Source organism: Cryptomeria japonica, chromosome 10, assembly GCF_030272615.1.
Source record: "Cryptomeria japonica chromosome 10, Sugi_1.0, whole genome shotgun sequence".
Classification (NCBI taxonomy): Eukaryota; Viridiplantae; Streptophyta; class Pinopsida; order Cupressales; family Cupressaceae; genus Cryptomeria; species Cryptomeria japonica.
The window spans coordinates 714,197,672-714,341,850 of record NC_081414.1 but is presented as its reverse complement, the minus strand read 5'-3'; the positions used below and the strand labels follow the sequence as shown (position 1 = coordinate 714,341,850).

The 144,179-nt window shown below is 37.8% G+C and overlaps 1 protein-coding gene across 2 annotated transcripts; it reads left to right on the top strand.

The window, feature by feature from the left end:
- The first annotated feature begins 38,324 nt into the window (after window positions 1-38,324).
- LOC131029315 (protein TOC75, chloroplastic) lies at window positions 38,325-125,804 on the top strand. 2 transcript variants are annotated; one of them, XM_057959757.2, is made up of 8 exons: window positions 38,325-38,574; window positions 38,668-39,821; window positions 77,733-77,954; window positions 78,290-78,397; window positions 123,879-124,073; window positions 124,290-124,538; window positions 124,714-124,962; window positions 125,060-125,804. In XM_057959757.2, the coding sequence occupies exons 2-8, from the start codon at window positions 38,676-38,678 to the stop codon at window positions 125,297-125,299; spliced, it is 2,409 nt and encodes an 802-aa protein (XP_057815740.2). In that variant the 5' UTR covers window positions 38,325-38,574; window positions 38,668-38,675; the 3' UTR covers window positions 125,300-125,804. The 2 variants fall into 2 exon arrangements, with proteins under 2 accessions (XP_057815740.2, XP_057815739.2); XM_057959756.2 differs by having other exon boundaries at window positions 38,326-38,505.
- The last annotated feature ends 18,375 nt before the right edge of the window (window positions 125,805-144,179 follow it).

Genomic DNA, 144,179 nt, shown 5'->3' with positions numbered 1-144,179 from the left:
ATTTATGTAATTACAAATTTAAAGTGATTGATAAATAAAATGATTATTATTCAAATCAACACCCCTGTGTCTATTGCTGATGGGCAAACACCATGTCCATCAACTCATCTGTTAGTGTGAAATCCTCAATTGTGCGGGCCTGACATCTACTCTTGCAAATCGTGCATGAATGAGATGTGGATCCATTTGCACCAACTGCATCATCTATCCCCGAGCAACTGATACACATATGCTGAATGGGCTCTCTGTCGCCACCTGGAGCAACTAATGGCTCATCATCTAGTACAATAGGGTGTGCTAATGATGTCCCATGCTGGATGATGGCACCAATCAATGTTGTGGCTGCCTGAAGAGTCTATAGCTCCATCGACTCTTTTAGCTCTACTGGGACAACCTGATGCACCTTAGGTTTGGGTGCTAGGGGGCAATGACTCTCCAGGGCTACTCACCTACGAGCTTTAGGTCTATCTTGGGTAGAGCCGCCACCTATACCATGGAACTCTCTCATGTCAAAATAATTTGGCCGCACATTGAGCACAAACTCACAGTATACTTTTCTCAAAAAATACAATGGCACCTCATAATTATTACAAGGTGGATCATCAAAGACCATCCACCACCTCTGCCAAAAAAGATTCTTCATCTGCATATTGGTACACCAATGTATGAGAAACCTCTTTGCATTAAGAGGTAACAATTGGCTGGTTTTAGGATCAACAAAAAGGGCACATATTTGTTGTTTACTAATATTTTGGTTTTTGACTCCTTCATATGATAACCCATCGGCATAGTATTGACGAAACCTATCCCTAAAGTTTCCCCATTTTGTAATTTATGTGGAAATAGCTATGGCACCACTAGCTAATATTTCTAGGCTAGTGGCGAGCGATTTATGATGCTCAAGTTAAGATGTTTTCAATTTATCAATCAGTCTATTGATTTTAGACGTATTTTGCCCTAACTGATTAATTAATTGCTCCTATGTTTCAAGTGTGCCATCAAAAGGAGGAATTGGGGGTGTATCTTGTGGGTTTTTAGGAGGTGCATTTTGTTGTCCTTGTTGTGGAGTATCAGAATCTAGTTTTTGAAACAAAAAATGAAAAAACCTAATCAAAATTAATGAAATTAAATTCAAAACGTAAAACAAATTGAACAAACAGGAAAGAAAGACAAAAAATAATAAAAACTAACCTTGATCCATAGTGTTTGGAGGAGAAATGAGGCACCCCGTTTGCAGTTTGGAGGAGAAATGAGGCACCCCGTTTGTGGTTTGGCGGAGAAAATGGGGAAAAAACGTGACTGTCACGGGAAAATAAGACCTAGTTTTTTTTTTAAACTTTTTTTGACAGGTACCACGTACACGGTTCTTTAGGGCTTATTAGCGTTTACGTGCTCATTTTCCTATAAGTAGGGCATACGTGCTCATTTTCCTAAAGGTAGCGCGTATGCACTCTTTTTCCTAAAAGCAACACATATGTGCTACCTTTTATAGGCTCGGGAACAACAGACCTGAGCGCATATGTGGTGATTTCAAATTTTATAACTACATGTGTGTTGCTTGTTTTTCCATGTTTTTTTTGGGTGGTATCCACTTTTCTGACCACCATCTTTGTGCACATACCCCCTTGTAGTTTTTATTTGCAGCATAGGCAAGAAATAATCTTACAGCTTCAATCCCAGCTACAAGTGCAAAAGTTTCACCATAATCAATTCCTTCCTTCTGAGAATATCCTTTACAAACCAATCTAGCTTTATTTCTTACAACTTGTCCATCTTCATTTAGCTTATTCCTAAAAACCCATTTAGTTCCAATAACATTCTTATTTTTAGGCCGGGGAACTAAAGTCCATGTGTTATTTTTTTTTATCTGATCTAATTCTTCTTCCATAGCTTTCATTCCACATTAATCTTTACATGCTTCAATTACTGATACCGGTTCAACTTGAGAAATTAAACATACCTCATTAGCTGCCAATCTCCTTCTTGTCATCACTCCGTTGTTCTTATCCCCAATGATCCGATCTTCTGAATGATTCAACCTTACATACCTAGGAGTCTTATGATTCTCTGTTCCTCTTCCCGATTCTTTAGTTACTGTTAAATTTTTTGATACTGTCGGAGTAACTAGTTCAACATTTTGTTTCGGTAAAGGTGTTACCGATTCAATTATCATCATTTTCACTATCGATTCTTGTTGATAAACTCTTATTTGACTTCTAATATGCTCATCCACCTTGACACTAGTGCTCTCCACAATTCTCTACAATCTCTTGTTATAACATCTATATGCTTTGCTTTCATTAGAATAACCAAGAAAAATTCCTTCATCACATCTAGGATCAAATTTTCCAATGATATCATCTCTCCTGATATAACATTTACTACCAAAGATTCTGAAATACTTAATTTTAGGTGTATTGCCAAACCATAATTCATAAGGCGTCTTACCGATTTCTCCTTTGATATGCACTATGTTGAATGTATATACTGTTGTGCTCACTGCTTCTCTCCAATAGATATGAAGTAGATTAACTTTCATCATCATTATTCTAGCAGCATCCAAGATAGTTGTGTTTTTCCTTTCCACAACTCCATTTTGTTGAGGTGTTCGGGGAGCATAAAATTGTCTCCTTATGCCATACTTCTCACAAAAGTTATTAAACTCTATGTATGTGAATTCTCCACCATGATCTAACCTTAAACATTTAATCTTCAATCATGTCTCAGTCTCAACTTTAGCTTTAAAGATTTTAAACTTTTCAAAAGCCTCAGATTTCTCCCTTAGAAAAGTAACCCACATCATTCTAGAATAATCATCAATGATTAGCATAAAATATCTATCACCTTGAAAATGTTTGAACTCTAGCAGGGCCACACAAATCAATATGAATAAGATCAATAACATTGTTAGATTTGTCTTGTATACTCTTAAAAGAGGTTCTGACCTGTTTTTCCATTTGACATTCTTTACATACCGGATTGTAGGGCTTCACAATCTTAGGTATATCTCTAACTGCCTTAGTTGAGCTGATCTTTACAATGCAATCAAAATTCACATGACATAGCCTTTTATGTCATAGTAAACTCTCATCAATTTGTGCAATAAAACATGTCTTCTCATTGGAATTCAAATGAAATATATTACCTTTTGTCTATGTACTGGTTGCAATCTCCAAACTAGATCTATTAATGATTTTGCATTTTGCATCCTTGAATTGTAATTGAAATCCCTTATCCACCAATTATCCTACACTCAAAAGATTATGCCTTAAACCTTCAACATAATAAAAATTATTAGTATTGTGCTTACTATCCAATGATATAGTTCATTTTCCTTTTATCATACATGCTTTGTCATCTCCAAATCTAACCAAACCGCCATCAAATTCTTTCAAAGATAGAAACTTCCTTTTATCTCCAGTCATATGATGTGAACATCCACTGTCAATTACCCATTCATCCTTATCTTCAATTTTAGCAACAAGTGCCTTCTCTTCAGGTACATTCTCTTCCAATGCCGGAACATCTTCCTTGATAGCCAGGAACACCCATTCCTTTCCATTGCCGGAACCACTAGCAGAGTCTTGTGCTAGTTCATCATAAGAATCAGTCACACCTTCCTCATCTGCTATGTAGCATGATTTATCTCTATTTTTCTTGCACTTATACTTGTTCTGATATCCAGGGTTAGGCTTAAAAGATCTTCTAGCTTTCTCTTCAAATCTTGAATTCTTTTCAGGACATCCAGAATAAAAAAGACCTATCTTATTACATGCAAAACATTTAAAAGGTGCTTTTCCTTCATGCTTACTTCCTACCGGTCCTTTAGGTACTCTTCTAGCAAATAGGGCTTCAAGTTGCTCAAATTATTCATCTTCTCTCTTCATATCATCCAATTCCTTTACATACAAAGCTCTCCAATATTGCTTGTCGGTTGATGATGTAATTGCATGAAAAGTAGGTTCAGACTTCACAGGTCCAGAAGGTCCAAATTCTTCAAGCTCAAAAGCAAATAATTTCCCAACCAAGGTATCTCTATTGATATATGTATTACCCATTGTTCTCAATTCATTAATTGCAGTAGCCTTCATCTTGTAAGCCAATGGCAAAGCTCTCAGAACTTTAGAAACTATTTCATTTTCACTCAGAGTTCCACCACAAGATTGAATTCCCATCACAATCTCATTTACCCTTTCCATGAATGCAATAATCCTTTCATCTTCTTCCATCTTCAAGTTTTCATATCTCACTCAGTAACCATCAAGTTTAGCAATATTAACAGTAGGATCACCTTCATTAAGAGTCTCCAACTTATCCTATATATCCTTTGCCGATGATTTGTCAGTTAATCCCATTATTTGTTGATTAGAAAGTGCACAAAAGAGGGCTTCTCTTGCTCTACAATCATTCTTAAGCTCCTTATCCAAGTTTGTCAGAGGAGGATTACCAGATGTCGAATTAAAAGGAGTAACACCATTCTCTTTGATTTCCCAAATTTCCTTACCAAGACATCTCAGATGAGTCTCCATACGAATCTTTCAAACTATGTACTTTGTTCCATCAAGCCTAGGAATATCTCTCTGAAAGATAGCTCCAGATGAATTAGATGAACTTGAACTGTTAGTCGCCATAGGATCTTCCTCAAGTGGTTAAGCTTCTGCAAAGAGGACTAGAGTTCTGATACCAATTGTTAGACAAATCAAATAACCAGAAGACAACTGAGAGGGGGGGTGAATTAGTTGTCACCAGATTACCGGAACCTTAAGCAATTAAAAATTTAATACCGGAACCCAAAAGATCAATACCAGAATGCATAAACCAAATACCAAAATGGAAGATAAACCAATTAAGCATAAACAACAATCAGAGAATAAATACCATCCACATGACACCAAGATTTGTATGTGGAAAACCTAGTAAAGGGAAAAACCACGGTGGGAAGCCTACCCACAGTCAGATAATACTTCTGCAGTAAGTATGAGATTACAATTGAGGGGCCTACACTTGCAGGAAGGCCAACAACCTAGAGCACACTGCTAATCACAAAAAGGAGTCTCACTGACTACATAAATGTCTAGACTACAATAAGAAAGAATGAATGAACTGCAAAGATAACATATCCTATGCCTGAGTACAGTTTTGGTTAAGCTCAATACTAGAGGACTAAATCCTCTTACATAAACCCAATTCGATCACCAATGATCGACCAAATCCTCTTCTTGAATGATTATTACATTATTCGCTCCTATTACATATCCATATCCTTTTTCTATATATTTCCTATGATCTACAATGAGATCTTACATCATATATATACAAACCCTCAACCATAAACAATAAGGTCGGCCACCAGACAATAAATCAATTACATAATTACAAAACATGTTGGTCTGAGACCAAACAAATAATATCCAACCCATAAGACATCCCAAAAATACATCGAGAAGTCCAATCCACACGTTACATTAAGTCAGTCCATAACCTAGATAAATTGGGACCCAATTTAGGTCCACACATGCTAAAGCAATTATCCCAATCAACTAAGTCTCGAACACGATCACCATCAGTATCCTGATTCTCCACTAGAAGCCCCACCAACACCACTTATGCATAACATTAATGATCTTCAATAAAGTTCTGCTGGTGAAACCGTCGCCGAAACAACAAACCAAGCTTACTAGCCTGCAAGATAGCATCAGATCACCATATCAAAACCAACTAAGTGAACATGAATCTGAGTAGCATGAATAAGCCAATTCCATAACCCAAACATATTGGAGCATACTAGATCATGATGATCCAATCCAACCAGAAACCAAACAACCTACCAGGACCAAAAGGATATCGATAAACAACCACAACAACTAGTGTTGACATTAATGACAAAGCATCAATGCAACACATAATCAATTCCCCCAAATGGCCAACATTTTGTTCTACACACATCTCTACAAGGTTCTGGATTGTCATCTTCATCAGTGTGGCCTGGAATGCTTGATTTGAATGTGACAACTTTCATCATCAACATGGAGACACCTGAGCAGTATTCAAAGAATTCATACATTTTGTTCTTTCTTCCTACATATTCATTTTAGGAATGGGAAGATAGTCTACATGCGCCTTTGGTCTTAATTCTTCCTAAGGAGAGGAATGTTGTTCGACAATTATGGTCCATCTTCTACATATATTTTCAAGCATCAACCATTGGTACAACTAGCTACATGGAGGAAGACTACATAGTCTTTCTTATCCTTTCTATTATATAGAGGGCTTCTTCCCTGCATGTGATTCTTTCTTGTGTTGGGAAACCATTTTTCTTTTCTCTCTTTTGGGGAGGAGTTTTGTCCCACTAGGTTTTCTCCTTTTCTCCATTTGTGAGAGATTGTTTTATACATGGGTACCTAACATGGCCTTGTAGCCAGGACGCATCTTTGTGTGTTACACCCACCTGGGCTATGCTTAAGGGCTGGTGTTAGTGTAGGTTTTTTATTTTCTCTTATGCTAGGGAATATTTATTTTCCCTACACATTATTAAGCTTGCTTAGGTTAATAAGGGACATGATTTATGTGAGGACACCCGGCATAATCCTACAAGCACATGTGTCATTCACACCCACATTTGGGTGGTTAAATGTCACTCCCTCTTTTGGATTTATTTTCCACCTCCCCATAACCATTTCTTGTCTTTACCTGAGTTGGCATAACCATGTATTTGGCATTTATCAAGTAGGTAAAACTCTCTCCTATTTTGGGCTATAGGGAGTTATTATTCCTCTTAGTTTATATGCTCATGTTTTTCTATATAAGCAAGCCCTCACCTCTCCCTATGCTAAGTACTGAGAATCATAACACTAGCTCAAATTATGAGTCTAGTTTAGTGCTAGGAGATATCTAAGTTTTGTTCAGCTCTTGGATTCTTATCTTGCTTTCCTTTAATCACATTAATCTTGGGTGGCTTCACAACTAAATTTAACACAACCAAGTTGAAGGAATGACATTACTTTGGGGGCTCAAAGTTGCCCTATAAATTGGTTTGAGGGCCTTAATCATTGAAGGTGATTCTAAACTTATAATTGATGTAGTTAAGAGACTGAACAAGGTTAACTGGTCTATTGAAGGGATAATCAAAGACATCCACAAATTCCTTCTGGGGTTGGAGTACTTTGAAATTGGTCATGTCTATAGAGAAGATATCATGGTTGTTAATGCTCTTGTAGTGTTTGAAGGATGGAGATGTTGGAGGAGGAAGGAATCCCTCCCAAACAATATTCAAATACTCCTATATGAGAGTCCCTAGCATTTGATTCTAATGGGCAATATCCATTTCTTTGGGAGCAGAGTTCTGCAACAACAAATTGTATGGGTTGGGGCTGCAAGTTTGAATGTTGATGGCGGGAAGATTTGATTAAGGAGATGAGTTGGCCTAGGATGATGTGGACTCCTCAATGTGTGTGGAACTTCCATGTTGATAATAGCACTTTCCATTGATGTGGCATGGAGTTCATCATTTGTGTCACATGAGCCTTTTGATTTGTCATGATATGATACATTGGCATCATTGTAGTGAGACATGTCAAAGCCAGGGTAATAATAACAAGGTAATTCTTAAGGAAAGAAAGGCTACAAATATTAATATTGATATCACATTTAATTGGATGTCATGCCGCTGACATAAAAATATAGGCATTTTTATGACCTTGATGACTCGCACATGATTGGCTTTCATATTTAGTGTTGCATTTCTGGGACTAAGTTCATAATTTTTTTCGTATTCCTCTATTTTTTTTTGTGAAAAATTCTTACTATTTTCAAAATGGGGGGGACTGTGTGCATGTTGAGTCGAATAAGCCGAATGAGTTCTGTAAAGGGGAAAATTTGGGTGACTTGGCAATTTTCAAAGTAGAAGGAGAAATCACCAAATCACCTATTTTCGCTTGGGGGAGATGCCTTTACATTCAAAAGAGGGGGTAAATCCACTGGATTTAGTCACTAATTAGATTAGAACTGAATATGTTTGACCCTCTTTTGTAAGTTGACTAGTTGAATTAAGACTAGGTGTTGGAAATGAAGACAAATATGAGAAAACAATGAACTACATATTCAGGATTTCGTCATGCACTTGGATCTGAGAAGTTTGAGATGATTCAGAGGTACTCCACGAAATCTACCAAAAGTAGCAAGGATTGTGTGTTTGGACCAGGTCGCCCACCCTCTTGGTCCTCCGAACTTTCCGCATGTCAAAAAGGGTTTCTCCGTCTCTACAAATAAAGCTTAATTCCAGAAGTATAGTTGCACACCTGCTTCCTGCACATAGAAAGAAAGGGAAATGTGTTGGGAATAGGGGTTAGCCTTTAGGTCAAACCCTAGTTTTGGAATTAACCAAGTGGTTGAAATAATGTAATTGAAATGACTGAAAGTAAAAATCCTCCTCTTTGAGGGGATGTTGAATTGACTGAAAATGAAATGCTTATTGTATACACCTAAAAATGGTCTGAAGATAATTAATTAAATAAGCAATTATTTAATCAATCCCCCTTCCCAATTTAATTGAATTCATTAGCAATTTGATTCAATTCCCCCATTCATCTACTTATTAATAACTCTAAGGATTTATTAATAAGTTCATTTCAATAGTCCCCTTTGATTAATTAATCTAAATTAATTAATCCTCCCCCATTTAATTCATTTCTTATAATCCCCTAATTAATTAAAACAAATCAATTTACGAGTTGTTGAAAGTTTATTAGCTTTTTCCTAATATTTGAATTTTTAAATTCAAATTACCCACATGCCTCCTAACTTCTAACCACCCAACCTAACCACACCCTAACCTAACCCATTCACCTAATCCTAGGTTTAGCTAACCCTATCCTATCTTGCACATTCTAACCTTTTTATACTAACCTCCTATGGGTTGGATATTCTCCCCTTGAGACACATGGCACTTATGCCACATGTCTCCTCCCTTGGACACTTGCCCCCTCATGAGAAAGGCTCCTTGACACTTGTCACCACAGAGATGACAAGTGTCCCTCCCTCCAACCTCTTCTCCAACCTCCTCCAGTTTGACCCTTGATATCTTCAGACTCAATCTTGACCGTTGATTCCTGCCACCTCACCCCTGGCCTTGGAAATCCTATAAATATCCCCCATTTTGGAGCACAAAGGATCCCATCTTGCATATCATTTAAGCATTGTTCCTATAGGAAGATCTCATCTCATGTCATTTCAGTGCATTGTTACTATAGGCATATCATTTCTAGAATTCTAGTTTAGCATTGTTATCATGGACAATTGCATCTTAGATCTAGCTTAATTTGATCATATTCTAGCATAATTGTCTAATCATATAGCCTAATCCATCTCTCATCTAGCTTAGTGATGCATATCATTAGCCTAATTAGCTTCTTGGATCAATCTAGCATAATCATACACTCATCTAGCTTGCATATCATATCCTTTTAAATCCTTCGTCTAGGTGTAGTCAAGTCACTGGGATTGCTCATCCGGATCCGAGAGCAAATCCACACTCCCATCTCTTAGGAGGTGATAGGTCGCTTTGTCATGGTTTATCTTTCGTTTGATTTCAATTTGCTAACCATGCTTGTAATGATCTATTGAGTGTTTGTGTTGCAGCTGTAGGTACCCTACTTCACACTTATGACACTTATACCTCCTTGTGAAAATTTGCTTGCCTCTACATGGAATTATGTTTTCATAAATTAGAATGTTGATCTCCTCTTCAATGCTTGAACTCTCAACTCTATTGCTACTCCAAGGCTTGAAGGAAGACTGAAAATGCTCAATTGCTCTTGAATGCTTGATCTCTTGTGTGTGTGTGATAGATAGATCTTCAAATGAGAGGGGAAATCCCTCTTATATAATTTGTTGTAGGATTAATGAATTAATTTTATGACTTGAGCCGACATAGAGGGGTTTTCCTGCTTCAAATTTGAGATAGGTTAGGGAGAGAGGCCCAAAAATAGGTCCTCATTAAGGGGGACTAGGGTTCCACACCCTGGTCTTGCCCTAATTTGGGGCAGGATCAAGGTGGTAGTTGGGTGCATCATTGATTTGAATGAAGTTTTTGACATGTGTGGGCATAATCAGGTCTCCAATTAGGCTGAGGGGTGCAAACACTAAGGTGAAGACCCAAATGCGGTCAAAAATTGCAAGGGGTGTAATTTTAGGATGCTACAAGTTTGAGGATTTTGAGACTGTGTGGCACATTTGTAAGGAAGGAGGGGTTGATGGGTATCTTGAACATTTGAAGGGGTTTGATGGGGAAGTTTCTATGCAATTCGCTACCACCTAGACCAATAAGGGAGTCATGGTGGGAGGAATTTTGTTCAAAGTTATTGAGGAGGTGATTGCGCAAGTGACTGACTTTTTCATGGAAGATAGGAAGTGGAAGAGAACCAATCATCTGGCAAATATTGAGAATCTAAATTGTTTTTTTCATGGGAATGAAGCCCCAATGAAGCTGCCAGACAGAAATGCTAGAGAGGAGCTGCCTAAACATTGGAAAATGGTATGCTTGATGATAATGAAGTATTTTACTTTGGAAGACTACTTTGAAGTTTACTATTTTTATCATATGCTGCTTCTGAATCACTTTAGGAATCACAATATTATCTCCTTTCTATTTTACCTATTACTCTCTTTGGACATTTTGTTAAAGAGGCCCTCAATCCTAAAAACCATCATAAAAAACTTGTGCCCTTGCACTAGGGCTTGATTTATAGACTCTATTCCTTCCACTTGGCTCTGTGTCTGCCTAGGAATATCATGGTACTGGAAGCCCCAACCTTGAGTGTTCTTCCCTTTATAACTAGTATGCCTAGTGTTTGGCAGAAACAATGTATTTGTCAATTTGAGACCAATTTCATTGCTTCCCCTAAAATCCCCTCTACCTCAGTGGTCATTACTGAGTTGGGTGCCTCAAAGGACCAAAAGCCATCGACAAGCAAGAAAAAAGGAAAGAATACTAGCCGAGGAGGAAGAGAAACAACAAGAACGAGGGTAGACAAAGGTCCAATAGGTTGACCTCTTGTATCTTTGGAAAAGGTAAAAGATTAAAGCTTGTTGGTTATGGTTCAGAGGATGAAGAAGAAAAATAGGGGAAGGATTATGAGGAAAAGGAGGAAGAGAAGAATACAGAAGGTGGTGGGAAGGACTTGGATGAAAACCTAGAGAATTTGATGAATAATAGTTGGGTTGAATAGGGGAACCCAACTAGGGATGACTAAATGGAGGAGGATGTCAAAGCGACTGTTGTGGGTGAAAATTGCATGGGATGTCAAAGGGCTGAAAAAGAGTTGAAGGAAATAGGGGAGGAACTGTGGATGCTAAAGGCCCAAATCCTTGACCTAGAGAAGAAGATAGGCAACATCTCCAAATTCATGTCTTCGGATAATGCACAGTTCAACGACCTCCCTTTGTCTTATGTAGGATAAGATTATGAGTGACACGACGAAGGAGGATGACATCCATGAGGAGCTCTTCAAGTTCTTGATCGAGGATTGGAATAATGTCCTACTGTAAGCGGATTATGGTGTCAATAATCCTAGTCATATAAGTGTTGTAGGGGTTTATTTTTATGCTATCTTTATCTTTTGGAGCTTGGCTCCCCTATTAAAAAATTTAGGTAGTTTCAATATGTTTTTAATTAGCTGATGTTTTATTTTTGGACTTTGTTTTTACTCTCCGTTTGGTGGTTTTTGCTTGCTTACAAACTGTTGTGGATATAGCTATTTTTGGTATTTTTGCTATGGTTATGCTGATGTTTTTGGATGCCTTTGGGCTGAAGATGTTATAGGGACAACACCCTTGTTTTTCTGCTTTTAATATAAAAAAACATTTAAACTAATTTATAAAATTACTCTCTATACTAGGGGAAGAGCACTAGTTACTGTCCATCTTCCCATAACTGTTCACTCCTTGCACACCCAACCCCCAATTACTAACTTTAAAAAAACTAAAAGCCTATTAATAAATTTCACATGTATTAATAATGACCCATTCTCTAGCTTTTTTGGATCATAATTGGCCCATTTGTACACCTTTATTGGTGCCCAAAGCGGACAACTATTGGGACATTTGTGCATAAGCATTAGCAATTTTAAGTGCACAATAATTGGGGCATTTTTAAGAAGATATCAAACAACATTTTGAAATGTGTACTTTTTTACTCTACCTAGAAGCCAAAACAATAGCTTTAAGTAGTTAAGAGACAACAAAAAAAATAATGTACCTTTTAGAATATGTAGATGCCAAGTCCCCTCCTGGATTGTTATATATATATGGAGAGAAAGAGAGAGACCCTAAGTGAAGAAATTATTATTATTAATTAATATAATAATTACTAATGAATGATTATTTAAAATTCATTAATTAAATATTATTTATGAACATGATTTGAATATTATATACTATCAACATAATATTCAATAATAAATAATAATACAATTAAAATACAAAAGAAGAAAATAATATTTACTGATTATTAATTTACAAATAATAATAAACCATAAAATAATTAAATAATATTTACTGATTGATAATTTACAAATTATTAATAAACCATTATTAACTTACATCAATTAAGAAATATTATAAGATTTAGCGCTCCTTGTAAAACGTGACTAGGGGGGGGGGGGATAATGATTGGTAATGAATATTGGGAAGCGATGACTTTTCAAGGAGGCACTGCCATTCCCAAATCCATTCTAATGGACATGACTCCCCACTAAGGATGTGGAGGAGAATAAAGGGAAGGCTCGGGGAAGATAGAGAGAAAACATCACGGGTGGAAAAAAACATTAAGAAACCCATAAGACAATGATCCCTAATTAACGAGAGAGAGGTGTGATGAAGAGTTTTGTTTGAGAAGAGGTATGTCTTATAAAGGAACAAATACCTCTCTTGGAAGGTATAAGAGAGGATGATGAAAGTACGTGGATAAGGAGGGAGGGAAAAAGATTACAGAATCACCAACATTAAGCATTCAAACTCTATATAGAGAGGACACATAATAGTGTGTGGTCTAAGGAAAGTTGCAAACAACAAAAGGAACTGCAGAGTGGAAGCTCCTACGGGGGGTGTAGATAGGTAAGGGATGTCACAATGTAGATATAAATAAATATAGTTAATAAATATTTTAATATATATATTAATGAATATTAATAATGAATATATATATATATATATATATTAATGAATATCAATGATGAATATTTTAATATATATATTAATGAATATTAATAATGAAAATTTAAGTATATATATTAATAATGAATATTTTAATACATATATTAATGAATATATATATATATATATATATATATATATATATATATATATATATATATATGTATGTATGTATATGTATATTAATGAATATTAATAATGAATATTTTAATACATATATTAATGAATATTAATAATAAATATTTTAATACATATAATAATGAATATTTTAATATATATATATATATATATATATATATATATATATATATATATATATATATATATATATATATATATATATATATATATATATATATATATATATATATATATATATATATATATATATTAATGAATATTAATAATGAATATTTTAATACGTATATTAGTGAATATTTTAATACATATGTTGATGAATATAAGTAATGAATATTTTATTACATATGTGAATGAATGGTTCTTAGATGTTAATAAATACATCTCAATGCATAGTTAGGAATATACGTTAATAAATAAATATGAATGTTGGATAATGGATATTTTCTGAATATATGTTAGGGAATACATGTTAAATTAGGAATATGTAAACGTGGATTATGGAATGGAAAATAGTAATAAATTGTAAAATATAATATAAATGTGATTACATGATGGAGGCTATAGGGAGGAAACTTCCTTAGTCTAATGGAGGGATTATGACAATCCCTAGGGAAGTATATATACTGAATATCTATATGGATATATATGGCTTGGTTGACTAAGTTCATCCAATAAGAGACAGATCTGGTCGGTCCCCTCTGAGGACTTGGATGACGAGATGCATCATCCAAGGCAAGGAATTGACACATGGTCTTCCTTGGATGGTTTGGGTGTAAGAAATTACACCCAAGAAAGGAATCAAATTAACCTTCGATTTCCCGTATGGCTTGGGTGTAAGAAATTAAACCCAAGACAGGAATCGAATTAACCTTCAATTTCCTGGGTGGCTTGGGTGTAAGAAATTACACCCAAGACAGGAATCAAATTAACCTTTGATTTCTTGGATGGCTTGGATGTAAGAAATTACATCTAAGACGGGAATCAAATTCACCTTCGATTTCCTGGATGGCTTGGAACCAAGATGGGTTCCAAGAAGACGAGCTTCACGACCGCCTAAGGACATATCTCTGTATGGCATTCGTATCCTTTTTATTAGATAAGAATTGTGATTGTGTTAATTAAGTATTTTAAAGTTAAATTGCAAGTTAGATTATATATATATATGTTTGTTGTATTCTAACAATCTGATTTGCAGGAAAGTAATCCCTAACTAGTAGGGACATTACATGGTTTTTGCTTGCTTACAAACTGTTGTGGCTATAGCTATTTTTGGTATTTTTGCTATGGTTATGTTGATGTTTTTGGATGCCTTTGGGATGAGGATGTTATAGGGACAACACCCTTGTTTTTTTGCTTTTAATATAAAAAACATTTAAACTAATTTATAAAATTACTCTCCATACTAGGGGAAGAGCACTAGTTACCGTCCATCTTCCCATAACTGTTCACTCCTTGCACACCCAACCCCCAATTACTAACTTAAAAAAAACTAAAAGCCCATTAATAAATTTCACATGTACTAATAACAACCCATTCTTTAGCATTTTTGGATCATAATTGGTCCATTTGTACACCTTTATTGGTACCCAAAGCGGACGACTATTGGGACATTTGTGCATAAGCATTAGCAATTTTAAGTGCATAGTTATTGGGGCATTTTTAAGAAGATATCAAGCAACATTTTGAAATGTGTACTTTTTGACTCTACCTACAAAAAAAAACAATAGCTTTAAGTAGTTAAGAGACAACAAAAAAAATCAAAAATTGATGTACCTTTTAGAATATGTAGATGCCAAGTTAGTTATTGTATACACCTAAAAATGGTCTGAAGATAATTAATTAAATAAGCAATTATTTAATTAATCTCTCCTTCCCAATTTAATTGAATTCACTAAGCAATTTGATTAAATCTCTCTTTCATCTACTTATTAATAAATCTAAGGATTTACTGAATAGGTTCATTTCATTTCACCCTTTTAATTAATTAATTCCCCCCATCAAATTCATTTCTTCTACATCCCCTAATTAATTAAAACAAATCAATCATGAGTTGTTGAGATTAATTAGTCATTTTCCTAATATTTGAATTTCTAAATTCAAATTCTCCTAACTTCTACCACTCCTAAACCTAACCCATTCTACCTACCACCATGTCCCCTTTCATCCAACATCTTCTAGAACCTTTGTGACACTTGTCACTAAGTGTTCCCTTTCATCCTACCTCTTCTAGAAGCCTCTTGACACTTGTCACCATAGAGATGACAGATGTTCCCTTTAATCCACCTCCCTTTGCCAACCTCCTCCAATTTAACCATTGATATCTTCAAATCAATCTCAACCGTTGATTCATGCCAACTCACCCCTAGCCTTGGAAAATCCTATAAATAGACCCTATTTTGGAGAACAAATGGCCAATTCACGAATTCAGCCACTTTACTAATTCATGCTCAATTTTAGCTCATTTGCATTGTTACTATAGGCATCTAGCTTATAGTTTATCAGTTTTAGCAATGTTATCATGCTCATTTCAACTTAACTCTTAGCTTAATCATGCTAGGATAATCATGAATTCATTTAGCTTAATCATGCTAGATCATGCATCTTAATCATTCAAATCCTCCATCTAAGTGTAGTCAAATCACTGGAATTTGCATACTAAGATTTGAGAGCAAAATCCACACTCGCATTTACTAGGAGGCAATAAGTCAATTAGCTATGGTTTTGTGTTTCATTGTTTCAATTTACTAACCATTGCTTGTAATGATTTATTGAGTGCGTTGTGTTTGTAGGTACGGGTACAATTCACAAAGCACGACATTTTGGCACCCACCGTGGGGCCGAAATCATCATTTTCAGCATCCCAAGCTTCAAAAAACTTCATCTCTACCGGATCAGAATCAGATTGTCGTATGAGTTGTCTTTCTAGCTCGTACAAACTTCCTTTTAGTCTCAGACGACACCTCATCCTAACTCGTACGAGGTATAAATCTGTGTCGTACAATTTTTTAGACTGTAAATTCTTTACTCGTTTTAGCTCATTCCTGTGTTGTATGAGTTAAATTTCACTGTCGTACGAGAGCTAATTCTGTGTCGTACGAATTTATGGCTTCAAAATATTATGTGGTACAAGCTGGTTTTTGTCTCTGTGCAAAATCTAAATATTTGTCATTCTGTCTGATAAATCATTTCGTACGAGTTTCTGCATCTATGATTTTTTGAAAAAACTGCAAATTAGAAATTTCAAAATTGTCTATACGTTGGTAATTTGCATTTTTGAATGCTAAAAGCCATGCCCTTTGAAAATTGCATCTAGAACTCTTGGAGACCTTTCCAACGAGGTAAACAGCTTGTAATTTCGAGTCCCGAGCAGCAAGTTATGCCTATCTGAAGTTAGACTAAAATTTCATATAATTTTTCTGAAAATTTCATAGTTTGGATCTCTAATGCTAATCTTGTTATGTCTATGAGATGTTTGCAGCCTAACTCTTTTCTTGCAGATACGCTTGTCAAAGACAAATTCAAAACACAATCATGACTACTAATGGATCTATTTTGCAAGTTGCCTAAGGATTCAACAAAAAATTTGTGTATTCTTTAAGATTTTTAGGCACATTTCAATTTGGGCTTAAAGAAATGAACTATCATGTCTTATGTGCTTGTGATGATACGCGAGTATGCTCTCACCTTCCTTAGGCGATCAGAAAGCTAGACTCATCCTTTTGCTTTCAATATTACATACCTTTAGCGGGCCTGTCACAGTGGGAAAAAGTAATCACCCTGTGAGAATGACCCAAGTGAGTACAGCTAGACCTGAGCATTCCAACTCACTATAATAAATAGGTCTCTAATGATTAAAGTCTCAGAGGATGGGATTATTTGAGTTTTCTCTTTGAGATCTCTCATATCGGACATTTTGTAGAGCCTCGCAGTCTCAATCACGTTTACGTGACTACAACTTGTTTCAGAACCTTGTCGGGCTATAGGCCTCAATCACGCTTGCGTGACTTCAAGGGGTAATTTCAAATGGAATTCCTGACTAAGAACTATAAAAATAGAAGCTACCCAATTCACCTCTGAAAGGGTGATAATCTTTGTGCAAGAGAGATAGTAACTCTCCCAAGACACTTGCCATATCGTGCCCCCATTAACGTTTTGAGTCGGATAATACGGCGTTGAGAATCCATTGCGTCAGACTCAGCGGCCGTATTCTAATTAGCTATTCGGTGTGTACCTAAGTCAGCAAGCAAAGGTTATCATTCTCAACAAACTTCCTTAAGGTTTAGCTTGATTGAGAGTCATGTATCACATCGTGTGTTTGCTGTGTATTCATCCCTAAAATTGAAAAATCAGACACTTAAAAACTGGAAAACCAAGGTAAAACATCAAAATTCAGTGATCCAAACTCAAACAAGCAAACAATTTTTATCACTGTTCAAATACCCGCCATACGAGTCAAGGTTCTATGTCGTATGAAAAACTGTTGTTCACATGAAGTTACTAGTCTGTCATTCTGTCTTGTATCTCTTGTCGTCCTATGCTGCATAATCTGTCGTATGAAACTCTGCATCTGTCAGTCTAAAGCTATGTTCTGCATGCCTGTTTTAGACTTATCCTTTCTGCCTGATCAATTTGCAGTAAGCATAAACACTTGTTATTTGTCAATCTGTGCTTAAATTGTCTGCTTGGTTTGCTTGGTCAAGTTATCACTTGTCAAAATCAGACTCTAGAAAATATACACCTCAAGATTTTCAAGTGCTTACCCCCAACATGTTCAAGATCTAAACATCTTAAAGTGCATTATCACCCTCTTTGATAAATTGCATCTAGAACTCTTGGAGACCTTTCCAACCAGGTAAACAGCTTGTAATTTCGAGTCCCGAGCAGCAAGTTATGCCTATCTGAAGTTAGACTAAAATTTCATATAATTTTTCTGAAAATTTCATAGTTTGGATCTATAATGCTAATCTTGTTATGTCTACGAGATGTTTGCAGCCTAACTCTTTTCTTGCAGATACGCTTGTCAAAGACAAATTCAAAACACAATCGTGACTACTAATGGATCTATTTTGCAAGTTGCCTAAGGATTCAACAAAAAACTTTGTGTATTCTTTAAGATTTTTAGGCACATTTCAATTTGGGCTTAAAGAAATGAACTATCATGTCTTATGTGCTTGTGATGATAGGCGAGTATGCTCTCACCTTCCTTAGGCGATCAGAAAGCTAGACTCATCTTTTTGCTTTCAATATTGCATTACTTTAGCGGGCCTGTCGCAGTGGGAAAAAGTAATCACCCTGTGAGAATGACCCAAGTGAGTACAGCTGGACCTGAGCATTCCAACTCACTATAATAAATAGGTCTCTGATAATTAAAGTCTCAGAGGATGGGATTATTTGAGTTTTCTCTTTGAGATCTCTCATATCGGATATTTTGTAGAGCCTCGCGGTCTCAATCACGTTTACGTCACTACAGCTTGTTTCGGTACCTTGTCGGGCTATAGGCCTCAATCACGCTTACGTGACTTCAAGGGGTAATTTCAAACGGAATTCCTGACTAAGAACTATAAAAATAGAAGCTACCCAATTCACCTCTGAAAGGGTGATAATCTTTGTGCAAGAGAGATAGTCACTCTCCCAAGACACTTGCCATATCGTGCCCCCATTAGCGTTTTGAGTCGGATAATACAGCGTTGAGAATCCATTGCGTGAGACTCAGCGGCCATATTCTCATTAGCTATTGGGTGTGTACCTAAGTCAGCAAGGAAAGGTTTTCATTCTCAACCAACTTCCTTAGGGTTTACCTTGATTGAGAGTCATGTATCACATCATGTGTTTGCTGTGTATTCATCCCTAAAATTGAAAAATCAGACACTTAAAAACTGGAAAACCAAGGTAAAACATCAAAATTCAGTGATCCAAACTCAAACAAGCAAACAATTTTTATCACTGTTCAAATACTCGTCGTACGAGTCAAGGTTCTATGTCGTACCAAAAACTGTTGTTCACATGAAGTTACTAGTCTGTCATTCTGTCTTGTATCTCTTGTCGTCCTATGCTGCATAATCTGTCATACGAAACTCTGCATCTGTCAGTCTAAAGCTATGTTCTGCATGCCTGTTTCAGACTTATCCTTTCTGCCTGATCAATTTGCAGTAAGCATAAACACTTGTTATTTGTCAATCTGTGCTTAAATTGTCTGCTTGGTTTGCTTGGTCAAGTTATCACTCGTCAAAATCAGACTCTAGAAAATATACACCTCAAGATTTTCAAGTGCTTACCCCCAACAAGTTCAAGATCTAAACATCTTAAAGTGCATTATCACCCTCTTTGATAAATTGCATCTAGAACTCTTGGAGACCTTTCAAACGAGGTAAAAAACTTGTAATTTCGAGTCCCGAGCAGCAAGTTATGCCTATCTGAAGTTAGACTAAAATTTCATATAATTTTTCTGAAAATTTCATAGTTTGGATCTCTAATGCTAATCTTGTTATGTCTATGAGATGTTTGCAGCCTAACTCTTTTCTTGCAGATACGCTTGTCAAAGAAAAATTCAAAACACAATCGTGACTACTAATGGATCTATTTTGCAAGTTGCCTAAGGATTCAACAAAAAACTTTGTGTATTCTTTAAGATTTTTAGGCACATTTCAATTTGGGCTTAAAGAAATGAACTATCATGTCTTATGTGCTTGTGATGATAGGCGAGTATGCTCTCACCTTCCTTAGGCGATCAGAAAGCTAGACTCATCTTTTTGCTTTCAATATTGCATACCTTTAGCGGGCCTGTCGCAGTGGGAAAAAGTAATCACCCTGTGAGAATGACCCAAGTGAGTACAGCTGGACCTGAGCATTCCAACTCACTATAATAAATAGGTCTCTGATGATTAAAGTCTCAGAGGATGGGATTATTTGAGTTTTCTCTTTGAGATCTCTCATATCGTAGATTTTGTAGAGCCTCGCGGTCTCAATCACGTTTACGTGACTACAGCTTTTTTCGGTACCTTGTCAGGCTATAGGCCTCAATCACGCTTGCGTGACTTCAAGGGGTAATTTCAAACGGAATTCCTCACTAAGAACTATAAAAATAGAAGCTACCTGATTCACCTCTGAAAGGGTGATAATCTTTGTGCAAGAGAGATAGTAACTCTCCCAAGACACTTGCCATATCGTGCCCCCATTAGCGTTTTGAGTCGGATAATACGGCGTTGAGAATCCATTGCGTGAGACTCAGCGGCCGTATTCTCATTAGCTATTGGGTGTGTACCTAAGTCAGCAAGCAAAGGTTTTCATTCTCAACCAACTTCCTTAGGGTTTAGCTTGATTGAGAGTCATGTATCACATCGCGTGTTTGCTGTGTATTCATCCCTAAAATTGAAAAATCAGACACTTAAAAACTGGAAAACCAAGGTAAAACATCAAAATTCAGTGATCCAAACTCAAACAAGCAAACAATTTTTATCACTGTTCAAATACCCGTTGTACGATTTAAGGTTCTATGTCGTACGAAAAACTGTTGTTCACATGAAGTTACTAGTCTGTCATTCTGTCTTGTATCTCTTGTCGTCCTATGCTGCATAATCTGTCGTACGAAACTCTGCATCTGTCAGTCTAAAGCTATGTTCTGCATGCCTGTTTCAGACTTATCCTTTCTGCCTGATCAATTTGCAGTAAGCATAAACACTTGTTATTTGTCAATCTATGCTTAAATTGTCTGCTTGGTTTGCTTGGTCAAGTTATCACTCGTCAAAATCAGACTCTAGAAAATATACACCTCAAGATTTTCAAGTGCTTACCCCAAACAAGTTCAAGATCTAAACATCTTAAAGTGCATTATCACCCTCTTTGATAAATTGCATCTAGAACTCTTGGAGACCTTTCCAACGAGGTAAACAGCTTGTAATTTCGGGTCCCGAGCAGCAAGTTATGCCTATCTGAAGTTAGACTAAAATTTCATATAATTTTTCTAAAAATTTCATAGTTTGGATCTCTAATGCTAATCTTGTTATGTCTATGAGGTGTTTGCAGCCTAACTCTTTTCTTGCAGATACGCTTGTCAAAGAAAAATTCAAAACACAATCGTGACTACTAATGGATCTATTTTGCAAGTTGCCTAAGGATACAACAAAAAACTTTGTGTATTCTTTAAGATTTTTAGGCACATTTCAATTTGGGCTTAAAGAAATGAACTATCATGTCTTATGTGCTTGTGATGATAGGCGAGTATGCTCTCACCTTCCTTAGGCGATCAGAAAGCTAGACTCATCTTTTTGCTTTCAATATTGCATACCTTTAGCGGGCCTGTCGCAGTGGGAAAAAGTAATCACCCTGTGAGAATGACCCAAGTGAGTACAGCTGGACCTGAGCATTCCAACTCACTATAATAAATAGGTCTCTGATAATTAAAGTCTCAGAGGATGGGATTATTTGAGTTTTCTCTTTGAGATCTCTCATATCGGATATTTTGTAGACCCTCGCGGTCTCAATCACGTTTACGTCACTACAACTTGTTTCGGTACCTTGTCGGGCTATAGGCCTCAATCACGCTTGCGTGAGTTCAAGGGGTAATTTCAAACGGAATTCCTGACTAAGAACTATAAAAATAGAAGCTACCCGATTCACCTCTGAAAGGGTGATAATCTTTGTGCAAGAGAGATAATAACTCTCCCAAGACACTTGCCATATCGTGCCCCCATTAGCGTTTTGAGTCGGATAATACGGCGTTGAGAATCCATTGCGTGAGACTCAGCGGCCATATTCTCATTAGCTATTGGGTGTGTACCTAAGTCAGCAAGGAAAGGTTTTCATTCTCAACCAACTTCCTTAGGGTTTACCTTGATTGAGAGTCATGTATCACATCGTGTGTTTGCTGTGTATTCATCCCTAAAATTGAAAAATCAGACACTTAAAAACTAGAAAACCAAGGTAAAACATCAAAATTCAGTGATCCAAACTCAAACAAGCAAACAATTTTTATCACTGTTCAAATACCCGTCGTACGATTCAAGGTTCTATGTCGTACCAAAAACTGTTGTTCACATGAAGTTACTAGTCTGCCATTCTGTCTTGTATCTCTTGTCGTCCTATGCTGCATAATCTGTCATACGAAACTCTGCATCTGTCAGTCTAAAGCTATGTTCTGCATGCCTGTTTCAGACTTATCCTTTCTGCCTGATCGATTTGCAGTAAGCATAAACACTTGTTACTTGTCAATCTGTGCTTAAATTGTCTGCTTGGTTTGCTTGGTCAAGTTATCACTCGTCAAAATCAGACTCTAGAAAATATACACCTCAAGATTTTCAAGTGCTTACCCCCAACAAGTTCAAGATCTAAACATCTTAAAGTGCATTATCACCCTCTTTGATAAATTGCATCTAGAACTCTTGGAGACCTTTCAAACGAGGTAAACAGCTTGTAATTTCGAGTCCCGAGCAGCAAGTTATGCCTATCTAAAGTTAGACTAAAATTTCATATAATTTTTCTGAAAATTTCATAGTTTGGATCTATAATGCTAATCTTGTTATGTCTAGGAGATGTTTGCAGCCTAACTCTTTTCTTGCAGATACGCTTGTCAAAGACAAATTCAAAACACAATCATGACTACTAATGGATCTATTTTGCAAGTTGCCTAAGGATTCAACAAAAAACTTTGTGTATTCTTTAAGATTTTTAGGCACATTTCAATTTGGGCTTAAAGAAATGAACTATCATGTCTTGTGTGCTTGTGATGATAGGCAAGTATGCTCTCACCTTCCTTAGGCGATCAGAAAGCTAGACTCATCTTTTTGCTTTCAATATTGCATACCTTTAGCGGGCCTGTCACAGTGGGAAAAAGTAATCACCCTGTGAGAATGACCCAAGTGAGTACAGCTGGACCTGAGCATTCCAACTCACTATAATAAATAGGTCTCTAATGATTAAAGTCTTAGAGGATGGGATTATTTGAGTTTTCTCTTTGAGATCTCTCATATCGGATATTTTGTAGAGCCTCGCGGTCTCAATCACGTTTACGTCACTACAGCTTGTTTCGGTACCTTGTCGGGCTATAGGCCTTAATCACGCTTGCGTGACTTCAAGGGGTCATTTCAAACGGAATTCCTGACTAAGAACTATAAAAATAGAAGCTACCTGATTCACCTCTAAAAGGGTGATAATCTTTGTGCAAGAGAGATAGTAACTCTCCCAAGACACTTGCCATACCATGCCCCCATTAGCGTTTTGAGTCGGATAATACAGCGTTGAGAATCCATTGCGTGAGACTCAGCGGCTGTATTCTCATTAGCTATTGGGTGTGTACCTAAGTCAGCAAGCAAAGGTTTTCATTCTCAACCAACTTCCTTAGGGTTTACCTTGATTGAGAGTCATGTATCACATCGTGTGTTTGCTGTGTCTTCATCCCTAAAATTGAAAAATCAGACACTTAAAAACTGGAAAACCAAGGTAAAACATCAAAATTCAATGATCCAAACTCGAACAAGCGAACAATTTTTATCACTGTTCAAATACCCGTCGTACGATTTAAGGTTCTATGTCGTACGAAAAACTGTTGTTCACATGAAGTTACTAGTCTGTCATTATATCTTGTATCTCTTGTCGTCCTATGCTGCATAATCTGTCGTACGAAACTCTACATCTGTCAGTCTAAAGCTATGTTCTGCATGCCTGTTTCAGACTTATCCTTTCTGCCTGATCAATTTGCAGTAAGCATAAACACTTGTTATTTGTCAATCTGTGCTTAAATTGTCTGCTTGGTTTGCTTGGTCAAGTTATCACTCGTCAAAATCAGACTCTAGAAAATATACACCTCAAGATTTTCAAGTGCTTACCCCCAACAAGTTCAAGATCTAAACATCTTAAAGTGCATTATCACCCTCATTGATAAATTGCATCTAGAACTCTTGGAGACCTTTCCGACGAGGTAAACAGCTTGTAATTTCGAGTTCCGAGCAGCAAGTTATGCCTATCTGAAGTTAGACTAAAATTTCATATAATTTTTCTGAAAATTTCATAGTTTGGATCTCTAATGCTAATCTTGTTATGTCTATGAGATGTTTGCAGCCTAACTCTTTTCTTGCAGATACGCTTGACAAAGACAAATTCAAAACACAATCGTGACTACTAATGGATCTATTTTGCAAGTTGCCTAAGGATTCAACAAAAAACTTTGTGTATTCTTTAAGATTTTTAGGCACATTTCAATTTGGGCTTAAAGAAATGAACTATCATGTCTTATGTGCTTGTGATGATAGGCGAGTATGCTCTCACCTTCCTTAGGGGATCAGAAAGCTAGACTCATCTTTTTGCTTTCAATATTGCATACCTTTAGCGGGCCCGTCACAGTGGGAAAATGTAATCACCCTGTGAGAATGACCCAAGTGAGTACAGCTGGACCTGAGCATTCCAACTCACTATAATAAATAGGTCTCTGATGATTAAAGTCTCAGAGGATGGGATTATTTGAGTTTTCTCTTTGAGATCTCTCATATCGGACATTTTGTAGAGCCTCGCGGTCTCAATCACGTTTACGTCACTACAGCTTGTTTCGGTACCTTGTCGGGCTATAGGCCTCAATCACGCTTGCGTGACTTCAAGGGGTACTTTCAAATGGAATTCCTGACTAAGAAATATAAAAATAGAAGCTACCCGATTCACCTCTGAAAGGGTGATAATCTTTGTGCAAGAGAGATAGTAACTCTCCCAAGACACTTGCCATATCGTGCCCTCATTAGCGTTTTGAGTTGGATAATATGGCGTTGAGAGTCCATTGCGTGAGACTCAGCGGCCGTATTCTTATTAGCTATTGGGTGTGTACCTAAGTGAGCAAGCAAAGGTTTTCATTCTCAACCAGCATCCTTAGGGTTTAGCTTGATTAAGAGTCATGTATCACATCGTGTGTTTGCTGTGTATTCATCCCTAAAATTGAAAAATCAGACACTTGAAAACTGGAAAACCAAGGTAAAAGCATTAAAATTCAGTGATCCAAACTCGAACAAGCAAACAATTTTTATCACTGTTCAAATACTCATCGTACGAGTCAAGGGTCTATGTCATACGAAAAACTGTTGTTCACATGAAGTTACTAGTCTGTCATTCTGTCTTGTATCTCTTGTCGTCCTATGCTGCATAATCTGTCGTATGAAACTCTGCATCTGTCAGTCTAAAGCTATGTTCTGCATGCCTGTTTCAGACTTATCCTTTCTGCCTGATCAATTTGCAGTAAGCATAAACACTTGTTATTTGTCAATCTGTGCTTAAATTGTCTGCTTGGTTTGCTTGGTCAAGTTATCACTCGTCAAAATCAGACTCTAGAAAATATACACCTCAAGATTTTCAAGTGCTTACCCCCAACAAGTTCAAGATCTAAACATCTTAAAGTGCATTATCACCCTCTTTGATAAATTGCATCTAGAACTCTTGGAGACCTTTCCAATGAGGTAAACAACTTGTAATTTCGAGTCCCGAGCAGCAAGTTATGCCTATCTGAAGTTAGACTAAAATTTCATATAATTTTTCTGAAAATTTCATAGTTTGGATCTCTAATGCTAATCTTGTTATGTCTATGAGATGTTTGCAGCCTAACTCTTTTCTTACAGATACGCTTGTCAAAGACAAAATCAAAACACAATCATGACTACTAATGGATCTATTTTGCAAGTTGCCTAAGGATTCAACAAAAAACTTTGTGTATTCTTTAAGATTTTTAGGCACATTTCAATTTGGGCTTAAAGAAATGAACTATCATGTCTTATGTGCTTGTGATGGTAGGCGAGTATGCTCTCACCTTCCTTAGGGGATCAGAAAGCTAGACTCATCTTTTTGCTTTCAATATTCAATACCGTTAGCAGGCCTGTCACAGTGGGAAAAAGTAATCACCCTGCGAGAATGACCCAAGTGAGTACAGCTGGACCTGAGCATTCCAACTCACTATAATAAATAGGTCTCTGATGATTAAAGTCTCAGAGGATGGGATTATTTGAGTTTTCTCTTTCAGATCTCTCATATCGGACATTTTGTAGAGCCTCGCGGTCTCAATCACATTTACGTGACTACAGCTTGTTTCGGTACCTTGTCGGGCTATAGGCCTCAATCACATTTACGTGACTATAGCTTGTTTCGGTACCTTGTCGGGCTATAGGCCTCAATCACGCTTGCGTGACTTCAAGGGGTAATTTCAAACGGAATTCCTGAATAAGAACTATAAAAATAGAAGCTACCCAATTCACCTCTGAAAGGGTGATAATCTTTGTGCAAGAGAGATAGTAACTCTCCCAAGACACTTGCCATATCGTGCCCCCATTAGCATTTTGAGTCGGATAATACGGCGTTGAGAATCCATTGCGTGAGACTCAGCGGCCGTATTCTCATTAACTATTGGGTGTGTACCTAAGTCAGCAAGCAAAGGTTTTCATTCTCAACCAACTTCCTTAGGGTTTAGCTTGATTGAGAGTCATGTATCACATCGTGTGTTTGCTGTGTCTTCATCCCTAAAATTGAAAAATCAGACACTTAAAAACTGGAAAACCAAGATAAAACATCAAAATTCAGTGATCCAAACTCAAACAAGCAAACAATTTTTATCACTGTTGAAATACCCATCGTACGAGTCAAGGTTCTATGTCGTACGAAAAACTGTTGTTCACATGAAGTTACTAGTCTGTCATTCTCTCTTGTATCTCTTGTCGTCCTATGCTGTATAATCTGTCGTATGAAACTCTGCATCTGTCAGTCTAAAGCTATGTTCTGCATGCCTGTTTCAGACTTATCCTTTCTGCCTGATCAACTTGCAGTAATCATAAACACTTGTTATTTGTCAATCTGTGCTTAAATTGTCTGCTTGGTTTGCTTGGTCAAGTTATCACTCGTCAAAATTAGACTCTAGAAAATATACACCTCAAGATTTTCAAGTGCTTACCCCAAACAAGTTCAAGATCTAAACATCTTAAAGTGCATTATCACCCTCTTTGATAAATTGCATCTAGAACTCTTGGAGACCTTTCCAACGAGGTAAACAACTTGTAATTTCGAGTCCCAAGCAGCAAGTTATGCCTATCTAAAGTTAGACTAAAATTACATATAATTTTTCTGAAAATTTCATAGTTTGGATCTCTAATGCTAATCTTGTTATGTCTATGAGATGTTTGCAGCCTAAATCTTTTCTTGCAGATACGCTTGTCAAAGAAAAATTCAAAACACAATCATGACTACTAATGGATCTATTTTGTAAGTTGCCTAAGGATTCAACAAAAAACTTTGTGTATTCTTTAAGTTTTTTGGGCACATTTCAATTTGCGCTTAAAGAAATGAACTATCATGTCTTATGTGCTTGTGATGATAGGCGAGTATGCTCTCACCTTCCTTAGGCGATCAGAAAGCTAGACTCGTCTTTTTGCTTTCAATATTGCATACCTTTAGCGGGCCTGTCGCAGTGGGAAAAAGTAATCACCCTGTGAGAATGACCCAAGTGAGTACAGCTAGACCTAAGCATTCCAACTCACTATAATAAATAGGTCTCTAATGATTAAAGTCTCAGAGGATGGGATTATTTGAGTTTTCTCTTTGAGATCTCTCATATCGGACATTTTGTAGAGCCTCGCGATCTCAATCACGTTTACGTGACTACAGCTTGTTTCGGTACCTTGTCGAGCTATAGGCCTCAATCACGCTTGCGTGACTTCAAGGGGTAATTTCAAACAGAATTCCTGACTAAGAACTATAAAAATAGAAGCTACCCGATTCACCTCTGAAAGGGTGATAATCTTTGTGCAAGAGAGATAGTAACTCTCCCAAGACACTTGCCATATCGTGCCCCCATTAGCGTTTTGAGTCGGATAATACGGCGTTGAGAATCCATTGCATGAGACTCAGCGGCCGTATTCTGATTAGCTATTGGGTGTGTACCAAGTCAGCAAGCAAAGGTTTTCATTCTCAACCAACTTCCTTAGGGTTTTGCTTGATTGAGAGTCATTTATCACATCGTGTGTTTGCTGTGTATTCATTCCTAAAATTGAAAAATCAGACACTTAAAAACTAGAAAACCAAGGTAAAACATCAAAATTCAGTGATCCAAACTCAAACAAGCAAACAATTTTTATCACTGTTCAAATACCCGTCGTACGAGTCAAGGTTCTATGTCGTACCAAAAACTGTTGTTCACATGAAGTTACTAGTCTGTCATTCTGTCTTGTATCTCTTGTCGTCCTATGCTGCATAATCTGTCATACAAAACTCTACATCTGTCAATCTAAAGCTATGTTCTGCATGCTTGTTTCAGACTTATCCTTTCTGCCTGATCAATTTGCAGTAAGCATAAACACTTGTTATTTGTCAATCTGTGCTTAAATTGTCTACTTGGTTTGCTTGGTCAAGTTATCACTCGTCAAAATCAGACTCTAGAAAATATACACCTCAAGATTTTCAAGTGCTTACCCCCAACAAGTTCAAGATCTAAACATCTTAAAGTGCATTATCACCCTCTTTGATAAATTGATCACTCAAACATAGTTTCTCATCAGGATCAATCATCCTTTATCATGAAACTGAAACGTTTGGTTAGGATAATCTTGTCCCACATTGTAGGATATATCTTTCCTACTGGACTTGGTTCTTATCAATCATCATCATTGCACTCCTAAACAGAAGATCGGAAAACTTGCAAACTTTTAAACACTTGAATCCTCTTTTAGTGTCATATCACTCTATTGCCTTGAAATTGACAATTGCTCACTTACCCAAAACAACCTTTTGGACAATCAAATCCTAAACAAGATAACAAACGTGTATGCCCATTCTAACTAGAGCTCAGAGACGAAAGATCGCAGAGATGGAAATCGAAACATTGGAAACAAACATAACCATGGAACATGAAAATGAATTACAAGTTGAAGGAGAAATAACAGAACAAAACATCAGCGACATCAAGAAAGATCCCCAATTCGACAAATTTATGCAGAGATTATTGGAGGAAGAAAAAGAAAAATACTTTCTAATGCTAGCCAAATTTGATGCTATAGTTCCCCAAGATTTTGATGTGAATAAATTGACACAAAAGAAAAGTGACCCTCCTCATAATAACGAATAGTATGAGGACATCTTTGGTCTCCGCATGAATGACACATCAAGTCCCAATACCACCAGGACCAATGAAGAAACCGACTTACCTAGAAGAGATGAAGTAGAAATCCTGAATAATGTTCAATTCAATGAGGATACAAGAAGAGCTAGAGATGAAACAAGAAGAGAGCCCAATCCTCCTAGAATGCAAAATCATGGTCATACAAGAACAAATCATGTCGATAATCCTATCATGACTCTTACACAACAACTGCAAGCAATGCAAACACAAATCCAAGAGATGCAAAGAGGAAATGTTAGACGATATTCACTTCAAGAAATATGTCCTTATCCTTTTGACATAAATCTAAACATGATACCATTTCCAATAGGTTTTGAAACTCTGAGATATGAAAAATATGATGGAAGCTCTGATCCTCAAGATCATATAAGAGAATTTTGTACCATGAGTATGGAGTTTGCACACGAAGATACCTACTTAATGAGACTATTTCCGAAAAGCTTAACGGGACTAGCTATGGAGTGGTTTTCCAAACTTGCACTCGGAATAAGATCATTTTCAGAGTTGGTGGATAAGTTCGTTTCGCAATATTCCTACAATATACAACATGAAGTGACCATGCTAGACCTCTGTAACACTAAACAAAAAAGTGGAGAACCCTTCATGACATTCTTACAACGATGGAGATGCCTAGCATCACGGTATCCTCGTACATTGCCAGAGTATGAAAAAATGGATATATTCATTGACAACTTAAATGATCAAATGAGTTATTACTTAAAAATGCAAGGAAATCAAAGCTTTGGAAAAATGGTTGATAATGGAATCAGAATGGAGGAAGCTATGATAAAGAAAGGTGAGTTGAAAATATACAAAGAAGGAATTCATCCTCCTAACAACAACAATAACAACAATCACAATGACAAGCCAAAGTTTTGGAATAGAAATAGAAATGTTGTCAATGATGGAATAGTAGATAACAACAATGTGAAACCAAAGCAACCGGTTTTCAATTTATCTACTCACTCAGCAACAACACAACAAAACAACAATCACCAAAGAGCAACTATCAAAACTTTCTTTCGAAGACAATTCACAAACATTGGTGAACCCTTGGGATCAACACTAAAGACACTTCTCGCAAACAAATTGATCGCTTTACCAGAAGAAAGGAACTACAAACCTCAAATCAAACCACCTTGGTGGAACGATAATCAGTATTGTAATTTCCATCGAAACAAAGGACATCTCATAGATAATTGTCAAAAGTTAAAACATGTCATACAAGACTTAATTGATAATGGTGTAATAACTGTGGATGGACATACAATGAATGAATCTCATACCGCCTTTAAAACTCTACTTCCAAACTATGAGAAAGGTGAGTCATCAACAACAAACAATGGTAAGGATAAAGCAAAGGTAAACTACGCGCATACATATGACAATGTGGTGAATGTGATTGTAGTTAAAGAAAAACAAAATCAAGAACATGCTCAGGCTATCACAAGAAGCAAAGCCAAAGTTGTTTTGCCAGGTCCTACAACAAACACATCATCCACTACAACAAAACAATACAATCTAGTGGAACAATTGTAGAAAACACCTGCCCAAATATCAATTTTGAAACTTTTAAAACTTTCACCTGCACACAAGGAGATTCTTGAACGAGCATTAGTAGATACAACTGTATCCAAAGATCTTGATATTGATCAATTCCAAACCATGGTGGGACACCTCACAACCCCTCATTGCTTATCATTCACTGACGAGGACGACATGTCCTTGCAACACCCTCACAATGCTCCCTTACATATTGAAGTCCTTATTCATAAAATGTGAGTCAAGCGTGTTCTAATAGATGGTGGAGTTGGCCTAAATATTTGCTCATTGAGTCTTGTTCGGGCTTTGGGATATTCAGAAGATGCAGTTGATGTCCGGAAAAGGATCACTATGAAAGCCTATGATGAAGAAGAACGTTCCTCCAAGGGAATTGTGATACTACCAATCAGAGTGGGACCTCTACAAAAAGACACAGCATGCCAAGTTCTAGACTTGGACCTATCATATAATGTGCTCCTAGGGAGACCATGGATACATGACTTGCAAGCTGTCCCATCAACCTATCATTAATGTGTAAAATTTCCCTACAAAGGACAAGAAATCACAATCTCTGCAGATGCAAATCCATTCCAATATTGTAGTAATCTCAAAATGGCTCAGGAAGTAATTGTTCCTCATAACAGGGAAGCAACATCTTCACACATACAATCCAAGGAAAAATCATTTGTCTCTATTCTGTCAAGTATGGAAAAACAAATGCAGTTAAGAGATCGAGGGAATGGGGAATACTCAATAGCACAATTACCACTTTCTCCTAAATCCTTGGGAAAACCATCAAGCTCTAAACAACAATCAACTGTGAAACATCTTCCGATATTTGATGGAGCATTTATTAGTGCTGGAACCTTATTAGAGGAGACATGAGACAAAGATGTACTACAATGGCTATACAAAGATGAAGAAGTTCAACAAAAGGTCAACAATGTTAGAATTCCTATAGAAAAATATGGAAAATGATTCAACATTCTTCGAAAGATGGGAAACACTGGAACAGGACCTATAGGAAAAAGAAAAGAAGGTATCTCAAAACCTATTGAACCTCATACTCAGCACAAAACTGACAAAACAGGATTAGGGTATGGACAAGTCAATCTACTAGAAAACACATCTTTTAGTCCACAACAAGAGGAATATAAAAATAGACAAGAACAACTTGCAATTGAAAAGGAAGCAAAATTGGCTAAGCAGCAAGCACAAACAAACCTAAAATGGCAAGAGAAGCAAGCTTCAAATCAGCAAGAGAAACAAACTAAAAACATCTCTCAATCAGCCTTAAATCTCAATCAAAACAAACATCAAGCTAATATTACTTCAGGAGAGCTCATAGAAAATTTGACAAAACTCAATCTCAGTCCTGAGGAGATTGAATATGAAAGAAGGAAAATCATAGCCAAAACAACGGAAGAAATGCTATATGAACAAATATGTAGATTGCAAGCTACAAGTGATACAGACTCTAATGAATGGGAATGGGATTCCTATCACTCTAAAGAATCAGCTAAAGGAAAATGCTTTGAAGGAGATATAGAAGTCAATGTAGTTCACACGTATGTAGGACAAACATCAGGAAATAGTTCACTTGAATTAGAATCACATTTGGCTAACTTGGACTTAACCGAGGACAATCAGGAACTTTTTATGCGAGAACATTCTAACAAGAGTACCGTTCTAGACATTGACACACATTTTGAAAACTTTGATACCTCCATCATGACCCTTGAAACCCTTGAAATATACCAACCTGAAGATCCCTTACCTCTAATCCACCTCGAGCTTATTGATTGGGAAAATGAAGGACATACTGCCATTGATACCTTTCCAAATGATCATGCCATATCTGTATATCTTAATGCAATCAAACCCATAACAACTCTCATCAGGAATTTCAGCAACGCATCTTTTAGTCAAGTGGGTGCCAAATCTCCTAGTCACAAAAATGAAAATAAAGAAAATAACATCAGGTCTAATGCTGAAAACCATTTATTAGCAACATTAGATCGAGAAAAAGTAAAAACAAAGGACACATACAACGATGAAAACCTCCTCGAGGCACCAGAAGATGGGAGATTTGACACTTTACCTGAACACTATCAAGAAAGATCATCCATTTTGATCGAACCAACAGAGGCAGTTAACATTGGCACAAAAGAGCAACCAAAGATTCTTCATCCAGCAACTTCTTTATCTGAGCAAGAAATGCAACAATATATAGAATTTTTCAAACGATGACAAATCAATTTTGCCTGGTCATATGCAGACATGCCAAGGTTAGATCTAGAACTTGTTATGCATCACTTGAATGTTAATCCAAGAGATAAACCCGTCAAACAGAAGTTAAGGAAAATGCATCCACATATTGCTCTTCTAGTCAAAGCAGAACTAAAGAAATTACTGGATGTCGGATTCATCAGACCTATAGCATATCCTCAATGGGTATCTAATATTGTTCCTGTTTCAAAACCAGATAAAAGCATCAGAATATGCACAGACTTCAAAGATCTTAATAATGCATGCCCAAAGGATGACTTTCCTTTGCCTAACATTGACATCATTGTGGATTTAACTGCTGGACACTCCATGTTTTCTCTAATGGATGGTTTCTCTGGATACAATCAGATCAAAATAGCACTCGAAGATCAAGAAAAGACAACTTTTACATGCCCATGGGGTACTTTCTGCTGGAACGTCATGTCTTTTGGATTAAAGAACGCAGGTGCTACATATCAAAGAGCTATGACAACTATATTTCATGACATGATGCATACATTCATGGAAGATTATGTGGATGACATATTAGCTAAATCATACAACATAGAAGAACATATAGACATACTGGAAAAGATCTTTGACAGATTAGAACAATACAAGGTAAGGATAAACCCTAAGAAATGTGCCTTTGGTGTTACTTTAGGAAAGCTATTGGGATACATTGTTTCAGCAAGAGGAATCAAAGTAGATCCAGCTAAAGTAAAAGCAATCATGTAAATGGCATCTCCCAAGAATATCAGTCAACTAAGATCACTACAAGGAAGACTCTAGTCAATCAAAAGATTTGTTGCTCAACTAGCTGATAAATGTCAACCATTTACTCACCCCTGCACAAACATGTTAGTTTCAACTGGGACCATCAATGTGAAGAAGCATTCAACAAGATCAAGGCGTATCTCATGCAACCACCCGTTCTAATGTCACTAATTCCAGGAAAACCATTATTACTCTATGTATCAACTACCGAAGCATCATTAGGAGTTTTGCTTGCACAAGAAGATAATGAAGGAAAAGAACGAGCCATCTACTACATCAACAGAACACTAGTGTGATATGAGGTTAACTATTCATCAACAGAAAAAAGCATGCTTGGCAGTAGTTTTTGCTTCCCAAAAACTACGACACTATCTACTATCTCACTCCATCAAGTTGATAGGTAAAATCGATCCTTTGAAGTATTTGCTCAGCAAAGCCACATTGACAGGACGACTAGCAAAATGGATCATGATTCTAAGTGAGTTTGATATCAAATATATTGACAGAAAATCTATCAAGGGACAAGTCATCGCAGATCAACTAGCAGAGACACCACTTCAAGATAATCATCCTCTACAGATTGAATTTCCTGATGCTGATATCTTAACAGTTACAACAAAAACATGGCAACTATACTTTGATGGTTCATATACACAACATGGATCAGGAGCAAGAATTCTTTTCATCACACCACAAGGGCATACAATCCCAAAAGCATACAAACTAAGCTTTCCATGTACAAACAATATAGCAGAGTATGAAGCATTGGTAACAGGTATCAAAATGGTTGTAGAATGGAATATTAAACAACTTCAAGTCTTTGGAGACTCCCAGCTTGTCATTAATCAAATCAATGATGACTATCAAACCAAAGATGACAAACTCATGCCTTACAAAAAGATGGTGGATGATATCAAGAAGTACTTTGTAGAAATAACTTTTGAACAGATCCCAAAAAATGACAACAAAGCAGCAGACGCCATGGCTACACTTGCTTCTTTATTGCAGACACAGGAAAATCAAGAGCGTTATGAATTCCTGGTTGAAGAGTTGTTTCATCCTGCCTATAATTGTCCTGATTCCCAAACCATCTGTCAACTCATTGGACACAATTCCTCCTGCTATGGACAAACTTACACATACTTGAAAGACAACATCTTACCTCCTGACCTATCCAAGAACCAAAAGAGAAATTTTATTCGCCAATCCTCTCATTTTACTCTCGTTGCAGATACCCTGTATAAACGAGGTCTAGACGGTACTCTCTTAAGATGTCTTGAACAAGAAGAATCTGAGAAGGCCTTACATGAAGTCCATAACAACATTTGTGGCACTCATTCAAGTGGTCTTACCCTTTCAAAAAAACTCATACGCTTGGGCTACTATTGGTCGACTATGGAACAAGATTCTTTTAAAATAGCAAGAACATGCAAAAAATGTCAAATCCATGGGAATTTGATCCATGCACCAGTACAAGAACTACATGCTTTAGCAACATCTTGGCCTTTTTGTCAATGGGGACTTGATCTAGTAGGAAAGATAAATCCTTCTTCATCTAATGGACACAAATTCATCCTAGTAGCTACTGAATATTTCACAAAATGGATTGAAGCTGTACCTCTCATCAATATCACAGGAAAACAAATTGCTGCATTTATCTTGAACTACATCATCTGTCGCTATGGAATACCAATGACCATTATCACTGATAATGGGCGACCATTCAAGAATCAAGATGTACAAGAACTCTGTGAGAAGTTCAAAATCCAGCACATATTCTCCACACCATATTATCCACAAGGAAATGGGCAGGCAGAAGCATCTAAGAAAACTATCCTGAAAATTCTTAAAAAGACAGTGAATGATGCTGGGAAAGATTGGCATATCCAACTAAATCCTGCTCTATGGGCCTACCACACCAGTATCCGCACACTGACAGGTGCCACACCTTTTTCTCTTGTATATGGATCAGAAGCCATATTGCCAATTGAAGTAGAGATACCCTCTCTACGTGTATCACTAAAAGGACTCATCCCAAATGAAGAACAAAGAATATCTAGACTGCAAGAGTTAGAACTAATCCATGAATGCAGACACAATGCCTTTGATCATCTAAAGGTATATCAACAAAGAATGTGTCGGAGCTATAATCATAAGGTTAAACCGAGAATCTTTCAAGTTGGAGAACTAGTGCTAAAGGAAATTCCACGCAACCAGACAAATTGATTATGACTCATGTCTTATACAGGATGTATCCTTCCTGAAACCAGACGTGATCATCAATGTCTTATACAGGATGAATCCTTCCTGAAACCAGACACTTTGATCATCCATGTCTTATACAGGATGAATCCTTCTTGAAACCAGACTGAATCAAATCAATCAAGATTTTTCAATCTTACCGATCTAGGAAATCAAGCTAATCAAAGAACTTGCACTTCCATCAAACAACAGTTGCAGAAATCAAATCAAATCTATCGAGATATCAATCTCGCAAAAACTCCAAAGATCAATTATCTCAATTGATCTCTCGAGGGGGCATCATTATACTGAAATTTAGCAATCAAGAGTTGGGGCATCCCATCAAATCAAAATCATCATCAAAAAGAGATTATTCTTTGAATCAACGCGTCATCACACCTCGCTTCAAAGAGGGGCAAAATGTATACACCTAAAAATGGTCTGAAGATAATTAATTAAATAAGCAATTATTTAATTAATCTCTCCTTCCCAATTTAATTGAATTCACTAAGCAATTTGATTAAATCTCTCTTTCATCTACTTATTAATAAATCTAAGGATTTACTGAATAGGTTCATTTCATTTCACCCCTTTAATTAATTAATTCAAATTAATTAATTCCCCCCATCAAATTCATTTCTTCTAAATCCCCTAATTAATTAAAACAAATCAATCATGAGTTGTTGAGATTAATTAGTCATTTTCCTAATATTTGAATTTCTAAATTCAAATTCTCCTAACTTCTACCACTCCTAAATCTAACCCATTCTACCTACCACCATGTCCCCTTTCATCCAACATCTTCTAGAACCTTTGTGACACTTGTCACTAAGTGTTCCCTTTCATCCTACCTCTTCTAGAAGCCTCTTGACACTTGTCACCATAGAGATGACAGATGTTCCCTTTAATCCAACTCCCTTTGCCAACCTCCTCCAATTTAACCATTGATATCTTCAAATCAATCTCAACCGTTGATTCATGCCAACTCACCCCTAGCCTTGGAAAATCCTATAAATAGACCCTATTTTGGAGAACAAATGGCCAATTCACGAATTCAGCCACTTTACTAATTCATGCTCAATTTTAGCTCATTTGCATTGTTACTATAGGCATCTAGCTTATAGTTTATCAGTTTTAGCAATGTTATCATGCTCATTTCAGCTTAACTCTTAGCTTAATCATGCTAGGATAATCATGAATTCATTTAGCTTAATCATGCTAGATCATGCATCTTAATCATTCAAATCCTCCATCTAAGTGTAGTCAAGTCACTAGAATTTGCATACTAAGATCTGAGAGCAAAATCCACACTCGCATTTACTAGGAGGCAATAAGTCGATTAGCTATGGTTTTGTGTTTCATTGTTTCAATTTACTAACCATTGCTTGTAATGATTTATTGAGTGCATTGTGTTTGCAGGTACAGGTACAATTCACAGAGCACGACATTTATAACGACCATTGATACACTTTCCCTAATAAATATTAAATTAAGTACAAAATTTAACATATAAATGAACTTTCCAATATAAATCATGCTTTCAGCATCATCAATCTATTGTTGATATTTCTATTAAAGAAAAAAGACTTTCGTTTACACATGTTATCGGGCGAGAGTCTTATGGAAAAAAAAAATTCCACAAAATAGAAGCTCCTGCTTTGTGAAAATAGGGTGGGGTTAGAAATTGCCCCACCAGCTTGGAAATATTGTTTACCATTAGTCAATAATTTGAGTTTGATTCCCACAAAAATTAAAAAAAATCCCACCAAAACAATTTATAGAAAAAATGAAACTGAAATTTATTTAATTATTTTTCACCAATTTCCTAATCTAATTCAAATTAAATTTTTAAACTAAATTGCAATACAAAATTCATGAGACTATCAACTAAAAAAGACTTCCTAAAAATTCTACAGCCTTTTTTTTTTTAGGAAGCCCCTTTTTTGAAAAGCCCCCTCCATGGCACCCAAGTCTCATCCAACCTAATATTGGACCTAACCCGAATCCTTAAAACTCGTAAATCTTACTTTAGAAAAACCCTATGAACTCCAAAACATTATTTTTTTCTTAGTTTAGTAAATTTAATTGGAAATCTGCGATCAGTCTAGCAGAGATAGCATTCGGCACCATTGGAGCAGGGCTCAAGTCCATTTTCTTGAGAAATCAGATGAGATTAGGATAGGCTTCTGCGGTTTGCTCAGGTAGGGGCTGGCGGAGGTAACGAGTTGCAGATTGCAATTATTTTATTACCATCTCAACTAATTTACGCCGTAAGTTCAAGCTCTTTATATCTCTTTTTATTGTTCCGAAGGGATTTATGGCTACGTTATTCATCCAATAACTAGTTACTTCAAATGAATTAGGTTTCAGGATGTCTTCCGGCACAATGAAGCACAGCTTACAGCTTTCTAGTACAGGTCTGGCCCCTGCTATTCCTTTCAATCAGCAGAGGGTGAGAAGGACTGTGCCTGCAATAAACACCATTCGGGCTTCTTCTGCGCCCAGTCACAATAGTGATGCTTTGGGCTGCTGCAATAATGGGTTTGGACTTAACAAGTCTGAATCCAAAACGTTTGTATATATTGGAGGGACTGTAGGTGTTGGCCTTGCTACAGGCATCGTTCTTCAGTTGGCGGGTCCTTCTGGAGGTGGAACTGGAGGAGGATGGATGGGTGGATGGGGAGGAGGTGATGGTGGCGGCAATTTCTGGGCAAAAATTGGTGCAGCAATAGCTGATGATAAAAGAAATGATGACTCTGAGGATTTTGATAAACATGGTATGTCGGTAGGCCTGGGGATCCCAATAAATAGGTTGTTTTCGCATAAAAGATACAAGATATCGAATGTTGAGATCTACGATGAAAGAGAATTCAAGACTATAAATAAGAACTCTGAGGATTGTTTTTATGAGATGTTTTCCATTCAACCTGGTGGAGTATATAAAAAAGAAGATTTGCAGAAAGAACATAACAATCTTAAGAACAGTGGTATGTTTGCAACATTGGAAATGGAAACTATCACTCAACCAGATGGAACCCTCAAGTTGAAAATTAATTTTACTGAGAGTTCCTGGAGAGGTGCAGATAGATTGCGTGTTGTCAATGTAGGTTTTCTTAAGGGAAATGTCAGAGAGTTTGACCCAAATTGGGATGAGGAGGAAAAGAAGAAGTACTTCAAGGAAGTTAAGCAAGACTACAAACGGCGTGTTAAGAGAACGAAGCATGTCCTGCTCCCACCGTCCGTAGAGAGAAGGATTAGTCGCATGCTTAGCAAAAACTATAGATTGTCTGCAAGGTTGCTTCAAGAGGTCAGAGATGAGGTTCAAAGATGGTATCATGAAAATGGATATGCTTGTGCCCAAGTGGTGAATTTTGGGCACTTGAACACAAAAGAGATAATCTGTGAGGTGATTGAAGGTGACATCACCAAAGTGGATATCCAATTTCAGGACAAAATGGGGAATCTTTGTGAAGGGAATACCTCAACAGCCGTCATTATAAGAGAGCTGCCAGATGAGGTACTTCTGGGTAACTTGCTCTTTTGATTATCTTTCTTTCATTATTGATAGAGAATAGAGTACTGCAATGAACTGCGAGTTCTCAATGTCTTGTGAATTTTGTGTACAACTTTTGCAAAGAGAACAGTAGTTATTTTGATGTTCACAAATGACAATATTAGGTGAATGAGACTCAAAATACACAACCAAGTCATAATACAGTACGTTGAATGCTAGGATTGGTTGTTGCTTGGCATCTCAATCTTATACTTTCAGTTCCTTCCTATTGATTAAAGTTTATCTGCATGTATGAAATTTTTGCACAATAGAACATTATAATTTGTTCCTTCCTATTTTTCTTATTTTATTCCTAAATAATGATTAAGTTGATTTGCAAATTTGTAATCATTGCGCAGTAGAATCTTATTAATTTTTTTCTTCTCATTTTTCCTCAAATTTGGTGTATTGTCAGTTCATGCTATCTGCTAAATATCCATCAACATTGTTTATTCCAAGTAAATTATGTTTTTTTCCCCTATATTATATCTCTATATGTATCTTTGTTATGCATTTGCTTGTTGTTGCTAGTGAAGCTATTTCAATTCAAATAATTCCGTGTTTAAAAAATTATTTGCTTTAGATAAAAAGCTAACCAGTGAAACAGTGAACTACACATATGAATAGGACCTGGGGAAATCATAATAAGTCCTGTAAAATAGGGTTGGAAAAGATTACAAGCATAGTTTTAAAACTCGTGGACTCGCCACGGACTCGCCACGGACTCGCGAGTCCATGGGAGCCACGAGTCGACTCGCCAAGGACTCGCGAGGCGAGTCCTGGCGAGTCCATCTAAAAGACTCGCGAGTCTTTTGCAAGGACTCGCGCGAGTCTTTTGCATGGACTCGCGAGTCTTTCAGATGGACTCGCGCGAGCCAAAAAAAAAGTCATGCGAGCTTTAAAATTGAGTTTAGCATGTGAAAAAATTTGGTCTCTCCGTCAGGATTCATATATGGAATATAACATTTAAGTATAAGTGATATTTCCTTATATCTTTCTTCTTTCTTATACTTTAAGTTATATTCCATATATACTGTCAGGATGTTTGAGAGTGGTTTCGGACCTCCAGGAGTTATAATGCAAAATCTAGTTTTTGGAGGATTCTTCAATTTTCCAGACTTAGTCAAATTTCAAGATCCTTCAGCGATGCCCCTTGACCCCAACTTGGGGGTGCTACCACCAAACAACCGGCGAAAAATACAGGGGGAAATTGCGCCGATGGAAGTAGGGAAAATTTAACCTCTGAGTCTGATTAGGCTCCATATAAAAGCATAATTAGCATTGAAGAAATCTTGGTATTATACATTTTAGAGTTGAAAGTTTGAAACTATGAGTATGTGACATGTGTAATGTTTCAATTATGGCTCTTATGTTCTCTAAATGCATTAATTTCTTTATGTTTTTTTGTAAAACTACGGTTTTTTTTTTTTGCCGAGTCCTTGCCGAGTCTTTCACGAGTCTTTCACGAGTCCGAGTCCGAGTCCAAATTTTTGGTTTGCCGAGTCCGTGGCGAGTCCGAGTTTTTCAACTATGATTACAAGCATTGTTACGAATCATGAAATCATATTTGAAAATCTTGGACTCGGCAATTACTCGGCAGACCCATAACTTTTAAAAACTTAGGACTCGGTAATGACTTGGCAAATTTATCGAATATTTGAAATACATATTTTAAAAAAATATTCTTCAAAAGCACAGATGTATACTAAATTTGCAGATTATATTATTGATTTCTGATATATATAAAGTAAAATTTGAGTTTAATACATATCATAGACCAAAAATCAAGTGCAACCTTTGAATACTTAGGAACTTCGAGTTTTGATATCAATGAAAATCATAAATCATAAATTTTGGCTATGACTAAAGCTCAAAAAAGTTTGTTGCCACTGTGTGAGTGTTGCTGAAGTAGATGGTATTGCTGCAATATCCTCAATGGGAGCCTCAACAGGTGCCTCATTCATAGTGATAGGATCAATGTATGTATGTGAGGAATTTGTCTCTAAAGGCTGACTAACCTTTCCTTCTGCCTCCTCATGTCTGCCACTTCTGCTTCCCATTCAACTGATTCCCTCGCCAAATCAGCTAATTCATCATCAGTTAGCAATGGATTAATATCAACATCATCAAGCCAATATGAATATGGATCAATTTCATCAAGGTCAAGTGCTTCATGTGAACCACCCTTGTACCTTCTTTTCATGCAATTGAAGGTTGTAGTGCACATAGACAAGGTCATTCAACCACTTTTAAGTCAACCTATTGCGCTTCTTTTTGTGAATGGCCTCAACAACATGCACTATAAGGTTGAGATAAAATGCGTATGGCAAGCTTTTGAAGATTAGGTTTGTGGCACCATAATCTTACCACAACAAATCTTTAAGGATAAACTTAAAAATTAAAATAAATACTAAATTAGATTAATGTTTTTTCTTACCTGGCTGTAGAGTGGCTCTCCCACAACTACAAAAATTTGAAGAAAACAATACCCCTTTGGCTTTCTTATAACTCTACATCTCATGAAGTATGAGGTCTCGAAGATCCTCATTGTCAACCAATCTCTCAATACATGTGTTGAGGCCAAGAAGAACCTCTACATTTGCTTTGAAAGTAGGGGAGAAATAAAATTCAGGGTTTAAATAGTAGGTAGTAGCATGAATATGTAGTAGTTTTCTATTCCACCTCCTATCAATTTTGCACCATATGGGTTCATATTTTGTCTTGTTTTACCCATACAAATTTTGACTTGCCTCTTTGGCCTTATTAATTGCCTCATATAGATATCCCTTGGGGTTTTGATCCCTATTCACCAATTGTAGAGCCTTAACCAATGGTTCTAACACCTAAATATCAAAAATAACAAAATCAACAAATTGTAACTGTTAAAATTGAACCAGAATAGAGCAGAAAACAAAACTTAAGAATAAGAACACAAGACTTATCCTGGGAAAACCCTCGACTTGAGGGTGAAAAACCCAGCCCACACAAATATTTCTTTTATTTATATCTCAGAAAATAAATACAAATGTTGATAGTTTCAGATAACTATCAATCACTCTTAAGACAGATACGATTCTCTGAAAAATCACTTAAGACAGAGGAATCGAATAATACAACTCACATACATAATATAAGTCTTCACAAATTCTGATAAATCTGAAACATATCATAGAACAAATATTGAATCATTGTTATGATGAAAATCATACACACTGCTCTTGACTTGCTTTAAGACAAATTTAGCCTGCAACAAAATAACCAATCTGCCGAAGGAGGAGCTAGATGAAGATAGGCAACACGATATATATAATATATCGTATGACTGGGCAAATGAACTCCATGCAGGAATACAAGAAGACGCACATGGGAGAGAATCGGTTACAACACCGACAACCACCTAGCACACCACCGACAGCCACTGAAGCATAAAAGATTCAACAGATAGTCAACGAACAGCAGGATACACATTGGATGAATTCTGAATAAAATCGGTAGCCACCAAGGAAAATAGAATAGAAGCAATACATGAGGAATAAGGGATGTTGATAGAAAACATGATGATGCCAAGTCACATAAGCCCAGTCATCACAACGTATAAGCATGATAAAGTACGCCAGCACGAACATAAAAGAACTGGATACTTCGAGCACAAATACACAGCAGCAAACAAAGGAGGCACGAAGTGCAAATAGAAATAGAGATGGCATCAACACAGATCTCTATCACAGCTACCTTGAACTTTAACACTCCCTCTTAGCTAGAGAGAGATCTTAGAGTGCCATCTCATGGCAGGTACACAAAGCTGCATTCAAAAGAATATCAACAAACATCGCATCATAGATTTCTAAAAAACAATGATATATCAGTATAACAATATTCACCATAGCTACTCCTAGAGGGTGAAATAAAACAGCAAGTTAAGTCATGAAGTCACACACATGACTTCCACCATGGCTACTCCTAGAGGGTGGATCCACCATAGCTACTCCCAGAGGGTGGAACAAGGGATTTCACCTCGAACTTCTCTCGCAGAGAAGAACTCATTAACCAAATGCAATGAATCACTGAAGCTGAGACTCCCTCTCAGCAAGAGCATCATTCTCCAGAATACCAAGTTTTTCCCGGAAGTAACAAAACTTCACTCTTGGAAGTGGCTTGGTGAGAATGTCCGCAGTCTGCTCCTTTGTAGAAATGTACTTGGGTTCAACTGTTTTTTCGTTGAACCATGTCTCTCAAATAATGATATTTAATTTCCACATGTTTGGTTCTATCATGAAATACTGGATTAACTGAAAGTTTCACACAACTTTGATTATCACGCATAATCACAGTAGGTTCTAAAGGCTGCCCAAACAAGCTTGCAAGTAATTTTCAAAGCCACACAACTTCTCTTGTAGCCACACAAGCTGCAACATATTCTGCTTTAGCTGTACTTTGTGCAACACAAGATTGTTTCCTGCTGCTCCAGGAAATCATAGCTGAACCTAGGCTAAAACAGCATCCTTCAGTGCTTTTTTTGTCAGGCACACAGCCTACCCAATCTGAATCAGAAAACCCCTTCAAGGTCAGCTCTACACATGAAGAATATATTAAGCCATATCCTATTGTACCACGTACATATCTCAATAGGTGTTTGGCTGCCACAAGATGAATATGCCTTGGTTCACACATGAACTGAATCAAGGTATTCTATTAATTGCATAGCATATATTAGGCTCTGTGTTAACTAAGTACATTAAAGAACCAATTAATTGCCTGTACATAGTAGGCTCAACTAAATCTGAAGTAGCTGCATCATCATGTAATTTTTTCAGATTTACTTCCATAGGAGTCACCATAGACTTACATTATAACATGTCAAATCTTTTCAAAATATCAAGTGCATATTTTCCTTGACTCAATATGATTTCATTTGGTCTTTGCCATACCTCTCCAAGAAAATAATGCAGCAAACCAATATCTTTCATTTCAAATTCTGAAGCTAACTCCTTCTTGCATTTGACAATGAGATCATCATTACCAGTGAGAAATAAATCATCAACGTATAGCACTAAAATCAGCACTTTGTCATCACATACCTTGAAGTATAAATTTGGATTAGCATCATTCTTTAGGAAGCCCAAGCTCATAAGATAGTGATCTATCCTCTCATACCATGCATGAGGGGCTTGTTTAAGGCCATATAAGGCCTTTTTCAGCCTGCATACATGTGAGTCTCTATCATGAATAACAAAACCCTCTGGCTGCTCAATGTAAACCTCCTCTTCAATTATACCATTCAAGAAGGCTGTTTTCACATCCATCTGATGAAGCTTCTGTAATGTCCCCTATCCGATCTATTTCAATATATTAAAATTGATTGATATTCTTCAATTAGTTATTAACAAGTACTTATCTATTTTCCTCATTAGATGATTAATATCATTATTAATATAGATATCAAACCCTGCTACTACTTCAGTTTTAAGGGAGAAGGCTTTACGTATGTTACCAAAGTGCTTAGAGACCAACTACAATAGGTTCCCTCAAAGTTTACAGATCCAAGCCCTTACCTATCTTGGGTCTATACCCTCAAGGTTTATGGGTCACTGATCCCCACCCAACCTTGGGACTTAACCTATTGCTTGGATTTAGACTGCCCCTCTTTGGAACATCTCATCCCCATCATCTTAAATACTGACAGCAATAACATGATTTAGACTATAAGTACACTAACTTCTAATGTATTATGAATATATATGATATTAAGTATGACTTGTCATACATATTGTAGTTTATAACAATATTATTACTAGATTCTACGTAACAACTTTATCAGGCTTCATATACTAAGCATACATATTAAGCTCATCCCCATGCATACCACCAAGAACACAAATGTTACTGCCTGTAACTTGATAACAATTCTGATCTGATTTGATCAATGGTGATGTCACTAGATGCTTTTGATTCCTTCCCTTTATATCTCTCAATTTGAGGGAGAGGTCACACCTCTTCATCATGTATTCCCTTTGGCAAGAGACATACCCTTTCACCATTAGCACCCTTTGAAAGAGTGCAACTCTTAATTATTTCTACCCTTTGAAAGGGACACAGCCTTTCATAATCAGAGATGTGCACTTATTATTTAAATCAGATCTGCACTTCTCATTTCCAAATTATTCCCCCTCTCAAATGAGGTTCTCTTCTCCCTTTTATATCTCATTGTTGAGGGAGTCGCAACGTTTTCCTTTCATGTCTTTTGACTTTTCATTAACTTAATTAATTTTTAATTAATCATATTTAATTTTTTTTTTTCTATATTTTAATTTAATTTTTAATGTTTTAATTTTATTATTATAATTTATTAGTAAATTCTATTTCAAAGTGGGGATATTATTATCATTTATTATTAAATTCTATTTCAAAGGGGATATTATTATCATTTATTATTAAATTCTATTTCAAAGTGGGCATATTACAGTCCACCCCTCCCAAATTTGCTTGTCCTCAAGCAATGTAGATTTTAACTTTCTCAAACTAAGTCATCTACAAATATGAATAAAAAAAACAAAGAGCATACACTTGAAAAACTCTAAGCATACACATGGATAATTGCGAACACAAAGCATACACATGAATACACGTATTGTCAGATTTGTTCGTATTGACTAGAATGATTCAATGATTCATCTTTACCCTGCAGGATGGCAGGATCATAGCTCTGATACCATTGTAATGTCCCTACTAGTTAGAGATCATTGTCCTGCAAAACAGATTGTTAGAACACAACAAAAATGTATATACATTACTAATCTAATTTGCAATTAAAGTTCAATTACTTAATTATCATTACTTTCAATTCTTTAAAATAAAAAGGATACGAATGCCATACGAAGATATGTCCTTAGGCAGCTGTGAAGCTCGCCTTCTTGGAACCCATCTTGGTTCCAAGCCATCCAGGAAATCGAAGGTGAATTCGATTTCTATCTTGGATGTAATTTCTTACACCCAAGCCATCCAGGAAATCAAAGGTTAATTCGATTCCTGTCTTGGATGTAACTTCTTACACCCAAGCCATCCAGGAAATCGAAGGTTAATTCTATCCTTGTCTTGGATGTAACTTCTTACACCCAAGCCATCCAGGAAATCGAAGGTTAATTCGATTCCTGTCTTGGGTGTAATTTCTTACACCCAAGCCATCCAAGGAAGACCATATGTCAATTTCTTGCTTTGGATGATGCATCTCATCATCCAAGTTCATCACAGGGGATCGGGCAGATCCGTCTCTTCTTGGATGAACTTAGTCAACCAAGCCATATATATGCATATAGATATTCAGTATATACCGCCTACCAGGGATTATCATAATCCCTCCATTAGGCTAAAAGAATTTCTTCCATATAGCCTCCATCATATAATCACATTAATATTACATTTTATAATTCATTACTGTTTTCCATTCCATAATTTACGTCTTCATTTACATATTCTTTAATCTTTCTAATGATCCTAAATATACATACATATTCTACATAGATTCCTATCTTTATTGCTACATTCATATAAGTAATCATTAGAGATATATGTATTCATAAAAATGCATTAATATATATGTGTGTGTGTGGCACACATGTCCACACACATATATACCTTAAGACTTCTTAACCCCTCTTACCTGTACGCAGATTGTAGTCTGTGGTTGGAGTTCGCACTGTAGATGTCGCCTGCAGATTGGGAGGCATACCAAAAAGAACACAAATGTTACTTCTTGTAACTTGATAACAATTCTGATCTGATCTTATCAATGCTGATCTCACTAGATGCTTTTGATTCCTTCCCTTTATATCTCTCAATTTGAGGGAGAGGTCACACCTCTTCATCATGTATGCCCTTTGGCAAGAGACACACCCTTTCACCATTATCACCCTTTGAAAGAGTGCAACTCTTCATTATTTCTACCATTTGAAAGGGACACAACCTTTCATAATCAAATCTGCACTTATTATTTAAATCAGATCTGCACTTCTCATTATCAAATTATCCCCCCCTCAAATGAGGTTTTCTTCTCCCTTTTATATATCATTGTTGAGGGAGTCACAAGTTTTCCTTTCATGTCTTTTGACTTTTCATTAACTTGATTAATTTTTAATTTATCATATTTAGTTATATCATTTTATATTTTAATTTTATTATTATCATTTATTATTAAATTCTATTTCAAAGTGGGGATATTATTATAATTTATTATTAAATTCTATTTCAAAGTGGGGATATTATTATCATTTATTATTAAATTCTATTTCAAAGGGGATATTATTATCATTTATTATTAAATTCTTTTTCAAAGTGGGGATATTACAGCTTCCAACCCTTAACAGCTGCAATAGCTATGATGGTCTTGATAGAAGTGTAACGTGCTACAGGTGCAAAGGTTTCTTCGTAATCTATGCCTTCTTTTTGTGAAAAACCTCTGGCAACAAATCTGGCCTTATACTTTTCTATACTCCCATCAGTTGTGTGTTTGATTTTGAACAGCCACTTGGAAGAAACCACAGATTTATTTTTAGGCCTTGGAACAATGTCCCATACATGATTTTTTATAATGGATTGATACTCCTCCATCATGGCATCCTTCCACACTTGCTGATTTAAAGCCTCTTCAACACTGGAAGGCTTAGATGCTATAATGTGACTCATCAAAGATACATAACCAGCAAACTTATGAGGCCTTTTACTTTCTTTGAAAGTACCACGAGGTGCTGCATATTTTTCAGCTTCTTCCATAGTGTGCTTGGCCCACAAAGGTCTGTTCTTATTAGCTGAACTAATACTAGGACTTGGTGATGTAACTATAGAGTCAACTGAATCAATTGGATCAGTTGGATCAGCTGGATCAACGGGATCTTCTAAATCTGTATTCTTCTTCTGAATCTCTGAAGGTGGATTTGAATCAGCCGTATCTATATCTTGAGGATGCTCAAAATCTTCATCAGATTCCAAGTTAGACTCTTTGGATTTCTTGCAAGCTACATCTTCATCAAAAGAAACATCCCTGCTGATTTCAATCTGTTTTTGCCTGGAATGTAGATTCTATATGCTTTTGAAGATTCACTATAATCAACAAAGATGCCTTTCTTAATACAGATGCAAAAGCATATGGATTTTAAAGAATCGATGTTGTTTAATTTATCAAGGAGACAAAGCTCCTATAAATAGAGTTACAAATATGATGTCTAGAGGCGAAATTAGAAACAACTTAAATGACCATTAATAACACAAAGAAAAAGATATTATTCTAATACCCTCCCTTAATGGTCATCGTTCTAACTACCAAGAGAAATAACAGAGAAGGTTGCCCCCTTCTTCTCAGAACACACTGCAACAAAAAACAAGAGCCTGCCACTAACTCTGCCACTTGAGATGAGTCTGCCACCAACCCTCCCAGAAACTGCAGAACTTCTGGAGATACCCAAAACAACACCAACCGTCCAACCTGATGTTGGAGAACTGTTCCTTCCTGTAACTAGAGACACACCAAGAACAGTTGTCACGATTTTGGGGAAAAAATCGGCAAACCCTCCAAACTATTGCAGATGAGCAAGATGCTCGAAAATAGACTGCAAACAAGAGACTAGTGCAGATGTTCGCACAACTCCAGGTGTGACTAAAAACAAACTGCAACAAAGTACAGTTTTTGAGGAAAAAATCGTAAACCCTCCCATGATTTTTTTTTACAGGGACAAACAATATTTAAAAACCCAGACTTTTTTAAGGGAAAAAAATATTAAAACCCATCAGAATTTTTTTTAGGTAAAAAAATATTAAAAACCGAAACAAACATCGATGCTCATAAGCCATCTTCATGCTTTTCGAGGCACGAAAAATGAGGTATTGAGAAGATGCTAAGTGCACAAAACCTGAGGTACGAGGTTCAATGCATTGAGACAAGTCTAGGCACAAATTCCAATGTAGAAAATAGAGGCAGATATAGGTATAGACTTCAAAAAATAGATGAAGTACGATGGCATAGGTTTTGAGAAAATTTTACGGTTGACCCAAAAAAATCCGAAGACAACCCAAAAATCCTTGCAAAAAATCCAGAAAGAATCTGCAATCAGAATTGAAATCCGTTGGCACAAAATTCGAGGCATGAAAAACGATGCACCCACAAAATTATGAAAACAACCCAGTTGAGCTCTCAAAAAACCCACCAAGAATCTGCAATCGGAAAAAAAATTCGATTTGATCTGAAGGGTAAAAACCCTAATCGAAAATGCAGATTTCCGTCCAAAAATGGCAGAAAAAAAAATTGCGGGTGGAAAAAATCGCGTCATGCATAGAGGATTAATGACGTCGCGGGACGAAGGTCTGGTTAAAAAGAAATCCTCCATAGAAAATATGAAGAACAGTAGAAAAAACCGTTTGAAAGAAAACCCTTCAGAAAAAAAAATTTGAATTTCGAATTCTGAAAAAATCACAGGGCCTAGATTTGTTTTTTCAGTGATGAAAAATTTCATTCGAAATTTTTTAGAAAAAACAAATAATTATTTTTACAGATGCAAAAGCATATGGATTTCAAAGAATCGATGTTGTTCAATTAATCAAGGAGACAAAGCTCCTTTAAATAGAGTTACAAAGATGATGTTTCTAAAAGAAACAATCATTAACTAGAGACGAAATTAGAAACAACTTAAATGACCATTAATAACACAAAGAGAAAGATATTATTCTAATATTTCTTGCCTGAAGGTTCTAATTTTGTTCTTTTATCTTTTGGAACATGAATATAAATAGGGCATCCAAAGATTCTGAAATAACTAACATTTGGTTTGACACCTGTATGAGGACTATGATTCTGAATGTGAACTAGTGTCCTGCAAGTCTCAGCCCATAGAAATGTTTGAAGGCTTTGATCATGAATCATAGCCTTTGCTGCCTCAACAATTGTCCTATTCTTTCTTTCAGCTCACCATTTTGTTGAGGATTATAAGGGACATAGAACTCCCTCTTAATCCTAGCTTCAACACAAAAATTATCCATTGTCAGACCTTAGAATCTTAATCTTCTTGTTAGATAAATTCTCAGCTTTGAATTCTTTAAATCTAGAGCACTTCATCAAACTCTTTGGACTTGAGAAAATAAATCCAACACTTACGAGAAAAATCATCAATGAAGGTGACATAATACCAAAAACCACTAAGGGAAGCAACTAACATAGGCCCACATAAATCATAATGAATTAATTCTAGAATATCCTTTGCTCTAATTTCACTACTATGAAAGGTACTCTTAATGTTCTTACCTAGAGCACATCCCTTGTAGACACCACCATGATTTTGGTTCAGCTTTGGAAGACCAATGACAACCTTCTCCATTGAAGACAAAGTTCTGAAATTTAAATGACCAAATCTTTTATGCCACAACTCACTTGAACTTGAAGAATCATGAGCTAAAGCTTGAATAAGATGAGCTGAAAGCTTGTAAAGACTGTCATGACGAACACCAATAACACAAGTTGAATGAATTCTTGAGTTCTTCTTCCATGCAAGAACTTTTCCATCAGCAAAGGCAACATGATAACCTTTGTCTTCTAATGCAGAACTAGAAATCAGATTCCTCTTCATACCAGGAACAAAGAGGACATCACTTAAATGAAGAGGAATACCAAAGTCCAACTGAAAAGTAAAACAATGCGAGACACGCAATGGATTTCAAAGAATTGATATATTAACAGAATGAGCAAGACGCTCATAAATAATACAAGGATATTTACAAGAATAGCAAGTTTCTAATAAGAAACTGCTGAGAAGATCGAAGACGATCTAACTAAAATAGAATATACACTATTGAGCATTAATACTAAAATTAACATTATTTTAATATTCTATTACCCTCCCTTAATGCTCGATCTATTAACTACACCTATAGACCCCCTGAATTTTACAAATTTATCAGGACCAAGGGGCTTGGTGAAGATATTTGCTGGCTGCTCCGAGGTAGGAACATACAGCAACTGGATGGATCCGTCTTCAACCAGCTGTCGAATATAGTGACAATGAGTTTCCACATGCTTGGTTCTTTCATGGAAGACTGGATTCTTGGCGAGTTTGAGCACTCCCTGATTATCACAAAACAAGGGAGTAGGATCTGCCCGGGAGACATGCATATCTGCAAGCATTCGTCGAAGCCAAACTGCCTCACAAGATGCCTTAACTGCTCCCCGATACTCTGCTTCTATCGAGGAGAGAGCCACTGCCTGCTGCTTCTTACTAGTCCATGTGACAACACCAGATCCCAAACTAAACACATACCCTGCTGTAGACTTACGCTCATCAACCGAACCTGCCCAGTCAGAATCTGTGTAACCACTGAGTATAGGATCAGAACTCCGAGTGTACAGAAGTCCATAATCAGGAGTGCCACTCACATAACGCAGCACACGCTTCGCTGCTATCCAATGATCAGCCTTGGGAGCTGTCATGAAGCGTGAAATGTAGCTCACTGAAAAACTGATGTCAGGTCTAGTGGCAGTAAGATAGATGAGGCTGCCCACTAGTTGCCTGAACAGAGATTCATCCACAACTGGTGAAGATGACTGAGCTGAAAGTTTGAGCCCGGGTTCCATAGGAGTAGAGGCAGGTTTGCAATCCTGCATTCTGAACCTGTCCACAAGACTTCTGGCATACTTGGACTGAGAGAGAAAGATACTGTTCTTAGTCTGCCAGACTTCAACTCCTAAGCAGTAATGTAGAAGTCCCAAATCTATCATATCAAAGGTGCGGCACAAATCCTATTTGATCCCAGTGATCAAATGTGCTGAACTGCCAGTAATGATTAAGTCATCCACATAGACAACCACAAACAGAATATCATTACTAGAATGCTTGATATACAAGTTTGCATCAGATGGACTCCGCTGAAAGTTATGATCTGTCAGGTACTTATCAATCTTCATGTACCAAGCCCGAGGAGCTTGTTTCAGACCATAGAGTGCTTTGACTAGTCTACAGACCTTCTGTTCTTGACCAGCAACCTTGAATCCTGGGGGTTGCGTCATGTAGACTTCTTCCTGTAAGTCACCATTCAAAAAAGCACTCTTGACGTCCATCTGATGGACTTTCCAACTGAACTGGGCTGCCAAGGCAAGAACGAGCCGTATGGTACTCATTTTGGCTGTAGGAGCAAAAGTCTCCTCGTAGTCAAAATGCCTTCTTTCTGTGAGAACCCACGAGCAACAAGACGAGCCTTATACTTGTCTAGGGTTCCATCAGCTTTGTATTTTACTTTGTACACCCATTTGCAGCTAATGGGCTTCTTCCCTGAAGGAAGATCAGAAAGGGCCCAAGTGTGATTCTTCTGAAGACTCTGGAACTCAGCTTCCATAGCCTGTTCCCACTCAGGTATACCTTTAGCCTCTGAGTATGTCTGAGGCTCAAAAACACTGTGTATGTTAGCCATGAGAGCAAAATTGACTGTATGCTGTTGTTTGCTCTTATTACGGGAGGTTCTACCCTCAATGAGCTCAGTATCTCTGAGATCACCAATGGTCTTGGCCCACCATTTAGGCTGGAGAGTAGAAGTGCGAACATCTGGAGGAGCTGGAAGAGGCTCAGGATCAGGAGCAGGAATAGGATTGTTCTCCGGAGGGAACTCAGGTAGTGCATCATCGAAAATAGATTCTGCATCATCCCTCCCATCAGGCGAACCTAATGGAATAAGAACACTGTGAGGCTGATCCTTAGAACTCTGCTCAGAAGAAGGTGAGTGAAAGAATCCTCTGTCTTCATCAAATACAACATCACGACTGAAGATAAGACGTTCAGTGTCTATATCTATCAGTCTGTAGGCCTTATGGTGATCACTGTATCCTGTCATCATGAGTTTCTGACTTTTGGAATCCAACTTGGAGCGCTTAGCATCTGGAATCCAAACATAGGCAACAGAGCCAAAAACCTTCAGGTGGCTGATCTTAGGCTTCCGACCAGACCAAACCTCTTCTGGAGTCTTCCCTTTAACAGCCTGAGTAGGAGAACGGTTAAGGAGGTAGACAGCAGTAAACACTGCTTCAGCCCAATACTTATTCGGAACACTCCTGTGTTGTAACATAGAGCGAGCCATCTCAACAACCGTACGATTGCGACGCTCGACAACACTGTTTTGCTGAGGAGTGTAGGGTGTAGTCAATTGGCGTTTGATGCCATGGGTATCACAGAAGTTGGAGAATGCAGAAGAACAAAATTCCCCCCTGTTATTTGTCCTAAGAGTAATGATACTATGTCTAGACTCTTTTTCAACAAAGGACTTAAACTTCTGAAAGATACTAAATACATCTGATTTATGCTTAAGAAAGTACACCCACATCTTTCTACTAAAGTCATCTACAATAAGCAAAAAATATTTGCAACCAGTAACAGAAGATGTATTCATAGGACCACAAATATCAGCATGAAGTAATTGAAGTACCTTAGATGCGTGCCAAGACTTTCCATGTGTGAATGAAGTCCGATGCTGTTTGTCAGCTTGACAGGCGCCACATACTCCAAGATGCTGAGTCTGAATATCAGGTAACCCTGAAACAAGTCCCTCCCGAGATAGGTGAGAGAGATACTGAATGTTGAGATGTCCATATCTCTGATGCCACAAAGTGCTGAGAGGAGAAACACGAGCTGCCAGAGCCACTTCAGGAGAATCACCAGTGTCAAGAAGCCTATATAGGCCATGATCCTCTAGACCAACAACAACAGTAAGACGAGTCTCCTGATCAATGATGGAACACTTGTGAGCACTGAACACCACATCTAGCTGAGGAGAATTCCTCATAATCTGGCTGACAGAGAGCAGATTAAGTTCCATTCTAGGAACATAGTACACATTCAGAAAAAGGAGAGTCCTGCCACCAGACTGTATATGAACAATGCCTCTGCCAACAACTGTATACTCCTTACCTTCGCCAAATACAACGGAATCACTGAAAGGTGAGAAGTCTGTAAACCAGTCACGCCGATGAGAAAAGTGACGTGATGCACCAGAGTCGATGTACCAAGCAGAAGACCTGGCATGATCTGAAGACCTCTTAGCCATAAAGGCATAAAAGGCAGACTCCTTCTGCTCGGAATGTTCAGCAACATGCGCCTTCTGGTGTGATCCTCCTTGCTTCTTTTGTTCAGAAGCGAGCCTCTGATGGCAATCTTTCTTCATATGGCCGTACTTGTGATAGTAATTGCACTGCACATTCTTCTTCTTAGCTCCATCTTGTGTCTGAGAAGAGCCTTTCTGCTGAGAAGACTGAGAGGACTGAAATTTGCCTTTATCCTTGTGAAAGGATTGAGCTGGAAAGGCATTTTCCGAGGAGGCTGATGTAGTACCACTACCAAACTGTTGTTTCCAGCGATCCTGCTGTAGAAGTTTGGTGCACAATTCTGAAAACTTCAGATCAACATTAGTGGAAGTAATATTGAGGGTCTCAATGAAGTGTTCATACGATTTTGGAAGACTTTTCAGAGTGATTACTACCATGTTTTCTTCCTCCATAGTTCGACCAATAGCTTCGAGCTGATCTCGAATGTCCTTAATCCTCGTGAGGTGTTCCTGTAAGGACATACGTTTGTCCATCATAATGGAGAACAGCCGATTCTTTAGAAAGAATGCTCGGCTCTTATCGGATGTCTCATGCAATTCCTTCAGATGCTTCCAGATGTCAGAAGCTGTCTTGCCGGAAGGAATCTGCGGTAACTGATCATCAGTCACTGAGAGTTTGAGAAGCATAACTGCCTCCCGATTGCGTTCATCAAACTTATCTTGATTGGCTCCAGGTGTACCAGGACTGAGCTCTTTTCCCAAAACAAGCTGGTCAAGATGCCTATATTCAAAAATGGTCAACATACGCTGTTTCCAGATGTTGTAATTGTGGCCGTTAAAGCGTTGACTGCCTTCTAACATCAGATTGGTGAGAGAAGCCATTTGCACGTTTCCCAAAAAAATTTCCGGCTGACCCAGAAAAATCCAAAGACAACCCACAAATTCGTGCGAAAAACCCAGAAGGGATCTACTGTCAGAATCTGGATCCGCAGGCTCGAAAATCGAGGCACAAAAATCGAGACACCCAGAAAAAACGGACAACTACCTAGATTGGTGTTTGAAAAAACCACCAAGAATCTACAAGAAAAATTGATTTTCGATAAAACCTAAAAGGTTAACACCTTAATCGAAATTTGCAGAAGGTCGTGGGAGCCATGGATGTCACAGAAAATAAATGGTGCCGCCGAAGGTTGCAGGTCACGATGCCGGAGGTTGCAGGTGGAGATCGCAGACGGAACACCGGAGATGACAGACGGAGGTCGCGACGTCGGAGATGACAGATGGAACACCGGTCACGTCGACCCTGTAGGTCGTGCGAACACAGGTCGCGAAAGAAAAACGCGACGACCCTGCAGGTCGCGCGAACACAGGTCGTGAAAGAAAAACACGACGACCTTGTAGGTCGCGCGAACACAGGTTGCAGACACATGACGCCGAACGATGCCGAACACAAGTTGTAGGTCGCGAAAAACAGGAGCTAGGCAACGGAAAAAAAACCTTGAAGGATTTTTTAAACACCAGAAAAAATTTCGAAAATTTCCACACACAGGTCGTGAAAGAAAAACATGACGACCCTGCAGGTTGCGCGAACACAGGTCGCAGACACACGACGCCGAACGACGCCGAACACAGGTTGCAGGTCGTGAAAAACAGGAGCTAGGCAACGGAAAAAAAACCTTGAAGGATTTTTAAAACACCAGAAAAAATTTCGAAAATTTCCACTAATTGGAATTTAGAATAAAAAATTTCCGAAAAAATTTCTCCTATAGCTCTGATACCATAAAACAATGCGAGACACGCAATGGATTTCAAAGAATTGATATATTAACAGAATGAGCAAGACGCTCATAAATAATACAAGGATATTTATAAGAATAGCAAGTTTATAATAAGAAACTGCTGAGAAGATCGAAGACGATCTAACTAAAATAGAATATACACTATTGAGCATTAATACTAAAATTAACATTATTTTAATATTCTATTAAAGTAGAACCAGCACCCTTCACAAAGTAACATGCATCATCACCAATAATAACTTGAAGATGAGTCTTTTTCTTTCAAGTTTGAGAGGTGCTCACGATAAGCAGTGATATGATGAGATGCTCCACTATCAATTAGCCAAGTATCACTGTTAGTAGGAACATTGCTAGAAAGTGCAGAAATAAACAAGAATCCCTCAGAATTTTCACTTGACTCTCTTTGAGGAGAAGGATTCTCAACATTTGCAGCAGCTGCTTGAGGCTTTGACCTTGATACACAATCTCTGGCAAAGTGACCAAATTTGTCACATCTGAAGCACTGAATTCTAGAAAGATCCTTCCTCTTTTTCTTGGCATCAGGGGCAGACTCAAAATTCTTATCTCTAAATCTTTTGAAGTTACCTTTCTTTCCTTTCCCCTTAGATGCGTGGGCAGCAAGTACATGATCATCTTCATGATGAGATTTGCGACCATTACCTCTAGCTTCTTGTCTGCATTCTTCCTGAATGCAATCTGCTCTCAACCTATCAAACTTAGGAAGTTCATCTCTTCCACTAATTCCTTGAATGAAGGATTCCCAATGTTAAGTTTATTCAAATTTTGTGATCAAGAAGATAGAAGAGATGGAGATATAACTTGAAAGTTGTATTTGAACTGCTATAGTGTGAATTGAAGGATGTACAACACTTATTGATTTCGGTGTCATCATCCTCCTCATTGTATGCATGTTATATATGTGAATGAAGGGTTACGTAGTGGAGAGATATGTCTTCCCACGTGGGAAGACACATCTCTTCCCTACGTACCACTCACCACAACACGTTAACAAGCATTAAGGATCATTTACTTGACCAATCACGAGGAGCACGATTTATTAAGAATCGCTTAATCACAACCCGATAACATGAAACAGTGTAATCGGTGGCAAACACAATAATTCAATTTTGATTTATTCATTATTTGTTAACGTATATGCTAATAGTTAATCTATTATTATATATGTTAACATGTAATCAAATTTATGCATCGGAATCATGAAATTGCACGACCGACGTTATAGGACTTAACACTCCCTCTTAACTAGGGAGGACACATTTCATGTTAGAGAAAACATCACAATTCATCCATTGATTGTGAAGAGAAGAGATATCATACCATAGTGATATTCAGAGATATGGTTCAACAATGAATATCAAGTCTCATGATACTCACCATAACTCATAGTTATCAAGTAAGGTATGTGCACTGGCATCAAGTCACATGATGCCTACCATATTGATAATGATTCATGGCATGTCCACGAATATTATGTTCATAATATTCACCATGAAGATCTCTATCATAATTATGGTTTATTTAATGATATCAACCAACTGATATCTACCATAATGTCTCAGAGATATATATACTATCATGACAAGTCCACAGATATCAAGTCACATGATATCCATCAAGATAGATAAATTGATAATTGTAAAATCGTCACCTTACAATATCAATTAGAAACAAGTGTTCATTATTGAAAAGTTGTCACCCTTCAATAATGTTCACAGGGGGCCCATGAAGTCATGGAGTCACACACATGACAAATAAAATAGTTTACACCAAGGTTGCATGGGTACGGGGGTACTTGGAGACTGGTGCTGGTACTGGTACGACTATTTTTTCAAAATAGGAGACGTGGGTACTTGGTGACACCAATTTCTTTTAAATATAATTTAATAATTTATAGAAATTCTGAAAATATAATGACATTGAACGTTAAATATAATGACATTAAATATAATATAATAATTTAGTAATGGCTGTTGCAACGTTTTAAGAAATCCTTGTGACCTGCATTTGTTTTGAGCATTGTTTTTTTTTTGTTTGTAATACATTCTGATTATTTTGTTGCCTGTGTTTTTGTTTTTTTTAACATTTTAAGGTTTCCTTTTTTTTGTTTGGCTTGGAGACGGTGGGAGACGGGTGGATACGTTAGCGGGAAGTCTCCTCTCTATGGAGACGTTTCCAACGAAGTTTCTGGTGCAGGATACGTGTCTGAGTCTCCGGTACGAGTACCCAGGGGCTGGGTACGAGTACCCATGCAACCTTGGTTTACACATTAAACATCTTAAATATATTAGTATATCAAAATAAATGAGACTCTATCTCAAAATTAAATAACATTTTCAACCATACCAAGTTTATCTCTAAAGTGTTCAATCTTGATCCTGGAGAGAGGCTTGGTAAGAATGTCTGCAATCTGATCACTTATACTAATATAACTCAGTCGGATCACATTCCTTTCCACCATATCTCGAACATAGTGATAAGGAATCTCAATGTGTTTAGACCTGTCATGAAATACTGGATTCATTGAAAGCTTGATGCAACTCTGATTGCCACAATAGATGATAGTAGGATTTAAGGGCTGACCAAACAGTTCTACAAGCAATTTCCGGAGCCATACTGCTTCTCTTGCTCCCATGGAGGCTGCAATGTGTCCAACTTTCGTAGAACTCTGAGCAATTGAAGACTGTTTTCTACATATCAATGAGATCATTCCTGATCCTAAACTGAAGCAACATCCTGATGTGCTTTTCCTGTCAACTACGCTTCTAGCCCAATCAGAATCAGTGAATCCATGTACGTCAAGGTCTACATGTTTATATTTCAGACCAAAACCAATAGTTCCTCAAAGATATCTCAGAATATGCTTTGCAGCAACAAGATGTATTTCCCTAGGTTCACACATGAATTGACTTAGTGCATTAACAACATAACATATATTAGGTCCTGTGTATATCAAATACATCAGAGATTCAATAATCTGTCTGTAGAGGGTAGGATCTGCAAACTCTGATTCTGCAGTTGCTTCCTTTAGCTGTGCAGATTTGTCCTCATAGGTGTGGTCATGGATCTACAATCCATCATTCCAAATCTCTTGAGTATGTCAATGGTGTATTTTCCTTGATTATGGATTATACCATCTGTTTGCTGGCAAACTTCCAATCCAAGGAAGTAGTGAAGAATTCCTAAATCTTTCATATCAAACTCAGAGGCTAATTCTTTCTTACATCGAGAAATACAATTATCCTCTCTTGTGATTAGTAGATCATCAACATAAAGAATAAGAATTAATAATTCACCATTGATTACCTTGTAGTAGAGATTTGGATCTGCTTCATTCTTGGAAAACCCTAATTCCAAGAGATAGTGATCAATTCTTTCATACCATGCTCTGGGGGCCTGTTTCAGTCCATATAGAGCTTTCTTCAATCTGTAGACATGTGATTCAGCCTTATGAATCACAAAACCTTCAGGTTGCTCCAAATAAACTTCTTCAATCTTACCATTCAGAAAAGTAGTCTTAACATCCATTTGATGGACTTTCCATCCTTTAGATGATGCAATAGCCAAAACTGCTTGGATAGAAGTGTATCTGGCAACAGGAGCAAATGTATCTTCATAGTCAATACCTTCTTTCTGTGAGAAACCGCTGGCAACAAACCTTGCTTTGTGCTTCTCAATGCTGCCATCTGCTGCATGTTTGATTTTGAAGAGCCATTTAGAAGATACCACAGATTTGCCTTTAGGCCTAGGCACAATATCCTAGACATCTTTTTCAAAATTGACTGATACTCTTCTGACATAGCATCTTTCCAAACTTGATGCTTGAGAGCATCTCCAACACAGTAAGGTTCTGCATCAATGATCTCACTCATCAAGGCAGTATAACTAGAAAATAGGTTAGGTCTCTTACTTTCTCTGAAGGTCCCCTTTGGAGTAGCATAATTTTCAGCTTCTTGAAGCATCTTTTTAGCCCAAAGTGGTCTCTTCCTAGTTTTGGGATAATGTTCTTCTAAAGGTAAGTCTTGAACTTCACGCTCAACATTTTCAGGGGTCTCCCTCTGAATCTCAGGGGTGGAATCCTCATCCATGCTTGTAGGAGGATCTTGGTGTTCTAATTCATTAGAGCTTTTGGACCTCCTGAATGCTATGTCTTCTTCAAAGATGACATCTCTGCTTAGTTCAATTTGCCTTTGACTAGGTATGTATACTCTGTAAGCCTTAGAGGTTTCACTGTACCCAACAAATACCCCTTTCTTTTCAGAAGGTTCTAACTTTGATCTCTTTTCTTTGGGGACATGAATATAGACTGGACACCCAAAGATCCGGAGATGACTTGTGTCAGGTTTGTTACCAGTAAAGGCTTCTTCAGGGGTTTTGTTATCAAGAAGAGAATGGGGACATCTATTTTGAGTGTACACAACTGCCCTAGATGCTTCAGCCCAAAATGAGGTTTCTATATTTTGGTCAAACAACATAACCCTAGCAACTTCTACTATAGTCCTATTCTTTCTTTCAGCTACCCCATTTTGTTGTGGGTTATAAGGTACAGTTAACTCCCTCTTAATCTCAACATTTATACAATAATCTTTAAACATATCAGAAGTGTATTCCCCACATTGTCTATTCTTAAGGTTATGATTTTCTTACCTGTCATGTTTTCTGCAAAAGCTTTGAATTCCTTAAATTTAGAAAGGATTTCTTCGGACTCTTTGTACCTCAGAAAATATATCCAGGTCTTCCTAGAATAATCATCTACAAATATTACTTAATATAAAAATCCCCCTAAGGAGGGTACAGACATGGGTCCACATAAATCAGAATGAACTAATTCTAATACATTTTTGGATTTACTGTTGCTAGAATTGAAAGACCCTTTAGTATTCTTTCCCAAGGCACACCCCTTGCAAGCTCCTTCAGAATTTTGACTTAGCTTGGGTAAGCCAATCACCATCTTCTCTATCTTAGGTAGGGCATGAAAATGAAGGTGCCCTAATCTTCTGTGCCAAAGTTCATTCGAATCTGGAGTCTCATGAATCAAGGCTTGAGGTGGAGTGGTGCAAAGTCTGTAGAGGCTGCCTTGTCTTACTCCAATGGTGTGGGCTTTCTTGATGGTGGAGTTCTTTGGCCAAGCAAGTACCATTCCTTCCATAAAGGTAAATCTGTAACCCTTTTCTTCAAGTGCAGAAACTGAGACAAGGTTTCTCTTTATACCAGGTACAAATAGAACTCTAGTTAGTTGTAGGGATATGCTTGACTTTAGGTTGATATTGCAGGTTCCTATTCCCATAACTGGATAATTTGAGTCATCACCAATTGCCACTTCTTCATTTGAATTTTCCACAAGTGTATCTAGGTGCTCACGAAATCCAGTGATGTGTCGAGATGCTCCGCTGTCAATCACCCATGTGTTGGAATGGAGGTGACTTGACTAGAGAGGGCTGAGTAGAAGACTAGTTTCTCGGAATCACTCCCTTTCTTAATTTCTACCATTGAAGCCTGTTGCTTGATCTTGTCTAGACACTTCATTGCATAGTGCCCATATTGGTCACATCTGAAACATTGTACTTCAGAAATGTCTCTCTTCTTCTTTGAAGACCTCTTTCCATTTGAGCCGTTGTCCCTCTTTCTCTTAAACTTCTTCTTCTTTCCTTTCTTGTGGGAATTAGAGTTTAGAACTTGAATGTTTTCATTACCATTGTTTTGTTTATTCCTCTTGTGACAAGTCGAGATTCCTCTTGAATGCAATTGGTTTTCAATCTATCAAACTTAAGAAATTTAGAACGAGTATTGATTCCTTGAATGAATGGTTCCCATGAGGTAGGAAGTCCATTTAGGGCTATCATAGCAAGTTCTTTGTTGTCTACTAGATGTCCAATAGTGGATAGTTGATCCCTAAGCTCAGTGATCCTCAAGAAATAGGATGTAACTGTCTCTCCTTTATTCATCTTTATATTGTGTAGTTGATTCTTTAAGGTGAGAGCCTTGCTAGTGTTGTTGATTTCATAAATGTTAGCTAGGGCTTTTAACATCTGAAAAGCCGTCTCATATTTAGAAATAACTAGCACAATGTGGTCTCTCATTGAATCCACAATTATCTTAAGAGCCTTCTCACTGTCCTTGCTCCACTGAATTTTCTTTGTATCATTAGAGGGTTTAGGAATTTCACTTTTGACATGGGAGTTAATTTTATTTTCTTTCAAAACAAGCATGATCCTGAATTTCCAAGATACAAAACTTGATGCTCCATGTAATCGATCTTCAAACCTAACTCCGGTTGCCATTGGGATTATAGGAATGTGATCTACTAAGGGCCGGGTGAAAGTCTATAAGATCATTACAGAATTTAATTTGATCTTCCTTAACTTCACTCTGATACCATGTTAAGTTTATTCAAATTCTGTGATCAAGAAGATAGAAGAGATGGAGATATAACCTGAAAGTTGTATTTGAATTGCTGTAGTGTGAATTGAAGGATGCACAACACTTATTGATTTCGGTGTCATCCTCCTCCTCATTGTATGCATGTTATATATGTGAATGAGGGGTTACGTAGTGAAGAGATATGTCTTCTCACGTGGGAAGACACATCTCTTACCTATGTACCACTCACCACAACACGTTAACACGTGGGAAGACACATCTCTTCCCTACGTACCACTCACCACAACACGTTAACAAGCATTAAGGATCATTTACTTGACCGATCGTGAGGAGCGCGATTTATTAAGAATCACTTAATCACAACCTGATAACATGAAACGATGTAACTGGTGGCAAACACAATAATTCAATTTTGATTTATTCATTATTTGTCAACGTATATACTAATAGTTAATCTATTATTATATATGTTAACATGTAATCAAATTTATGCATCGGAATCATGAAATTGCACAACCGACGTTACAGGAATTAACACCCAAGAGTTGGGAAGTCCATTCATAGATAACATCACCAAGTCTTTATCAACAAAAGTATCTCCAATTGCACTAACCTGATCTTTTAACTCTGAAATTTTCATGAAATAAGAAGCAACAGATTCTCCTTTAGCCATTTTCACATGCAACAATTGACGCCTCAGGGCTAGAGCTCTGTTGGTGGTTGTTGAATTCATAAAGATCCTTTAGGGTCTGAAACATTTCCTTAGCTGAATCCAACTTAGAGATAATAGGAACTAGATGATCCTTAACAAAATCAATTAGAATTTTCTTAGCCATGGTCCTATTCTTTCTCCATTGAATTTTGTCTGCATCAATAGAAGGTTCTTCTACATCTTTCGAGACATAGTCAAGGAGATCATTGTCTTCTAGAGTAATTAGAATTCTAGATTTCCAAGAAGAGAAATTTGACGAACCATCTAGTCTATCTTCTACTTTCAATCCGTTCACCATTACGAATGGCTTATGCAAACAACTAAAAGAAATAAGGTACTTAAAACAAGATTCTGGTTCTGGATCAATCTTCTAGACCTGCTCTGATACCATGTTAAAATTGAACCAGAATAGAGCAGAAAACAAAACTTAAGAATAAGAAGAACACGAGACTTATCCTGGGAAAATCCTCCACTTGAGGGTGAAAAACCCAGCCCACACAAATATGTCTTTTATTTATATCTCATAAAATAAATACAAACGTTGATAGTTTCAGATAACTATCAATCACTCTAAGACAAATACGATTCTCTGAAAAATCACTTAAAGACAAAGGAATCAAATAATACAGCTCACATACATATTATAAGTCTTCACAAATTCTGATAAATCTGAAACACATCATAGAACAAATATGGAATCATTGTTCTGATGAAAATCATACACACTGCTCTTGACTTGCTTTAAGACAAATTTAGCTTGCAACAAAATAACCAATCTGCCGAAGAAGGAGCTAAATGAAGATAGGCAACACGATATATATAATATATTGTATGACTGGGCAAATGAACTCCATGCAGGAATACAAGAAGACGCACATGGGAGAGAATCGGTTACAACACCGACAGCCACCTAGCACACCACCAACAGCCACTGAAGCATAAAACCGACAGCCACTGAAGCGTAAAAGATTCAACGGATAGTCAACGAACATTAGGATACACATTGGATGAATTCCGAATAAAATCGGCAGCCACCAAGGAAAATAGAATAGAAGCAATACATGAAGAATAAGGGATGTCGATAGAAAACATGATGATGCCAAGTCATATAAGCCCAGTCATCACAACGTATAAGCATGATAAAGTATGCCAGCACAAACATAAAAGAACTGAATTCTTCGAGCACAAATACACAGCAGCAAACAAAGGAGACATGAAGTGCAAATAGAAACAGAGACGGCATCAGCATAGATCTCTATTGCAGCTACTTTGAACTTTAACAGTAACATTAGAAAATAAAATAAATCAAAGTTTGAAAACTTACATTAATGATCTTTTTCATGGCTTTGGCAAATCTATCATCAAAAATGGTCTTCATGACCTTCTCTGTTTCAGCCTTCCTACAATAGGGATTCCCCAACCATCTTTCACTCACAAACATGTGTTTAAGGAGGCATTGTAGCTAATATAATTTGCAAGTGAGGAAATTAGTAGCAAAGTGCATGACTCTTGATGGCGCTTGATGGCACGAGATCCTTACCATCAATTTGCTCTCATAAGATTTTGGACCCATGTGTGGTTGTAGATGTACTTTGTGATATTCCATGCTTCTTCAACCACATTCATAGGTTAAGACAGCAGGCAGCACAATGGCTCCAAAATAATGTTGGGTGCCTTGCCTCCAAAAGTTTACCAGCTGCCACATATGCAGTTGCATTGTTGGTCACAATTTAAATGGTATTTTTCACTCTCACCTTCATAACCACCTCATCCAACATGTTGCACAAGGTCATTGCTTTTTTATTTCATTAAAGGCATCAATTAATTTTAAAAATTTAATGTCCAGTTGTGATGTATTCACACATCGCCCCATTGCAAATCGGGACCCCCCCTTTTTGCTTTCTAGGGTTTGTTTTCTGGGTCTTTTTGAGTTTTGTCTGTTAGCCTTTGCATGATGAGTTCTGTTAGGGGGATTGTTAGATAGTAGGCTCTGCTTGAGCTAGGGTGAGTCAGTGGATGTTCCAGGTTAGGGTTTCGTTCAAGGTCTTCCTTTGGCTTAGTTGTGTCTTGTTTGAGTTCAAGTGAGTCAGTGAGTCAGTGTCATCTCTCAGTGTTAAGATTGATCCAATTGGTGAAAAATGAGATCCTAGGCATGATTTGATGAGAAGAAGATCAAAGGAGGCCAGACTGGGTGAGATGAGCGGAATAGGTCAAGAAGTTTGAGCAAAACTCAAATTTCACTCCTGACCCTTCCAGAGGGTCCAAGGTGAAATTCATATTTCCTCTGCTTTGCTCCTTGTCTTGACCAAGTTTGAAACCTCTATTGCATGGTATGGAGGACTTGGATGCATATTTGCCTTAGGAAGAAGGTTTGAAGCGACAAAATGATGGAAATTCGCTCCTGACCCTTCCAAAGGGTCCAGAGCGAAATCCTCATTTGACCCCCTATTTTGCCTAAGGCATTGAAAGGCAAAGTTTTCAAGCTAATTTGGTGGTAAGTGGACTTGATTGTGGTGAGAAGAAATTGGTTAAATCAAGTTTGAAGTGAGTTAAGGAAGAGAGAGGTGTGAAATCAACCCAAAACTTGAATTTCGCTCCTGGCCCTTCCAAAGGGTCCAGAGCGAAATTCTTAGAAGACACCCACTTCTTCCTTGACTAGACCAAGATCTTAGTTTTTGAGGCATATTGAGAAGGTTTTGACATGTTCTTGCCTTAGGAAGTGAATAGAAAGCATCAAAATGTGAAGATTTTGTCCAAGATCAAGAATTTCGCTCCTGACCCTTCCAAAGGGTCTAGGGCGAAATTCTTGCAAACACCTATTTTTCCCTTAGAGGAGGTCAAGTCCTTGGTCTTTATGGCGTGGATGGAAGTGAGATAACATGTCTTTACCTTTTGAGGTGGTTTGGAGTTGGAGAGATGAAGAATCAAGCCTAGAACATGATTTTCGCTCCTGACCCTTCCAAAGAGTCCAAAGCAAAAATCTCCATGGACCTCATTTTCTTCCTTGTTTGGCCAAGTTCTTAGTGTCCAAGGCATGTTGGAAGAAAGATGGACATGTTCTTGCCTTGGGGAATGATTGAAAGCAATAAAAGGTGGAGATTTTGTCCTAGAGGGGGAAATTCGCTCTTGACCCTTCCAAAGGGTCCTGGGCGAAATTTCACAAAAACCACTCTTTTCTCTCAAATTTATGCTAAGTCAAGTGTGGGCTAGGGTAAATTAAGATGGGAGATATCTTTAGGCATGACTTTGACTTATTGGTGATCTTCAAACTTGAAGGAATTGAGCAAAAACTAGGATTTCGCTCCTGACCCTTCCAAAGGGTCCAGAGCGAAATTCTTAAAATCATCTATTTTCCCTTCAAAGCAAGTCAAGTCTTTGGTTTTTATGGCTTGAATGGGTGTGAAGTGGCGTGACCTTGCCTTCAAAGATGAATTAAAGTGAGAGGAATGAAGGAATAAGCTCAAAATAAGAAATTCACTCCTGACCCTTCGAAAGGGTCTAGAGCGAAATTCCTTAAAACACCCTTTTCCTTTCATTTTTATGCCAAGCTAAGCCTAGACCAAGGTGGGAGAAGTTGGGGGATGCGATTGCCCTTGAATGGATTGTTGCCTCCAAAAATGAAGATTCTAAGCTTGGACAAGGATTTCGCTCTTGACCCTTCCAAAGGGTCCAGGGCAAAATCCCTTATAGGTCCTATCCCTGGCCATGTTTTTTTAGCGAAATTCTCCTTTTAGCCATTTTTGAGGCCAAGTAAATGTTTTCAAGCAAGTTGAGAGATAGATCCAGAGGTGAGAAGCAAGTTAGAACAAAGCGAGAGGAATAGAGTTGAGTGAGGGAAAACAAGCAAAACATGAATTTCGCTCCTGAACCTTCCAAAGGGTCCAGAGCGAAATTCCTTCAAATCCACCATTTTCTCCTTGGGTGAAGCCAAAACATTAATTCTTGTGGCATGGATGAAGGTGGAGTGAGGTATTCTTGCCTTGCAAGATGAATTGAGGTAAAGGAAGTGTAAGATCAAGCCTAAAACTAGAAATTCGCTCCTGACCCTTCCAAGGGTCTAGGGCGAAATTCACAAAATGTCCTTTTTCTTCCAAATTTGTGCTAGGCCAAGATAGTGATCAAGGTGGATTAGGCTTAAAGATTGCCACAAGCATGCCTTAGAGGGGATTGTGAGTGAAAGAAGTGAGTATTTTGAGCTAAGGGAAGAAATTCGCTCCTGACCCTTCCTAAGGGTGTAGGGCGAAATTCTCAATTTTACCTAACTTGCTCATGATGAAGGTCAAGACATGGATTCCTAGGCTTTGGACAAGAGAAAGATAGCATATGCTTGTCTTGGAGGCATTTTGAACCAATAAAATGATGGAATTTGAGCTTAAACAAGAATTTCGCTCTTGTCCCTTCCAGAGGGTCCAGGGCGAAAATCCCAAATAGGTCCTGTCCTTGGCCAGGGTCCAGGGCGAAATTTTACGGGGCCTGTCCCTGGGAAGGATTTCAAGCGAACTTCATTTTGATAACTCTTATTGATGATTTAAGGTAGAAAATGCTATGTTAAATGAATTTATTATGTATCCTTAATCATCTTTTGGTTTATTTTGAAGATTGAAGAAGGCCAGGCCAGGGCAAGGACGACCTCTTCCAGTCCATCGGCATCAAGGATGTTCCACAGGCAAAAGGGTGTTCAAGGAGTTCGAGTTAGCCTCAAGACTTCATTCTTTTACAAGATGACAAAGAAAGGGCTTTACTAGCACTTCCAGGCGAAGGTGTGCTACCGGAGAAGAAAGACTTGACAATAAGGAAGCCTGGTCAAACAAAGGAAGTACATCATTCATCATGTCAAAAGATTGAAGAGGATCAACCAAGTCACAAGCGTTAGACAAGGTGGCATCCCAATCATCATTCTTCTAGTCGGATTGGTCCACCTCAGCATGACCAAATTAAATGTACCTAATTTACCGGAGGCGGCACAAACTTCGATATACCTACCCCTGCTTCTTATTGGTCCTCACTCCTGGAATGTAATTTTCTAATTGGCTAAGGAAGTTTGTTATGAAAAACCCTAATTAGGGTTTCTGTCTTGTAATCCTAGCCATTATTCTAAGTCAATCAGAGCCGTCAATTTGTAAAGGGTTCTCTATATAAAGCCTTGGCTCCTCATTTGTAAAGGTTAATAGTGGGTTAATAGATAATGTCAGAGATTGATTAATAGAGAATAGGTAGTAGAATAGCAAATAGAATAGCAATTAGAATAGATTAGGAAGAGAAGGCAAGAAATTGTTGCCTTGATTGTAAATGAACCCCCTTTTCATTGAAGATATGGTGAAATGTGTCGTTTCTTTGCAATATGCATGGTCTCTTGTTGAATCCTCATTGTAGATGATAAATGATTAGATTGAATGAAAGAACTTATTGAATGCATTCGCATGGAATCCCCCTAGTCCAAACCACTAGCCTCTTGCTGACTGTAAGTGCGCCTTGCGTGGTCAACTGGCATAGAATGAGCTTAATCTCAAGTCTTTACATGTCTATTGTTCATGCATTAACTTGAATGATGATCAGTATCTGATGGTATTTGATTTGAATATATTTGAAGCATCCTTCAGAAGATCGCATTGAGTTGGTGTCGGATTGTTCAAGCCTGATGGTGAGACCCAGCCCAGTAGGACTCCACCTAGTCGTTCATCCATCTTCTTGCATTCTAGGTCTTAGAGTAGACTCTCTAAACTCTGTACCTTTTGCCATTTCTTTATCTTCCAACCAGTAGATAGGACTTGAGTTCCAGTAAATCAGATGCTCAGGCAGTCAAATGTAAGTCCCCTTGTGATTCCAGCAAAATCACATCATACTGCAAGAGTTTATCCACACGTAGAGACCCTACATACAAGAACCTTGGAGTTGCCTCGATTGATCCTTCGACGAGATCTTCAGCAGTCGGGAAACTTTGTTCAAGAGACGATAAGGTACCTTTAGGTATTTTATTTTGTGTTTGGTCGTGTACAAAAGACACATCAACATGTCCTCAAATTGGGATGTACCTATTTTAATCAAAATTAACAATTTCAACAATATAATTTACTCCTCATTAGCATTCTAAGTTAATTTATTAAAGCTAGGGAGTTTGAGAATTAAGCAACAATTAACATCCAATGAAGTAATAAATAAATTTTCCATTTAATACCTAAAGCCTAACTTATTCACATAAACAGCCATAGTACAATTGGAAAGGAAATCCTCAAAAGGGTGCCTAGAGACTATTCAGCCCAACTAAGCACAAGAGCACGGCACATCCAACTATAATAGCCTGCCCCTTGGCCCACAAGTGGCAGGAATATTCCACTATTACAATTCCATCACTTGGGGTGGCCTACTTAGTTTGATGGAATTGGTCTATTGCCTCTCCCTAACTTATTTCCATCCATTCCACATATGACTGCTTGGGGAATAAGAATAGGTAGGTTTTATTAATTTAATGAACATATAGATTAACAATGCTTATGTTGTAATGTCCCCCTTCTGGGATTTACAATAACTCAGTAACTCAGTACTGAGACAACAATTTCAACTTAAAGTGAGAGTTGTAATATATTTCTGAATATAATTCTGTCAAACTAGAAACATTTTATAATTTAATTTAACTCGAAATTCAAAAAATAGCTCGGAAGACAGACTTATCTTGGTTCACTTAATAACTTCCCCGAGATTGTTGTGTCCAAGGTCTGTTTTATCTCTGCATGGAATCCTTCTTCACCGGTCTGATAATATATTTGCTCAGAGTCTAAATAAATCTGCTAAATCCTGAACATGAAATGTTTAGAACTTTTCATATGTATCTGATATAAATTCTTTTCTAAGCATATACTTTCTCCTTCTGAATTATTTTCTTCAGCAATTACATATCACACTTGATTTATTCCTTCGATCTGTCTTTTTTTTTTAAATTCCACACACAACACCCTTATGTCTAAAATAACTTCTTTTCTCCGTGTGAGACCTCTGATATATCTGCTTTAAATGTATGCACACCACACGTACCACATTCTTCACATTATTATTCATACCACATCTGCATACTCCACACTCTAAAATATATATATATATAGTTTTTACTTCTATACACCACACATATTTCTCACACTGCTTCACCCATATATTTTCTCTGTCTGAATTATATGTTCAGAATTACTCCCCCCTGGATGGAATGAGTTCGATCTTCATTATGTACGATGAGAAATGGTTGTCTCCTAATAGTTGTGTCTCTTCATAATTGTGTCTTTCCATTCACGTCCTCTCATAGCAATCAGTTTGTTTATCTTAATCACCATTCAACATTAACTATTCTAAATCGTTGTCCTATTAATAACGATTTATGTTCAAAATAAATGGTTCGGTGGTTAATATGAAAGTCCGATAACTTATTAATGAATTCGATTGCCAATTAAGGAAGTCTCCAATTAAAGACGGCACTGCTCTCTACCTCCTTACAATCGTGGCTCTACATATATGTCTCAGGTGAATTGTCTCTGCCATGTAATCTCAATGAATTAATAATATTAATACAGATGTTATGCCTCGTGGCCATAAGCAGATGATAAGTGCTATAGGCACTGCTTCAGATGAAGCATCCAAATTTCCTAAAAGAGAGTTATTCCCCGTGGACTGGGGCCTAACCCCGCGTGGCTGCCCTTGGAGCACATCATGAAGGGTTTGTCAGGAGCTGGGAAGGGGGCCCAACCTTGCCTTGCTGCTCCTGTGAGCCAGGAATGGGGCCTAACTCCATCTTGCTGCTCATAAGCCACTTAGAGCTGGGAAGGGGGCCTAACCCTGCTTTTCTGCTCGTAGAGGCTATTTAGGGTCGGGAAGGGGGCCTAACCCCACCTTGCTGCCCATGAATCCCCTCATGTGGACCTACCTACATCATTTCCATGGTCTCACGATGCAATTGCCCAGGATTGATAAGATAATAAAATATACCTCTTTGATATCAACAGATAATGGATGATCCTTATTAGGATTGAAACTTTAGATGAATTCTATATCTTAGTTCCGTTCTTATTGGGTGACCTATCCCAATAGATAAATTGCTTCTTGGCCGATTAATAAATATATGATGCTATTCCTTGATTGATTGCTGGCCCTTCTTTATAGGTGTAGATATAATTCTTGTTTTTGTTTGATTTCTTGTCCTGATTGCTGATATATAATAGGAATTGATCTGCTCTAATGAATGCTGATGCTGATTGAATTACCTTTCTTGATGCCCCTTCCCTGAATGCCGATCTGCATTATATATCTTTCCCTTGGTATTGGAGAGTCACGTCCTATCTACTAGCCATGTCTTTCTTTCAAAAGGTGGTGTCTCTCTTTATTGTGACGACTGCCCTTTGCTAACTTAACCACTATTATCTTAATGAAACCACCCTAACACCCGTCCCTCTTCATTTATAACCTGCAGCTCTTTGACATAATCACACCTCATTAATAATTGTTGGTGACACGTGTTAATGTAACACAATCCTCAATCTTTCGGAATTTGTTTGCTGTCCAGTTGATTTGCCTATGGATCACTGTGCACTTATGCATCAATACAGATTTAGGAGAAGCCTTATCAATAAGACCATTTTCTTAAGCATTGATATCTTCCCTATGGCAGGGGCATGACAAAGAGCTCCCCATATCTCCTTGTGGTCATATAGAACTCAAATCTGGACTGCCATTGCTTTAGTTGTTCTATTTTTTTCTGCTTTCTTTTACTCAAATGCTGCAAGGACTTTTGCCTCCCTCTTAACCTTTGGATTAGCTACTGTGCATAGCATGGGATCCATGCAATGTGATATATGAGTTGATTTGTGCCACCGTTCATAGGCTTAGTGCAATGGATACAAATAACCTATCCTTGCCCTGCATTTGGTGTCCCATGTTTCCAACAAGGATCCTTTGGTTTGCCACTAGTTTTTCTACTTGCAGAACTGATATTCTTATAGAAAAATACAAATGAAATTTAGCAAAAGGGAGACAACATAAAAAAAATTAATAACAAGGTTACCCATTTAAATGTCAATCCTTTAGTCATAATGGATTTTCATAAAGAAATAACTAGAACAATCACTTACCCATTTAAGTTTTAATCCTTTTGTCATAATGAATTTTTATAAAGAGATAACTACAACAATCACAACTATTGTGAATGTAGTAAATTAAGTTTTGAACCAATATCTTGATTCTTTTCTATTGCTTTTGCACTGTTGATTGAATAAAAATATAATAGAAACAAGCTAATTTGATTTTTCAATGCGGCATAGAACATATCTATTACAACTTATAGTTATTTTGGAATTTGTTTGATGTGTGTTATGTGAGGGTTGTCACCCATCCACAAGCACTGATTATACAGTTACTACAACCACAACCACAATGAGATCTCTAAAACAAATTTGAAATAGCTCAAATGCTATTGATATGTATATCTTTAACAGCATTGTAGGCTGTTGAAAAGTACTCATGTTCACAATAGGCTCCACTAAAAACATATAATTTGGCACAAACATTGCTATGCAAGACCGATTCTCCCCAATGATGGAATGGCACAATTCAGTAGGTAAGGCATTGGCTTGATCATTTGACTAGAGAACAAATCTGGTGTACAATTTTTTACAGTAGTATTTTTACAAAAAAATTTCTTCGAAAATGAAAAACAACAACATGATTATGTGTTTTAATTCTCTACAAGAAACACCAATTTGAGGGATAGAATTATACTGTTAGTGCTACTTATTACATATTACCTGTTTAATGTTATCTCATCAAATGACATTCCCGTGGTTAAAACTCTTTCTTTTGTATATAATGTATTACCATTTAGATGCTTGTATTGTTTGCTGCTACCAAATCTTGTTGTAAATTTGAATTTTTAACTATTAATTGTCAAGGATTTCACTTGTTGAAGAATAGTGTAAGGTCCATATCTTGTAGTCTTCAACTCCGTCATCCAAAATGATGGTAAGTGGTAGATCTAAATTGCTTCAAACATGGTTGAAGAATCTGTTGGTAGCATGTGGAGTATCAAGCGAGCCACTGTCTGTGCACAACATAAAAATTGTCATTTCAGAAATCTGATAAACCGTTACAGGATACAATTATGTTGTGGCTATGTTTGGCAAGACAAAAGTTCATGGAAATGGATTCATTTGAAAGAAGGTTACAGAATGATATAATCCAAGCTTCTGATTGGAAGGCATAGAATTATTGCAAAGAGAGCACAGCTGAATGTAATCTTCAACTTCAGAGAAGGCTCATAATGATGGAAAAAATTGCATACAAGTATCAGAATATCATAAACATTCATTTAATAAATAGTTATAGATTCGTTTTCACAATACAATTTTGTTTGGATCCTACTTTTTCTTAACCATTCAACTAACTTGTCACCGAACTATTCTACATGGATGGTTTTAACCACTCTACAACCTAACATCATATTAATTTTAAATGAATAGTTTTAATAATAGTATTATTTAAACCTATTCAATATTAGCTTCTTAACAATTGTATAACTTTTATTTACTAAACTATGGTGTAATACATGTTCCTAACACTTCCCTCCTATTACATGAGTCCTCAGACTTGTAAAGAATAATCTTAACATGTGGACTCAGACATACATGCAGTTTCACATGCTTACACCCAATCAAGAAACACACCCATAATTCATTGAGAAACATCTATAATGCATGAACTAAGACACACACTACAGTCCATACACACAATTGAGTAAACACAGAGACACTCAGCTGTTGACTACAGAATGTTTTTCCTGTAGATAGGGACACACATAACTATTTGCAACAAACGATAGCACGAATGACTTCACTATGATTGTGCAGTTGGAAAGGCCTCACTATGCTTCTCCAGTAGGAATGGCTCCACTGGATGCAAGAACATGGACACACTCGGTCGTTCATTTTTCAAAGCTCATGAACAAGGACAAACACAACTGTCCACAACACCTTTTTAAGTAGGGACACACACAATTAGCCATGATCAGTTGGACTAGGCCTTATTGAACTTTAGTACATTTTGTGAATAGGGACGAATTCAATTATTCACAAGTGTGGCATGGGCTTCCACTTGACATATATGTAGGTCTTCAGTTGATTTGTGCTTTACTGAACACTTTCTTCTGAACCAAATGCTACTAACGCAATTACTCCAGTCTTTGAGGTAGCAGTGAACTCAATATTGGAAGTTATCCTTCATCCTCCTCTGTAAATTGGATCACTAAGGCAGGTTGATCCAAATAATCATGTGGACCACCTGCCATGAAACATTTCAATGACCCTAGCGAGTTCACTGTTGGTACCAACAACATATTTTATTTTGCCTGTCTTCTTCATAGGAGTGGTTATACATGTGTCTGGTACTTCCATATTCACAAATAATAAAGTACTCTGCATCTTCATCTTCCATTATTATATGAAATTATTCAATTAAATAGATCTTTAATGGACAAATAAGAATATTACAATCACATCATGTTCCAAATTAAGAGGAGGAAAAGAAGCAAGCAACAATAAATCTTACTTTTGAAAAGTTGAAAGCAACCGTAAAGTCCTATTTTACACCTTAGAAAGACACAATCTAGAGGGACACAATAACAATAAAAATTGAGTAGCCAATGACCAAGCCAACGAGGAAAGATTTGAAAACCGATTTGCAACTATGTTAGTTGTATCTTCTATAAATTAATAGTAATTGTTTTGCCTTAAAAGATAAAAATTAAAATGTGTGAGGATTTCAAGAACACATTGTGAATTTTCATTTTTAGGCAATGATCAGGAAATATATGTGTTGTATAGGACAAGCTAGAAGATGAACTTGTATGTGACTATCTGAGTCACATCATTAGTTTTTCATACATTAAATTTGCCCCTACTTACTGAAATGAGATTTTTCTGGGTAAGGTGAATTGACATCATAAGCACCAGAATCAGTTGAGAAAGTTGTAGGACATGCTTTACGATAAACCAAATTAAATATGCATAATAATGTAGAATATATTATCTCGTGAAACTCTTGGACTTTGTAAGTAATGGAAAGAATAGTGCATTGCCTTGAAGGATTAAATGTAAAAATAAAAAAGACCTAGAAAGGAGATTGGCATTCAAAAGGTGACTAGTTAGTTTAAAGATTAATAGACAATATCATATTGTGCAATATGCACGTGGAAATCTATGACAGTGAGGACTATGTATTCAATAGATTTAATGAAAAGGAAGACAAGGAACTTTATATGGTACAAGGTGGACCCGTCTACTGGCAGACTTTGGAAGCTGTGATTCAAACAAAATACCAGAAAACATATACTAAGATCAAAGATATAGTGTGGCAATAAGAAAAAGCTTTTATGCAATGCAAAATGTATAATGCTTGGGAGCAATTTACATGAGTATCACCAAAGAAGGCTTAACAGCATTGTAACCAATCATGCAGGTCAGGAGATCATGATGGTTAGCTATATTTTTTTAGCTCTCGTCCTTATCAACAACAAATTAGAATGTAATGTAGGATTTGAAACAAACCGTGCCACATTCTTCACATCTTTTTCCCAAAAAAGAATAAGATAGGGTTTCTCAATAATTTGATCACCAAATACTCCTTGACTTATCATTGAGTTTAGCTCCTTAACATCCTCGACGTCCTATATTTGGAAGAGTTTCTTGATCTATTGTTTGATGCATTTTCTAAGGCACAAGGTTAACTTTTAAACAATCGACAACAATGAAAGGGAAGGGATGACATGTAATTGAAAAAAAGATTAATACCGATGCTTTAAATTGAAGAGCAAAAACATCTACAAGAAATGGATTTTGATCCTCGTCAAAGAGAATCAACTTTAGACTAACTTGCCACCCTTTGTATGTCAATCTCCTTTCCCTTTCTAGGTTTTAATTTTTATTGCGATGTTTAATTCGACACAAATGATGATAAGTAAACATTACTTTGTAATGACAAAAATAATATTGCAAGAAATTGAAATGCAAGTTTCAGGTCATGTCTTTGCAACCAGGGTCACCTTGTTGACTTGGTGGTCAGCACCTCCTTCGGGGTTTGCAACATGGCTTAACTGCCTACCGTGGATCTGGGTAAGTCTGGTGTTTGTGACATTTGTTGACAGTTCGAGCTTTTGGCGCAGCGGCAAACATACTAACAATTGGTCTCAAAACCTTGGGTTACGGGTTTGAATCCCGGGAGGTCTCCTTCATTCCGTCTGTGCGGAACCCTCAGTTGGTGCTGAGGGGGAGATTGTTGACTTGGTGGTCAGCACCTCCTTCGGGGTTCGCGACATGGCTTAACCGCCTCCCTTGGATCTGGGTAAGTCTGGTGTTTGTGACGTTTGTTGACAGCTTGAGCTTTCTGCACAACGGCAAACATACCAACACACTTACATATTGGTTGCAGACACTAATGGTTAAATTTCTGGGGCTGATGAGAATGCAAGGTTTCCGCACAAACCTGTGGTTCCCTTCCCATGGATTATTTTTCTGGCTTTGTTACATCATAAAGTTGATATATTATTGTTACTCATACCAGTCATTCTCGTGTGATGCTTTTTACCACTGCTTACATTTATTAGCTTTCCATTTTGTTAACATTCTTAGGTGTAAGATATTTAGGGAATCCTTTTACTCACTTTACTTCTCTATATGCTTTTGTGTCCCATTTTCCTTTTTCAGTGATTTGTGGACATGCATTGCAATTTAAATTTGGAGAGCGCAATAGCAACACACTTTTTCTCTATTGTGGAATTTTCTATTTGCTATGCACTGCATTTAATATAATCTGTAGGTTAAATTTCAATCTTTTCATTTGGTATCATTCGTCAAGTAATTCTGTGCATGTTGCACGATGCAGTTATGGACGGGTCGAGTTTTCAATATAGATGCAGGAAGGCAAGCACTCAGAAATATAAATGGACTTGCATTATTTTCAAACATAGAGATCAATCCTAAACCCGATGAGACAAATGAAGGTGGCATTGCAGTTGAGGTGAAGCTTAAAGAACTTGAACATAAGACAGCTGAAGTCAGTACAGAATGGAGCATTGTACCTGGAAGTGGGGGGCGACCTCATCTGGTGGGGTTGCTTTAACAAATGAATGCTTTGTTAGTATTCTGTTTTATAACTTGTCTTTGTAGGCTATGCTAGTGTTTGTGAACATGGTAGGTGATGCATGGGAAATTTTAATAATTCTTGTCAGTCTAATTCTAAAGTTACAAAGTATTTTGTGGAACAATTTTTGTGCATGGGTAATCTTATTCATATATTTTCACTTTGTTGATTTCTCATTGTTTTTAGTGGCTAGTTGTTTTGTGAGAACAATGTAAGCAGTAGATAACATTTCATATTTATTAGCCTTAGTTCTCTTTGCGATCTTAGAGGTGACCAGAATCCTTATCCTGTTTTTTCAGGCTTCAATTCAACCAGGTGGAAGTGTCACATTTGAGCACCGAAATTTGAAAGGGCTAAATAGGTCTATTCTTGGCACTGTGACTTCAAACAATCTTTTCAATCCTCAGGTATTTCTATTTTCATGTTGTTTAGCTTTCATTTCTTTGGTTTTATACGACTGAATATTGGTAATGGTCTTTGGTGAGAGAGTTAGTATCACAGGGATTCTGGATAGAAACTAAAAGGTATGCAGCCAATATCAGTAAATATGCTCTGTTGAAACTTAAGTTGTGGCTCTATTCCTTGATTTATTCTGATGTGAAACAGGAAAACTCTAATCCTAGTTTCAAATTAACTATATCCCCCTCTGCTTTTTAGCAAAAGAATGTTGTTTTCTATATCATGTTGATATATCTGCAAATCAGGCCCATGTGACAGGTTGAGGATAGTGACCAGTAGCAGATTGCTTCATAGGTCAATTTTTTTTTAGTTAGTTTGCACAATGTTGCCTGATGCACACAGCTTCAAGATGAGTGGGATTGGTCTTATGGGAAATTTCTTGTGTCCAACACTAAATGCATATTTATATTTTTGAATTAGAATCAGTGAAAAAAGTCAAGCTGGTTCTAATGAGTGTCATTCTATTTATAATTTATCTTACACATCACTTTCTCTTTTAGACCAAGTGTGGGTTATCTACATTCTGCTAGCCTACTTTCTTTGGTAGTTGGGAGAATGCAACTCTAGGTCTTAGTGCTCCATGGGGATGCATCTCCCCCAAAAACCCTGTGTCCCCTGTACGGGACATTTCTGAGACTTGGGGACTTGGGAGAAATGTCCCCTCACAGCACCACCACCTTTGCCACCTCTATTGGGGATGTGTTGACGTGTATTTTGTACACGATCATACACAGAATAAAATACCCAAAGGCATCTTATCCTCTCTTGAATAAAGTCGCTAACTGCTGAAGATTCGCAAAAAGGATCAGTTAGGATGACTCCAATGTTCTTTTTGGTAGGGTCTCTACGTGTGGATAAGCTCCAGTGGTATGATGTGATTTGCTGGAATCACAAGGGGACTTACATTTGATGATTGAACTTCTGATCTACTTTGCTGGAACACAGGCTCTTACTAGCTTAGATTTGAAAAAAATGGAAAAAGGATGAGGGCGAAGAGAAGATTTAATCCTAATACTAAGAATGTAGGAGCAATGATTGATCTTTGGTGAAACTCTAACTAGGTCTTGTTTTGACATCGCAGGACCATCTCCACAAGGCTAGTGCGATCTTCGAAGGGAAGCTTTATGATGTTCAAATCATCACTGCAGGCATAGACACCATCAGGTTGATGCATATCAATGAAGAAGCGACAATTGAAGTTAAGCTTAAGCTGAATAATTCCAGTTGACTACGCAAGGCAAGTCTGCAATCAACAAACTGCTAGTAGTATGGATGTACGAATTCCACCATCAATCAAGCACATTTCTTCCACTCATCTAATAACATGAAATCAAATATGAGAAGTATAAAGACCATGCAAATTGTCGAATTGACCCATAAATTTCACCATTTCTTCAATGAAGTTACAAGTCTTTTTCAACAACCTCTTGGCAACAATCTTTGCCTTCTCTCTCTACTCTACTCTAATTGCTATTCTATCAACTATATTCTAACTCTAACTATCTTCTGATTATTGCTAAATTAGCCTTTACAAATGAAATGCCAGGGCTTATATAGTGCCCACAATACAATTCGATGGCTTAGATCAATTCGAGATCAATGGCCAAGATTTTACAATGAAAACCCTAATTAGGGTTTGTTACAACCATTACATAACATTTAATGCTTGACCAATGATAAAATTGTATTGCTTGGACACATGTCCTCTCTAGAAAATTCCACCAATGGATAGCTGGGGTAGGTACATTGGAGTTTGTGCCACCTTCCATGAGTTAGGTACATTGAATCTGGACATGCTGAGGTGGACCACACTGACTGGAGGAGTGATGACTAGGATGCCACCTCATCTGACACTTGTAGCTTGCTAGATATTCAATTTGATGTCGTTGAGAGGCTATCTTTAATTAACTCTTGTTCTAACTCCTTTTGTCCTTGATTTGCAAGATGATGATGTACCTCGCCTTGGAATGCTGGATTGGAAGAGGCCGCCCTTATCCTTGCTTGATCGTCCTTGATCTGGCTTGATTTTCCTTGATCTGGCTTGATTTTCCTTGAGAGTCGCCATCTTGGTACCTACACAACATTTCAAAATTAGTAATAGATTCTGCAGTGTATAAACATAGATTAGATTAAAGATTAATTTTAGGAAACTTCATGATAAGTCTTTGAGTTATCATTTCCTAAATATGATTGAGCTACTGGAAATTCAAAATTTCAAAATTCAAAATTTCAAGATTGAGGTTAGGACGACCAATACTCAAAATTTAGACAAAAGAAGTTTTCGCCATACCTCACTTGAGAACTAACTCTAAAAAGATGCAAAATAAGGAAATTCGCCTAGGCAAAATCGAAATTTGAAGCGTTCAATGTGATCCTCCTCTAGCGAACGCCTTCCTTGTCAATTTCACCACCTTTGGGGGGGTCTTCAACGTCTTGATGGCAAATTCGCTCCACTTCAAACCAAGTTCGCACTCCCCTTGAATGGAAATTTCGCACCTTTCCTCAATGTAATTCGCACTTCCTCCTTGTCTTCTCCAAATCGCATGCAAAGGAAGTTTGAATGATGATTTGAAAATGAAATAACTCACCCCTCCTTTATAGGCGCTCACCCTCTCATTTACCTCTAGGCCGACTTTGTAAAAATAAGGCAATTAAAACAAATTTCAAATAAAAATCAAGGCCGACTTTTATAAAATTATTAAAATATAATCCAAGCGCACCAATTTTATTAAAATTAATAATTAATTAAAATGCCTTCGTGATTAATTTTTTTTTGAAAAAGGCAAAATTAATTAATAAATGTTTCATGCGCTATTTTTAAATGCTAATTTTAATTGAATATTTCAAACTTTATCGATTTTTAGCATTTAATGTAATTTGAAAATGATGTTGGCGCCAAACATGGAAGATGTAAGGGGTACAAACCACATCGCTCTGGTCCCTGGGAGAGGGACAGGAGCGAACTTTGAATCCTAGCTCAAATTTGTCATTTTTTAACCTCAACTCCTTGTTCATCACCTTTCTAATGACGTTTTCAATCTTGTGTAACTTTGATTTGATGTGATCCTTTAGAAAGAATGATTGATTTTATGAATATCGCCCTGGTCCTTGACTGAAGGACAGGAGCGAACTTTCCTCTTTGCTCAAGTTGGTCACCTTTTGACGTTTGGTTCCTTGCTTATCATCTTCTCAAAGGCATTTTTGACCTTGTGCGACCTCGCCTTGACGTAGTTTTTGAAAGAAATGACCAGTCTAATGAATATCGCCCTGGTCCTTGACTGAAGGACAGGAGCGAACTTTGGTTTATGGTGCAAATCTTCCATCATATTGATATCAAATTGTCTTCAAGGCGTAAAATGATGTCCTTTGTTCCTTCTTGAACGTATGAAATGGGAGTGACATTCAACATTTAAGCACATTTAGATATTTTGCTCGGGTCCTCGACTGGAGAACAGGAGCGAACTTCCATTTATAAGCCCATTCGTACTTTGCCAATCTTCAAACTTGTCTTCAACGGACTTGTCATGCTCCCTTTCACTTATCTTTGACATGAAATTCGTTTCGACTTGGCGAGAAATTTGTCTAAGGAAGAAATCGCTCTGGTCCCTTGGAGAGGGATAGGAGCGCCTAGGACAATATGGCCTTCACTTGGCGTCTTGCAATCTTCAAATTATCTTCAATGGATTCGTTATGCCCCTTTTGCTTGCCCCAAACTTAAAACTTACTTGATCTTCGCCCAAAACCTGTCTTATAAGGAAAATCGCTCTGGTCCCTGAGAGAGGGACGGGAGCTATCACTTAAATTCGCCCTGGTCCCTTGGTGAGGGACAGGAGCGATTTTGCTTCTAGGGTCAATTTTCCTCATGATTGCGCTTTCAAGTTATATTCAACTGATAAAATGTATCTCCTTTGATCTTCTCAATTCGCGAAATCGTTCAAATCTTTCAAGGACAAGGCAATTTTGGATTTCAAGCTCCGGTCCTTTAGTGAGGGACAAGAGCGATTTTTGTCCTCCAGGCCCAAATGCTTCACTTTTCACCATGAAATGTCTTTGCTAGGGAAGATATCATCCTGCTTCAGGCTATGAATAAAAGTTAATGTCCAAAAAAGGTCTAAAAATGTGCATATAAAGAAAATCGCTCTGGTCCTTCAGTGAGGGACAGGAGCGAATTTGACCTTCTAGGCAAAAACTTCATCATTTCATTGTTTTTGATCAAGTCTGGATGCTCTATCACGTTCATTTTGTCCTCCATCATGCCTTTGATGTCTCAATTTGTCCAAAAAAGGTCAGGAATGACTCCACTAAGCTTTTTCGCTCTGGACCCTTGGTGAGGGACATGAGCGATTCGCCTTGGACCCTTGGAGAGGGACAGGAGCGCTTTTCGCGCTCTGAATCCTCAGTGAAGGACAGGAGCGAAATTTGACTTTTTGAACTCTCTATCAGGATAATTTTAATGGAATATAACATTTAAGTATAAGAAGGAAGAAAGATAGATACTTCAAGTTATATTCCATAAATACTTTCAGGATGTTTGAGAGTGGTTTCAGGCCTCCAGGAGTTATATAGCAAAATCTAGTTTTTGGAGGTTTTTTCAGTTTCCAGACTTAGTCAAATTTCAAGATCAGGACATTCCAGACTTAGCCAAATTTCAGGATCAAGACTTCACTCCAGCAGGACCTGCTATCCCATTGATCTCCCCGACAGCACTCAAAAATGCAAAGGCTAGCTAACAAAACCCTAAAAGACTTAGAAAACAAACCCTAAAAAGCAAAAAACATGGGTCCCCATTTGCAATGGGGCGATGTGTGAAAACGTCACAACAGGATGCCACTGGTTCACTTGCTATATGGTACATGCCATTGCATACTAATTGCAACTTTAACTTTGTGAAAACTAGTTTGCCTTTCATGGGGCACTTGCAGAGATGTTATATTGCAGATTTTGCCATAAAGATTTCAATTCACCTGAATTTGTATATCAGTTCCGCCCCACCAACCGCTGCTCCGCCTCTGTCCCCTTGGCATCCCCTTGTTGTCCCCATATTTAGGTGCTTGGTCCTTGTCCTTGAAATCTGTCCCCACGTTCCCGTGCCCCCCCGTCAGGAAACTCCGTGGAACTATAGACTGGGTTGGAAGTTTGGATTAAAAGATGTAACATTATACAAGCTTTGATGTAGTACTATGATAGGAGAAATCTTGTTCTTTTCCAAAATGTTGCATGATGCACACGACTTCAACATGAGTGGGATTGGTCTCATGACAAGCCTTTTTGGTTGAATATTCAATTCATATTTGTAGTTATGAATCAGAGTCCTATTTATAAGCAGTGTAACATGTCATTTTCTGTTTTAGGTAATTTTGGGTTATATACATTCTGTTGATCTACTTTCTTGGGAAGATGGGAGAACACGTCTTTAGGATAAAATTTGTAGTTAGTTTGGCTAACTTGATGAAGTAACATTGTATGAACTTTGATAATGTGGCAGTTCCTACAAAATCCAAGCCTTCATGGTTATATTTGATCCAGCATTTTTACTGTTTGTATGCTTTGATTCACCACATTAGGAGATAATAGAACTCTCTGCAAGTTTGTGGTCCTTTCTTGCATGTATTTATTTTATTAGAGTAGGTCTCTAATGGACAGATGTAATGTCCCCATTTGGGATATACCTAATTTTGCCCAGAAGAGTGACAAATCCAAAAATACAACTTATCTACAAGAGTATTCTTTCACCAAATTATCTAATAGCAATTGAATTTAGGAGAGTAATCAATTAATCATTAAACAAAATGATAATGAAAATTCCTATTTCTAAACATGCACACTATAGCTTCAACCATATTAGAAACTTGAGGGGAAAACACCATAGGATGTCGGGAGACTATCCTCCACAATTAAGCCCAAGAGTGTCAAACAAGCAACTGACTCAATCCGACCCCTTGGCGCAAGCAACCAACTCAATGGGGGTCCACAAGCAACCAACTCAATGGGTGCCCACAAGTAACCAACTAAATGGGCATCCACTAATGGATAGGACCCGTACTCCTACATCCCTATTGTGTTTCCTTGCCTGTTTCTAATAAGATTGCTCTATTAAATCTGATGAATGGTTATTAGTTCTAACTCCTTGGTGGATTGTTAAGTTAATCAAATAAATAAATCAATGATTCATATAAGAGATTAAATAATAGACTCTATCATATTGCATAGCAATTAATCTGCTAAATATAAATGGCTGCTTTATTTCTGAGTGCAATTTATGTCTAAAACTTTGTGATCTTATTGGTGAGTGACGATATAATGAATGTTAGTTTGATATATTGGTGGATGATTGAATGAATGTTGATTTGATAGAGTGATGCTTGATTGCTGTATTGTTTATTTTCTTGATATCAAAATGAAGCGATGATTGATGTGGGTTTGATGATTGTTTGCTTGATTTCTTGAGGGATTAATGATTGATTGATGAATGAAGGATTTATTTTTGGATTCGTAGTGATAATTGATAAGCGATCCTTTAATGCTTTGAATGAATTCTCCTTTATACTTTATTGGTGAAAGGCTCACCACCTTTCATAAGAATTGGGTCACCGATTTTTTATTGTTGCCTTTAAGAATATCTAGGTTACCGGGTTCGCCTTTGGGCCCCCTTGGTATGGGTCTGGGTTCGACCAAGTCTGTGCTACGGGTCCGGTTCGACCAGGGTTCGAAAAACCCAGAGTGGGGTCGAACCCAGTCGAACCCGGGCGGACCTAGTCGAACCCGGGCGGCTGGGCGGCCTGTAAAGTCAAAAAACAATGCAAATTTAATTTTTTTTTTCAATTCCGCCTTGTAAAAAGTGAAAGTTATAACCTAAAAAAGTAGAAAATTGATGCACGCCATGGAGTTCCGTGTGGGTTTGAAGGTTGTGATTTGGTGTTGGCGGCGGGGGCGCTGCCCCTCGACCCCGCCCTGTACCGCAATAGGGAGTGCGCCCTGGGCGCTGCCCCAGGACCCTGTGAGGGGCGCTGCCCCTCGACCCTGCAAGGGGCTCTGCCCCTTGACCCCGCTGGGGGTGCTGCCCCCAGACCCCCGCAAGGGGTGCTGCCCCTTGACCCCGTTGGGGGTGTTGCCCCAAACCCCCATTAGAGAATCCATTTAATGATCAAACTTTAAATTGTTGAAAGTTGAAACAATGATACGTGAATATTTTATCATTTTGATATTAAACTTGATGTATATGATGCTGTTATGGTATGATCAAGATGCTATGATTACAAGTTTATGTTGGTTTTGTTGTTTATATGATGCTATGTGACATGCTAATCTTAATTCATGCTTATAGGTTGCATATATATATAATTTACATGTTTTTGTACTAACGAACCCAAACCCCTTTTCAAAATTTTGCCATACCGGCATACTGGGTTCTTCGAACCCAAACCGGTGCCCGAACCCGAACCGGTAACTTAGAAGAATATTAAATGATTCCTCAAATTCATCTCCCTTGGATCTCCACCTCAAATGGAACTTTCTCCCCTTTATATCTTACAATGTGAGGGAGGGTGACATCTCTTCATCATGTCTGCCCTTTACCATGGTCATAACCTTTCACAATTACTATCCTTCGAAAGAGTCATAACCCTTCATCATTTCTTCCCTTTGAGAGAGTCACAACCTTTCACAATTACCACCCTTCGAAAGAGTACAACTCTTAAACCCTTCATAAGAGTCACAACCTTTCACAGTTATCACCTTTTTGAAAGAGCACAACCCTTAATAATTTTTGCCTTTTGAGGGAGTCCCTTTCTTATTCTCTTCCTATTCCTTTCTTCTTCCATTAATCCTTCGTTAATTCCGTTGCACCATTCTTCCTTCCTTCCTCCATATCCATTTCAAATGAACTCTTCTCCCTTTTATATCAAATGTTTGAGGGAGTCACAACTCTTCATTGCATGCCTCTTGACCTTTTATTAAACTTAATTAACCTTTAATTAAATCATATTATATTTATTTATATTTTAATTTTATTATCATTTATTATTAAATCCTATTCTAGAAAGGGGACATTACAACAGATAAAGAGTAAATGCACTAACTGAGATCAACCTGGGTAAAGTGTTTCTATATCCAGTTCTATTTCCTTCTGGTTTATCAAATATGGTGGTTATTATTGTATGTAATAGTAAGTTGGAACTTGAAAGTTAAAGAAACAAAGAAAAAGAAAAGAAAATAGATGGTAGAAGAAAAAACGCAATCCAGGTTATTGAGTGTTTCCATGGAATTTATCAAAGGTGGTCTGGTAATATGTGGAACTGAAAGCTCCTTGTTTCTAGGGAAGCTTTCCTTTTATTTGCTGTTCGCATACAAAAAATAACAAAATAGACATTTCACACTTTATAATAAATCACTGTAGAAGTATAATGGATCCAAAACTGAGTATTTGTGATATTTTCCTTTTAAGAAAGATAAGACAAACCACATAAAACATATATCACACTTTCCCAAAGTCAATGACTTAATTTCCTAGAAATGTGTAAAGATAATGGTGCAAGATTAAGGGCGTTCAAATCAGAATAAGGAAGACTGAATCAAAGCTCAGTTTGGTTTTTTATATATTTGAGATAATTTCAACAATGTTTTAAGTTGAGAATAAACAAAATCTTGATTAAACTACAGCCATTGTATATTGCGGGGATAACCCAGAATTCTTTCCTTGAAACCTCAAAGTTGTCTTCGATTAGTTTCACACATTCTCTTACACAACGAAAATTCCTAATGTCTATCCTAGCCTAATTGGTAGTACATAAGGATATCTACCTTTGGAACAACTTTTTAACTACCCCCTTACTAATTGAAGTAAAAACAAAAGTTCATTTTTACAATTTTTTTGAAATGTCATTTTAGTAACTTAGTTGAAGTTGGGCCTAGCCGAACTCAACAAAAAATAGAGTGCCAAGAGTCCTACTTAGTATTCTTGATTTTCTTTGCTCCATCAGCTCAACTTTGAAGTTCACCATTTAAATTGTGTGGCAATTAATCGTGTTGCATGACATCTCCTACTTCAAACTCCTTTTTGAGTCTTGTCATTTTTAATTTTTTTTTTCAATCATACACCAATTGCTAGAATCCAAACTTTTAAACTCTTGACCCATTAACTTGATAAACTCCATTGCAACCACTTTTAAACAACATGCATTTGTCCCTAGGCTCCTAGGTTGTATGCGCGATAACTGCACATGCTTTTTGACAAATTATTCTGAAAGTTCATTTTCACCATATCCATAAAAATGGTCTTTTAAATCCATCTTTAGTGACACTTTGATGGAGCCTGGCAACATATAAGGCCTTTATAATCTCATCTTTTTGAAAGAGCAAGAGATGATAATCTATAAAAGTTGTTTAAGACTTTTATTACAGCTGGATCATTTACTCCATAGTATTGATCCTTTACGTTATGGGAAGAAAACTTCCCTGTAATAGGCATCCCATGTTGCTGAGGTCATTGAACACCTTGTGACTTAATTAAAGACGTGAAATTTTTACAGTCCATAATATAATCTTGGCAATATTTCTGGATTTGACTTTGTAAGATTTTTTTCTCATCAACGTTTTAGATTATACTTCATGATCTATCATCAGGATGAAATAGCTAGAGAAAAGTCACTTGTCTATATATTTATAATCTCATCTTCTTGAAGGACCAAGAGATGACGATTGACAATTTTTTGTTGCAACTGGATCATTTACTCCATAGTATTGATCTTTTATGTTATGGGAAGAAACTTTCCTATAATGGGCATCTCATGCTGCTGAGGTCATTGAATAGCTTCTGAATTAATTAAAATGAATTTTCCACAGTCCATAATATAATTCTTGCAATCTTTCTGGATTCGACCTTGTAAGCTTTTTCCTCATCAATGTTTAAGATCACGCTCCATTATCTATCATCAGGATGAAATAACTAGAGAGGAGAAAACTCCCTTCTCTAGCTATTTATAATCTCATCTTCTTGAAGGAGCAAGAGATGACAATTTATAAATGTTGTTTAAGATTTTTGTTGCTACTGGATCATTTACTCCATAATATTGGTCCTTTATGTTACGGGAAGGAAACTTCCCTATAATGGGCATCTCATGTTGCTGAGGTCATTGAATATTGTGAATTGACTAAGACATGATATTCCCACAGTCCATAATTATATATTATAATCTTGACAATATTTTTGGATTTGACTTTGTATGTTTTTTTGTCATCAACGTTTCATACCATGCTCCATGATCCATCATCAGGATGAAATAAATAGAGAAGAGAAAAGTCACTTCTCTAGCTATTTATAATCTTATCTTCTTGAAGTAGCAAGAGATGACGATTTACAAATGTTTTGTTGTAACTGGATAATTTACTCCATAATATTGATCCTTTATGTTAGGGAAAGAAACTTTCCTGTAATGGGCATCTTATGTTACTGAGGTTATTGATCGGCTTCTGAATTAATTAAAGAGTCAAAGACATGAAATCTTTAATGAATTCCTGCCTATATTTCTGGATTTGGCTATGTAAGCGTTTTTCCTCACAAACATTTTGGATCATTCTCCATGATCCATCATTAGGATGAAATAGCTAGAGAAGAGAAAATTCTCTTCTCTAGCTTTTTATAATCTCATCTTCTTGAAGGAGCAAGATATGACAATTTACAAATGTTTAAGATTTTTGTTGCAACTAGATCATTTACTCCATAATATTGATCCTTTATGTTATGGGAAGAAACTTTCCTTTAACGGGCATCTCATGTTGCTGAGGTCATTGAACAGCTTCTGAATTAATTAAATACATGTTATGGGTCCTTTATGTTATGGGAAGAAACTTTCCTTTAACGGGCATCTCATGTTGCTGAGGTCATTGAACAGCTTCTGAATTAATTAAATACATGAAATTGCCACAGCCCATAATATAATTTTGACAACATTTTTCGATTTGACTATGTAAGCATTTCCCCCATCAACCTTTCAAATCATACATACTCCATGATCCAGTCCATAATATAATCTTGGTAATATTTCTGGATTTGACTATGTGATCTTTTTTCTTCATTAACGTTTTGGATCATGCTCCATGATCCATCCTTAGAATGAAATAGCTAAAGACAATGGAGTATGATCTGAAACGTTGATGAGGAAAAAAGCTTACATAGTCAAATGACTCAAATCCATAAATATTGCCAAGATCATCTTCTGAATGCTTACCATGGTCACATAAAATGCACTAGCTCAATGATCTTCAATTTCAAGCTTTAAACACATCAAAAGGAATTTGTGGTACTTGTGAATTCAATGCTTCCCAAGCATCATATATTGGCACATGCCTCATGACTTACCTTAACATCCCCAGAGTGTTCAGCCTCCCTAAAATATCCTCTTGCAAATGAACGTTTATTTGCTCTACTCTCTACTGATTTATGCCTGTATTGTAACATATTTGTATATCATGTTTCCTCGTGCATTACATAAGGATCTCTATTGATATAAATTAAAGGTTTTTCTCTTATATTATGAAATAAAACATGCTTTCCATTATCTGTGCCACCGTTTTGATGAATTAGAGCTCTGGTGCTATTTATTGTTCTTGATTTTGGTCAGTGGTAAATTTTGCTTTGCAAACATGCAATTAAATTGTTGGTTCCTTGGAGGAGCGATATTCCCACGAATGCAATTTTGATTCACTACCTCCAGCACAGCTAAAGCAATTATATCTGGTGTTATCTGGCCATTTTTTTTATTAGTCAAGGTACTGTAATTAAGCACCCTTCTGTATCTGCCCCTAGATCATTTTGAAGGTCTTTTGAGTGTCAACCAAGTACAAGGGAGGTCATTCAGCTAGCCTAGAACTTTCGTCTTCTTTTGAAGCTTTCCAGTCCACAATTTTGTCACTGTCAAGTATAACAATTCCTTTATCACTGTTCACATCAATTTCTGTTGCAGCACATATGCTAAGGTTCTATAAATGGAAATAGTTTACTACAGGGTGCATGCAATTGGCAACATCTCAGTATGGTGACAGAGGAATGAATTCTTTCCTATCTACTCCATATCATTCTAAACAGGTTTGTAAATCTGGCTGTAGACACCCAAAATTGTCTAGTGTAATTAAATAAATTTATTTAATTATCTTAGCTTAATTCTTCTATTAATTAAATAGATCTTTATTTATTTAATTAATTCATTTATCCTCTTCTAGCCTTATTTCTCATTTAAATAAGTACATTTATTTATTTAAATTATCCTTTTCCTAAATTAAATAAATATCTTATTTATTTAATTGATCCCACTTCTTCTATTAATTAAATAAATCTTTATTTATTTAATTAAGTCATTAACCTTTTCTACCCATGACACATATCATTCATCTCTTAATTCATACACTACCTACCCCTTTCATTATTTTATTATTTCTTTTACCTACCTTCTAATCATAGCCGACCTCCTTTTACACCTCTCAATCTTATCCCTCCATTTCATATAGTGTTTTCTATATAAGGAGATGCTTTCTTCATTATCAAACCCTAACTACTTGATCAATTGACTACTTGGCATATGCGATCCTACTTGCAACCACATTCCGTTCTTTGTTGAGCTCTTGTGCACATAAAATCTGAGAGCAAATACATCAAACAAGATCAATGGAGATAAGAAGAATGGAGATCCAAACCCTATTGGACATGTAATGGTATAATCTTTGTGATTTCGTTTGATTTGCATTGTCTTAGGTAATCTTCATATGTCATGGTAGATCTTTGTTGTTGTTAGGCTAGGGTTTTGTGGTTGAATCCATTTAGTCTTTCAATATCGTTATTGTTATCCATTTTCACCATATACACTGGCTAGTAGTGGTTGCAAAATATATAAATAATGCTATTGCATGTAAATTACATTCAAGCCATTGGAAGGTGGAAGTTAGTTTCATTTCTATAATTAAAAGGATAGAGCTATTTTTGTTAATTGATAGGATAAAATCTTTTATGACATCGATCCAGAAACAGCGGAAACCTCAATAACTATCTTAGTTAATATATAAGAAGTTTGACAAGATGCAACGGGCATCCACCAACTTGGATAGCTATGGATTGGAGAAGACAAAGAAGCACTGGAATTAGAGCAAGTCTAGCTCCCAAATTTTGTTTGAACATAAGAATAACCAGCTAGACTTTTTCCCAATTAAGATTTGGAATAATGCTATATGGTGATAACATGTGCAATTACATGGATATAGGTATTGATGACAGTTTGGGGCACACTTGTCTGTAGATTGAAGAGTTAGACAACTTATTGTGAAGACCAAAGAGTACTGTAGGAAAATTTATATCAAATGCCTGGGTACATGAAGATGATCATCACCATGAAAGAGTGATTAATCTGAATTATTACAGAAGGCAATGGTTGTCAACAAAAAACATGTGTCAACAAGAACTAAATGGCAATATATATTTTTGAAGGCGTTTTCAGTTGCTGATTGATTGTTTTGAAGAAATTAGAAGACACCAATCCTTGGAACGAGGAAGAAGATAACAATTCATGTCAATCAGCAGATTAAAGCATCAAGAGTAATAATTACATTGTAAAACCAACTCTTGTGAGGAAACTAAGTATGCCAATGACATTTGTCAAATACAGTGCTGTTGGAAATGTTCTTGATATATCATCGACAGTTGACTTTTAGGTGACAGATGGTGTGTAATAGTATGCACAAACTAAAGAGGCATGGTGATGAGTTGTTTGCAACTTTCCATGGTTAGCTTCCATAATCCTGTTCAGCCGATGAGGAGATGACAACTTATCAGCCAATTTTTTCACATGGAAATCAATACAAAAAGCAAGGAGATGAAAGTATTCTTTATATGCAAAATTTGTGCAAGGGAGCAGAGCATTAGTGAAGTTGCAAAGGAACAGAGCAATTTTAAAGATGCAAAGGCTGGAAGCAGGAAAACTCAGGAGTATGGAGCATAGAAAAAGGATTGTAATGGAGTAAAAAAATCTTGTTGTGTGAGGGGTGCTAATAATTCCAGTTCGAACTTCTGTGAATCAATTAATCCGCACCATGTCTCTTTTGTGAATAGCATGGAAGTAGGGAACTTCTTTGATCAAGCTAGTCAAAAAGCTGAGGAGGCTGAGGTTTCTTTCGCTCCAAAAAATGCTCTGATTCAAATTTCAATGAAAAAACTAAATGTTTTCATTTCAGATAACAATCCAGAAATTAAAAATTGGTAGAGATGATGAAAAAAAAAGGGTTCTCATTGCAATCATTGGAATATGGCCCTATGTTGATCGAATAAAGCTGTGGATGGGAAAATTTTGGAAGTATTGGCCTAGGCCTGACTTTAGTCTTTTAGCAATGGGGATTTGTCAAATAATTTTTCAGTTTGAAGAAGATAAACAAATTTTTTCTTGGGGGCTGTGGTTGATGAGGAATGCTGGTTTGTTCTTAGACCTCGGTTTCCAGGTTTTAATCCTATGAAGAATTAGTGCAACAAGTTCTCCGCTGAATTCAATTAGACAAATTTCCTTGCAAATTCTGGGGTAGAAGATGTGCTTCAGGAAATTGGAAATGCTTTAGGTTTATTTGTTTGATGCTCTGAAACTACTTTAAACAAAATAGCATCTTATGCCTGTATCTTGTTAATGTCGATCTCTCAAAACTGATCAGGAAAGCAATTAAATTATGTTTTTATTTGGGGTAAAAGATTTGGATTATCGATGTCTTCCTTTTGTATATTTTAATTGTAGATGTGTTAGTCATTTGGCTCGAAATTATGGAAAGGAGCATGTAGAAAAGATAGAAAAGAATAACAAACCTTTGAAGACATTTTGGCACCCAATAAAAATGAAAATTAATGCTGATATGAAGACTGACTTAAAAATTAGACAGGATGCCCCATTGCATGTTGGCGAGTCTGCGGAGTCTTCAAAGAATAATCTGGGAGATAAATTTGAATGAAGCAGAGATTTCAGAAATAAGAACTGAAATTTGGATAAAGGGTTTCTGGCAATGAATCAGTGTTTAAACAGTGAGGATAGGGAAGGAAAGCTGATGATTCAGTGGATTCTTAAGAAATAAAAGGAGAAAAGGATTTTTGCAGGGCTAAAAAGAAGTCCAAGTGAAGCTTTGCATCTCACTCAATTCTGGACATTGGAATTTGTAGTCAAAGATGTTGAAAATTTGAGGCCAATAAATTCAAAAAAAGCTGCGAATGAAGAAGTGTTAAAAGGAAGACAAAAATCTATTCTCGGTTTCTATTCTGGTGATGGGATATCCCTCTCTTCACCAAGGAAAAATGGAGATCTTAAGCTTGAGTGTCAGAGTCTTGATTGTCTCTGACAAATACTGTCTTGTTAGATGGTTGATTGAAGAACATCTTCCAGATATCGTTCTTCTTGAAGAGACTAAATTAGAAGGTTTGAGATGGAAAATTTGTTGAAAAAGGTGCAGAAAAGAGGTATTGGTATAGATGTGGAGGCTTAGGGACCTTGGGTGGTTTGGTGAGTCTTGGGATGATAAGATTTATAAGGGTAAGATGTTAGATTTTTTGATAGATTCTCTATATGTAAGTTTAAAGGATTTGAGAAATAACTCTAGTCTCTAGGTCATCATTTCTAGTATTTATGCTTCCACTTAAGAGATTGGTAAGAAAGAATTATGGAATTCATTTTGCAAGTTTCGTAGTAGGTTTGTTTTCTCAGCATTGATTTTAGGTGGAGACTTTAATGTGATCCTGACTATAGGAGAAAAATCTGGGGGTTTTAATCTATTCTTGGCAGTTTCATGGAGTTCAATAATATTTTTCCAAGGAAGCCATTGCAGATTTTAAACCAAAAGAAGGATGCTTTACTTGGAATAAGAAGAGGGTAGATATTGAATTTATTTGAGAAAAGCTGAATAGATTCGTAGTAAACTCTGAATTGTTACTCATTTTTCGAATTTGTTGTCTAAGGTTCTGTTGTGACCTTTTAACACATTGCCCCATTGCTAACGGGGACCCCCTCTTTTCCTGCTTTCTGCGTTGTTAGGTTAGGGTTTTGGCTGCTTAGTGGGCAGTTTTGTGTTTCTCGTGCTCGAGTCTCGGAGTTTTGGTCATGCCTAGTGCCGTTTAGGGTTTTGAAGTTATAGGATCAGGTGCGTAAAATTGAAATTTTAATGATCCTAGTTTTGTCTAAGTGTTGACCCTTTTGGAGCGTTAACGTGTTTTTTAAAATGTCCTCATTGGTGATTTTAGGTGCTAAGGTGTTTTCAGACCTTTTGGAGTTGTTTTCTCACTCCTAGAGAATTATTCAAGTTGATTTCGCACTTTGTCCTGATAGATTTCCTTGTGTTATGCTCCAATTTTTGATGAATTTGCCTAAGTCCAGTTGAGTTTTATTAAGTTTCGAAGTTTCTAAGTGATTTTGAGTGAAAAAATCTCATTTTCCGGATGAAAATCCATATTCTAAGGGTTAAAAGGTCAAAATTCCATATTAGAGGTGCTTTTCCCCTCATATTCCTGACTACCCATGGTTTTCCCCTCTCAGAACCCATACTAGGGTCGTTTTTCCCCTGGAAGCATAAAATTTAACAAAGTGTCAGGATTTATCCTGACTACCCATGTTTTTCCACCAAGGAGGTATGGACAAGTTTACGGATGACGTTTGCATTCATTCCACACCTGAGGTCGATTTTCCACCAGGTTTTTTGTGACAAGTTTTGAGGATTTTTGTCCGGATTTTCATCCAGACTCATATCGATTTTCCACTGAGGGTACTTTTCATGATTTTTGAGTCCGGATTCTCATCCAGACTAAGGTCGATTTTCCACCAATGGGCAGTTTGAGTAAATAAAGTGATTTTTAAGTCCGGATTTTCATGATTAAGGTCGATTTTCCCCTAAGCCCCATTTTGTGTGCATTTTGATGGATTTTGTTGGAAAATTGTCCATACTAAGATCGATTTTCCCTTATGGGGAATATTTTGACGTTTTAAATAATTTTGATGGGATTTTTTAATCCCTACCTGGATCAATTTCCCCAAGTGGCTCAAAATTTTGATTTAAATTGCAATATTTTAATAAATAGAGCCTTGTTTTAATTGTTTTTTAATAAAACAACGATTATTTAAAAAATTTAAAAAACAATTAAATGATTTGCAATAAGCATTTAATGTTTTCAACTTCTTAGAAGCAAATCAGTTTCACCTAAGCAAGTATAAGAACAAGTGTTTTATCCCACATTGATTGTGTGGTGAGATTTGATGATGAAAGCAAGTTTAAACAGAGGAGTCCAACGTTATTTTATTATTGAATTTGCCAGGTGTCTCCATGCAAGGGCGATTTTCTCTCTTATTGACGATTTTTGATGAAGTGTTTTGGAGAGGTGTTGATTGAAGACTTATATTTTTCCTCCATTTTTCCATCTTGGCAATCCACTTGATTGCTGCCATTGGAGTTTATTGACTCCATTGTTTTCAGATTTTCGATTTTGGAGAGCGATTTTTTTTTTCTAAGTGGCGACTTTCTACCTTGGCGACTTTTGGTGATTTTGGAGGATTCTTATTGCGATTTTCCCTCAAGTCCGCCATTCAACTTGCTGTTATCAGACCTGATTCAACTGATTTGGAGTGCATATTGAGGATCATTTGCCACGATTTTGGTGAAGTTCGCCATTTTTGGGTGAAATCCACGATTTTGGTGAAGGGCGATTTGTGTTGAATTCCTACACTCCAAACTTTGAAGATTTTCCTTGACATCGCCTTGGTTATTTGCTGTTCTCAGACCTTCATTGTTGGCAGATTGCATACATATTGAAGACATGTTTCAGATTTGAAGGTGGTGCCATAGCTGGGAAAATACGATTTCTATTTGGCAAGTGTTCTGTGACATATTTTGGTGAATTCCATGCATGCTTGATACTGCTATTGCTCCCTACTTGCTGTCATTGCCTCAGATCTGAGCCTAAACGCCATTATTGCAGCAGGGGTGACCTCCATTGTTGGCTGTACATTCATTTTTCAGACTTAAACTTTCATTGCCAGCCAACTCCAAATTTAACGATATGCCTTTGGGACAGTTTTCAAGTCATTTTCAGTCAATCACTTGACCATTTGAGGGCTGTTACAGGTCTGCAACTTTGCCATGGCTGTGTTGTGACGTTTTCACACATCGCCCCATTGCAAATGGGGACCCTTGCTTTTTTTTGCTTTTGCTTTTTAGGGTTTGTTTTTTGGTCTTTTAGGGTTTTGTTAGCTGGCCTTTGCATTTTGAGTGTCGCCCAGGGGATCACATGGATAGCAAGTCCGGCTTGAGTGATGTCTTGATCCTGAAATCTGGCTAAGTCTGAAAGTCCTGATCCTGAAATCTGGCTAAGTCTGAAAGTCCTGATCCTGAAATCTGGCTAAGTCTGGAATGTCCTGATCTTGAATTTGACTAAGTCTGGAAATTGAAAAAACCTCCAAAAACTAGATTTTGCAATATAACTCCTGGAGGTCTGAAACCACTCTCAAACATCCTGGAAGTATATATGGAATATAACTTAAAGTATAAGTGTTATATTCCATTAAAATTATCCTGATAGAGAGTTCGAAAAGTCAAAATTCGCTCCTGTCCCTCACTGAAGGACCAGAGCGAAATTCTTCATAAGGTACGATCTGGGCAAAGATCAAGCAAGTTTTATGTTTGAAGGCAAGAAAGGAGGTGAGATGAACGCGTTTAAGACAAATTGAAGATTATGAAACGCCAACAAGGGACCAAAATGCTTAAGTTCGCTCCTGTCCCTCAGGAAGGGACCAAAGCGATTTTTGTTTTAGATGACTTTCTTGCCCAATTTGAATGGATCCCAAGGCATGAATAAATGGAATGGAACATTGCGCATCCGTTGAATATAATTTTTGAAGGATATGAAGTAAAGTGAAGCCTACAAGAGCAAGATCGCTCCTGTCCCTCTCCAAGGGACCAGGGCGATGTAATGAGTATATTGCTTCTTATTCAAGTTCAAGACATTCCAAGACAGAGAACAAGGTGGCAAGGACATTTCAAGACATTTCAATCAAGCACGAAGTTACAAAGGTCGCCAAGTTGAAGGATTTGCATTAAAATATCCTAGTTCGCTCCTGTCCCTCAGGGAGGGACCAGAGCGATATTTCCATAAAGGCATAGATTTCAAAAGTTAAGCAAGTGTCAAGCGACCAAGGAAGATCAAGGGATCACGTTTTACCCGATGAAGACAATTGCAAGTTGAAGAAAGTAAAGGCAAGTCCAAAACCTTGAAATTCGCTCCTGTCCCTCAGGAAGGGACCAGAGCGATATTGATTATATTGGCCAAATCTCTCAAAAGTTACGTAAGGTCAAGGTTTTGCAAGGTCGTAAAGGGTCCAAGACATGATTAGAAGGTGATATACAAAGACTTCAAACGTTAAACAATCATCAAATTGAACAAAGAAGCAAAATCGCTCCTGTCCCTCTCCAAGGGACCAGGGCGATTTGTATGGGATTCTTCATTTTCCTTCAAATTCATGCCAAGTCAGGGTTTTTTTGGGATCACACAAGGTATAAGGTGTCTTTTGAGGATGATATGCAAGAGTTTTGAACGTCAAAATGTTATCAATCAAGTTAAGGAACTCATATCGCTCCTGTCCTTTGGACAAGGACCAAAGCGATTTTTACAAAAACACTCATGCTCCTTTAAGATCAAGACAATGCAAGGATAGCCAAGGTCAAGGACGTCCTTTGGAAGGTAATGAACGAAGAACGAAGATCAAAAATTTACCAATTTGAGCTTAAAATGGAGAAAAGACAAGGATCGCTCCTGTCCCTCTCCAAGGGACAAGGGCGATGATCCTTCTAACGTCCAAATGCCTCATAAAAGTCAAGTGATACAAGCATGGAATGAACAAGCAAGGTTATTATTCACCATACAAGGAAAAGTTGATATCAAAATGGAGAATTTCAAGTGAAAACATCAAGATCGCTCCTGTCCCTCTCCAAGGGACCAGGGCGATGATACATCCAAAGGCACTTGTTCACACAAGCAAGACACTCAAACTCGAAGGACCCGACAAAATGGTCGATTTTGAACGTGGAGATGAAGACCTGGGACGTAAAATTGCAAGAATCAAGACAAAAGTGATGAATCGCTCCTGTCCCTCAGTCAGGGACCAGGGCGATGAGGTTTGAATCTTCCCATTTTTTCAATTTTGGCGCTAAACAAACATTTTGAATTTATTTAAATGCTAAGAAAATCGATAATTTTTGAAAATTCAATTAAATGGCATTTAAATATTGCACTTAATATTAATTAATTGTTTTTGCCTTCTAAAAAATCGAAATTGTTAAATTAAAAAAACGTTGGCAAATAATAATTAATTATTTTAATTAAAATTGAATGGAGCGCTTGGTATTTTAAAGGTCGGCTTTGTTATTTGTTTTAAAATCGTTCAAATTGCCTTATTAATTACCAAGTCGGCCTTAATGAATTGATGGTGTAAGCGCTTATATAAGGAGGTGAAGATTTTCATTTTTACATCATCATTTTACCATCTTCATTCAAGTGCGATTTGAGGAAGACAAAGGAGAAGTGCGAGTTGTGTTTTGAGGTGCGAACTTCATCAAAGGGAGGCATTAACATCAATCTAAGGAGGTGCGAACCTTAATTTCCATTTGAGCAAACTTGTCAAAGGCTTGAAGATCACGTCAAAAACTTGAAAGGTGGCGAAATTGCTATTTTGAAGGGAGATCACGTTGAAGACCATCTTATTTCAAATTTTGCCTAGGCAAATTCCTCATTTTGCATTTTAGAGTTAAGCTCTTAAGTGAGGTATGGCAAGATCTCTTGTTTTAATTTCGAATTTTGATCATCATTGCCTTAATTTTGAATTTTGAAAATTTGTTTTCCCTTAGCTCAATCGTTTTTTAGGAAATAATAACTCAAGGATTTATTATGAAGTTTCCTAAAAATTAATTTAATCTATGCTATTCATTGCAAAATCATGTTTCTAATTTTGAAATGTTGTGTAGGCATCAAATGGAGATCTCATCAAGGAAAATCAAGCCGGATCAAGGACGGTCTTCGCCAGGACGGTCTCCGCCAGGACGATCAAGCCAGGACAGGAGTGACCTCTTTCAATCCAACGTTCCAAGGCGAGGTACATCATCATCCTGCACATCAAGGACACAAGGAGTTAGAACAAAGGGCTCGTTGAAGAAGTAAATAATTCCAGATGAATTAATTAAAGCAAGCTTCTCAACAACGTCAAGTTGAATATCTACCAAGTTACAAGTGTCAAATGAGGTGGCGTCCTAGTCATCATTTCTCCAATCAGTGAGGTCCACCTCAGCATGTCCAGATTCAATGTACTTAACTCATGGAAGGTGGCACAAACTCCGATGTACCTACCCCGGCTATCCATTGGACGATTTTTCTAGAGGGGACATGTGTCCAAACAATACAATTTTATCATTGGTCAAGCATTAAATGTTATGTAATGGTTGTAACAAACCCTAATTAGGGTTTTCATTGTAAAATCTTGGCCATTGATCTTGAATTGATCTAAGCCATCAAATTGTATTGTGGGCACTATATAAGCCCTGGCATTTCATTTGTAAAGGTTAATAATTAGCAATTGCTAGAGATAGTAGGTAAATAGTTAGAATAGTTAGAGAATAGTTGGAAGCAATTAGAGTAGAATAGGAAGACAAGGCAAGAAATTGTTGCCATTGATTGTAAACAAACTCCATTTTCATTGAAGTAATGGTGAAGTGTGTCGTTTCTTGCAATTTGCATGGTTTCTTGTTGAGTCTTCAATCTTAGATGGTAGATGATTAGATGAATGGAGGAAATGCGATTGATTAATGGTGGAATTCGTACATCCATACTACTAGCAGTTTGTTGATTGCAGACTTGCCTTGCGTAGTCAACTGGAATCATTCAGCCTAAGCTCAATTTCAATTTGTCGCTTCTTCATTGATATGCATCAACTTGATGGTGTCTATGCCTGTGGTGATGATTTGAACATCATAAAGCTTCCCTTAGAAGATCGCACTAGCCTTGTGTAGATGTTCCATTGATGTCAAAACAAGACCTAGTTGGAGTTTCATCAAAAATCAAATCATTGCTCCTACATTCTTAGTATTAGGATTAGATCCTCTCTTCACCCCCTTTCTTTTTCCCTTTTTTTAATCTAAGTTAGTGAGAGCTTGTGTTCTAGTAAAGTAGATCGGAAATTCAATCACCAAATGTAAGTCCCCTTGTGATTCCAGCAAATCACATCATACCATGGCGAGCTTATCCACATGTAGAGACCCTACTAAAAGGAACCTTGGAGTCATCCTAACTGATCCTTTATGCGAATCTTCAGCAGTTAGAGACTTTTTCTCAAGAGAGGATAAGATACCCTTAGGTATTTTATTCTGTGTTAGGCTGTGTACAAAATACACGTCAACAGGCTGCTTGTCCTTAGAAAATTTAACTCTTACCAGACATACCATTATTCCCGGATTTGACTTGCTTTCATTGTATAAGTTGTTTTCCATCAAATTTATGCACATTTAGATAATTGCAACATGTTTTGAGAGGTTTATTCATATAGTTGCAGGTTGTCTTCAGATTTGTGACCTCCATTGTTGACTGCGGAAGGTGTCTTTAGACATAATTTTTTGTGAAAACACAACCTTTCACACCTTTCCCTAGTCACTCTTGATCTGGTATACTCCTTTGCACTATGATTTGCATGAAATTTCTAAGTATAAGGAGGTGTTGATTTCGTGAGGGTTTCATACCCTAATCTTGTCACATTTTGTATTTAAATTGTTAAGATCTACCTAGAGTGTGGACTATTTTCCTAACTTCATACCCTAATTAGCCTAAAATCATTAAGAAGTCAGGAATTCTATTAAGAATATTATATTTTTCTGAAGTTCTAACTTCAAGCTTCGTATAGGTGTGATGTCGAAGTCCGGATTTAAGGAAAGAAGAGAATAACAAAAGATACTGGAGACTGGATTCTATTCGGAATCCAAGATGTCAATCAGATGGAAGGGGATTACGGATACAAACATGCATTTCTTGAGCCTGAACCTGATGCGACAACGGATGTTCGGAGTCGGAAATTAGATTCCTTCCCCAACATATGTAAACATTATGAAGAGTGGTATTTTTCAAGCCATTGGATTTCCACAGTCCATACAATGCAATGAGCTTATCCTGGAGTGTGCACGATGTTATGATCCTCGCTCGCGAATGATCAAGACTCCTAAGGGCGTTGTCATTGCCTATCTTGTGAGGATGTGATTGTTGAGGTGTTTGGAATTCCACGTGGAGCAAATATGAAGAATGCAACTAAGGATGAGTATGAAGAGCGGTACACGAAGAAGATGGATGCATGTAAGAATATAATAAACAAAGAGTGGATGATCGAGCCTAGGCTTCATCATTCCAAGGCTCCCAAGACGCTCATGTGCATAGGCTTCAAAGAGGAATATAGTGACTTAGTATTCCTGCTCAACAGAGTGATGGGGATGCCACATGGTGCAATATTCGATGGATGGATGTTCTACTTCATCCAGGATTGTCTTAGAGGGACACTGATAATTTGGTCGAGAATCATAAGTGACAATCTGGACTTTCAGTTGAGGAATGTAGAGCGGTCCAAGTCTTTCACCATGACTTCCTACTTGGTATACTTACTTGCACGGTTTGTTTCATACAAAGGATTGATATGCAAAGGTGAAGTCGGGAATGGGCAAGGACAATTTAGGAGTCATGAGTGCTATCCCCAGCTTAACATGTATAGAATTGAAGACTATAAGAAAGTGAATGATGTATTCACAATGTAAATCACGCGGATGCTGCAAGGCGAAATCCACAAAAGATTGTGCAAGGAGGCGACAGAGCTAATAGAGAAATATGGATTGTGGTATATTCAGTTTCCCACTTTCACGTACCTTAGGATTCATGGGTTTCAATCCAAACCCTACAAGCTTCCTAGGTATCCTTTCGACAGAATGATCTTGTTGGAAGTGGTGAGACAACTTCTAGAGTTTGATTCCATTCAGAGAGAGAAGCATAGGACATACATGACATTCCCTATTTCAGTTGGGAAGACGTTGGAGGTTTGCCAGTCTGTCTTAGCCGCCAGCATTGCGAGTGAGGAGCTTGCATTCTATCGATTTGCAACCTTCAAGAAAAGAGAAAGATTTGATCCAAATAAGAAAATTGGAAGGATCAGGGGAGAAAAGTTCATCCACAAGGTAGACAGAGAAGATTATTGGGCCAACCTGATGGACGAGCAAGCAGTGAAGAGACGAATGTGGTCCAGAATGTCAGTGGATTTCATAAGGAAGTGTGGAATTGTCCTCATTCCAGATCAAGTGTTAGATGACAGGGATCATACGCATCCACAGTATGAAAATGAAATGAAGAAGACAATCTTATTGCCTAATTGGTCAGAATCAGAAGAGATTGATTTGAATGTATTGATGAGAGAGGTCTTGAGTTTCTCCCATACATGGGTAGATATTCAGATGAATAAGTTAGTTGATATGGGTGTTTCCTTCACTTATGAAAAGATGAAGCTGAAAGAATCTACTTCCGAAGATGATTAGAGGACTATCAGTGATGTCAGGATTCATGTAGATGAAGAGAGTCAAGCTCCCAAGAGAAGGAAAAACATGCCAGGAAGAGTAAAGGCCAGAGGGAAGAAGATAGAGGAGGTTCAAGAAGAAGAAGCAAAAGACTATCATTCCTTCACCCCCTCTCAGTGTCTCATCAATTAAAGAAATTGAAATAATAGAACAGAATAAGGAGACCCAACAATGTTCCAACACAGTGATACTACCAGAGAATATTCAGGAGTTACATGCCACAACGACATTTGCTCCACCAAACGAGAATGATAATCAACCGGGATCCCCTACTCTCCTTTTGGAGGTTAGTTTGGGAAATGAGATATATGATTTGACCAAAAGTAATCCTGATGATGATGATGATGTTATTCGGCATTGAGAGGACTTGATCGAGATATGTGTCTCGATGATGGTATGGAGATGGCCGCTATTCCTGATTGGTTGATGAAAAGTATGGAAAAGAGTAAGAAGATGATAGAGGTACAGCCTATTGATAACATTGATGACTACCTAGCTAGGAGCAATAAGGAGAAAGAACCCAAGAGAGCTGAGATTTTGTTGCACATAGCTAGAGATGAGATAGGAATGCAGATTGCGTAGGTGGTTGTTTGATGCAGAGCATCATGTAGAACCAATCACAACTCTAGGATCATGTTGATCCATCCATATTTTAATCATGATAACAATTCATTAGAGGCATATTTCACCATTCTTCAACAATCAATCAATCAAGAAAACTTAATCTAGGTATCAAACTTGCCAACTTGCTGCTCCTTTGGATAGACCTATACATAGAGGTCTATAACTTTTTAACAAGAACTAAAAATATCAATCCCTTCGGTCAGACTCTGAATAAGTGTATTATAAACAACATATCCAAAATTCATAAAGATCCAACGGTGCAATAAAAAGTTATCATCTCTGCACCGAGACCAATTTTGACTGTCATAAATCTGGAAAATGTATGCTTGCTGCCTGCTAGGGCATCATATTTCACAACAAATACTTAACCAAACTAAAACAATACCATACTCAAATGAAAGCCCTCTGAGTCTACTTTCATAATATGCAAGTCATTAATTTTTCCAATGGTGAAATCACAAGATAAGTACAAACCCTTTCCAACAACTCCATTTAAGACAGTTTAAAACCAGTTTTCACCAAAATCTTCATAACTTCCACAAATAAAAACAAAAACGCCTCAAACCAAAAGGAAAAGAAAGCCGATTCACATATCTTTCCAATGAGTCTATTTAGAGGTCTTAATAATCTCATATGAGTTCATACCATACGCTGCAATGTGACTGTTCTCAAGAAGTATCAAATCTGCAATTAACAACTTTCACCAAAACTTCCATATCTTCTTCATTTCTAAATATAATAACTCCAAACCAAAAGGAAAAGAAAGGTAATAAACATATCTAACTATCCATTATACATATACAAAGGTTTCCAAGCCATACATGGTCGTACAAGGCCTGGAACCAACACAAAAACTGGAAAGCCAACCAAAATAACAATAGTAGAATGCACCAAAATGTATCCAAAATGTTCTCCTTTCTTCTCTATTCTTCCAATAATGATTTGGTTCGACCAATACAAAATATTTATAGACTCTTTGGTAGTTATAAACCATCCAACTACCTTTATGACTCTTCATCTTCCCTTTTACAACTTTATGTGCAATTTTTGCACTTTTACATTTTTGCAAATGTTGCACTTTTGCAATTTTCTTGCAACTTTGACACTTTTTCCTAATGACTTTCCAAATTGTTAAAACCCCATAAACATGTCCAAATAATCTATTTAATACCTTCTACATACTTGATAGCCTTCTCATGGCCTTTTATACAATTTTGACCATCTTGACAATTTTTACATACTTGATAGCCTTCTCATGGCCTTACAAATCATTCCAAATGGATTCAAATACATTATAAATGACCTTCAAATATCAATTATATTTCAAATGATGACTTTGACCATATATTTGCCTTACACCATGGGTGCTCTTGCACCACTGTTCCCATTGGAGGTGTGATGGCGGACATTGCTACTCCTATGGATTTCCAGATTACTTCAGTTGCCCTTGGACGTACTAGAAGAGAGCAAGAGTTTTAGGAGGTTGGTGATAGCCTTAGGGCGATCAGCACAAGGTTAGATAGAGAAATTGAAGAGAAGGAGAAGTACAGAGAAGAGAATACCAGACTTAGAGAGTAGATTGCGGGGATAAGGCGTGAGAATCCCACCCTTATTTCCCCTATTGTGGTTGATCATGGACTACATTCACACTATGAGGCAGTGAGAGATGCACTCTCGGAGGTGGAGAAGTGGATTGAAAGTGCAAGAAAACAGGCGGATGATTTCCTTACTTAGTTTGTCCAAGCATATGAGAGGACAACAGGGCTCATGTTTAGAATCCAACATTTGGAGGGAGTTTGGAAAGAATTCCGGCCTATTCAGGAGAAGACTATTCCACGCCTCAGAGCTTTGAATAAGATTCCCAAGTCCACGTTGATCAGCGAGAACATTGTGCACAGTGGAGACAAATACGATTTCCATCGCTGGTATTGTTCATTGGCTGTGAAGAAATCAACTTATGAGAACGCCCAGTTGAGTTGTACAGAGATGGAAGGATTGATTTAGGACATTCGGTTGAAGATCCTTGCCTCAATTGAGAAGTTATTGGGTGTTGATGTTAGTGATGCTAGTGGTTTACACTTAGCTGAATCAAGAGACAAGATGAAACTAATGTATTTTTGTCAGTTGGACTCTTTGAAGAAGAGTCAGATAGATGATTTGGTCTCTTTGTTGATTCAAGTACATAGTTCGCAGAAGCTCATGCCAGATTGGGAGAGCACTTTGGATGCTTGCTCGGATTCATTGGACATGATTAATTTGTAGCAAGATACCTTACCTAGCATTTCCATGGAGGAGTTAGATTCAGTATTGGCTACATTCTTGGAGTTTGCTAGGAGAGAGAGAGATGCAGGGAAGAATCTTTTAGAAGATTCCCTATTTGATGACTAGGTATCTTTTTATTGGGCCATATGTTGGTGCTGCCATTTTTGATGTAAACCCTAATTAGGGCAATTCTAGGGTTTTGTTGGCATGATCTTGGCCCTTGATTTAGTTTTAATCTTGACCATCCATTTTGTAAGAGACTCTATACATACCTCCTTGTCTCTCATTTGTAAGAGAGTTTTTGTAGAATTGTTGGTATATGTTGCAGCTATTTGAATCTCAATCATTGTTCAATTGTTGGTGATTTTGCTCTTCAAATGTTGTCTTTGCATTCATGGTTCTCAATTCCTCCAAGTTAGATTAGAATTTGTTTTCATGTTTATTAGATTGAGTGAAAGGTTTGTTGAATATATTTGTTTGGAATCCTTAATCCATACCACTAGCCTCTTGCCGCTAGTAAGTGTGCCTTGTGTGGTCGACTGGAAATTTGAGTAAGCTTAACTTCAATTATTATACATCCCTTGACAAGCTTCAACTTGGATGGTGTCAACGTTTGATGGTGATAGTCTGAAAATCCTTGAGTATACCTTAGACGATTTGCACTAAGCTTGTGTCAATACCTGTTTGTGAGACCTTGCCTAGTTTGATTCCACTAAACTTGTCCATCATTTCCTACATTCCTAGGCCTAGATTAGTTTTCCTGAACCCTATTCCTTTTACCCATTTTTTTAGTAGGAATTAAGTCCAGAACTACATTGCTAAATCCTAAGTTGTTAGCACACCTATTCCACATATTTCATGATCGAAGGAGATAATCTTAACATTTGTGTAAGTCCCCAAGTGAACACAGCAATTCACATCGACCATTGAGTTACCCACTCGTCAAGACTTGACATGTAGAAACCTAGAATCATTTTAGTTGATCTTACCCTTAGCATCTGAGGTGATTTTGTTCAAGAGAGGGTAAATTACTTTGGTATTTTATTCTGAAATGTTATGTGCATAAAACACACATCAACAGGTTCCTTTATTGGGTTGGATCATTGGCCACGTTGGCTAGAGGTTGGTATCGCCAATAAATTGAAAGGTTTGTTGAGATAGCTGTGTCATACAACTTGCAATCTTAAGGTGGATTTATTATTTATTAATTATTTGTAAACCTTCATGGAAAAAGACATCCCACTTTGTTTTGGTATTATGTGCTATGTTTATTGTAATATATGACATTTGTAAGAAGTTGTAAAAGCATCTAACGACACAAAGATATATGAGAACATTTATGACATTTTAATGTGTAAGAGATCTTATGATGATTCTAAGATGCATAATGCATGCAAGAAGAGTTGTAAGATGGACTTGGAATATCGACCAACTTACTGTGTAAGTATAATGTGTTAGAAAGCATCTTTGAAAAGGTTAAATAAGTCCAAATGGGTCACCCAAGTTTGGTGGGTGGTTATGATGTGTGAGGAATATGTTATTTTCAGTTTGTGACACATTATTGGTCTAGGGATTTGGATGCTATCCTTGGCCCATGGTTTTCTCGTGGTTTATGAAAAATGTTCTTGGTTTGTGGATTGGTTTTGGCCTATATATTTGGGTGCTTGGATGGAGATGTATGATGTAATTTTGTAGCAGGTTATCTTGCCAAAAATTCTCTAGACTATTGTTAATTTTTCTCTTGTGAAGGCTTTAGCTTATGTATTTTAACTAGATTGGTATTGTGAATAATGGTTTGAGAGTTGGAGGTGGTGTTTTTTTCTATAGGGTTTTCCTAGGGCAAACATTGTGTCATGTGGCAAATGTTTGGTGTATATTTCTTTTTGAAATTGTTAAACTTTATTTTCTATGCATTTCTCTCCTCATTCATCAGTGTAGATACTGTTTTCAGTTTTTATTTTTAGGTTCTTTAATTTTATTAGAGATTGTGTTCAGATGTTTGTCTTAGTGTGGTAGTAGTTCGGATTGGATGTGACAGTTAGAGTGCAATTGTCCCCTCGCTATTAATTCACAACATGTTGGAGATTCCCTTTTGCTTTTGCAAGGTTTACGAAAAGTGGGATAATTCTGGGATAGGTGTGTCATACACATTGCAATTAGAATGATGGATTTATTGTTTATTTATAAGGTCTCATGGAAAAGCGGTCCACTTTGTTTTGGCATTGTGTGTTGTGTATTGTAATTGATGATGTGCAAGAATTTGTAAGAGCATCTAATGTCATAGAGATGTGTAAGAGTATCTTATAACATTGTAAGATGCATAATAGATCCAATGATGTTTCTATGATGCATATTAGCATGCAAGAAGGGAGTCATAATTCGGACTTAGAATATTAACCAACTTATGATGTGTAAGTATGGTGCCTCATAGAGCATCTTTGAAAAGGTTGAATAATTCTAAATGGGGCACCCAAGTTTGGTGGGTGGTCATGAGAATCATTACGAACATGCTATTCTGAGTTTGTTGATCCATCCTTGGTCTTGGGTGTTGGAATTTCTCATGGGGATTTGCACACCAATCTTGGCTTACCGCTCATGGTTTGTGGATTGGGCTTGGCCTATAAATTTGGGTTCTTGGATGGAGATGTAATATGATGTAACTTTATAAGGGCTTATGTTAAAATCTCTCTAGATTTGTGTTGGTTTTCTTTTTTGAAGATGTGAGCCTACTTGTGTATTGTGGCCAGATTGGTATTGTGACTACATTGGTTTGAGATTTTGGGGGTGGGTTTGTTTGAAAATTTATTTCTCTGGTAAACATTGTATCATTTGGTGAATGCTTTGTGTATTTTTTTCTGAAACTATTTGATTACATTTTCTATGCATTTCACTCCTCATTGATTAGTGTAGGAATTGTTTTTCTATTAGCTTCCTTTCAAGGGTTTCCATTTAAAATGGAATTATGGGGTTTGAGCATCGTGGTTTTGAGACTAGTTTGATTGAGTGGCGGAAGAAGGAATTTAAAGGCTGTAAAAGATGTGCCCTCTAGATAAAATTGCAATATATTAAAAGAGAAATCAACAAGTAGAATAAAGAAAATGTATGGAATATTTTTGTTAAAAATAAAAAGGGGAAGCGCTAAGTATCTAGAGATTACCAATCTTGGCCCAACATTTGAAAGACAACAAAAAGGGCAATCCCTGTTCTCTTTGCTGCAAAATCTATTGAGGATGGAATTAATTTTCTGGCTTCAAAAACCTAGGATCAAATGGTTGAAGGAGGGAGATTGAAATACCAAATTATTAGTACAATTATTAGAAGACAAGCAAATAGGATTAAAAAATTATTATTCCTTGTGAAGGAGATTATGGATGTTGCAGTGCAGAGAGAAAAAAAAACTTGTATCATACTTTGGCTAGGGAGGAGAGGGTGAATATGCGTTCTAAGAATTTGCTTCTTGATAATATCGCTCTGCTTATCATAGATTGTCAACTAAGTCAGTTTTGAAGCCAATTACCTTGGAACAAATCACGTTTGCTATAAATTTGGTTGGTGCCAAGGAAGTTTTTGGTCCGGATGGGTTTCAAGCTAGTGTTTTTCAGATACATCTATTGGTGGACCCAAACTTGTAGATAGACTCATGAGGAAGTAAACTTGGCCCTTATGTGTACAATTATTTAGTGTTTAGAACCTGAATCATTTCAACATGCTTTTGAGTCACCACCTTGGAAAGATGCTATGGATGCAGAATATCAAGCACTGCTAAGGAACAATATAGGGGAACTTGTTGATCCCCTAGGAAAGAAAGCTATTGGATACAATGAGTTCTCAAAATCAAATATAAGAAAAATGGTAAAATTGACAGGTACAAGTCTTGACTCATGGCTAAGGGCTATGCACAAAAAGAAGGTATTGACTATGATGAAACTTTTGCCCCCATAACAAAAATCAAGACTATACACATGGTCTTGGCAATGGCAGCACAAAATTTCAATAGAAAGTTCATTAGATGGACATCAAGAGTGCCTTTACTAATGGAGATCTCAAAGAAGTCTACATGACTCAGCTAGAGGGATATTTTGCCCCTGGCTAGTAGCAGAAAGTTTGTAGACTTGTCAAATTTCTCTATGTTCTTAAATAGGCTCCTAGAGCTTGGTATGTCAAGAGCAATGAGCATCTCCTTCATCATGGAATCATTAGGAGTCTCGATGATCTAAATCTCTACCTTGAAGAGCAAGGACGAAAGATTGTCATTTTGATTCTATATGTCAACGATCTAGTCATCACAAGGAATTCTCTACAGATGATTGATGCAACAAATAATGATTTCAAATTATTGTTCAACATGACAGATGTCAAGCTCTTGCTTTACTGTTGTGGACTTGAAGTGTGGCAATAGAAGAATTAGATCTATATCTATCAAATGAAATATGCCATGACATTACTTGAAAAATTTAGAATGGAAGATCACAAGCCTATGTCATCCTCCATGGAGACAAGATTGCAACTTTTATGCCATGATCCATCCTCTTAGGTGAATGCTACTCTTTATCGTGAGTTGATTGGGAGTCTCATCTACTTGACTTATACTAGGCGTAATATTAGCTATGTTGTTAGGTATCTTTCTAGGTTTATGTAGGAACCTAAGGTTATTTATTGGAAAGCAACAAATCGTGTTTTGAGATACATCCATGGTACAATGGCATATCGCTTGGAATACAAACACACTATAAATTTTTCTTTGTATGGATACATGGATGCAAACTATGCAAATTCTGTGGATGATAGTGTTGATGTGTATTTTGTACACGACCAAACACAGAATAAAATACCCAGAGGTATCTTATCCTCTTTTGAGTAAAGTTTCCGAATGCTGAAGATATCGCAAAAAAGGATCAATCGGTGAAACTTCAAGGTTTCGTTATGTAGGTTCTCTACTCGTGGATAAGCACCAGTGGTTGTTGAGTTTACTGTTTTTCAAGGGGCCTTACGTAATTTCAGGGAAAGCTTGTTCATGCGACTACTTTTCAAATGAGGAAACAGGATTTTCCTAATGCTAACTGACGTTTCAAAAAAGATCAAAAGATAAAGGTTTTGAGGAGGCGAGACTAAATTAATCCTAAGAATGACTCAGTGATGATTGGTCTTGAGAGAACTCTACCAATTTTAGTATTGCCAAGAGGTTACAACTCCATTGGAATTGGTGCGATCTTCTAAGGGGATTCAATGATTTTCAAATCACCAAGGGGATAGATACTACCAGTAAGATACATATCAATGCCTCCAACAATGATTGAACTTCTTAAACAATCTCAATGTTTCCAGTTGACCACACAGGGCGTTCTTACAATCAGTAAGGAGCCAGTGGTTTGGAATATGAGTCTTATCAAAGATCAAGCACAATATTCGTCCTTCAAACTCAAAACTTAAATGCCATCTCTACTAAGACTGATTCGAGAAGATAAACAACCATGAAAATAGCCACAAGGATTGCAATAAAACACCATAACTTCAATATTTCATTGATCTCATAGCCAAATAAAACAACAATTGTTCAACTTTCTCTCTTCACTACTTATTTCTATGCTGTTGACAATATTAAACTCTTAAATTCTAACTCTCTCTCTTACTTTCTCTAACTATTTAAAATGAAATGAGTGAGGGCTTATATAGCATTCTCAAATACAATGAACGGCCTGGATCAAAAGAAGATCGATGGCTGAGATTTTGACACCTAAACCCTAATTAGGGTTTGTTACAAAAAAGTCCCCATTTAGATAAACATTATCAAATCCATAGCCAATAGAAATTGGTACAAATAACGAGGAGACATAGACCAATAGGAATTAAGTTGCCACATCATTTTATAACAACTTGTCATCTAGAACTTTGTTCCCTTTTTTATGCTCTTTTCTAGCATATTTAATGAATCTGGACGCAATCGCCTTAATCTCAGCAATGGGAATCTCAGGAAGATTCTTCATCCGTTCTTCCAAGTGAAGGACTTGATCAAAAGCTGTGAGAAGAGTCGTCTCCCATCCAAGTTCTACCTCTTTTGTTTTCTCAATCAGGAACATAGTAGCATACATCTGATTTCGCTGCTCTTCGGTGACTGTGTTCTCCCCTTTGCAAAAAATGATATTGATCTTGTTTTCCAATTCCTGGACGTCTACATCCGTCTCGATCTCAATTCTTCTGTCAAGAATCGTACACAATACCTCAAACACCTTGTCTTGAATAGGGTGGATGGTTCCCTCAACTCGGCTGCATCTGGAACTGATATCTTCGAAAATAGCTTCCTTCATCTGGAGCAAAGTTGACCACTGCAGAAGGCTATGGGCTTCTTCATTCATTATCTTCTCTTGTGCTAGAATCTGCCTTGGTGTCCTTCTTATCACTTGCAAGACTGGGATGACAACATCTCTAGTGTGAGCGAATGCATCCACAGTTACCAATAGATTATGAATGATCTCAAGAACCTGGATAGCCCGATGGACCGTCTTCATCATCCTTGTTGCAAATTCGATGGCAACCTTGTAAGATTCATCAATCCAAGAACTCATGATTTGAGCTAAGCTCTTCATTCTTTCTGCCTCATTTACTGACTCAAGAGGAAGTGCATGCAAAGGAGATATTGCTAGATCCTGTCATCTCAAAGGTTGATTAAGATGGCTAAAATAATTCCTCCAAGCACTGACCTCCGTTTCTAGTTTCTTATTCTTTTCCATTTCTTCTTTGAGTTTGTTGTTAAGTGCTTTCACAGAATCAGTTGCTTCTTCCATAGCCTGCTCGGAGGTAAGTGGGCCAAGATCAACTGTATCTAGATCATATTCTTCTGCTAGAATCTCATCCTCATACTTGTCTACCAATGGTGTAGCTATCTGCACCTTTCTGGATCCTGCTTCATCTCTAATTACTTTTGACATCTTGGTGGCCTTCTTCTTTTCGACCTCTTCATGAGAACTTCCTATGAGACTTTCCAAGTCGAACACTTGATCCTCCTCTTCGACCACAACCGCCTTTGTCAGCCTTTCTTTTAGCTAATCTGGAATTGAAGACTTTCTTTCCCTTGTATTTCTTTAGGCAGAGGTCTATCTTCCCTGAAAGGAGACGTTGCTTCATCACCATTCTTTTCTTCTTGTTGTTCATTAGCACCAACCTGGAGAGATTGACTCTATGAATGCTGAGGTGCCTGTTCTTTACCTTGTTTATCATTCTGCACCATGGATTCCATAGATTCATCAATTTCATACACTATTTGCCTTTTATCTTCTCCTTGACTTGCTTCCTTTTCATGCCTAGAAGATGTACTTGGTGAATGATCAGGATTCACCTTTTGTTTCTTCTTGGAAGGTTCTCTCTTCTCAGGTCCTCCTTTTCTCTTTGAACCCTTGGAATGAGAAGTATTCTCACTCACACTTGCCTCTCCTTTTGTTCTTGTTTCCAGAGTGAATGTCATGGATACATTCTGCTCCTTCAACTTTTGATGTTGTACGTCTACCCATCTATGAGTACAAGCTAACACAGGAGCCATCAATGCTCTTAGGTCTGAAACCTCTGGCCCATTCCAATCTATCTTCACTTCTTTATCTTCCTTCTCATAGGATGATTGGAGGTATCTACCACTGTCCTGGGCTTGATCGGCTACTTTGTAAATTTTGCATTTCCTGATGAGATCCAAGAGTAATCTGGAATGCATCTTTCTTTTGACCTCTACATCATCCTGGACATTCATCCAAATGTCCTCCACTTGAAACTCATGCTTGTACTTCTTCCCGACTGTCTCTTCTATGTGACCATGAGGGTCAAAATTCTCCCTTGAGGCAAAGGATGTGAATGAATATAGAGATAATTCCTTCTCCGCATCTTCCGCGGCTTGAATATTAGGACACTTCAATTGAATTTCCTAGCAAGATGGGCACGAGAATTCCATTTCCGTGCTTGTGTCTTGATGCTCTAGCATAAGCTTCCAATTGTCTAGTCACTTCAAATAGTTTTATTTTGTCTGTAGGATATCTCAGCAACATGTAGGGAGGTGAAGGACATCCATGAACTCTGATTTATGTGAATTTTGGAAACTGAATGAACCATGCACCATGCTTCTTCACGAGCTCCTGCACTTCCAGAGACAATCGATTGTGAATCCCTCCTTGCAATGCCTTGGTGATATACATCGTGAAGGTATCATTGATTAGCTTGTAATCATTCTTTGGTGGATGATGTAGTTGGATATAAGAATCACAAGTCCTTATTTCTTCGGGTCCTCTCCCAACAACTCCTTTGTGTGGTAGCCCTGCATACTCAAAACTCGTGACTAAGGAATATATAACATATGAACTCATGAGGAATGACTTGGTTGGGGCTAGCCTCCTTAACTGCACGTCTAGGGTATTACTAATGATTCTAGCCCAATTGAGCTTTCCTTTTCCTTGCACAATCACTTGTATGAAGAAGAACATCCATTTGTCGAAGAAGAAAGCTTGAGAGGCACCAGTAACCCGATTGAGCATGGTTATCAAGTCTTTGAATTCTTCTTGGAAATCAATTTTGTGTGGCGTATTGGGAATCTTGTTTAGGCAAGGTCTACTTTTGAGCAACCAATTCTTGTTGATGAAGTTTAGACAGGAATCAGGATCATCCTCGTACACAGACCTAGCTCCTTGTAGACTTTTGTAGATCATGTCCCTCTGCTTTGGGAGATGAAAAGCTTCACTTATAGCTTCCTCTGAAAGGTAGGCTAAGACAGTTCCATCCTCAGCTACGATCGTCCTCGAATTTGAATCATAGTGCCGGGCACATTCGATCATTAACTCGTGACACTTGACTACAGGAGGGAAACCTGCGGCCTTGATGATGCCACTCTCAATTATCCTCTTCGCAATAGGTGACGGCTTGCCGATGTAGGGCACTTCCCGAAACTTCTTCACATTGAAGTTTCCTAGATTGGTGTCTTCGATATTGCTCCACTTGGACATGATCTTGGTCTCCAATTCATCGTTCTTTTGATCCTCCTTGATGAGAGCTTGCCAGGTAGTGGATCCATTGGCCTTGGGGGTCGTCATTTGATACCTACACAAAATGCTTAAGTTAGGTTTGAGCATGATATCTTAAGATAGGAGATTTAAGACCTTTCAAGATTATAATTTGAAAATAATATGATAAATCCTTAGAATTATGAATTTCCAAATTGATGCTACTTATGAATTAAATCAGATTATACAAGACCTAACCTTACAAAGGATTGCTATGGAAAATCAAATTAAATCTTGAATAAGCTTTCAAAAATCTGATCATACATACCCTTTCCTTGATTTTAACTATCAACCTTGAAAAAATGGATAAAGGAAAATGGAGATCTGCTGGACAAAGGTCCTTAATTTGAATTTCTGGTCCTGCCTTTGATGGCCTCAACCTTCAATCAACCTTCAAGCTTCCTCCAAAATCTGGAAATTTGCCTTCAACTAGCTCTTAATCAAGAAATTTGCCTTCAACTAGCTGGAATTCGCACTTATAGGTCTGCTCTTCAATTCGCATAAGAAATAATGAATGAATGATTTAAAAAAAATCAAAACCAACCTTCCCTTTATAGGGTGCTCACCTCATTTTGCCATTAGGCCGACTTGGTTAATACATGAATAAATAAAATAAAAAATCCTTTAAAGCATGTCCGACTTGATAACAAAGTGAAAATAATGAATTTTGAGCGCTAAAATGTGAATTTTTTGATTTTTAAAAAATTAATTTCAAAGCTAAAGGTTGGTTTTTCAATTTTAGCAATTGTCTAATCAAGGCATATTTGCATTATTAATCAAGGACAAGGCTTAGTAAATGATTTAGAATAGGAAAAATGTGCCTTGAAGACATGTGAATTATTTGAAGAGACAAGGTAGATCTAGAAGATGTTTCTCTTAGATGCTAGAATGTTTATGGTTTAGGTCATCCCAAGGAGGCTTATTTGATCATTTTCACTTAGTTATATTTACTCCTTTAATCGACATCTTCACAACCTTGGTAGTCATTACTTCATGCTCTTATCATCATAAGTTTGCAACTTGTCTTTGTCTTAGCCCAAACAAGGTGAAGAATAGGCTTCCTCAAGGATTTCGCCCTAGACCCTTTGGAAGGGTCAGGAGCGATTTTCTTGATTAGGCCTCAATTACTCCATTTTTCACTTCAAAATTCTCCAGAGGGTGAGCATATGCTTGTTTTCGTTCAACAAAGTCCAGGGATCCATCCTTTTAGCCTCTCACATGGGTAAATTAGGTGATAATGGGAATTTCGCTCTGAACCCTTTGGAAGGGTCAGGAGCGAAATTCCTTCTTTAGGCTTTATTTTACACTTCCTTTACCTCAATTCACCCTACAAGGCAAGAATATCTCACTCCAGCCTCAACCATGCCATAGGTATCAATGTTTTAGGTTCACTCAAGGGGAAAATGGTTGATTTGGAGAATTTCGCCCTGGACCCTTTGGAAGGGTCAGGAGCGAATTTCTCTCTTTGCTTGTTTTCCCTCACTTCAACTCATCTTGCAAGGCTTGAATAACCTCCCTCCAGTCTTTTTATGCCTTAGGAATCAAAATCTTGTCTGGACACAATGGGGAAATAGTGATTTTGATGAATTTTGCTTTGGACCCTCTGGAAGGGTCAGGAGCGAAATTCACTTTTTGCTTGCCTATTCACACCCAATTTTACTTTCTTCACTTCAACTCATCTGGACTCCCTCACATTGAACCCATTTCCCAACTTGGCAATATTGGTTTGATCTTCACAAGGCCTTAAAGGTCAAATTCGCTCAAAAACCTAGCCAGGGATGGGACCTATCCAGATTTTTGCTTTGGACCCTTTGGAAGGGTTAGGAGCGAAATTCCAATTTTAGCTCAAAATTTGCATCTTTGGTAGTCAAAAATCCTTCCAAGGAATTCCAAATAGCTTCTTTCACTCTAGCCTAGGCCTGACTTCACTCAAATCTTGGAGAAAAAGGTGATTTTTAGGGTTTTCGCTTTGGACCCTTTGGAAGGGTCAGGAGCGAAAATCTTGTTTTAGGCTTATTCCTCCATCATTTTAACTTGAATCCACCTCACAAGGCAAGAAAACACTACTCCTCTCTCATCCAACCCAAGTTTGACTTGATTTTGCAAGGAAAAATAGGTGGTTGAAGAATTTTCGCCCTGGACCCTTTGGAAGGGTCAGGAGCGATTTTCATCATTTGGCTCAATTCCTTCAATCTTGATAATCATTAGCAATTTGGAGTCATTCCTAAGGCCTTCTTTAATCTTGATCCACACTAGATTTGGCATAAAATTAAGGGAAAAGATAGGTTTTGCACAATTTCGCCCTGTACCCTTTGGAAGGGTCAGGAGCAAATTTCCCTTTCTAGCCCAAAATCATGATTTTTTGAGACAACAATCAATTCAAGGGCAATCTCAAGGGCATCCCTCACCTTGGTCTAGGCATGGCTTGGCACAAATTTTGGAGAAAATGATGGGTTTTAGGATTTTCGCTCTAGACCCTTTGGAAGGGTCAGGAGCGAAAATCTTGTTTTGAGCTTATTCCTCCATTCTTTCCATCTCAATCTTCCTTGCAAGGTAAAATTTCATCTCTCTTTGCCTAAGGAATAAGGTTATAAGCCCAAGCAAGGTTGAATATATAGGTTTGCAAGGAATTTCGCCCTGGACCCTTTGGAAGGGTCAGGAGCGAAATTTCCTTTCTTGGCTAAAACCCTCATTCTCCAACGCTTTCAAACATCCCTAAGGATTTCAATATGCTCATTCTCTCTCTCAACATGCCTTGGACATCAAAATTTGGTCAAACTAGGGAGGAAATGAGTCTTAGGTGGAATTTTGCTCTGGACCCTTTGGAAGGGTCAGGAGCGAAAATCTTGATTTAGGCTTTGATTGCTCATTTTTCAAACTTCAATCTTCTCTGGAGGCAAACATAGATCATTCTTCACCTAAGGAGCAAGGTTTCAAGCCAAAACAAGGGAGCAAATGAAGTATATAATGAATTTCGCCCTGGACCCTTTGGAAGGGTCAGGAGCGAAATTCACCTTTAGGGCAAAATCCTCATCTTTCAAAACGTCTAACTCCCTCTCAAGGCAATAACACTCCACTTCATCCTTCTTCATGCCAACACCTAGCCAAAACAAGGAAGAAAACAAGAGCTATAAGGATTTTTGCTCTGGACCCTTTGGAAGGGTTAGGAGCGAAAATCATGTTTTGACCTTGATTCTTGATTTTTCCAATTCCAATCCTCTTTGAGAGGCAAACATAGATCCTTCCTCTTGCATCTCCACCAAGATCCTGACTTTGGCTAGAGGGAAAATGAGTGCCTTCAAGAATTTCGCTCTGGACCCTTTGGAAGGTTCAGGAGCGAAATTCATGTTTTAGGCTAGAATTCCTCATCTTTCGATCTTTACAAGGCTAGAACATTCAAAAACACCTCCAAGCATGCCTTAGAAACCAAGAGCTTGGCCTGGACAATGAAGAAATTGAGGTCCTCAAGGATTTTCGCTCTGGACCCTTTGGAAGGGTCAGGAGCGAAAATCACTTCCCAGGTTGATCTTCATCTTCCTTTCAACTCATTCTCATACAAACTCGGTCAATTCAACTTCCTTTTATCGCAATCAAGACAAATCTCCATCCAACTGGGTCTAGGCGAGGTCAAACTAGGTTTCAAGGTCAAAGGAAGGCAAAAATGGAAGATTTCGCTCTGGACCCTTTGGAAGGGTCAGGAGCGAAAATCTTCATTTGGGCTAAAATCTTCATCCTCCCAAGGTCTAAAACCTCCTCCCTAAGGCAAACGTGCATCCAACTCTCTCAATTATGCCTCAAAAGTCTACAAATCCTGATCAAATCCTTGAGCAAAGTGGAAAAAGGGTGGATTTCGCTTTGGACCCTTTGGAAGGGTTTGGAGCGAAATCTCTATTTTTGGTTGATTTCACACTCAATTCTACTTCTTCTCAATCCAGACTTGATCAACTTCATCTCTCCATAGTACCATCATGTCCACTTGCCGTCCTCTTGACTCAAAAGTTCATTCTGCATGCCTTAGGCCAAAATTTGGGGTTAGGTGAGGATTTCGCTCTGGACCCTTTGGAAGGGTTAGGAGCTAATTTCCTCTTCCAGGCTAACTTCCATTATTCTGATACTTCAAACCTTGGATATCGCTTCAAAACTCCCTCAATCATCATCAAGTGCATTTGCTCATCCATTTTTGAAATCGCCACTTCCATCTCTCCCTGGCCATTGACTCCGCTTAGTCGACTCGGACCTGGAGGAAAACAAGACTCTGACAAGAAAACCATCATTCCAGACCTACCCCTACCTGAGACTTACCATCTTTTCACTCAATCCATCCATCTTCATTCCCCTGAAAGGAAAAGCTCCACTAAGGCAAACCTAGGGTTCCAGGCAGACAACTAATGACCTCCCAAAACCAGGCTAGACTCAGCTTGAAAGAAACCCTAAGACGAGGTCTCGGAGAGAAACCCTAATCTACCCAGCCCAGGCGACCACTCACTCACTCCAAACGTAGCAAGCAGAGAGAAAACCTAACTAAGGGAAAACAAAACCCTAAGAAAAAGAGGGGGTCCCCATTCTAATGGGGCAATGTGTGAAATGGTCACAACAGATAGGAAGTCTACTTCAGGCTTTATTTTCTTTTTGGGATCTGGTCCAATATCTTGGGGGAGTGCAGAATATTGTGCCATAGGTGGAGTTGCCTTTGAGGTGATATGTTTATGTTGCATTTTGATAGACATGGGTGTTCTTGAGATGGGTCCTAGCACTTTATTTGGCGACAATTAAAGTGTGCTTAAGATTGTTCACAAACCTGTTTTTCATGAGTGTACGCACATTGAGGTATAGTGTCATTATATTTGTGAACATTTTCAACAGCATAATATCCAGCTCCAATTTTGTTCAACTCAAGAGCAATGTCTGATATATTTATCAAAACTTTTGCACTGGTCTTTGGAAGCCGGAAGCTATAAAATCCCTTCGGAAGCTGGAAGCTATAAAATTGTCTTTTTGCTTTAATTGCCCATTTTATATAGTTGGGAATCACTTTGTGGTGTAGGCTCATCTACACGGGTGTGGATTCAACATCTGCAAAGGACTGGATTTGAATTCAAGCTGTGGAAATGTTAACAACCTTGTTCACTCTGTAATAGTTGTTATCTGTGCAAGTTGCTGATCATTTGACAAGTTCATTTTACTGGTCATAAAAACATACATTTTTGTTATATTTATAAATCACACGTCTCTTATTAGAGAGGCTTTTGATCCCACAAAAACTTAATGGGACTTCGAGTGAGGAAGATTTCCTCACTTTCTCCTTTGTGGAGGGCGGTAGTTGTTCTTTTTCTTGTACATAATATGGTTGGACACAAGCCTCATCCAAATCTTGTGGTTGGTGGTGATTACTATTCCTTTGATGCTAGTGTGAAGTCCTCTAAGGTACTTGTTAAGTATATCCTCTTCCTCCAAGTCCAAGCCTACTTGGCTTGTCTTTTGAACTTCGTGGTGTAATCTTGCAATCTGTGCCAATCTTGCTGTTTGAGATATATCCACTTACTTTTCTGATCAGTTTTATGACCAATGGGATAAATATTTGTATGTATTAGTTCCTTAAATTCTTCACAACTACATACAATTGACTTATTTTGTCCACAATTAACTACATAATTCCCCCACCATACAAGAGCGTGATCTAACATTTTGAGGCATGCAAAAGAGATTCTTTGCATCTGATCAACTTTATGTACACTAAGTTATACTTCCAGTATTCCAATTTTTTAATCCATTAATTCAACTTGTCCACATAAATTTGTCCATCAGAAGATTTAATTTCAGCTTTTGTTTCTACTTCAAATGGAATTGGTTATTTTACCTTATTTCCATTAAATGGTTCATTCAAGTAATCATCACTTTTTATACCTTTGTCTTCCTCAATGCCAAATTTATTGACTACAGATTTCACTGAAATTCCTAATGAGGTTTGTTCTCGTGCCACGTTTATTTGTTCCCTCGACATATGCTCTTGATGTTGGCCCAACCATTGTTGATTCTCTGTCACTCTTTTCATGTGGTTATCTGTACATTCACCTCTTCCATTTGGGCTTTCTGTGCTCTTCTTATCTGTATATGCATTTTGATCAAATCCACAAAGATCAAAGCTGCTCTGATAACAAAATGATCCATAAAATCTCAAGAATAGTAGAATTTAAGAACCACAAGTTATTTATTTCTATTTTTCTACATGTTCCAACCATAGTTGAAAAATTTGCTCAACTTGTCAGTACTTGTGGGTCAACTGGATTTGGTGCCGAGTCTTGGCTGTAAACTCACTGAATCTTTTGGCAAAAACATGCTAGTCTAAGTCAAATCTCAGCCTGTGTTAGAATAAAACTGATTGCCCCCCAAAAAACACCCATTTTCATCATATTTGGCATCACTTTTTTTGAGCATTTGAGTAGTTTTTAAAGAATTCAAGCATGTGCCATTAATGTTTTTTCAACCACAGGTCCAACCAATTACAGCGTTAAGAGAGGTATAGTTTATTAAAATAGAAAACAAAATGCTGGAAATTAAACGATTCAACAAATAACTTAAAATCTTTACCTTGGAAACTCTTAGAAGAGGGAAAAACCAGCCTTGGTAGTGACAAATATACTAGCACAGTAATAATATTTCTAAAATTACCAAATGCAATAAATTGAAATGGATGCAATCTCCCAGTTGCCCCTATAATTGCATTGACAATTGTCTTGGCTTCTAAAACCACTAATGAAACAGCTGAATCCTCCTTTCTTCAGTCAATGATTCAATACAACATTTAATTAGTCCTTACTTATATAAAATCACGTTTACCCCTTTTATTTATATTTTATAATTGCTGTTCATGTTGAAGCATTTTCTCAGGACCTAGAAGAATCCAATTGGAAGGTGGAAGCTGAAAAGTTGCTTTTTTCTTTTGAATTCTGAATTTCCTGAGTCAAGAGTCATTGCCATGGCACAGGTGCAAATTCAACCTCTGTGCAGGACCATCTCTGCAGTTGCAGATTCAACCCGGAGATGTGGAAAGTGGAAATGTCCCTGTACACTCTGTAATAACTGTTTTTTATGCAAGTTGCTGATTTTTTAATGAATTAATTATACCAGTCATAAATAGAGACATTTTAAGGATCAATGGGAAGCTTCTTCTGAATTTTTAAGTTTTGTTCAATAAATACACCCTTTTTGCTACTCTTCTTCCTTGGTGAAGTGTGAATTCTTTGTCTTTCATTTAATGTCTATTGCAAGTTCCTTAGAAGTTTGTTCCATAAAGACCTAGGAAATGGAGAAAGCAATTGTTCAAGAAGTGGACTCTTCAGACCTGCTACACTTCCTTTTGTGAAGCACAAATTCTTCATTTTTTTTCTCCCTCATTCAATGCCTAGTAAATATATTCTCCCATTATGATTTTTTTTTAAGGTCGATGCATAATGCTTTGATGTCAATTTTAATGCCAATTTCAGATTCTGTGCAACCCCAAAATTGCACACTATTCTAAATTGTCCAAATTGAAGGCAATCCCCAGAAGTGTACTTTTAGATGTCTTCTCTTGAGACGAACTCTAAATGAATGTTTGACCTAAGCTTCTGTAATTCAGATGATATAAATTCTAAATTACCCTTAATGAGTGCACAGCTGCTACATCAAACTATAGTACATGTGCCTCACTTGACATTATAGGTTACGGCTATTGTCCTTACTCCACGATTCACTGAAACATAACTTTTAGTAAGCATCAGTATCTAACAAGTTGCGAGTTCTTAATACATGGTTGAATTTGAAGGTTTAACAACTATATGCCTACTGCTGATTTACTGCTAGGTTGCTAACTCAATGTTACATTTTAACCTTAAAAAAATATCAGTCAGTAGCAAGATTCTCTCAAAACATTCTTGAAGATATAGTGACCATAGTCTAAAGTTCTACACTTTGATTTACTGCCAGGGTGCTACCCATGGGTTAGTTGAAACTTGAAACCTTATTTTTAAGCAATTCTCTCTCTGTGACAAAGCTGGGATCCCTAATGCTGAGAGGCATTTTAGTATTTTACAATTGTGGCAAGGGGTGAAGTGTAATGGCATGAGCATGTTAACAAAAAACTCTTACCTTCTACCTTAAATTTGATGGCTATTTACATGTCAAAAATTAATATGTAAGAATGATTATAATATTTCGAAAATAAGCACATAAAATTTTTGTCTCCATGTATGTAGTAAATAAAATGTTTTAAAAGTAAAATAAAATAACTTTTTAGTAAATAAAATAGTTCCAAATTGATATCTTTTGGCATTTTTGAAGATATCTAGATTCTATACTAGTTATTCTTGAAGGTACAAAAACCATAGGCACCAAAGTATGTCATTGATTGTAAGTTTATAGCTGATGATGGGCCATATAAGTGGTCTGAAATGTTAAAATATTCTGGCACAAAGCTTTTACTCAGAAAACCTTTTTTCTCGTTATTATGAATATGGAAACGTCAAATCTTTCAATTTATAGCTGTTTTGTAAATGGTATTGCATTCATTCTCAATACATGGTATGTAATTACTATTAGAGACGATGGATGTGACATTTGATATTCTATATTTCTTCTATTGTATGAACACATATTATCAAAGCATTGAACTACAAGAAACTTCAGTTGCTTATCCTACAACCAATTTGTACTATTTATTTATATAGAATTCATTCTCATTAAATTAATATCACTTTTTGTTTAGATGCATGCATATGACACTAATAAATTGGCAGCTGCAAGTAAGTATAAAGATATATCACTTGTTTCATGCAATCAGCCAAAGTTACGTTTTCAAAATGCCGTGCTCCATTGTTTGATTTAGGATTTTGTGGTGCAGGATGATCTGGGCTTTAAAATGGAATATGTCCATCCTTATATAGATGGTCTAACTAATTATGACCGGAATCGAACTTTTCGTGCCAACTGCTTTAATAGTCGTAAACTGAGTCCTGTGTTTACTGGGGGACCAGGTCTTGAAGAGGTTCCAGCAATTTGGGTTGATCGAGCAGGCTTAAAAGCAAATATCTCAGAGGTAGAATGAAGTATTCTTGTCCAGCTTCTTGTTCTGGCAATGTTTCTTGCAGTTCGCAGTTTCAAAAGAAAAATTCACTTGTACATTAATAGCCCAAAAAAAAGAACTTAAAATTGTTTTTGTTTGTAAAGATCTGTCTTTCATGTAGTAATTTCAGGGTCATGGAATGTTTCTGCGACTCTTCTTATGTATTGAGAAAATTGATCATATCTGCAGAATTTGAGTCGTCAAAGTAAATTCACCTATGGAGTGGTGATCGAAGAAATCACAACCCGTGATGAAACTAGTACTATATGCACCAGTGGAGCTCGTGCTTTGCCAAGTGGGGCACTGACCATGGACGGACCACCAACAACATTGAGTGGTACTGGTATCGATCGCATGGCTTTTCTGCAAGCAAATATTACACGGGACAACACTATATTTGTTAATGGAACTCCTGTTGGTGCTAGGGATGTTTTCCAGGTATCTTTCAATGACATTTGTTTCTGGTATTTGCTTACAAGTATAGGAGGATACTTAGAGTTAGCATACGTTTTTCTTTATCTTCTGCTATATTGTCTGCTCCTTTGTTAATTTTCACTCGCATTTTTATTGTAAACCATGCTAGTTGACAAGCATTGATTTTATTTTGCTCTAGTTGGACCAAGGTTTAGGAATTGGTAGCAAATTCCCGTTTTTCAATCGTCATCAAATGAGTATGACTCGCTTCATCCAACTTAAAAAAGCACAAGATGAAGGTGGACCACCTCCAGTGATGGTTCTTCATGGGCGTTATGGAGGTTGTGTTGGGGACCTTCCCAGCTATGATGCTTTTACCTTAGGTGGCCCCTACTCTGTAAGGGGTTATAACATGGGAGAACTTGGAGCATGCAGAAACATTCTTGAGGTCAGAAGGTGTTTCTTTTCATTTACTATATCAAATTAAGTATGATATTATTTAAGACTGATTTTCTTTCATGTTTCTTTTCTGCATGAGATTTCAGCTTGCAGCAGAACTTCGGTTGCCAGTAAGAAAGACTCATGCGTATGCATTTGCTGAATATGGAACAGACTTGGGTAGCTCAAAAGATGTGAAAGGAAACCCAACAGAGTTCTTTCGCCGAGCTGGGCATGGTGCTTCATATGGTGCTGGTGTCAAGTTAGGGTTAGTAAGAGCAGAGTATGCAGTAGACCATAATGCAGGGACTGGTTCGGTACTGGTTCGCTTTGGGGAGAGATTCTAAGAATGGGTTCTCATGATTGCCTGTTAAAGATTGTTATGGGATCTCTGCAATGGCTGCCCAAACTTATTTCTGACTTTCCACTATAGGAAAGTCATTGGTCAGGCTTTGTATTTGGATGTATAACACATTTGTTTCTCTTCATACAAGGAACATGAGGAGTAGAAATTTCTGTACTCTGTTGTCTACTGTCTTCTTCTTCCTGGACAAATTGCAGAAGTCTACATCTAGGTACAAATTTTGAAACTGTGGTTAGAAATGAGTTGTTCTGCTATTTTTGAGGTTCTGTTGGAGGTTTTCACATTTGAATGCTGTCAGATTCAGGCTAACGGTCATATTCCTTCAAGTGGTCAGTGTCTTAATAATGTAATTCCACAGTTGCCAAGCAGTTAATTTTCGACATGCTAAATTGTTAAAGCATGTTGAAGTATTTTTTGGAATTATTTGCTCTAGATAATTCATTGTTGTTGCTTGGTAAAAAATAAATTAAGAAATTCTCTTTTCCCTATTTACTGTCACGTGTCACAAGATCCTAAATAAAGTGCATCCAACTAAAAGCACGACCTAATGCCATTTAATCATGGTCAGATACTTGTAGTTTAGGTAATGTAACTACCTGTTCATGATCGGTAGTGTTGTTTGATTCAATTCGGTCAACTTGTGTACAGATGGGTTACAAACTTGGTTCTAGGTTACGAATTCAGTTCAAAGGTTGTTTTTTATTGGATTTGACACTGAATTGTTGGTGCAGTGCATTTTTTTGTTGCTTATTGCCATGCGCATATTTCTATGTGCATAAAAATATTTTAATTTGATTCGTATGTATGTTCTTCCTTGTTTCGGAGTATTTAAACATGCCAAGGGGATTCAGTAAAATAAAAAGCGTACATAATTGCTGGTTTATTTTATTAATATTACTTTCCCTAAGAAGCATGTATATGTTCATGTTGTACAAGAACAGGAGCAACATTTTACTAACTTGTTCGGGCATTGAGCTATGCAGGATCCTTTTCCCGATGCACTGAACCTCTTGTTGTAAACAGGTCAGATGTGAACTGTATATCTTCAAAAAATTAGCTTCCCAATCACACTGTATTTTTCCAGTCCATAATAATGAGCATGATGTGTTTTTGGAACGAACTATATACTTTTATTTTGGATCACACTGTGATGCCTCATCAAAATGAGTATAAAAATATTAGTAAATTGCTGAAATAACTTGCTAATCACCAAGAGAGGGCAAGAGGGATATGTGGAGAACATAGGAAACAATAAAAATGGTGAAGCGGAAAATTACAAAGGACTGAACAATTAAAGACTAATGATGTCATTGATAAACAAGGAGGAGAACGTTAAAGATATTATAATACGAGTGGCGATAATATTCTTAATGATGATGATGCCGATAACGTGGGTTAGGAATGAAAGGTCAATCTAAGACCGAACAAAAATAAAAAAATAAAAAAATCTCGGAGTATGAGTAAAGCACTGTTCAACGTGAGCCAAAAAATAAAGAAACGAGAGGAGTTAAGCTTTGAAGGCATTATTGAAAGGAGAGGAGGGAATAAGGTAACTTCGGATGCGTCTATTCTGGCTCCAAAAGTGACCTGTCGTACCAACGACATGCATCGCGGACATGTTCAAGACATGCATAGCCCATACCATGCCCATTTGGTGCAAGCGCTGGACCCACTGAAAATGACGTGGAGTTGTCCTGGAGTCGGCTGTTTCAAACGTCGGGGCCCACATGAAACTACGTGGACATGCCGGAAAACGGCGGATCGTGGGCCGCGGCTCGGGCCGATGTGTTGTGCCTAACACGCACATTAAAAGCCATAGAAAACAAACATCCGGCGGCAAGTGTTGATGACCGCGTTCGGACGCCAAAACGGCGGGAAAAAGAGGCCGCGGGCTTCCAAACCGCGGTGGTTGTCTCGCACGTGCTACTGATAGGTGGGTCCTTACTCAGTCAATCCGTCAATCGCAGCCGTTCAGTGAAAATTGACGCCATAGCTCCAAAACAGACCTTTCGTACAACGTGTTAGTCTGTAACAGGCTAGTCAATCGCAACCACTAACTACAAAATCGACGGTGTAAAACGCGAGACAAACACGCGTGTTAGTCAATCCGTACTATAGAGCTAGAATAGATGCGTCCCGCCATTTTCTGCTTTGAAAAATGGGACGATGTCGAACCCACGCGTGTTAGGTGGGTAGGTGGACCGTACGACCAGAGCTCCCGCCATTTTCTGCGTGTTGTGGAAAAAAGGGGACAAAGGGATGGACTAATGTGCGATTAGATAAAGTCCAAAGCCCTCATTTGTTCAAGAGTTATGCTGTTTTTGAACGCAAAGAAGGGTTTGAAGGAGGCAGCGAGGACTTAGTTTTCAAGGGCAGCCTATGTTCATTTCTGAAGGTTAATAAGTATGTTGAGTAGCTGTTTTTCTGGTTGTATACATTTGGAAAATTTGCATGTTTTATTGTTTTGTTGAGTAGCCGTTCTTTCAGATTTGTATACGTTGTGCGAAAATCATATTGTTTTTTTTGCTTTGGTTATTATTCTTTTTTTGTAGCTTGAAATTATTCGCATTAGGGTTAGATATAGCACTTGACGCGTGTTTGCTGGCTCCAAAAAGCCGTTGTAAAATGCGTGTTAGTATGTATGTACTGTCGTTTTGCTGGGTGTTTGGTGTCTGTTAGTATCTCTGTACTGCCGTTTTCGTCTGTCATTTTTGTTGCGCTTTTTGGTTATCGGCAAGACAATATTATGTTTTTGCCGATTCTCCGATGTAACCGCCGTTGCCTTATTAATTTAATCGGTGAGAGTAATGCTGGTAGGTCCGACCTTGGATTTCCATGCGTTGTTATCGGTTTTACCGCTTCTCCGGTGGATTTCCATGCGTCGTTAGTCGCGCAATAGCCACGGCCTTGCCGAGTCCACTGTACGCACTAAGTAACACACGATTACTCCTTGGGCGATTAACAATTAACAGTAATATTGAAATTATCTTCAAATGATTCAAATGAATATGTCGAAATACCCATATAAATTTGTAGTTAATTTTACACAGGGTTTTTTGTCTGCTTTTTTTAATATGATTTACTATTTATTGCATAAAACTTGTCTAAAATAACAAAAAGATGTCTGTTTTGGAGCTGTGGTCGAACGCGTAACCTATTTTGCAATTAGCGGCTACGATTGAGTAACCTATCGCTAACACACTGTTTCGTTTTTGGTCCCTGTTTCCCTCTCGATAGCCGAAACATAGACCGATATGTCCCATCGGGTATCGACATAGTTTAATTTATGTCCCTCCAATGCTCCAATGGGTCCGCATTGTGACCAAGTCCCTCGCGTTATCAGCATAAATTAGCCTGAAGAACTCCTAGCAACTCTCCATCCGCCTACATAGTCCTATCGAGACTCGACATAGCATAAAATTGCTTCTTCCGATGTCCTGATGAGTCCTAATGCATGTTTACTTTATCGGTATAGTTTACACTGATATCCCCGCAGGTGCTTTTTATCTTCATCGGGGGTCGGAATAGCCGTTTTCTATTCCTCCCGAAGTCCCGATCAGTCTCTGATGCACTTTTATGCTTTATGCTTTGGAGTTTGTTTTGCGCATGATTGACCAGGTATCAGTATAGCAGATCGAGACTGCTCTCGATAGCCGAAACATAGTCCAATATGTCCCATCGAGTATCGACATAGTTCAATTTATGTCCCTTTAATGCCTCGATGATCTTAATATACCAGTCCGTATTGTGAGTAAGTCCCTTACGTTGTCGGCATAAATCAACCCGAAGAACTCCTAGCAACTCTCCATTCGGCTACATAGTCCTATCGGGACTTGGCATAGCATAAAATTGCTTCTTCCGATGTCCCGATGAGTCCTAATGCATGTTTACTTTATCGGTATACTTTACACCGATATCCCCGCAAGTGCTTTTATTTTCATCGGGGGTCGGAATAGCCTTATTTTAGTCCTCTCGAAGTCTCGATCAGTCTTCGATACACTTTTATGCTTTATGCTTCGGAGTTTGTTTTGCGCATGACTGACCGGGTATCGGTATACCAGACCGAGACCGCTCCCGATAGCCGAAACATAGTCCGATATGTCCCATCGAGTATCGACATAGTTCAATTTATGTCCCTCTAATGCCCCGATGATCTCAATATACCAGTCTGCATTGTGAGTAAGTTCTCTGCGTTGTCGGCATAAATCACCCCGAAGAACTCCTAGCAACTCTCCATCTGGCTACATAGTCCTATCGGGACTCGGCATAGCATAAAATTGCTTCTTCCGATGTCCCGATGACTCTCAATGCATGTTTACTTTATTGGTATACTTTACACTGATATCCCCGCAGGTGCTTTTATCTTCACCGGGGGTCGGAATAGCCTTTTTCTAGTCCTCCCGAAGTCCCGATCAGTCTCCGATGCACTTTTATGCTTTATGCTTCGGAGTTTGTTTTGTGCATGACTGACCGGGTATCAGTATAGCAGACCGAGATTGCTCCCGATAGCCGAAACATAGTCCGATATGTCCTATCGAGTATCGGCATAGTTCAATTTATGTCCCTCTAATGCCCCGATGATCTCAATATACCAGTCCGCATTGTGAGTAAGTCCCCCGCGTTGTCGACATAAATCACCCCGAAGAACTCCTAGCAACTCTCCATCCGTCTACATAGTCCTATCGGGACTCGGCATAGCATAAAATTGCTTCTTTCGATGTCCCGATGAGTCCTAATGCATGTTTACTTTATCGGTATAATTTACACCGATATCCCCGCAGGTGCTTTTATCTTCATCGGGGGTCGGAATAGCCTTTTTCTAGTCCTCCTGAAGTCCCGATCAGTCTCCGATGCACTTTTATGCTTTATGCTTCGGAGTTTGTTTTATCAGTATAGGTAATACCGATGGTTCCGCCTTCTCGATTCTCCATGTGATACAGTGTCTTAGCGACAAGTTAGTCAATCGCGAGTGCGTGTTACCGACAGGTTAGACAATCGCAGAATGTTTGTCGCAATATGGACGGTGTAAAACGGACTACTACCACACCTTAATAGTACTATCGGGACTCGGCATAGCATAAATTTCTTCTTCCGATGTCCTGATGAGTCCTAATGCATGTTTACTTTATCGGTATAATTTACACTGATATCCCCGCAAGCGCTTTTATCTTCATCGGGGGTCGGAATAGCCATTTTCTATTCCCCCCGAAGTCCCGATCAGTCTTCGATGCACTTTCATGCTTTATGCTTCCGAGTTTGATTAATCGGTTTAGGTAATATCGATGGTTCGGCCTTCCGATTCTCCATGTCATTAGGAATCGATCTAACTATTTTTTGCACTATCCCGATATGGTCTTTTTTTCCGATATGGCCGTTTTTAAAAAAAAGTAGGACTAGTTTGAAATGCGGGGCCCACCATCCTTTTGCTGCTTCGCGAAAGATAAACTCCACGCTATTTCGCCCACCGAAATAACGTAGATCGTCAGATCCTTTTCAAGATGCACCTCCTTTACTTTCCACGTCATCCTCACGCTGGGCCCACTTTCCTTTCGCTGTTTCGCCACAGGTTAGTCAACCGCAACCACTAACTGCATAATCGACGGTGTCAAACGCGCGACTAACACGCGTGTTACTTATTATTGATCGGGTATTGGTATAGTAGACCGAGACCGCTCCTGATAGTCGAAACATAGTCCGATATGTCCCATCGGGTATCGACATAGTTCAATTTATGTCCCTCTAGTGCCATGATGATCTCAATAGGATACCAGTCCGCATTGTGAGTAAGTCCCCGACGTTATCGGCATAAATCACCCCGAAGAACTTCTAGCAACTCTCCATCCGCTTACATAGTCCTATCGGGACTCGGCATAGCATAAAATTGCTTCTTCCGATGTCCCGATGAGTCCTATTGCATGTTTACTTTATCGGTATAGTTTATACCGATATCCCCGCAGGTGCTTTTATCTTCATCGGGGGTTGGAATAGCCGTTTTCTATTCCTCCCGAAGTCCCGATCAGTCTCTGGTGCACCTTTATGCTTTAAGCTTCCGAGTTTGTTTTATCGGTATAGGTAATACCGATGGTTCCGCCTTCCCATTCTCCTTTTGACACAGTGTCTTAGCAACAAGTTAGTCAATCGCAACCGTGCGTTACCGACAGGTTAGTCAATCTCAATCGTGCGTTATCGACAGGTTAGACAATCGCAGAATGTTGGTTGCCTTGTTAATCGAAGAAACTTTTGATTAGCTCTGTGCATCATATGGAAATGTGTAAGTCTACAAAAACGTCCACAAACTATTGTGCAAAAACTTAGATTGTAGAATAACATGGAACATGTGGTGGATGAACTTAGTTATTAGAAAGCACTAAAAAATTAAGGCACAGTTTGATAAAAATTGAAATAATTTATAGACGTTGCCTTTAGTTTGACATATTTGCATGTTCGTTTTGGAATAACAGATATCTTGATTTGAAATATGGAGGCCAACTTTTCTTTACAAACAAGCAAAACACAGGTCGCATTTTGGGGACGAATAAGAGATGATAGGTTGATGAACCTGTTTATCTATGAAGACACCGCATTCCTGTCCGCGGTGAAGTTGATCCTTGGGCCTGAGTACGTAGAAGGTGGATGGAAGTACAGAACAAATGCAGACACAGTGTCTCTGTTTATGGCATGGTGTCTGGAGCTCCGACCTGTTCTGAAAGTCAGATAAATAATGAACAGGTGTGTGAAGAAGGAATTGCTAGGCGGAATGGAAGCTTTATTAGGATTGGCACGAGACATGGATGACTTTGAAAGTGTGGGCAGAGTGTGGATTCACGTGAGTGAATTCAGTCCTCCCTTGCGACCATTCTTGCTCTGGAGTGCGACATTCGATAAAGAGGCTAGAAGAAGTGTAGCACAGGCTAGGATGTATGGTATTGTGCAATACCTTGAGACGGTTGATGTCTGGGAAGTGGGTGTGGAGATGGAAAAATGGGGACCTTGGTCAGAATATAGAGCACTTGTGCAACGAATGGTTCCTGCATGCACAAAACGACGAGGTCGACCTTGTGGAAGAACAACTAAGAAGGGTCGCGTGCTGTAGTTCGGTGAAGGCTCCAACAGGGAGACATAAATTAACCAAATAAGGAACATGGAAGTGCTAGACGTGGAAGAGGGCACGATCACTGTTCATGTGGTGTAGTGAGATGGCACATACAACCTTTTTTGAAGCAAGGACTATGTTTTTTTTTTTTAAATGTTTTTGAATGTGTTATGTATGGACTGTTATGTATACCGTCCACCGACTTCGATGGTCTAGTCGGCTAGCCATCGAGGATAATCTTGCAGAATGTAAACATCTTCAAAATTAATATAAAATATAGCTTTACCGGACAAATAAAAACTTTCTTGACACCAATTGGTACTCTTATCTTCTCTGTTTTGAAATTGTTGTTAACATTTTATTATATATGGTGGAAAAACAAATGTTTTTTATTGTATGTGCATGAAATTGTTGTATAACATCAAAGTCAAGTATTTCAATATATATGTCTACAAATAAAATCAAATTCTTGTAGCACAATTGAGTTTCTATTCTGGTCATCTTGGTCATTCTCAGAGCATTTTATATGCCATTTTGGTCATAACCAATACTTCATCGGTTGCCCAACAACCGATTTGCTAAAAAAATGCAAAGTTTCTCAAAAAGTTGCAAAAAGTTGTCAAGCAACAATGACAACTTTTTGTCAAATGTGCATTTTTGCCTTTTACGCATTTTTACTTGTACTGAACCTTCTAGCATGACTTCCTAACATTAAACTGATATGCCTAAATGCCTAGTGAGGCTTTCGAAGTCGTTTTAGATCAATACAATAAGAACCCAATTCTTAAACAGAATGTAACCCAATTTAATGTAACATAACGTGATTCACATTACAACAAATTCTTAAACAGATTTATGAAGAGGACAAAGCATGTTTCATCAACAAAGAAAGTAATCAGTACATTTGAAGTAGAAACAGTGAATCTTGTATATTAATGTCTGAGAAATGACAGTACACAAAAGCTACACTTGGAGATACTTCATTGCAATTTGCTTACACAAAATGACACTTCTGCTTCCTATCAAATTTCATAATACATATGACTTTCAGTCCTTACAGAAATGATGTTCCAAAACCCCCCCAAAACAAACTCCATTTGTTACGCAAGATGACTCAATACAAATAGAAATGCTGAAAGACATAAATGAAAGCACACACCCATTCATTATCTTAACAACTAAGTGAACAGAAATTAAAACGCCTAACCAAGATATGAATTATATTGCATAAACTAAAACACCACACTAGGACTTTCGATCCAGCTGCCGTCCACATTTTTTAATATGCGCCAAGTAGGCCGACTCCTTATATGTTGTAGCGTTGAAGATGGCATCCTTGGTTGCATTCTCAATCACATAAAAAGTTTCCAATTGATCGGTCGTGTGATTCATGTCAACGACATCTGCTCTGGTGATGGCTTGGGCTACATTAAGCATAGACTTGTACTCAGCGATCCATACGGTTTTGTCTTTTATCACACCTGCATCATCTACCAGATTGGGAACCCCATGCTCAACAATCTGCTGGCATTCATCAAATTCAGACTTCAATGCCTATGTAACTCCGTCATGTGTAACAAGCAGACCCCGCAACTTCTTTTTTCTTTCTCTTTGGTCGTTGCATCCTGTAACATCATCTCGAGTCTATCTCGAATTCTGGTGTGTGAAATCATATTGTCCATGTTAGTCTGATATTCACCCCAGAATTCGTTCAATGCTTTCTCCATATTGTCATACCTCCTACTTAGTGACACGCAAGCGGTATCGGCCCTAATGTTCTTCATCTGTTTTTTCAACTTGTTATGTTCATAAGATAGCTTTTCAAATTTTTTCTTCCATTCGCCTCCTGAATCTGTAATTTGGGGAACAGGGTGCCCACTCCTCTTAAGGGTCTCTTCATACAAAGCCTTATACTAATTCTTCTCTGCTATCTCATGTTTCATTTGGGCCTTATTAAATTTCAAAATATTGATACCCATGTCAGCTGTGACTATAGGATCTACTTCTCCAACCTTCAAGGTCATCATGTGACCAAAAGCTTTATCTACATCAATGATTTTTGGCCTCTTATTAGGAGGATATAAGGCCCACAATAACATTTCTTCCTCCTTTGGATCTCATCTTGATCCAATAAAAATATCTTGCACTCCTTGGATGTTTAACTTCATATCCTTATTATCTAAATTTAACAAAGAATCAAAAATAAATGAAGCACTCAGGTCCCATCCTGGAAACACAATTATTCTCGCATCTACTAGCAGTTGCCTGCCTCTTTGTGGGGTCATAGTCTCAACTTCTTTGTCAATGTCTTCCTTCAACCTCATCATCATTTCTGCTTCATTATCAGGGGTCACATTTGGCACTGCTTCCCTCAATTTCTTACCCTTGAAGTGGTATAGGAATGATTTGAATTCCTTTGACTTAATGAAGTGATCATTAGATACAAAAGAAACGTGTTCTGCCATTCTTTCATCTGTCTTTGCGTTTAGAGCAACAATAAGCCTATCCTCTGCCTCCGAATCCTTCTCCTTCTCAGGGGCACGGAGCTTGGAGACTACTTCATTTTCCCCTGAATCACTTTGGGCTGTTTCTCCCTCCATGTTTTCTAGTCTCTGCCTTCTTTCCTCTAGCTTCTTCTCCAAGGTCTCCATAACTCCTGCAAGCTCTTCCACCTCCTTATTCCTGCACATGTCTTCAAATTCATCCTCCTCATGGAGGTAGTCTCCCAAATCCTGTCTTTTCCTGCTTGAATGGATGTAACCCTCAGGATCATAGCGTGCTTGAGATACGTGCCGAAACAAATTGTATTCATCCACCAACTTCCTGTCGATGGCCTCGTATGCCCTAGTTGATACAATGTTAAAATCGTGAAAGTGAAGTGTGCCTGGGAGGAAAGCTTGCTTGTGTGCTCCTCCGAAATGATTGGCATTAGACACACTTAACTGCCTTACAATTTCCAAGAAGGCAATCCTGTCTGGTGTAGGCTTAGGGAGAACATATGGATAACCCTCAAATCCATAGCATCGAACAAAAGTGAAGTTTTGGCATGAGTACCAATCACCCCAGTTGTGATTGACCTTTGGATTTTGGTGCTCGTTAGGCCTAAGAAACTTCTTAACCTCTTGCGAAAATGATACTTGTTGAGGCTCACCAAAGAGCAAGAAAACTGGTTTGACAAAGAACTCCTCAAATTTGAGGTAATGAGAGCTATCAAACCTGTAATCCCAAAGGGAAACCCATAATTGCACTGGTTGCTCCTTTCCATCTTTCCCAATTGTATTCACATTCAATTCTTCTGGCCATAACCCTCTAAGTCTCCCATAAAATAAAATGATGTGCATTAACAGTGAGTAGTGCTTGAAATATTTGTTTGGATTGTCTTTTAGGTTTAAGAAACCTTTATGCAATCTGTCTACCAGGTAAGAAGCGAAGTCAAATGCCCTAGGCTCATGCCTCTGAACTTCTGCTGCTAGAACAAGTGGTCCTATGTTTGCCACATCAGGAGCTTCAACTCCTCCCACCTGACCACAAGCCATATCTGTATATTGCAGTTACTTCTTAAAAATAGTCATGTCATATGGAGGACCTTCTTCCTCTGTTAGCCTCCCCTTCTCTACTTTATGGATAGCGAGGTTCCAGCCCTGGTATGTAGTGTCCATCTTCCTGTACTCTTCTTCCAAATCTACAAAAGATAAAGGCAATTCCGCCTCCAAATCTACTGCAAAAACTTCCTGAATTGTAGCCTTTGCAAAATGCACTAGAGTAGTCCTATCAGGGAACATAATGCATCGCTTGTTTGCATTATAATTTCTTACTAAAAGCTTCAACAAATCAATGTTCACAAACACATTGGGTACTACAAGTTTACTGAGACCCGTTTTCCATGGGTTCGAAATTGGCATGGGGTTATCCCTGCGGAAGTAATGGAAAAGGAACAACCTGTGCCCTCGCACTGTGGTGAATATATCCCCAATCCCTCTGTATCTGTCCTATAACTGCTCGCGGATTGGAAAATTTGTCTTAGCTCTGCGTGACCTAGCTCCTGGAGATCCCATTTGGTCTATCATGTCCTGATTCAGCTTTCTAGCCAATTTCTTTGTTGCGGTACTCGATACTTCGGCAACTTTTTGCTTCCCTTTTGAACTTGACCCCTCCATTTCTGCAAATTATTTCACTCTATAGTCAGTAACTCATAAATTTTCTTAGTTAGCACTTAATATCTTTTTGCAATTACTTCGTGAGAAATGCTGCTCTACAATACCGACTATTTGGGATAGATTTGCATGCAATCTTTGTAATTGTCTATTGCAATGCTTCACAGATTTTCTTCATGCGGCAACGAATGTACTCAATTTATGCATTTAATGGAAACTATGTTGTCACGGTTAGTTCTTCTCATTACGAAAACCAACAGCTAATCGGCGACACTCCTCCCGATGATTCAAATGTTTGCCACCGGTTCTTATTACTTTACCACTTTTTGCTTTCTGATCGGAACAAACTACCCCGACCCACTTATCGGGTCTCAGAATACCTATTTTTTCTAAATATCCCGATGGTTCATTTCATTGCGATGGGCATCACTTCAGTCTCCTCCTTGCCTTTTGTTTTAGCGCTCCATCGGCATAACTCTCTCCGATGCATTTGCCTTTGGTTTCTTTTTACTTGAGTCATATGGTGTGGGCATAGTTTATTTCTTGTCCCTCCGATACTCCGTTGATCTCAATATACCAACAAACGATATCTTCCGGTTGATCTAATGGCCCGCGTTGTTTCGTAAAGGAAAGATGGTCAGAGTTTATTTTTCGCGAAGCAGCGAAAGGGAAGTGGGCCCAGAGTGAGGATGACGTGGAAAGTAAAGAAGGTGCATCTTGAAAAGGATCCGATGGTTTGCGTTATTTCGGTGGGCGAAATAGCATGGAGTTTATCTTTCGCGAAGTAGCGAAAAGATGGTGGGGCCGACATTTCAGACTAGTCTTGTTTTTTCTTAAAAATGACCATATTAGAGAAAAAGACCATATCGGGATAGTGCAAAAAATAGTTAGATTGATTCCCGATGACATGGAGAATCGGAAGGCGGAACCATCGGTATTACCTAAACCGATTAATCAAACTCGGAAGCATAAAGCATGAAAATGCATCGGAGACTGATCGAGACTTTGAGAGGAATAGAAAATGGCTATTCCGACCCCCGATGAAGATAAAAGCGCCTACGGGGATATTGGTGTAAATTATACTGATAAAGTAAACATGCATTAGGACTCATCGGGACATCGGAAGAAGCAATTTTATGCTATGCCGAGTCCCGATAGTACTATTAAGGCATGGTAGTAGTTCATTTTACACCGTCCATATTGCGACAAACCTTCTGCGATTGTCTAACCTGTCGGTAACGCGTGCTCACGATTGACTAACCTGTCGCTAAGACACTGTATCACATGGAGAATCGGGAAGGCGGAACCATCGGTATTACCTATACCGATAAACAAACTCCGAAGCATAAAGCATAAAAGTTTATCGGAGACTGATCAGGACTTCGGGAGGAATAGAAAAAGGCTATTCCAACCCCCGATGAAGATAAAAGCACCTGCGGGGATATCAGTGTAAACCATACCGATAAAGTAAACATGCATTAGGACTCACCGGGACATCGGAAGAAGCAATTTTATGCTATGCCGAGTCTCGATAGGACTATTAAGGTGTGGTAGTAGTCCGTTTTACACTGTGCATATTGCGACCAACATTCTGCAATTGTCTAACCTGTCGGTAACGCGCGGTAGCGATTGACTAACCTGTCGTTAAGACACTGTATCAAAAGGAGAATCGGAAGGTGGAACCATCGGTATTACCTATACCGATAAAACAAACTCGGAAGCATAAAGCATAAAAGTGCATCGGAGACTGATCGGGTCTTCGGGAGGAATAGAAAATGGCTATTCCGACCCCCGATGAAGATAAAAAGCACCTTCGGGGATATCGGTGTAAACTATACCGATAAAGTAAACATGCATTAGGACTCATTGGGACATCGGAAGAATCAATTTTATGCTATGCCGAGTCTCGATAGGACTATGTAGGAGTGGTAGTAGTCCGTTTTACACCGTGCATATTGCGACCAACATTCTGCGATTGTCTAACCTGTCGGTAACAGGTGGTTGCGATTGACTAACCTGTCGCTAAGACACTGTATCAAAAGGAGAATCAGAAGGCGGAACCATCGGTATTACCTATACTGATAAAACAAACTCAGAAGCATAAAGCATAAAAGTGAAACGGAGACTAATCGGGTCTTCGGGAGGAATAGAAAATAGCTATTCTGACCCCCGATGAAGATAAAAATCACCTGTGGGGATATCGGTGTAAACTATACCGATAAAGTAAACATGCAATAGGACTCATCGAGACATCGGAAGAAGCAATTTTATGCTATGCCGAGTCTCGATAGGACTATGTAGGCATGGTAGTAGTCCGTTTTACATCGTGCATATTGTGACCAACATTCTGCGATTGTCTAATTTGTCGGTAACGCGTGCTTGCAATTGTCTAATCTGCGGTAATGCACGCTTGCGATGGACTAACCTGTCGGTAACGCGCGGTAGCGATTGACTAACCTGTCGCTAAGACACTGTATCAAAAGGAGAATCGGAAGGCGGAACCATCAGTATTACCTATACCGATAAAACAAACTCGAAAGCATAAAGCATAAAAGTGCATCGGAGACTGATCGGGTCTTCGGGAGGAATAGAAAATGGCTATTCCGATCCCCGATGAAGATAAAAAGCACCTGCGGGGATATCGGTGTAAACTATACCGATAAAGTAAACATGCATTAGGACTCATCGGGACATTGGAAGAATCAATTTTATGCTATGCCGAGTCCTGATAGGACTATGTAGGCGTGGTAGTAGTCCATTTTACACTGTGCATATTGCGACCAACATTCTGCGATTGTCTAACCTGTCAGTAACGCGCGCTTGCGATGGACTAACCTATTGGTAACGCGCGGTTGCGATTGACTAATCTGTTGCTAAGACACTGTATCAAAAGGAGAATCGGAAGGCGGAACCATCGGTATTACCTATACCGATAAAACAAACTCGGAAGCTTAAAGCATAAAGGTGCACTAGAGACTGATCGAGACTTTGGGAGGAATAGAAAACGGCTATTCCGACCCCCGATGAAGATAAAAGCACCTGCAGGGATATCAGTGTAAACTATACCGATAAAGTAAACATGCAATAGGACTCATCGGGACATCAGAAGAAGCAATTTTATGCTATGCCGAGTCCCGATTAAGATAAAACCGTCTGCGGGGATATCGGTGAAAGTTATACCAATAAAGTAATCCTTTAGGGCTACAGCTATTCTGGCTCCAAAACAGACCTTTCGTGCGGTGTGGTAGTGACAGGTTAGTCGATCGCAGTCGTTTATTGCAAAATCGATGGTGTAAAACGCGCGACTAACACGCGTGTTGGTCAATCTGTACAATGATTTTGTATAATAGTTTGAAGGTAATAGAGAGATTGAAGCAAGATGACATCTTTAAACATAAAAATATCGGCTACAAAATGACCATCGAAGGCGCTCCATGCACCTACAATGGTGACACTTTCTCCTATTTACCATGACAAGATGTTTTATAACTTTTCTGGTAACTACCTAAAATAGTGCTACTGCTAATTTTACAAAATTGATCCTATTGTCTGCAATAGGATCATAGAAGTGTAGCGAGTGACATATGCAAAATAGGAAATTGTAGATAAACAACAAAACTAACTCCCAATGTATTGGAGTATGACACCCATGTTCTCTCCAATCTCCATTACTTTGACAGCGGCTGGCGCGGAGAGCCAGTTATCATCGGAGTTCAGTAGTCTGCAGAAGGGATCCAGATTCCCATTCCTCACCCCCACCCTATACACCTCCCATGCCTCCTGGATGAAGTTCTTCCTCCTTTCTCGTGCTACCCTTTTTTGGGCAATTTCCTCGTCTTCAGTGTCTGACTCCTTCGATTCAGAGGAGACGTAGTTGGTGTGGTTAAAATAGATGCGGAGGGTGCTTAGCCAACAATCAGAATCCAACTCTAGAATGGCATTTCCCAGGGCCTGCCCATCAGACGGGCAGACAAAGCCGTCGATCCTCTGTATGGTCGCTTCCTTTGAATCGAATATGTCAACCATAGGGCAAATGACAGCCTCATAAACAAACCCATCACACCAGTGTCGATTAGCACCCAATATACCATTAGTCACTCGCCATACAACATTCCAGAGCACATCGTTTGCTTGAAATAGCCGACTGCATTGGGCCTGGATCGATTCCTCTCTACACAGGCAACTGACACCAAAATGATGCACCATCGGTTCAGATCGAGACTTCCAGGCTTAAGACTGCAATTTGAACCATTCCTTATATAAAGTTTCGAACTTTCTAGAGAAGTCTACATACCGACCAGAAGAGGCCTGAATTCCAATCAAGGTTCATCCGAACAACATATCTTTACTATTATGAGAACTAGCCGTCAAGTTCCCTACTCCTACGTACCTTATCTAACCAGCCTGATGCAAATCTGCCAAAGCACATGAAAAAACACAGAGGTATTACGGAAGTCCGAGCCATCGGTATTACCTATATCGATAAAAGAACTCGGAAGCATATAACACAAAAGTGCATCGGGAATTCATCGGGATTTTGGGAGTAATAAAAAATGGCTATTCTGACCCCCGATGAAGATAGAAGCACTGGCTGGAGTATCGGTGTGAGTTGTACCGATAAAGAGCGCATCAAATGAGGATTCATGGGGACGTCAGAAGAAGAACTTTTATGTTATGCAATTGACTAACTTGTCGCTAACACGTTGTACGAAAGGTCTGTTTTAGAGCCAGAATAGCTTCAGCCCTCTGTTTCTCCCTGTAAGAAAATTTAATAACTCTGTTTGTTGCTAAAGAAAACCTATGGACTTCATCACCTCAATAAAAGTGAAACATTAAAGAAAACTTATGCTCATTTTCAGTAATTGATCCCAACAAAGAATGAATGCAAAGAACTAATGAATGCACACCAGAAGACAAAGAAGATTTAGGGCTGAAACTTTGATCTGTATATTTATATTCATTTTGAGAATTTTACATGACTCAATGTAATTCCAGAGAGAACCAGAAACACCGTAGATATATTTCAGTAGAGTTTCTTTACAAATTCTTGTGATGACTTTTTCTAAGTCCTCGTATCCATTTATAACAATATGGCTACAATCATTTAATATCCTAATGGCCTTTTAAGTTTGTTGTTCCGCTGCAACACCTTCCAAGTGTTGTGGGACTTCCTCTTCTTGAACTGCATATTTCTTTTTCCACTCTTCGAACATGCCATCACCTGGCCAAGAGAAGCTAACGACCTTCTTTTTCATCTTATTTAGCCTTTTCCATGTCATTCTCAATTTCCCAACCTCTGTCTCCAGAAAACCATAATGTGACTTTGCTTTCTCAATCTTCTCAACTGTCTTAATAAATAAAGCCGTGTCATCTATATTAATAACCTCGTTTACCCTCTCCGACAAGTTACACCCCAACTCATCAAGCCATGCCTTTTCCTCTTTCAGCTGATTTGGACCAACAAAACCCTCAAGAAACAACTCATACTTATGATCAGAATATTCTTTTCTATATATGTGGGCTTTTCTCTTCACACATGCCCTTTCTTCTGCTAATCCAGTCATCCCTTTTATTAACTCACAAGTGGATTTGATATTGGCATCACCCTCTGCCTCTACATGAGATGAACACATAAGTTCCAACTCCACTCCCCTAGGCATCCACTTATTTAGAATTCGCTCTAAAGTGGCCTTCTCTTCTTTCAAATCAGTCAAAATATTCAAAATTCTTTTCATGTTAATGTATACAATAGAGGCTCTAACTGAGTCACCAATTTTCAAAATTGTACCTCTCACCTTTTCTTCATAGTTGCTTCTAAGTAAGGTGTGACCCCGTTTAAAATTTTCCATCTCATCTTCTAAAGTTTCAGTAGCCTCGAAACCAGATGTCATAGGAGAAGGGGGAAATTACATGATAGGACTGGTGGGTGGGGGTCTTGCTAGAGAAGATGCAATCATTAAAGTAGACGACTCACCTTTTTGGTACTGCCCTGCCAATTGACTTTGTAAACTAGCAATGATGCTATCTCGGTTGGCTATCTCTCCTTTGGCCTCATTATAAGCCTTTAAAATTGTTTCCAGTTTTACCTGGAGATCAGCTCTCTCCTTAGCTTCTTTCTCAGCCACTGCCACACTGAATTTTGCAGTTTCTAGAACTGTGCTGGCAGCTTCCACCACTCTAGTGTCTTGAACTCTCTTCACTATCATACCTCCTAGGTAGTTGGATTCTGAGGTGTCCTTCCTCCTTCTGCTCTCATCCCTTTTTAGGTACCACATAACCAAAGCAACATTATCCTTAGTGAATGTCACTCCTTCTAGGGGCTTGGTTTCTTTCCTTACTGCTTCAAGCACTAAGGCATCTGCTATGTCCCATTCAGGAAGGATTAAAACACCAACCTTTGACACCATTTATCTCCCCTTTTGAGGAGTAATGGCTTTGAATTCTGCCATCATTTCTTGCTTCACCTCTTCCTCCACTGTATTTGCATCTTTCTGGGGTTGCTCATTCTTTCTCTTCTCACATCTTGCGTTATATTGCTCAATGTTTTGTTTCCAAACAAATTGCATAAAGGACCCTGTTGTAACAAAATTATTATCAGCCAGGAACTCCTCACTGGCTTGTTTGATAGTAGGGTCTAGCTCCTTTCCTTTCAACTCATCTGCAGTCAAATTCATCTCAGCAGTCGGTGGCTCTTCCGACATTCCCTCTTGTGTTTCCTCATAAGTGTACGCAATCTCATTGAGACTTCCTAACTGCAACAATTGGTCTGCGACTGCCAGTTCATCTCCCACATGGATAGGGGATTGGGAGGGAGAGTACAGAGGTTCACCTGTTTGCACCTCTTTGCCTTCCCTTTTCCTTTTAGGGGAGTTTTGGATGTCAGTGACATCTCCTATTGCTCTCTTTCCTTTTGAAATCGAGGGCTCACCAATTACTGACACTAGCACACTATACCTTCGCTTCTTATGCATCACATAATCACCCGGAGGGATGGCCTTGGCAAAGGCAGGTTGGCTAAAACCAGCTTAGCCCTTTTAGGATCGTTCCTCATTATAACCTCCCTCTTCTCCTTCAATGCCTGCATTAGGTCTTCAAAATGAAGAATTAAGAATTTAATTTTCTCCTCAAAGGGAGTAAAACTAGACAGAGGATCATAAGCAACATCAAATTGGTGAATAAAATCAAGAGCCTTCTTGTATGCTACCCATTTTTCTTTTCTCAATTCTTGCTCATCTAGATTGAATTCATTTCTGATCAGATCCTCAAGAAAATGGAACTGATGTGGTCTACCTTTACATATTGCTCTCTTTCTGAACATAGCATTGAAGAAATCTTCAGGGTCAACAAATTTTGATACTGCAATAGGCAACCTATATGGTTGAAAGAAATCATCAAAGTGTTTCCAGCCACCCTTGGTAATTACAAATTGATGAGCAATGGTGATGGTAGGGAAAATGGTCCCTTTTCCCCTATTTGTTAACTCTGCCTCTTGGACACCCCCAATTTGCCGTAGGATCTCCGTAATTCCTATCTTCAATGGGACTTGATAAGGAAGCAAATATGGAGTTCCTCTGAATCCGTAAACTCTAAACATCGTAGAGACAGGGTATAAATAT

Coding starts and splice junctions, on each gene's coding strand:
- LOC131029315 (XM_057959757.2), top strand. CDS start 38,676: ATGTCTTCCGGCACAATGAAGCACAGCTTACAGCTTTCTAGTACAGGT. Junction 39,822..77,732: donor TAAGAGAGCTGCCAGATGAG/GTACTTCTGGGT, acceptor TGCACGATGCAG/TTATGGACGGGTCGAGTTTT. Junction 124,963..125,059: donor CATGCAGAAACATTCTTGAG/GTCAGAAGGTGT, acceptor ATGAGATTTCAG/CTTGCAGCAGAACTTCGGTT.